Source organism: Mixophyes fleayi, chromosome 1 (assembly GCF_038048845.1).
Source record: "Mixophyes fleayi isolate aMixFle1 chromosome 1, aMixFle1.hap1, whole genome shotgun sequence".
Taxonomy (NCBI): Eukaryota; Metazoa; Chordata; class Amphibia; order Anura; family Limnodynastidae; genus Mixophyes; species Mixophyes fleayi.
In genome coordinates, this window is record NC_134402.1 from 152966815 (window position 1) to 153110993 (window position 144179).

At 40.3% G+C, this 144179-nt stretch overlaps 1 protein-coding gene across 1 annotated transcript; it reads right to left on the reverse strand.

Moving 5' to 3' along the window:
• Positions 1–8002: 8002 nt before the first annotated feature.
• MMRN1 (multimerin 1) lies at positions 8003–112800 on the reverse strand. The gene is made up of 8 exons (XM_075201755.1): positions 112218–112800; positions 32101–32220; positions 31353–31459; positions 26371–26472; positions 23695–23871; positions 19562–21523; positions 18708–18854; positions 8003–10725 (listed from the first exon to the last, which is right to left on the reverse strand). The coding sequence occupies exons 1-8, from the start codon at positions 112703–112705 to the stop codon at positions 10304–10306; spliced, it is 3525 nt and encodes a 1174-aa protein (XP_075057856.1). The 5' UTR covers positions 112706–112800; the 3' UTR covers positions 8003–10303.
• Between the last annotated feature and the right edge of the window lie 31379 nt (positions 112801–144179).

A 144179-nucleotide genomic window follows, 5' to 3' on the forward strand; every position in this document is an offset into this window, starting at 1 on the left:
TTTTTAATGTGCGGTATCAATGATGGTTTTCATGTGCTGTTTCTATGCTAGTTTTAACTTGTGGTATCAATGCTAGTTTTAATGTGCATTATAAATGGTATTTTTAAAGTGCCGTATCATTGCTAGTTTTAATGGGCCTTATCAATGTTTTTTTAATGTGCGGTATCATTGCTAGTTTTAATGTGTGGTGTCAATACCCATTTTAATGTGGTGTTTTGATGATTGTTTTAATGTACAGTATTTTAGTTTGTGGAAGCAATGATTTTTCTTATGCAGACAACCTAGGCGAGCCCTCTGAGAGAGCTTTAAGTGTCATACTGTGGGCTGTAGGTGATGTAATGCAGGATGTGTCACTATGCCCTTAATTTTAGATATTAGGGGACCACCTGTCTTAAGTGCCCTGGGCCCCCCAAAGCCTTAATCTAGCTCTGGATGACACTGAGAAGAAAATGGGAGTGAAGGGTGTCAAGTAGATGAGGGTGGTCTACTCTGTCGTAAGAGGCAGAAAGGTCAATGAGAAAAAGTAGGGAGAAGTGGCCCTTCAATTTAGCCAAGATCATGAGTCACCTTGGTGAAGGTAGTCTTGGTGTAGTGGAGAGTGCAGAAACCCAATTGTAAGGGATCAAGAGGAGAGTGAACAGTGAGAAAGTGTTTTAAATCATTGTAGACTAACTAAAGAGGATTGAGTGGAAAGCGTAATGTAAAAAGAGAATAAAGTATATGTAAAAAATATACTAAAAGAGACAGAATGGAATGCTTGAAATAACAAAGGAGTGCTGGGTCCGGTGAGGTTAACTAGAAGATAGGTATTTTGTCCATTAAGGGAAAAAAAAGGTAGAATTCACTGAAGGGTTGCATGGGTAAAGGTTACCAGGAGGGAATATGGATAATCAGTCCTTGGGCATTGTACAAAAATGTAGGTTGATGTCTCCGGGCTGAGGGTACAGTCGTTGCCTCTTGTGTTGAATGTACATTTGTTGCCTACTGTGCTGAGGGTACAGTTGTTCCCTCCTATGCTGAGGGTAGAGCAGTTATGTCTTTTTATGAGGGTACATGAACAAAAGATGGAGCCATCTGAAGGAGAGCACAATTATTTTATTTGCTATGTAGCACCCAAAAGCAGTACATAATTGAGTTTTTTAGAGCAACCTTTTATATCTAGTTCAGATGAGCCGGTGTAAAACAGTGCTGAAGATCTCCGGGTGAGAAGTTACCAACTGTGCTTAGTGGTTCCCAAACTGTGTGCCATGACTCCCTGGGGTTCCGCGGTGAACTCGCAGGGGTACTGCGGAAATCTTGCAGGGGTGTGGCAGCCAGAGCCAGTGGTAAGCTGAGTAAGCACGTAGGGGTATTACTTGGTAATTATCTTAGCTACGGCATGCCTTGAAACAATTATGGAGACCCTAAGGTTTCCCCGAACTGTGCACACGAGTATTTTAAATATATATACATATATATATATATATATATATATGTGTGTGTGTGTCATATAACAAGGAAAGAAGACCCTTTATGGATTACGGGTGCATTCTTACATGTTTGGGTAAGATGTGAATGTATACCTTTTTATTGTGATAGTTATATGCAAGCTTACATTGGTTAGGGCAGGCAATGACAAAGGTATGTTTTTCATTGTTACTTGTTATCACCAATTTCAGACTGAAACTAACAGCATCATTTAATAGATTTAAAAGCACATATTTCCATATGTTCTAACAAATGATAAATGTTATCAACAGTTATTTTATATAGAGCAATTTATATTTTATGTTTAGTATTCTTACTGGTTTAACTATTACAGTGCATTTACTATCTCTACACAGATGTGCATACTATGAATGCTATGCTGTTAGCTCTCTAACTTTGTCTTGCTAAAACAATGGAATGAGTGTTTTTTTTAATGAGCCTGCCTTTAGTTATTGAATGCATTTGCAAAATTACACACAGAATGATTTGTGCATTAGTTGGCATTGACTCCAATGATTGCTTAATTAAGTAGACGGGAGCTGAAGAATTTACACACAGCGGGAGAGTCTGGATGAAATCAGGTAAAAAGAGAAGAAATTGCATTTTAAGGGCTTTATTATTACAAAAGCTGCTGAGCAGTAATTACATTCTAATTAGATGTACAACATATAGCAAATGAAGCATATATACTGTACAGAGGAAAACACATAAACACGATATCCACTGTTGAATCTCTACTAGAGATGCTCAGGCTCGGTTCCCCGAGAACTGAACGCACCCAAACTTAGCAGATCCGAGTACTGAGCCGAGCCGGCTTGGTACTTTCGCACGCCCTCGGAATTGAAAATGAGTCAAAACGTCATTGTTACATTGCTGGATCTCGTGAGCTTTGGATTCTATAAGTACTACCCTCCACGGTGATCCAGCGCCATTTCACAGAGGGTCAAAGAAGGGCTAGCACAGTTCTTGCCTTTCTCTAGAGCAGTTGGGCAGCGTCATAGGTAGAAAAGAAAGAGGAGGGGGTAGCAGTGTTCTTCAAAGTCTCCAGTGACATTCAGGAGAATTCCATTGCTCCATTGCTAATTGTCATTGCTGAAATACAAGTAATAGGTCTGGCAGGTTTCGTCTTCTAAATCTGCAGTCTTTGTTTCAAAGTGTATGAAAATAATATTGTGACCTGTGAGGTGGTCAAAATTGACTGCAAATTACTTGAAATTAGTGTTATTGAGGTTAATAATAATAATGTAGGGAGAAATAAAAGCAAAAATATGTGATGTTAGCAAGAAAAAAAATAGAGATTTTAGAAAAAAATTGGGATCCAAAACCAAGACAGGCAAGGGCGATTTTGCCAAAACCAAAACACGAAGTTAATCCAGATCCTGAACCAAAACCAGAACACGGGGGTCAGTGAACATCTCTAATCTCTACTATAGTTTGCACTTATTGTAAAAGGGAAGAATTCATAATATTTGGGCTATTCCTAAATAAATAGCATCTTCTAACATTTGCAAATATGTATACATTACCTGCACTGTATTGAAACTTGCCTTTATTATTGTGAATTCAGATTGGTCTAGGAGTTTCACCTTCAGGCCAGTAACAAGGGCCTCAGAGTTCTAATGATAGGACCCTCACACCCATGAGAACGAAGAAGGAATGCTACCAGCCATTGATTTGTGAGAAGGAGGTAGAATTTCAGGGATGGCAGGCTTCTCCCATGTTTATTATTATACCAATATTTTATTTTGTATCTCTTTTTTTTGTGCAGTTGGGCCTTCTCCGTCCACTTATTTAACACCTTAATGACTGGAGGTAATTTGTTACTCAACGACCAGAGATGTGTTGGAATCAGGGGAAAAGAATGGCATCAGCAACAGGTGGAGGAAGGAATAGGAACAGGTAAATGGGGTTGGAGGGAGGAATAGGAACAAGTGAATGAGTGGAGGGAGAAATGAGTATAATTAAGGGAAGACACTATCCAGAATAAGGGGGTTAGTTGGTATTAAGATTTGGTTTGTTAATGAAAGTGATCTTAATGGATTAAATTACAATGAAGGGGTTTTTGTCCTGAGACTGAGGAAGGTTATAAGGGGGTAAATGAATATAAATGATATGCGGGTTGATTAGTAATGGGGAGGAGGGAGTTAATGATTATAAAGGAGTTCATGATTATAAAGAGATTAATGATGTTGAAGGGGGTTGTTATGATGACACTGAAGGAGTTAATGATTTTGAGGAGGGGTTAATCACTGATGAGGGGTATGATATTGTGTGGCGGTCACAAAAATGCCTTTTGAATTATATGGTGGTCACTACAATACTCTCTGTATTGTATGACAGTCACTAGGTTGCTCTCTGTACTGCATGGCAGTCACTAGTTTGCTCTCTGTATTGTATGGTGAGCACTACTTTGCTCTATGTATTGTATCATGGCCACTAGGATGTTCTCTGCATTGTATAGTGATCACTAGGTTGCTCTTTGTATTTGTATTGTATTTCAGTCAATAGGAAGTTCTCTGTATTCTCTGCATTGTATGGCAGTTATTTGGATGCTCTCTGTATTGTATACCAGTTATTAGAATGCTATCTCTTTTGTATGGCAGTTACTAGGATGCCGTCTGTATTGTATGGCAAGTACAGGATACTCTCTTTATTGTATATCTACCACTAACACTGGCCAAATTATCATGCAAAGCAATATAATATTCTTTGTCTTGCAATACATTTTGCATGGCACATTTTTAAAAATATTTTCGCTTAATTTTAAAAGAAAAAGTGTTTCTTGAATTGCTGATGTTTGCAAGTAATCACAGTTATATTTAACAATATGTTTTTTAAAATTTTTGAAAGCCACTCCTGTCCCCAAGAAGAGAGGTACAGAGGGCACTGGGGGGGGGGGGGGGGGTGGAACTTCTTCTTGGAGGTACGGGAATGCCAACGATCATTATTGGGACCATCTAAAGTTTTGTATACAGATAGGCAGAACCATTATGACTTTTTTTATTTTCTACTGATAGAGAGACTTTAGAACTGGTGGGAGATTGACAGTAGATGAGACTCCAGTTAGGTCTATCTTAGAGTGACTGAGAATTTCGTTGCTGTTGCATGAAGCACAAACTCAACTAATATCACATTAATGATAACCCTGGGAACTTCCTGATGCTGATTTAAACTGCACCACTCGGATAACCAATGCTCCCCACTGGTGTGCTGACTTTGCCTACTTGTGTTTACTCCACTTATTAGTTCAGTGCTTTGCTTACTTGTGTGTTACGTCCACCCACCATTGCATTGTGCGATAGCTTGACTACCATTGATGTCACTAGGGATAATGGTGTGCTAACCCCACCAACTTTTGTGGTGGCCGCATATAGAGTTTATTTGGCCCCACCTATGCAAAGCCACTTTCAAATTTTTCTCCAGGACCACTTTAAGTTCCCAATCTCACGGACTCCCAGGAGAGTGTGGCAATCTCCCGGACCTGCCCACTTCACTAAAAAGTGCCCACTTCCTAGTGAAGTGGGCAGAATTAGGTCCCAAATGCGCCCCGCCCCCTGTTGTCTAATGACGCATTTGCGTCAATACGTCACGGGGAGCGGGTCCAAAATGACGCACATTTTGGAGCCCCGCCCCCATCACGCCCATCTCCCCCGGCATGCTCCTGGAAACCAACTTTCTAAATTTGTTAAGTATGATATATTTTTCATTAATTTGTAATATAAACAGAAACAAGACAGTACAAACAAGCAATAAAAAGACAAAGGTTTCTGCCAGACGCTATGTTCACAAAAATAGGCCAAAGTTTATTTAAAATATTTAAGCAATTAGTTTATTTGGACGCCCCCAAATAGTTTTCCAAAGCTAAGTCCTCCCATTAGAGGGTAGATTTTTGTAACCCCTGCAGTGTCGAATATCTTAGACCTTAAATCCATGTGCTTGCTGGTAAAAACATGTACATTTGTGCAAAAGTTTGCACATCACTTCACAAAACAGCATTTGTGATCTGCCTTTGCTCTTTGAATGAGCCTTTCTGTTACAGTATTATATTTGCTTTCTGAAATGTGCAAGAAAAAGTCTTGAGTCCCTCCATCTCTACAAATGTCACATCCCAAGGACAGGAAATCATCTTCCAAAAAGCTGACTATAATTTTTCTGCAATAACAGTTTCACATTTGCTTTGGCCTTTGTTAAGAATGTACAAGGCAATTTCACAGCAATCACTGGCCACTTCCTATACAGTAATCAGTCATTGTTTGATGTGGAGTTTTTTTTCCCCCAACACTTATCCATGGAAAAGCTGCAAATAGCACCACCTACTGTCAAATCTCTAGAATTAGTAAATATACAATATATCAAAATCAATTGCATAACAGAAAAGGGAATTTCTTGCAAATTTCCATAAACTCCATAGATTTTGTAACTGGAAGCTGGAAAAATATATTAAGGTTTACAAAATAAGTTTATGAAAAATTATGATTTTAAGCAACTTCATAAAATTGAAATGTGTTTCAAAACACTTGTAGTACTAAGACTTCAAGGACATACATTATCTAGCTAATAATGCACCTCTTATAGTGAAAAATATGTGTACATTTATTCCATAATGTAAATTATAAGGATATTAAAGGTCACCAAGGAATTACGTAAACATATAAAAGCACAAGGCTGTGCTTTCAAATATCCATAGTAATTTACATTAGGTGATGCATTATTCTGTCAGTACTCCTAGCATGAAGTCCAAAGAGATTGTCGATATAAAAATAAGTGTCTTTATTAGGCAGAGATTCACAGACAGAGAATGAGGCATAAACGGCAACACAGTTCAAGGCAGCAGATACAACAGCCGGACTGACAATATAGCTGAATAACTCAGGAAGTAACAAATGGTAAACAGTTCATAGAGTAGCCAGATAGCAGACCTAGCTCAGAGGCTGGAGAATCAGAGAAGACTGGAGACACAGAATGTACCACGGTGTCAGGATATCTGGTAGACTCAGGAGGCAAAAAGTGCTGGATGAACCGTGATAGAAAGGACTTGAGGTCTTGCCAGGAGGCTCGAGGCACTGGGTCGATCCCAGATAGTAGGATACCTGGTTTACTCAGGAGGCACATGGTACTGGATGAATCCCAGTAGACAGGGCTTCAGGTCTTGGCAGGAGGCACGAGGCACTGGATCGATTCATGGGTGTCAGGATAGAGGAGGGTCAAACAAGCCAAGGGTCAAAAGACAGGAGAGCCACTAAGGTACCAGGGAATGAGCTGGAGCATAGTTAAGACCAGAACCTCGATCTTGGTCAGAAGATAAAGAGCGAAGCCAAGGAAAAAGGCGGGATAGGTACTAGAAAGTCAGACTGGAACAGGACACAGGATACTCTAGAGAATAGGCAACAGCAGGTAAAGACAAAAATGAACTGCCACAGATTACTGGGTGAGGCAGTCTTATGAAGGCAGTGAAAAAGTGTAGGTGCTGATTAAGGAGGGAAGTTAACTCCTGCTAGTGAGGTGGTATGTAAAATGGTAGGACAGCAGCACCTCTGGGGGTAAGAAGGTACTGCAAGCCAGATTCACATAAAGGCAAAGTTCAAGCATAGTTGTTAGTAGACAGGAGTTGCAGGAGATAAGCAGCATCCTGATGGCAGATACTGCAGTGCAGTTATGGGCAGATCATGACATATTCTTTATAATGCAAATGGTTTCCTAGTGACCAGTAAAGTGATAACATCAGAACTCAATGGGAATGTAATTTTATTGTTTTATAATAAAAGCATATATACTGTATGTAGTGGCTGAAATGAAAAAAGTGGACATTTAGAACTGACAATATGACGTTTATAAGAGGATATATGGAAAATGTGAGTGAATGGAATTTGTTAGTTTTACAATGAAAGCATAGGAGAAGTGGCAGTATGGTATACCACCTATGAGCCCTATATATATATATATATATATATATATATATATATATATATGTATCTCTCGGTTGAAGTGGAAATTTCGAAGTGGCTGTATGTAAGATGTAAATTAATGGAATTTTATAGTTTTACTTTGAAAGCAGCACAAGAAAAAGGGCCACCGTTAGGCAGCTGCCTAAAGTGCCGGGCTCTGGGGGGGCTCGGTGTCTGGGTTCCTAAACTAACAATGTCTCTGAATGAGACATTGTTAATTAGGCGGTGTGTGTGGAGCAATTGTTGCAATCACTGGTCCACTATTTCCCCATGCCGCCGGCTGTCACTAGGTGTAATGAAAGGCAGTGTCTCGCTGCTTCCCTCTGTCGCCGGGCTCCTGGCAGCATTGTGACATCACAATGCTCTCAGCAGCGAAGAGCCAAAAGGCTCCAGGAAGAAAATAAGAAGCGGAGATGTAGACAATTACATTAAAACGGACGGAGAGAGGGCTGGAGCAAACGGGGGGTAGATGGGGCACCAGTAAAACATTAAGAGAAGGGGCTGAAGCAAATGGGGGGCAGATTAATGAATATAATAATAAAATTATTACTAATTATCACTCTGGCCTATTCAAAAAATGACAACTGTACTGGTAACATGAAGTTTTATTTATGGAATGTGCAAAGAAAAAAATATATGGTCACATTTACAAACACTTCTGCACCGGAAAAAGATCCTGACAGCCTAAATACCAGATTGTAACTAACTTTTCTAGTATAGATTAGAAATTGAAACAAGCATATTGGTTGCTGTAAAACACAGCAATGTATTCCTTTGTACCAGATTTTATGTGTTTTCCAGAGTATATTAATAAAAAGGAGATGTTGAAATTGTCATCAGCACATAAAACCATGTAATCTATATATCCAAACTGCTTATACTCAGGAGATTGTTTATTGCATAGTAAAAAAATGTATATTGCTGTTTCCTTTGACACCCAAAAAAGTTAATGGCATGAGACATATTTTTTGTTGGAATGCTGCTGATCCTGTTTCCTTCCTTAACTTTACATAGAATTCCATTGGATTTACGGAGGGGCCATCATGAAACAAGCAGAATAAGCCAGATGTAAGCAAAAATATCAATAATATAAATTTGTGATAAGAGACAAAATACAGTAAAATAAAATGTATGTCCCCATGTTTTGTAACTTGATTATGTTTATATAATTCTCTTCATAAATGTTCATGATCAGATGTTTATTACAAATATGTTATTAGAAGAAAAATACTGCTTGTGTATGTTATAATCAAAATGTTATAAATGTAAAAGAAATATTATTTGCTTGTATGTAAAAGCTAAAGATAGTATTATCATTTAAAAGGATATTTACACCTATTACTTATTCTAAAAATGTGTTTTGTAAAGCTCTTCTTTTTGAATCAAAACAAAATTACTTTCATGTTTAAAATATGTATTTTTAACCACTTTAATGCCTGGATGGTTCAACCCCCTCTCAACCCCCCTCATGATTAAGCAAATGGTCATGATTTGGCAATGTACAAAGTGGATGTCCTAATATTATTGTTATATTTTCATACCCAGTAGAGCCTTCTTTTGGTAGAAAAGTGGACTAAACTTTTTTTTATTCATGGAACCGATATAGGGAAAGCAGGCAAAAGTAGGGAAAATATATTTTCCATATCTTCCCCCTTAAATGCAAGTAGTGATATCAATGATATGTGCTCAGCTGATTCCCCTGATTGTAGAGATACATTATCAACTAAGTGTAAATTATACAAGGTGTGATACCTTTATAGGTTCCAGAAGCTGCTTTATACGCATATGGTCTGGGATATGGGATCACGTTAGCACCCTGATTAATTTTCCGCTGCTGCGGTTCCTACTACCACCCCACTGATAGTGCTACACAGTGTACTGTGTACATGGACAATATTTCAGAAATATTTTAAAAAATTAGTTTCTGCACAATGAATGTTATTTTTGCTATGTGCAATTTCACTTTCAATTCTTCTACAAATGTTTGGGGTGAGCTGGGATGTGATGGAAGCAGCAGGTGACAATATGGGCAGATGATAACATTTTGGATTATTCACTACTATGTTTGCAGCCTGTTAGTGGTGACATTGATTTAAACCTTTGAGTAGCACTCAACATTGCTTGATCTGGAAAGTGGGCATATGATGTTATTAGCCCATACTTGCCAACTCTCCCGGAATGTCTGGGAGACTCCCGCATTTCGCGTGAGTCTCACGGACTCCCGGGAGAGTGTGGCAATCTCATGGATCTGCCCACTTCCTAGTGAAGTGGGCAGAATTAGCTCCGAAACGCTGCGATTCACTGTGAATCGGGCGTTTGGCCCCTGCTGTAAAATGACGCAATTGCATCATTACATCACGGGGGCGGGTCCAAAATTACGCAAATTTTGGAGCCCCGCCCCCCATCACACCCACCTTCCCTGGCAGGGTCCCGGAAGCCAACTTTAAAAAGTTGGTAAGTATGTATTAGCCATGACATTAACACATCACACTCTTTGCTGTAGACTGGATATGTTATGTACATACAAGGAAGTGACTACAAGATGTATAGGAGATGTAGCTGTGCACCTCCCTCTTACCAATACTATTATGAGCTGATTTATGACACAATAGGTGGCCTGCGGTTTGTCTATACTAGTGTCTACTGTCCTTTACATTATTCCACTAAGATATTGAAATGTTCTGTAAAAATCTTTCCTGCTATGTGCTACTATACATACCATTGAGGGTGCACAGTATAATGTTTTGCACTGGGGCCATAAAAGTTGCAGCATCATCACAGTATAGATATATTTACATTTAGAATGACTACAATAAAGATATTAAAGCCAGATTTGATGTTTAACAGTTTTGAGCAAAAAGATAAACTGTGCAAATGTTATGAAATAAACCTTATGTTCGGTACAATAAGTAGCCACTAAATGTTGTGACAGGTGGGTACTGTGCTGGAATGGAGCCTGTTGTTAATCTGAGCCAGACTTGTTGCCCATAGTTTAACTCTAACAAGGCATCACCAGTCACCATCCTGTCACTGTACATGCTGCTGTTAATATTTTCAGATTGAAATGCAAATTTATCAACTCCATCAACCACTAAATAGCCAGAGACGCGATGACTAGATGATTCAATAGTAAACTTAAAGACATACACTCCAAGATATGGCACATTAAATTTTCCAGTGCTGGGTGCATATGAAGATCCATAATTTACATATAAATTGTTGAATCGGATTGGTCCAGGAGATGTCATCCCATATGTGTGAGAGACTGAAAAAGCCACCATTGGTGCATAGCGATAAGACCCTTTGGAGAAATCTGTGAATAGATACACATAACATAAAATTAATCTATTTTACATTTTTCTATTTTTTTGTTACTTAGAGAAGGCTACAGCCATATCTTCTAAACAGCAGAGTTTATACCCCAACCAGTGCTGCTTTGTACATTTAGCCCCACCTTGAGTACTCCACCAGTGCCAGTCTATCACACAGCTAAGCAGGTATGGCATCAACTTTCAGTACTTTTTTCCACACTGAGCAATGCATATCCTAGTATAACAATTTCAAAAGCAGGCGGTGATGAATAAATGGAGGGGGAAGGGTGATGAATAACCTGGGGTGGGGGTGATGAACTATAAGGGGAGGTGGGTTATCAAGGGGATGGTGTATACTGGGTGGGCGAATGGTGACGTGGGATGGAGGAGAGGGGTAAAGAATTAGGTGTGTAATTACCAGAATATTATTTGCTTATGATAAAAAAATAAATGCATTATTTTTAAGTGTTTGGCCGTGCTGGCTTGGTAGATATATAGCGCTTAGCACTTCTAAAATTGTATGCATGCCACTTGCTCATTGACTATATTCCCATTGCCCATGTGTCGATTCCCCCATGAAAGTACATGCACTTTTGTACCAACAGAGGTGGGAGTGCCTGAGCAGGTATTGTCTACACCAATGTTTGCAAGGTAATGTCTTCTGAACAATTTGACTAGCCAGGCATGTGGGGGCCAACTGCTTTAGCATTCTTACTTTGCCTATGTGAACACTTTAGGCTGATGGTTTTATCTTATAAAGTGATCTGATACATCTCTTCAAATGTGATGTGTTTCCCTCTTGTGAGCCCCTAATACTATCATGTTGTCCATCACTACTTGGCTGTCTGTCCAGCTCTATTCATTCCTAGCATTTGAGATGCTGCTGCCATGTTCTGCACAAACCTGCATATTCACACTACGATCTACATGCATGTGCGCTTCTCTTGAACGCTGGCTAGTGATACCCTGTCTATAAAAGGCATGGGGGTAAATTTATCAAGCTGTGGGTTTGAAAAAGTGGAGATGATGCCTACAACAACCAATCAGATTCTATTTGTCATTTTGTAGAATGTATTAAATAAATGATAGCTAGAATCTGATTGGTTGCTTGTGGCCGGGTCCAAAGTTCCGGCCGGGTCCTGAGTACCGGCCGCCGCATGAGTGCGGCAGCCATCTTGAAATGGACTCCGGTGTTGTGAGGGTTAATGTCCGGCGCCGGAAGGGTTAAATCACCAGCGCTAGGCGACACGTGAATTATTGTTAATGAAAATTATGTTTCTTTAATAAATAAAAATGTATTTTAAATGTGCGCTGCAGTGCTGGGTGGGTAGTACCCAGCACTGCAACAAGGAAAGGGTATTTTAAATAAAAATAAATGTAAAATGTTTAGTGTGTCGGTGCTGCACCACCGGTAATTTACCGGTGTGCAGCACCAGAGGAGTTAACTCCTGGTGCTAGGTGCCGGGAGTGTAATTATATGTATATTAAGAGTAAATGTGTATTTAAATGCAGAATGTATGTGTAGGGATGTGTAAAATAAATGAAAAGGCACTTACCTTGTGCTGGGGCTGCAGAGGCAGCCCTGGACCTCCTTCACCCTCTGGCAGCCAGCTTCAGTGGCTGCAAGAGGGAATTCCAAACCAGCCTCCTGGAATCCAATGAGTCCAGGAGGTGTTGCATCTCCAGGGGGTCTCCGGAATCTAAATCCCTAGCTGGATCTCACAGAGCTTCAGCTAGCAACATAACAGGGACTGCTACCCCGGGTTCTGGCTGCTCTCTCCCCTGGTACTATTTTCGGCCATGGAGCAGATCCAGACCCCGGCGCCCATTCCCTGGAAGTCAGTTTGAGTAGGAGATTTAAAAGATAAATCTCCCACCCCAGACAGAGAGGCACCACTGGAGGAGAGTGGGCCTAGCCCCCCTCTCCCTGGCAGCTCATGGACAAGGGGAAGTATACCCCCCCCTGCCACTATCAGCAATGGTAAAGGTGTTAAACCTCCTTGGGTTGATTCACGTGCAGGCTGTATGAATGAGCCCAGATTGGCTAAAGGGACAGGAAGACGGATAACCTCCTGCTAAGACTAGTCTCCATATGTGTAAAAACAGCACTGTTTTGTATAAAAAGTTGTTCTTCTTGTTTCATCTCACCTGATCACTGGTACCTTCAACCAGTATAAAGCAAATAAACATCACTTGCCTCAAAGACCTGCTTGGAAACTTCTCTATGCTGATTCCTGTGACCTACAGATTAGACCCAATTCTAATCCGTTCCTGGCTGTTCTGAGATTTGGACCCAGCATCCTGTACCACCGCTCTTCCCGCTACCCAGCATCTTTGGCCAGTGTGATAGGCCAGGATGTACCAGCCCAGGTGCACCAGTAACGCTGTACACTAGCAGCGTCAATTACCCAGAAGAAACCCAGTTCTAGATGCCGATAAGGAGTCCGGTGGTGGCAGCATTTGTAAGCCCCTCCTACTGCAGTTAGAGGGCGCATTTGGGATACCAAAAGGGAACGGTGTCAAAGTAAGCCCAGCCGGTTCCTAGCAGCAACAGACGGTGGCATAGGCGGTCCAACCTGTCACATTGCTGTAGGCAATATCTCCACTTTTTTAAATCCGCAGCTTGATATATTTACCTCCTGGTGTTCATTGCCTGAGCAAAAGATTATTTTAAGGTTGTCCAGTCCTCTGCCACTATACCAGTTACTATTATTTGATTGGTAAGTACTCCTATGACTGTGTGACTCAGGTGAGCCAGCGCACTAGCAATAAAAATACTTCTCTATTTCTGCCTGGGACACGGTAATATTAATCTTGGAAAAATTGCAGCAACCTAATATATACCGAGACTGATGTGATAAATTACATGAAATGTATCAATATGTATAAGAAACTTCCATTTTATAATGTGACATTTGAAAACTTATTAGTAGCAATTTTAAGAGTATTCATTGAATGTCCTTGTAGTGAACTGAATGCAGTGTATTAAATAATTGTACTGACATTCAACTTGTACTTATAGGACTAGATTTACAGAGACTTTCTATCAGTAAATTGATGTGTGACCTTGGAAATATATATATATATATATACTTTCTGTTTTATAGGCACCACAAATTGAGATTATAAATTCTGAAACCTGCTCCTGAAAAGCGCTGAGCAGAATTGTCAGTGCTGTGAAAAAATAGAGGTAATCATAATGTCATCTATCGATCAAGACACACCAGTAGTATAGTGTGTAAAAATAGTTTTGTTATTTCAATCTTGCTGTGTTCTCATAGCACAGGGAGATACTCACCTTGAATTACATGAAACAAATTTATATTTGCATTTTTGGATGAATGTTGGCAAAGAGTCTGCCTGACAGTCAGTTCACTAACTTAGTACGGGAATCAAATTTTGTATAACACCAGCACTGGCAGCCAATGAGACATAGTTTCATGACACTCCCTTGATCCCTGTCAAGTTAACAAGCACACTACCCACCTCAAAGGCAACTGTGCTATCTGTTTGGTAACGTTCTCCCTTCACAATATATGAAGCCTACCTTCATAGTGTCATTTGCACACTACCCTGTACAAATCCTGAACATACTTTGGGGGGGAATTTATGATAACTGTTTTACAGGTAATTATGTAGAAAAGAATGTAATACCCACAGCAACTATTCACTAACATAATTTGCAAAATGGATTGGTCTTTATATACACCACTAGGGACCTCAGAAAGCCTGTCTAAGCCCTACACTTTTCAAACATGCCACTATAATAGAATCACTGAAAAGCCTTTTGTCTTTAGAAGTAGAATTGTCCTTTCATTTTCCTTTCCGACATATCTTTTAAGTTAGGCTTACTGTTCTACTATTGCAATTGGAACTCAATTGGTAAAGGTGTACAAATCCCCACCTATATGAATTGCTTATTTTTTAAACTGATATAAAACAGTACCTAAGCTTAGAGAGAGAAAGCAGAATATACATATCTCAGTTTATCTATTACTTTTAATGAAATCAATAAATATTTTCTGGCTCTGGCATGACAGTCTATTGGTTGTGTAAAATTATGCATATACCTGAACTGTTTCCTGCTAAACTGTTTCTAAACTTTGCTTCTTAAAGCTGCATTTTTACTATAACTTTTTGGTTTTATATTTGCTGTTGCTTGTATTCCCACCATCATACCACACATGCTGCTCCTCTTACCCTGACTCTTACTGGCTTCTCAGCTCCCCTTAACCCAGTGATCATATACGGCCACCTCACTGCACCTTCCATTTTGCCTAATCTGAGCTAAAAATCCTGCCCATCCTTGCAGTCTAACCTAGCAACCGCAACAATTTCATCCACATCTCTCCACTTCCTCTATACTATGGCAAGCAGCTCCATCAAGCAGCTTGCCATCACTAAAACCTGGCTATCCCCTGATAACAGCACCTCTCCCACTGCTCTCTGTTTCAGGGCTTGTCTTTTACCCAAACACCCAGTCTTGGAGGCTGGAAAGTTGGTAGTATTGGTATACACCCCCTCCCTCTGCTGCTCTTTCCGTGTTATTTCCCATTGAATCATCCTTTTCTTTTTCCTCATCCCAGGTGCTCCTAATCCGTCTTTTGCATCTAACCCATCTTCCTGGCTCCTTTCACCCTCTTTTGTGGAAGCTATCTCAATCCTCTGCTTCCATTGTCACTCCCACTCGCTAGCCCATCCTTCTTCTTTTCTTTCACTCTGGTATTGCAGATGAAGGCTGCTCTCTTCTCTCTTACTCACTCCCCTTCACCTGCCCACTTGATCCCATCCCCTCTCAACTCCTCCGCTCCTTCTCCCTTGATACCTGCTACCACCTTGCTTACTTCCTTAACTTATCCCACTCCTCTGGTATCTTTTGCAGCTCCTTTATACATGCTCTTGCTTTCCCCACAACTGTCCCTTGCCTCTTCCTATCTATCTAATTACTGCCTTTTCTCCCTCTTTCCTTTTGCCTCCAAACTTCTTGAATGAGTTTTTTAAAACCGTCTTACCTCCTTTCTTTCTTCTCACTCCTTTCTTGACCCAGTCCAATCTGGATTTCGCACCCTCAACTTCACTGAAACTTCCCTCACTAAGGGCACTAATGACCTTCTCATTGTTAAAACTAAAGGACACCTTTCCCTTCTTATTCTTCTTGACCTTTCTGCTGCCTTTGATACCGTTGACCACTCCCTCTTTTTGCAAACCCTCAAATCTATAGGCCTCTAACACTGTCCTCTCCTGAATTTCCTCTGCCTCACCAAGTACTACTTTTCATTCTGTACACCTGACTCCACCCCTCCACTTCCCTTACCTGTCGGAATTCCCCAAGGATCCATTCATAGCCCCCTCCTCTTCTCACTCTACAGTTGCTCCTTTGGTGACCTTATCTGCTTTTTGGACCTCCACTACCACCTGTATGCTGATGAAATCTATCTCTCTACCCCAGACCTCTCTGATTACCTTATTTCTCATGTCTCTTGCTGTGTCCCGGCCATTACATCTTGGATATCCGAGCACTTTCTCAATATTTCCAAGACTGAAATAACAATCTTCCAATCGGCAGTGCTCCCTCACCTCCCACCCTCCCTCTTTCTGTTAATAACATTTCCCTCCTTTCTATCCCTCAAATCTGTTACCTAGGGGACCTTCTTGATTCCTCTCCTTCAAACCTCACATTCAGTCCCTCTCACAATTCTGCTAATTCCACCTATGGAATATATCCAAGATCCAGCCCTTTCTCACCATGGAAGCCACCAAAACTCTTATTCACTCCATTGCAATCTGTCATCTCAATTACTGTAGCCTCTTCTTCTCTCTGGCCTACCTGACTCTCACCTTTCCCCTCTTAAGTCTATCCTTGATGTTGCTCCCCAACTTATCTTTCTCTCCCCCCCCTCCTCTATCTCTGCCATCCCTCTCCACCAGTTGCTACATTGGCTCCTGTAGCCAATGTAGCCTATCCACCATCCCCCTACATTTCCAACATCATCTCTACTCACACTGCTTATCACCCTGTCCATTCTGCTAATTGCCACTGCCTCACTACTACTGATTACCTATTCTCACTCCTGATTCCAGGACTTTGTCCAGGCTGTTCCCCAGTTATGGAATGATCCCCCCACACCATAAACGGTTACTTTACTCTCCAAGGCTTCAAGCATGCCCTTTCAGCCATCCCCCTAAAACCCTTGCCTCTGTTTTCATCTCTACTTCCCCCAATCTGCACCACCCTATTTGTGTCTTCCCCTTCCTTTTAATATGTAAGTTCTCATGAGTAGGGCCTTCTTCCCTTGTGATCTCTTTCTACTATTCCATCATCCTCTGTATCTCTTGCCTGGTTTCCCTAGCCCTGTTTTCTGGGGCTCAGGTATACACCGATCAGCCACAACATTAAAACCAATAGCAAGTTAAGTGAATAACATAGATTATCTCGTTACAATGGCACCTGTCAAGCGGTGGGATATATTAGGCAGCAAGTGAAAAGTCAGTTCTATAAGATAACGTGTTGGAAGCAGGAAATATGGGCAAGCATAAGGATCTGAGCGTCTTCGACAAAGGCCAAATTGTGACGGTAAGACTGGGTGAGGGCATCTCTAAAATGGAAGGTCTTGTGAGGTGTTCCCAGTATGCAGTGGTTAGTACCTTCCAAAAATGGTCCATGGAGGACAACAGTTGAATCTGTGACAGGGTCATGGGCGCCCAAGGCACATTAATGCATATGGAGAGTGAAGGCTAGCCCATCTGGTCCAATCACACAAAAGAGCTACTGTAGCACAAATTGCTGAAAAAGTAAGTGCTGGCTATGATAGAAAGGAGTATGGGACTGAATAGCTGCAGACCGGTCAGAGTGACCATGCTAACCCTTTCCAAGCACCGAAATAACCTACAATGGGCAAGTGAGTGCAAGAAATGGACCATGGTGCAATCGAAGAAGGTAGACTGGTCTGATGACTCACATTTTCTTTTACATCATGTGGATGGCCGGTTGCGTTTGCGTTGTTTACTTGGGGAAGAGATGCACTATGGGAAGAAGGCAAGCCGGCAAAGGCAGTGTGATGCTCTAGGCAATGTTCTGCTGAGAAACCTTGGGTCCTGGCATTCATAGGGATGTTTCTTTGACACATACCACCTTCCTAACCATTGTTGCAGACCAAGTACACCCCTTAATGGCAACAGTATTTCCTGATGGCAGGGGCCTCATTTAGCAGGATTATGTGTCCTGTCACAACGCAATTATTGTTCAGGAATGGTTTGAGGAACATGATAAAGAGTTCAAGGTGTTGAATTGGCCTCCTAATTCCCCAGATCTCAATCTGATACACCATCTGCAGGAAGTGCTGGAAAAACAAGTCAGAGTTATGGAGGTCCTACCTCAAAACCTACAGGAGATAAAGGATCTACTGCTATCGTCTTGATACCACAAGACACCTTCAAACGTCTTGTGGAGGCCATGCCTCTACAGGTCACAGCTGTTTTAGGCAGGTGGGACTGCACAATTTTAGGCAGGTGGTTATGCGGTTTGGGCTGATTGATGTATATCACATAGGATATTACCATAACTCTTACTCACTGTCCCATAAATAATATGATCTACACATCTATGCTGTCTGTGTATTTTTTGTTTATTCAGCATTTCTGGCCTTTGTATTTTGTTTTTAATGCATTAAGTGTTATATAGTGTTATGGATTATTGCTGTCTGTATATGTACACCACTGCAGATCTTTTGTGGCACCTTATAAATAAATAAATAAATAAATAAATAAATAAATAATTATTATTATTATTATTAATAATAATAATAATAATAATAATAATATGCTGTATATACATATTTTGAATTAAACTTTTTCTTTACATAGTGTACCTTCACTATATGTTTTACCTTTGACTAGGTTTGTATTTAATAATGATGTAATATTTTGAGAACCATTGTACTAATATTTATAGTGTGTTTTTTTAAAAAGCACAAAAATTACTTGCCCAGTGACTGGCTATTTTCATCCGACATCTTTAGACTACAATTCAGTCCTCCAAAAGGATGTCGACATGCGCACACAAAACCCTTCATATCATTGATACAAGTTCCACCGTTAAAACAAGGAGAGCTTCTGCAACTAGAATATTCATCTGCCGAAGAAAATACAAAATAAATTATATAATAAAGAAACATGATTATTTAAAAAACAATGGAGAGTCTAGCATATCTTCTGTGTCAAATATAATATACAAATATCCCTAAATGTCATCTCCTCTTTTTCCTTTTGGATAACAAATGCAATAAGCCTCTTTCGGATCATTTTTCACTTAATGTAGATACATCATGATTCTGCATTCTAGGAATGTATTCAATGTACTTTTCTGGAAGAAACTAGGGAGTAAATGTATTAAGCGATGATTTCTGCAAGACTCCGGAAATTGGCGAGTTTGCAGTAAAAATTTAAAGTGGCAATGGCTTTAAAGGCAAAACAATGCCTTAAAAGCCACTGCCGCTTTAAATTTTCACTGCAAACTTGCGATTTCCGGGGACTTGCAGAAATCAACATTTAATACACTTACCCCTAGGAGTAAAAACCAAGAGACTCATTATTGCTGTTTCTTTACATGTCATTCAATAAGAGTGGTGATTGATTTATAGTAATAAAATAACAAACACAACTTAGAGGTTACATATCAGTGGGCCACAGTCAATGTTCATGTATATGGATTTAGTGATTTAGGATTTAGTTAAGCAAGTGATGTATTAGATCAGGGGCACCTTTGTCTGGGTATTGTCAATGAGTGCATGTCTTAACTATCACTATGGCTTTTTAAACAGGAACTTTAAAAACACTCACCTTGATCTACAACATCTGTATTTCTCTGACTACGACCAATAACAGATACAGTGGGATTAACAGAGATCTTTTTTGGAGCAGCTGTTTTCTTCACAGGAGCCTTTATCTGTTTTTGAAGTTTGGCAATGTTATTTGTTGCATCAGATAGAGATTTATTAACGTAGGAAGTGACATTTGACAAAATTGTTGCCACTTTCTTTTCCATTAATGATTTAATCAACTCCTCAAAACCTTTCTGTAAACTTGTAATATTTGGGTGAAATGCTTTAATTAACCGTGGTACACTTTCATTGACTTTTTTAACAGTGATAAAAACAGTTTGACACAAGACCTTTGCATCATTAGCGGTCCTGTTTAATTGTGGTATGCTGGTTGAAAGCCGTACTGATTTAAATTCAAGAGCTTTAATTCTGGAATAGATTTCCTGTTGGATCTTTTCTTTTGGAGCAGCTTCATCCTTTCCTGTCTTGAGAGCAGTGATAGGGTTAGCCAGCATCATATTTACCTGGGATTCTACACTTTGCACCCGAATTTGACAGTTTTTTGCTTTTATTTCAGAAAGTTGCAGTTTTTCCTCCATTTGGGTCATGTTTAGTTGATATTGATCTAACTTGGACTGCATGTCAATTATCTTTTGCGAAAGCTCAAGAAAAGTAGAAAAGTCAATTCTATCTTGGTTGGAAACCCTAGTATAATCTACAATATGATCAGCATCCTCTTGACTTCTGTGTCCACTGACCAAGTTCTGCAAGGTCCGGTTTAACAGATGAATGGCCGACATTACACTTTTGAGCTTCTCAGCTGTAGCATTATTGTAATTCTGAATTACATTTTCTATGTCAAACATTGCTGATTTCATCACAAAATTATCATGAATCGAATCAACAGCATTATTTAATATATCCATGGTGTTATTGAGACCATCTTCAACTTCTGTAAGGCACTCATTAATGCGCCTTTCAAATACCTGCTCATGACCATCCGCTTCACTGTGAAGTTCCTCTTGGCCTTTAATAAGTTCCTGCACTTTAGATCCCAGGTGATTGAGAAATTCTGTAATATTCTTAATCTGGTTGGTAACTTCTCCTATGTCATTTCTATGCTCATACTCAGTTGTCATAGTAAATGGAGCCCCTTTTTCTATCAAAGGTTGCAGTATTTCCATGTCATAACACAAATCGCTAATTTGCTCGTTCATCTTATCAATCTTGTCATCGAGAGGAAGTACAACATCTGACATAGTTTTGTTTAAGACATGCATGTTCTCGTTAGTGCCCTTTAACTGTTTCTGAAAATCATTCTTGCAGGATGAAAATCTGTCTTCACAGGCTTTCTCAATCGATTGTTTTTGAAGATTCAACGTTATTGTAAGGTTATTGATTTTACTGTCTTGTGAGTTAATATCATCATACAGCTGAAGCATCATGATATTCTGTGTTTTTAATCTATCTTGCAGAGCAAGAAGGTATTCTGTTATATTATCATCCACGGGATTATTTAGTCTTGAAAGGCTTTGTTTCTCATCATGTTCCTCTGTCAACATCTGGCCATGAATCTCTTTTATTTTGCTCAGTGTATTATTTAAAGATTCAAAATAATCTTTATTTCTGGATTTTTCGTGTTCTAACTCTCTTTCCAGAGCTGTATGCTTTTCTTCCATCTCTTTAAAAGAGCTGGTACAAACAAAAGCCGTATTTTTTAGACGCTCCACTCGGTTTTTGAGCTCTAATACATCATCCATTGTTGCCTTGTTCTCTTCTTCTAGAACACACTTTTTATGGGTAGAAGTTATTGTGTAATTTAACATTATTACAGATTCCTTAGTTCTTTCAACTTCAAGAGACATTTCAGATATACTTTTATAGAGTTGTGCAACTGTTTCTTTCATGGATGTCTGGAGTACAGTAAACTGATCCTTAACAATATCTTTGATTAGTTCTGTAATGCTTTTCGTCTTTAGATCTAAAATAAAAAAAAATGTTGTAAAGTATATTGTACTGTCATAAAAAGAAAATTAAACTTTGAGGCCCCCACATTAAATATGTTTTCTTGTATTTCTTGTCATTATTTGACTAACTATAAACTTGTTTTTCAGTATACAGATAAGTTACTTCGGCTCAAGAAACAGAGGTACTTGATTTAGTGATGACTGGTAAAATTGCTTTCAGTAAGTTCCATGTCTGATGAAATGCAGGAATGGACTTTTTTTTAGATCATACTGTATACAATGATATATATTGAGTTATAGAGTTGGCAAAGCAATTGAATCAATTATTTAAATAAAAGTGATAATAGATGGAAGAAAACCCTCCAAAAACAGAAAATTACTAAAAAAAAATTAAATAAAATATACTTCAGTTTATATAATAGGTTCTATGAAATTTTAACAGATGCATATTATGTTGTATTGTTTAATATGTTGCAAATTATGCAAATGTGCTCTAACATAGTACCCTGTCAGAAATGTGCTTTTTAAACATTACTTTCACTATGCTGCAAGGCAACATTTAATTGATTATTAATAATTATGTTTGCAAAATTTTATTAAATTTAAATATTGTCACTAGTAAAGATATTCAAATTATTTTAGTTCAATTTAGATTAATTCATCTGGTGAAAGTGGTTTGCATACAATTATGACAAAAGCAAAAAATGTAACATACAATTTCAATTTAAAGTGAACAGACTCTAGGATTTACTAACAATTAATTATAGCCTATTGATATCCCATTGTTGGTTCTTTAGTGTGTTAGTTAGTACTATTTATTTTTTATATGTCTTAGACATTTGTGAAACCAAGGAGTACATAACAGATAGAACCTTTGATATATTTAAGGTATGGGTCCAGGATGACTGTTTAATTACTTTACTCATTGGGGTGTAGTTACTAAACTGCAGTTTTGACAAAAATGGAGATGTTGCCTCTAACCACCAATCAGATTCTAGCTATCATTTATTTAGTACAGTCTACAAAATGACAGCTAGACTGGTTGCTATAGGCACCATCTCCACTTTTACAAACCCGCAGTTTAGTAAATATACCCCAGTGAGTTGTATAAGTTATTCATCATTCTAAAATGAGAAATAGTATTCACAAAAAGAGAACACTGAATATAGTTGGCATTCCAATGAGTGGGCATCACAGCAAATCAAACCAAATGATCAAACAATATTGTGCTCTGAGAAACTGAAAAGTCCCCAAAAGCTTCCTACATGTATCTACAGGCCTCAGTCAACAATGTTAACATTCATGACTCTACCATTAAAAAGCTTGAAAAAGTATAGTATTCATGGAAGGATAGTCAGGATAAAGACTGTATGGCTTAGTTTTGCAATGTTGCAACTGAACCACACAATTTCTAAAGCAATGTCCTCTGGACAGATGAGACCAAGGTTTAGTTGTTTGACCTTAATGCATAACGTCATGTTTGTTGAAAACCAAACTGTCAAGCACAGTGGTGGAGGGGTGATGATTTGGGGATGGGGTTGTTTTGAAACCACAGCACCTGGAGGTCTCAAAATCATCATCAGCCATTTGTAAAAAAAAGTATTCTAGAGGATAATGCTCCTAAACACACCAGCGGATCTCTAACTAAATGACTGAAAAAGAAAATAATTACGGTTTTGGAACCTCAAGCTCATTAACATGACCTTAAGAGAACTATGCAGAAACAAATGCCCTCAAACATCAATCCAGTATTGCAATGCAAAGAGTTAAACTTCCTCAAATATGCTTTAAGAGTATTGTTGTAAATGTTGGTTCTACAAGCTACTGAATCATGGGGTGTACTTACTTTTTCACACTTAGCTACTGCACATTGGCTTATTATAAATAAATAATGATAAAGTCTGTTATGTGTTATTTGTAATATAAGATTAGATTTACAAAAAAATTGTCCTGATAGGTAAATAGATGTGAAAAAAATTGTACTTTCTTTTTACATACAGGTATATGAAAAAGTACAGTCTGTGACAGCCTTCTGACAGGGAGACTGTCATTCACAGGGGAAAAACAAACACAACAGTCAAAACCTTATAACTTCTAAAAGTATCTATTTCTATTATTTTGTAGGTAACTTTAATGTAATGCAACATGCATTTTATACTTATTGTTTTTTGTAGCATATTTTCACCTTTTAGGAATGATTGCAGATTTTTCCCTTTATCAGCGTCATTGATTTTTCCTTCCAGAGAATACAGTGTTCTGTGCACATTGTTCAAGCTTGATGAGATATTTTCCACATTCCGATTCAGAAGGGTTAGCTTAATCTCTTGGTTATAAATCTGTTCAGTCAGTTTTTGCTGCAATGCTTCATATCATGTTGTAGAACAATGATAACAAAATGCATTAGTGTAAGGTGATAGATCAAGAAACTCTGAGAATCGTTGACAACAATTGACTGGCTTTATCTTTGTCTCTTTATCAGTGTAGAAAGACATTTACTCAAGTCCCTCTGCAGATATATGGGATCTAGCAGGCAAGTAAGATATTTTAGGATGCTTTCTCTTGTGTAGATACTTTCTCTTGAGTTATAGTTAACACAATGTTGAAAAAGCATTAAAGAACAAACCACTGGCAATAAAATAAGTTGTAATATTTTAAAACACCTAATGTTATGATAGATAGAAATGTGACATTTCATATTGAAGGTGTGTATATTTGAAATACAAGATAATCACAGGGTGTACATAAAAAATATTGTGCCCAGTAGCAAACCCATGAAGGGTCCCATTCAAACACTATCAATATATAAAAATGTACTAGTGTCCTTCCACATCTTGTTTTGATTTAAATGGCGTGTTGAATAAAATATGTTAATATTGTTTAAAAAATTTGGACGTACCCTGGAAATAGAGGACTTATTTTAACGTAGCTTTAGTACAGGTTTTGTATTAGTTTTAGTCACTAAGTAAGCAATTAACACATTTATATTTAATTATGATTAGCCCAACAGTCTGGCTTTTGTATGACCACCAAGTACCAAACTAAAATGGTCCGTTACAGGGTAATGAATATACAAAACATAGTTTAATGTTATCCCTCTGTTAAAATTATGAACACTCTTAGGGGTTGCTTCTGCTATCTCTTTGCTGGCCTTTAGTCATACCTCTGCTTTCTGTACCTGATCACACCCCATAAGCATCATACTCCTCCCAAAGTGATGTCGCACATTCCCATTCCCACTAGGCCACACCCCAAACTATTGTCTTGTGAGAGGCTTATCACACCTCAGTTAAACTGTAGAAGGTTTATGGGAAAGAAAAAGACCCAGAAACTGCACTAAAGGGTTAGTCCTAAAAGCTGTATGATTAGCACAATTATGAAAACTATGTCATATCATATTATTTTATATATCCATCCTTTAATATTTGCATTAGACAAATAAAAAGAGTAGCAGATCAATTTAAGATTTTTTGGTTAACAATGTTAGGACCAACAGCAGATGATATATGTTACTTTACTAGTAAAGATGTTACTTTACTAGTACAGTCTGTCTGTAATCAACCAATGAGCACATAGATACACACAATCAGCGAGCAGTAGTATGCTACCGCATGCTCAGGTGAGTAAAACAATTATAGCAACATGTTTCCACTAGTTAATTTTCACAAGTGGGACATAGTTTTTAGTTATGGTAAAAGAAGGTAAACATTATGGAAAAAAGGGAAAACCTGACCAAATCAGCCCAACTTATGGGCAGAAAATATGCTTTGTGTTAATATATTTAATTGTGAAGCTTTCTATTTACATTTCAGGGGCGTACGCAGGATTGTCAGGGGGGTTTCCCCCCCCCCCGACCCAAAATAAATAAAAAAAAACACACGAGAGAGAGCTGCTGCGCATGCGCCCGCGCATGCGCAGCATCTCCGTTTCGGCAGCACTGTCCTATAGAGCAATCCTGCGTTCGCCCCTGTGGTGGGCACTAAATTAGCGCGGGGGGGGGGGGTTTGGAGATTCATAAACCCCCCCTGCGTGCGCCACTGCATGTGATAGGCTCTACGATACCTCCAGCCCATCATTTACTACATGGGCCTCATCTTTGCCATAGATCTCTTTTTTGACCAAAATTGACCATATTGAAGATACCATAAGTGCTGGAGACTGTAGCTGGGAGGAGGGAGCACTGTATTAGTGAGAGAGAAAGAGTGTTAAGTTTATGGCTGGACAAAGAAAGTATCTAAAAACTGCTCTATAAACCACTACGTAAAGAGAGACCCTGACAAGAATAAAGCTCACAACTCCCATAATTTAGCTAATATTCCCTGGTTATTTTGGATCCCACTGTGGCAATGTTTTAGGCAAAAAAGGCCTAATAAGTGGTATTACTTTTTATTCTTTAGAAAGTGAAGAATGTACCGATTCCTACACTGCAGCAGAACAGATTAACTTGTAAAGCCCCTTTGTAATTCTAGTATTTTATATAAATATTTCATGTTTCTTCATTTTTATTTAAACCATTTACTTAGTTGTATGAATTAAATTACAATCTAAAAAATGTAAATCAATTGTAAGTATCAGCTGTTCTTTAGTTTAGTCACAGGAGGGAATTCAAATGCTGGGGATGTGACGTGAGGACATTACGCTGCGATTGTTGGCAATTACGGTAGAATTCTCCGCTCACCTTTTTGGGGTGCGAGGAAAAATGAGTGGAGATTTCTGTCAAAATCTCCACTGCAAAGTGTCTTCAGAACGTCCGTGAGACACTTTGCGGCTAATTGAATTTCCCCCACAGAGTGAACATTTGTTCTGTTTTAGTTTACTTATAAACACTCACAGTTCTCATTAAAAACATTATGACATCTCTAACCTTGGTCATATGATGATGTTGTCTTCTCCTTAGAATCTATTGTATTACCAACAACATTGCTCTCAGCTTGGTTTTCATGTGTCTGTATCTGAAGCTTTTGAGCTGAAAAACAAAGACATGCCATTATTCCATTAATAGTAGCAAAATGTTTTAAAAACAATGAAAGGCTATGAATGGTGATTTTTAAATAGTATATTCAAGTTACCCAAAAAATTTAGTTCATATGTCATTGATGATCACTACTAATTTAATATTTAAATTAATGAAATATAACCTCTGAGGTGTTCATTGTTCAAGCTTAAATTAGTACATTTATAGTGCTTTTAACATTTTTCGAAATTCAGACAGTGAATTTGAATTCAAAGTTCAAAGTTTGCATTGAAAACTATTAAAAAGAATACATAATGTAGCCTGTTCGCCTTGTTTGAATTTCACTTACATATTTTTAGTTTATCTAAAGCTCCAGAATTTCTTGTGCATTTTCAAACTGTAAAGACAATTTGAAGAACCATTTTAACATTTGAAAAATGTGAGCATGTGTACTGATTGCCAATAGACAACTCAAGTGAATATTCATACATCACTTTTTGGGTATAAAAGAACTACACTTTTTGTTCCTAGTTACATCACACAAAAAATTGGGACCCCATTTAAGAATATAATAGTCCCCAATGTTCAACAAAAGTGCTTGATATTGGTGTGTAAGTACTTCTGGACTACTAGGGGCAGGTTCAATTCCTTGAATTGTTCTTTAGAATAACATGGCCCATGCATTATTAGTGTTACTACAGTAATTTCTATGCAAATTTTTGCTCGAGGAACTGCGAGGAAAAATCAGCTAAACCAATTTAAGTCATTACCCAATGCGTTTCGACATTAAGTCTTTATCCAGGTGGATTCACTGCCTGCTCAATCTAGTTCCTCTGATAGGAATATTCCACCTATCTATCCCTTTGGGATATTTTGCTATTATATGTTTTTAATGTGACTGATTTTTTTACTTGTATTAAATATGTTTCAAGACAATATTATGCTAGACCCTCTTTTTTTTATGACTTATTTTTAATGGAATAAATACTTTAACAATCTGGAGAGTCCTGTGAGTGCCTCCTAATTATACTATTTTATACATTCATGTTATTGGAGTTCCTGCACCCAGGCTTGAGGAATATCTACAAACATGAGTGCCTTTCCTGTTATGTGTTCTGTATATATATATATATATATATACATAAATATATATATATATATATATATATATATATATATATATATATATATATATATATTATATAGTTATTAATAATGAATTAAATTTAACTTCTCGACCTAATACATGCAGGCTCAAATTGATTGCGAAAGGGTCTTGCACTTTAAATAACCCCTGTTCTAAGTCACCCAATAACAGTACTTGTTGGTGTCCCATCCTTGGTATCCTCATCACTCTATATAGCAGGGTCCTTGCTTTCACATATTGTCTAGATCTCTGCCAATCTCCTGTCCTGCTCAGGTAGCTGGAGAAATCCAACACAGCAGCTATATGGCTTTCTATTTAGATGCGTTGCATCAGATCTCTTCTGCTATGAAGATGGTCGAGCAGATCCCAGATGAGGGATTGTCACGTTTGATTAAATGCCCTAAGAAACTCAGAAATGGTTCAAGAAAACCAAGACTGCCCAAATGAACAGAACAGCATTCCCATCAAAAATGGCTTCTTAATATTTCTTCTTTTGTATTAACGGTAGCATTTTTTCAGGTTTTGAAAAGAGAATTACTATAATTACAACATCATAGTTTCAGAAATATGTTATGGCAGGCTTTTCATCGTGCTGTCCCCAAGGGTACCAGTTTTACTATGAACAATTAACATAGGTAAGCTTTTGATGTATTACCATGAAAGCCTTCTGCTCATCTTTAAACTAAAACAGAGAAACTGAAATTTATTAATGCTAAATGGTCATAATAGTTCTATAGTGGAAAGGGGCAAATGGCAGCACACTATTTTGAATCATTTGGACTTTTTAATAAGTTATTTTATTTTGTAAGTGTGCTAGTTGAATAAAAATAATGAACTTCAGTTACTAGAAAATGTATTTAAAATTTATCACAAGAGATTTGTGATTTTATTTATGGGTGTAATGAATTTCTTGATTTCAACCGATTCAGGGTCTATCAGAAAATGCACAAATATCTAAAAATTTGGTAAAGCATGTTTTAAATGAAACACTAAAAATGCAAATATATGTTTGCATAGATATTTGAACACCATCTTCACCCAACACCGCTTACAACTTCAGTGCAGAATACTGACATTGAGGGGTTCAAGTAGAGTGGATGTACATTCAACTTTTAAGTTGGTTTTCTGTACTGCTCATGGACAGTAAAATTGCATAGTCTGAGTCTGTATGTATTATTATTATTAGTTTTTATTTATAGGGCGCCACTAGGTATCCGTAGTGCCGTACAGGGACAGACAGAATCACAGCACAGGGTGAGACAGCACGGTACAGTTAACAAAAAGCAAAGTAACTCGGAAGCTCAAAGTACAGCTAGCTGACAGGTGCGAGACCCCAGCGGGGTAGAGAAAGGGGTAGAAGGACAGAAGGACCTCAAGGAAGAGGCAACAAGCTGGAGAGCAGAGTTAAAGTGGTGGATAACAGGAGGAGAAGAGACCCTGCTTGAAGGAGCGTACAATCTAAGGGGAGGGTAGGACAGACAGAGACGCAAGGTTAGGAGGAGGAAAGGGGGAGAATGGAGGCTGAGACGGGGAAGGGGGAAGAGAGGGGGAGAGGAGAACGACGATGAGGGAGGTAAGTTGGAGACAGGAAGGAGGGCAGTTAAGTGGGAGACTGGAAGGCGTTAAGGAAAAAGTGGGTTTTTAAGGCCCGTTTGAAGCTGCACAAGTTGGGGGATGTTCTTATGGAGCGGGGAAGCTGGTTCCAGTGGAGGGGGCCAGCACGGGAGAAGTCTTGGATGCGAGCGTGGGAGGAGGTAACCAGGGGGGAAGAGAGGCGACGGTCATTGGCCGAAAGCAGAGGGTGGGATGGAGCGTGAATGGAGATGAGGTTGGAGATATAGAGAGCAGTGGAGTTGGAGAGGGCCTTGATTGTAAGTGTGAGGAGCTTGAACACGATTCTGCAGGGGATGGGGAGCCAGTGAAGGGTTTGGTAGACTTAGACGCATCTGTTTGTTGCGCATCTCTAATCCATGTTTCCTCTCTTTGAGGTGTGAGGGTTGAATTGTAATCTTTATACTGAATGGAGTTGAACAGCCATGAAATGCATAGCAGAGTCATATTATATGAACTCTTTTGTGTACAAGATGTATATGTTCATGTAAAATGTAATTCTTATAACAATGTGCTTATGCGAGATGTTCTGAGTAGTGTATAGCTAGAACTGCAGATAAGACTTGTAATGTCTACATTTGTCAGAGGTTAGGGTCTCTTCTTTTACATGTTTCAGTCGGAGAGGTACATTCGTTGGCTGGAGATGCACGCCATTAGTAACTATCCAATCAATAAAAGTGTTCAATGCTAAAACTTATGTTCAATATATAACCTTTGCCTCCTGATCTGAAATGACTTGGTGGTCTATGTGAACGTTCATCAATAAACTTCATTCTTTTTTTCATCAAAGCATCTGAGCCTCCTTCTTTGGTAAGACAGCTATGGAGGCCATCCCTATTACTTGAGTACAATAATATTATATTCTATACATTATTCCTTGCATATAAACTATAATCCTGTGTATGGAGACTGAGTGAACACATAACAGTATTAGCCTTGCTTCACCGAAAAGGATGTTTTCCACTAGGCAAGGTATTAGCAGAATTAAATTAAAATACAGGTCATTTGGTTCTTTCTAGAGTATATTTAAATCATTTGTGTTTTTGAATACCATTATCTCCCTAATGGATTATACAGGGGTTGCAATATCAGCTGATTAATAGCCTGTCGCACTAGGATGCTATGTGGGTTGTAAATTGGTCAATAGAATGCCATGTGTATTGTAAAACGGTCAATAGAATCCTGTCCATTTTTTATAGATAATACTAGAATGCTCTGTGTATTATATGAAGGTCACTATAATGCTCTGCATTGTATAAAGTTAACTAAAATCTTTTCAGGATTGAATGTATTGATGAATGTTACTCGAAAACTCTCTGCATTGTACAGATGTTACTAGAGTGCTCTCTTTTATTGTATTAAGGTCACTAGAATGCTCTCTGTTTTATATATTGGTCACTAGAATGCTCTCTTTGTTGAATATCGGTCACTAGAACGCTCCATGTATTGTATTTTGGTCACTGGAATGTTCTCTGTATTGTATGGATGCCACTAGAATAGTATTTGCTTTGAATACAAGTCAAAGTAGGACAGTTGTTGTTGTATTTGATTATAACTCTTTTCCATTACAATTTTTCATATATGTCATTAGCTATATAAGCCACACCCATGTTAGATAAAACCATACATGCAGGGTTTTGTCACACCAATGTTTCTATTGCAAGTTGATAAGCCTGGGCCATTTGCTTTTGTGTGCTAAAAGTTACCAGCCAGCCCTTGATTGTACTATATTTATAATTGGTTAATAACTATAGTGACATCAATAGAATTAATGCACACACTTAAGTTAATACATAGTTATATTTCAGCATAATGTAGTTTAAACCCTGTCATATTTTTAGATAAATGTCATTTAAAGTAATCACAGTCTGGTAAGTTATTTGTAAAATGACCTGATATATTTAAGTTTAAAAAGTTATCCCTGTGGAGATAAGCATGTATCGTCATAGCAGAAAATGTAGCTCATTGCAAAATTCTCCATTGAAATCACTTTCTATATACATTTGTGTTTGAACCAAGAACACTAAAAACTTTTACGATAGTAATACTAGTACAATGTATACAATTCATAGTATATTAGAATAGTATATATATATATATATATATATATATATATATACACAGAAAAACAGACCTGTGGCTTTGCACTGTTCTCCACTGTATCCTGGGCAGCATTTCCATTCCAAAGAGGTCACTATTTTATGCTTCATTCTATAAATCGGTTGTGAGATCAGTCGATTCCTGAATGATTTTAACGACATACAATAGGTGAGTGTGACAACAGTAAACTCTGTTTTAGATTATAGCAAACTAAATGTCAGCCAGCATAATATTAAGAGTATTTTATTTTATTTGAATGCCCATTTAAAGTCTAAACTCACTAAAACTGTAACATTAATAGCTAAATGGAAGAAAGAAGAAAAAACTGTGAATGTGTTCATTCTCCAAAATAAGTTCATATAAAAAGACATACAGTGAAATGCATTATTATATTTTTTATTAATCACTAGACATATGACATATAATTATTTCGTCCTCACTTTAATGTGTGCTATTTAAACAGAAAAATAGCTACCAGGGATTTGATGTGTTCATTAATTTGTATCTGCACTATTATACTACTTTGGAAACTGTCCCCTATGTCCATGGCTGTGAATAAATGACTGCAAGACTTCTTATTTAATGGTCCGTGAATTTACCTGTCCAGAATGATTATTCATATTAGAGTCAAACTTTTTTCTGTTTACGGCACTGATCAGAGATATGGAGTCACCTTTTCTTACTTATACGGCTAAACAGTTTGTAGAACCCTTATAAGCAATTTTCACAAGAACCAGATTATATTTTATAAAGCTCTGGCCCTTTGAATATTAAACACATACCTCATTGAACATGCTCCAGTATTCCAGGCACATGGATTTGCTCCACTTGACACGTACGTATCCACATTATCCATTACAACAGTCGGTAAGAGTCTTGTATGGACATAGGCACACCAATTTCTGTGATATAATGAAAGTATATATAAGCATAACCATATTTGAACACACACATTTTGGTATATATACATTCATATCAATTGGGGAATAAGCACTTGTCTTTGAAGTATTTGATGTAGGCTTAGAAATGATTTTTTTGTGTGGCTGGTTATCAGCTGCATTTTGTAGCTGGGAAATTAGAGGTATGCTTGTAATTTTAGCTGATAGTGTTAGACATCTGGGGGTAAATGTATCAAGCTGAGAGTTTTCCGGCGGGTTTGAAAAGTGGAGATGTTGCCTATAGCAACCAATCAGATTCTAGCTATCATTTTGTAGAATGCACTAAATAAATGATAGCTAGAATCTGATTGGCATTTTAAACCCGCCGGAAAACTCTCAGCTTGATACATTTACCCCCTGGAGAGGTGGATCGGGCTGGGAAGGCGTAAGTTCAGTACAGTAGGGGCAGGCACACGGAAATGTAACGTGCACTCTGGAGATGTTGCCTAGTTAAACTTGGTCTAATTTTCCAATATGCCTCTTAGGTGGCATATCTTTTATGGTTTCTAAACGCCTAGTGTAAAGATACGCGTGATGAAGGTGATCATCAGCACGTATATTTACTAGTCACATTTTATTAGAATAAATATATGGAGAAAACAACAAGTATCCCCTCCTAACAACCAGTACTAGTGCTATATCTTGGGTTGGTTACCACTAATGCAGGGGAGCAACCAGCCCCAGACTATGTAAGGCTGGTCTGATCACACTATAAAGAGAGATTGGTGTGGGGTCCCCCCTGTCATAATGTGACACCAGACACAGAAGGCAGAATTCCCCAGAAGATTGTGTCTTCTTCATGGAATGACACATACGTCCATCTAGAAATAACTACCTCTAAGCACACATATAATCTGGGAAATTTATCAAGATATGAATGAAATGGTCAACATCAAGGCTGTATGGCAACACTTATATATGCTGGTCTGTAAAGTTAATCATGATAAGTATTTTGGGACTGATGCTGAGTTTGAAAGGATTTGGGTAAAAAAATGCAGCTGTAAAATGCGTTTTCAAAAAAAGCCGTTGTGCGAATTTGCAAAGTTGAATGACTATCAAGATGCATGAAGCTCTGCACCAGTAACATTTACTCTAGGTTTACATCCGGCATATATCAGATACGCTTACACCCAATTTTTTTTACATTTGTTTTTATAAGTCAGACTAAAATAAAATAATCCTCTTGAATACAGCAACCATGTCTCTCCTTGTATTTTCTTCTCATGTACTAAAAAAAAAAATCTTGCTAAAATAAAGTAATGAGCATATGCAGCTTGTTTTGTGGACGCATGCCGTTCTAATTTGCAGAATATATGCTATAACATAACATAAATAATAATATCGGAACAAAACAGCACAATATTACATTACAGCATATATTAACAAACTAAACCACAGGTGGTTCACTCATCTCTAGTAATTATGTAGACTTGGCAGATCTTTTTGTTCACATAATAGTCATTACTTTTAATATCACTTTGCAGAGAGTCTTATGAATAGAGTTACATTTGCTCAAACTAGGTGTAAAGTATGCTACAGGAAGGTATTAGTGTTTGATATTAAAAATAAAAAATATTACATTTTAAATAAAGCAGCCCCAACATCCAATTGTTTTTATAAGCAATTTAAGACCTTGGGCTAAATTTATCAAGCTGCGGATTTGAAAAAGTGAAGTTGTTGCCTAATAGCCACCAATCAGATTCTAGTTTTCATTTATTTAGTACATTCTACACAATGACAGCTAGAATTTGATTGGTTACTATAGGCAACATCTCCATATTTTGAAACTCGCAGCTTGATAAATTTACCCCCTGAATGAGAATACTTTGTGAGAAATTGAAGAAAGTTTAATAAAAGGGCAAGTCAGGTCCAAATGGGAATGTCGGCAGTGTTTTGAACTAGACTTTTACACCTTTGAAGTCCTGCGAACAGAAAGATGCAAAAAATCACTTGAGCAAACACATCAGGACCAATGAAGGACAAGTAAAAGTAGACACAATGGTGACAAATAACACATATATAATTGCATTGTACTATCTGATTGTATAGCTACCAATTATACAATTATTGTTTTTTTCCATTATTAGATAGATTGAGATACTGACAAAAGTTTCTTAAAAATATATTTCTAAGCTGCTGATTTACTGAATTACAATGGTCCCAAGCAGAAATTAAGAGCAACAAAACTGAGGTCTTTTTAAATGGACATTACCAGACAGATAAAAAACTCAACAATCTATAAATGTCTCATACATTTACAGGCTTTTACAAAGGTATAGGTGAGAAACGGGAAAAGCAATGCAGTTTTTTTCTGACAACTACAAAAGAAATGAAAAAACAATTTAGCTTGAAAGAAATCTAAATCTAACTTTGAAAGTAATTTTCTTCATGTGAGTGATTTCTAATAGGACGATACCCCAAGGCTTTGCAAAATTAATTCCATTAGAACTGTTAAATTATTCAGGAGGGCATCATCAAATATACTGGTATAATGATTTCATTCTAATTCGGTATTCTGTCTTATCTCTTGGTAGACAGTATCATTACATTCATTATTAACAAATCATGTTACTGTTACATGCTAGAATATTGGGAATCCAGACAGCCCTTTGTCTGTAGTGCACCTGCCACCTGTCACTCGAAACTAAATTATCAACGATGGAGACCAAATTGCGGAACGCAGTTTTCTTTAAAATCTTAAAGCAGAAGTTAACTATCAACATCTTGATATCTTTTATGTATGATATGACTAAATTTTCGATGTGACTAAATTTCATTGTTGAATGAATAAAGCACTGCTTGAGCTTATAAATGAACAGTGTTTGAAAGCACTGTAATTGCGCATGTATGTTTTATTTCAGAGTTTGTCAACTCAATGGATTTTAGTTTTAGCAAATGTGGAAAACGTAAAATACGAATAAATTGCATGTTTTTGGTGTAGTACATCTCCAATAACAGTTATGCATTTTTTAATGGACCAATTTCAAAATAAACCTATTAATCTATCGAACACGGTTTCATATAACTGGTGTAGGTTGTTTAAATAATTTTAAAATGGTTTAAGCAGGAATAATGAATATACACCAAGTAAACATTGTGCTTTCTCTGGTCAAAACTCACACAATAGGGATTGCATATGAATTTCATGTGGTGGATCTGTTGACGTTTATCCTCTCGACACTAAAATGGTGACAGGATAAAGGTCGACAGATTCATTCTGTTAACATGCTTAAAATGTAGACATCGTGGTTGTCGACAGTAGTAATGTCGACAGTCATTATGTCTACATTAAGTGTAAGGCCACCATACCCGCCTGTCGGTGGCACACAAAGGATTAAAACATACATTTTTTAAAGAAAGCGCTGCCCCTCCCCAAACAGCTTAACCCTAGTGCTGGTACTAGCAAAATCAGGGCGACTTCACACTTATTAGAACCAGCACTATGAATCTGTGTGTTGGTTCCAGGCATGTGACATTCCTGTTTTCTCAACTCCTGGGGGTAAATGTATGAATCTCCGGATTCTTCATCTCCGGCGTGTTCAGCCTCTTCAGCGCTTAAATTTAAAGCGGTGCTGCATTGTAAAGGGAAACTTCCCTTTACAATGCAGCGCCGCTTTAAACTTAAGCGCTGAAGAGGCTGAACATGCCGGAGATGAAGAATCCGGAGATTCATACATTTACCCCCTGATGTCAGTTCTAAGTTCTGAGTTCCTGCTTCCAATTCTAGCTTATCATGTTCTAAGTTTTCGTGTGTTACAACTTCTGAGTTTCTAGTAGTAGGTTTCAGCTCCGTGTGCCTGATTGTAGGTGTCAGGGTTGAGTTCTCCTTGAATGGTTCCAGTTTATTACAGCAGCATATTCCAGTTACGTATTCTGATGCAGACTCCTTCCAATCTGCTAGAGCATACCACAGTATTTCCCTGATGAGCACTTTATATAACCCTTTATGCCGATACACTAATCTCGCTCCACAAAATCAAATCTTGTTTCTGTCCCATCTAAACACAAGGTGCTTAGATGGAAGTATTCCGTATCTTGCAAGGAAAGCCTGCAACTCCCAAATGTCTGCAGACATCTGCTTGTCTACAAAGGTGACCTTCTAATGTGCATAGCGTAAATCAATGCCCACAGAAACTTCAAAGCTATATTTGCTCTGCAGAGTGGTTGTGTTACATTTATAAATTACCTCCTTAGCAAGCACGACTTTAAAGTAGGCCCCTTTATTGGGGCAGGTTCAAAGACTGGGAATTGGGGATACATCTTTATATGCTCTTGAATGAGAAACTAATGCAGTTGTGCCACTAGAGAAGTAGTTTGGATTCACATTTTTCCTGCTCTTTTTTTCCAATATCAAAGATCTAAAATACAATACATTGACCACCTTCTCTAACGACCATCTGTCCTACTGCCTAATTCTTGTCGCCTTATAGCTTGGTTGTAGTCACAGTGGCCAACAATCTGGATAAATGTACTACCCTCCTCATAAGCCAAGCATATGATGACAGTGAGCTGCTACAATGTTCCAGTGTAAGTTCTGCCTGTTGTCTATCCACCGACATCCATCAGCCACATATCAAATGTAGAGCAGTATTGAGGTAGGTTAATAGCCTCGCTGATTAACATGATGACATCTATCACTAATAAAAGTAAAACTGTGATGGGACAGGCAATCGTTGCCAATTACTTGCACTTACACACATTGGGCATTTACCATTCTATCTCCATCCACTGACTTATACATTGTCATCAAAGGTAAAACAAGTACTAACCTTAATGAAATGTGTCCAACAATAAATACTGTCTTTACAATATAGGAATATTGAATTTTTTTTCTGTAAATTATGATAAAACATAAACTTTAACTTATCCTGTATAGAGAACCTTATTTCTCTAAAATGTCAATTTATTTATATATGATGCCATGCTATTTGTTTGCTGGAATTTTTTTTTAACATCCATAAAAATTAAAAGAAAAGTGCCATTTAGCCAGGTGCAGGCCAAGCCAGAAGTGGGAGAGACAAAGAAATAGGACACAGCTTCCTCCCCCATGTTTAAGGCTCCCCAATGTAAAACTCACACTGCTGTCAACAGCCTGCCAAAGTGCTCAGTGACAGCTAAACTTATTTCACTCAGCCTATATAAGTGCAACATCATGATCCAGCAGTCACTAAATATTTTCTCTGGGTCAGAGACAACATTCAGTTTCATGCCTTTCATTGAACTATGATTGGCTGCTGGAGTACAGCGGGGAATACAAAATGAAGTTGCTATCAGCCAAAATAAGAGAGTTCGTAGTGCATGCTTGGATGTCACAGACTATACTATATGTTACATTGGCAACCAGAGATTGAGCTATACATATTGAACACTTGACAACCAAGGACTGGGCTGTATATCATACATTTGGTCATTAGGTGCTTTGGCATATAACAGTTGGCCACCAGTTTCTATATAGTATACTTGGTCACCAGGGCTGGGCTACATAATGTTTACCTGGTACCTGGGCTCAATATTGTATATTTGGCCATCATGCACTGGGCTCTGTATTGTAGACCTGGCCACCAGAAAATAAGCTATGTTGTACTCTTACCACCTGGGATGGATCTATATGTTACATCATCCACCAGGTAATATGCTCAGTATAACATTGACAAACAAGGAATTGATTCGGCAATTTTCTTACTGGCTGTGACAAGATGGGGGTGTAAAGACACTGAGAATAGGGGTTTAGAATGCTGGACACCTCTTCTCGACTAAACTATATTTTACATTGCTTGGATAGTGTTGTGTTAACTATGTATGTATTCTTAAATGTTGCCAGGTGGGTTTGCACACTCTGCTACCATTATGTAAAAGTGCCTTATGTTTGTGTACTGTTAGTTGTGTAATCTGCCTGCAGGACGTTGCGTCTATACACCAACATCAGGTGTCCAACTGAGTAGCATTTTCCTTTAGTAGACATGCTGGAGCCACACACCACTGGGTGCCTGCATGTGAACTGAGGACTCATCATAATCATCATTTATTTATATAGCGCCACTGATTCCGCAGCGCTGTACAGAGAACTCACTCACATCAGTCCCTGCCCCATTGGAGCTTACAGTCTAAATTCCCTAACACACACACACACACACACACACACACACACACACACAGAGAAAGAGAGACTAGGGTCAATTTTTTTAATAGCAGCCAATTAACCTGCTAATATGTTTTTGGAGTGTGGGATGAAACCGGAGCACCCGGAGGAAACAGACGCAAACACGGGGAGAACATACAAACTCCATTTAGATTGTCATCAGTATGGTGTTGCCTTCCTGAAGGGCAACATTTTCATAGTCCCCATGTCGTACCCAACCCAGGAAATCATCATATTGTATACTAGCTAGAAGGCAAGGGGCTTTGGGTTTGTATTTTACACTAGTTACCAAAGAACAACTTTTGTATTGCACATTAGACAGCAGAGAACGGGTTCTTTATTTACACTGATCACCCGGCCATGGTTGGGAATTGAACTTATGACCCCAGCGCTGTTAGGCAGAAGTGCTGACCACTTCGCCACCGTGCTGCCCTTAAAAAAATAAAAATAAAACAGCAGCTAATAAATTTCAAAAATAGCGTGCACTCCTGCCCCCAAACAGACAAGATGGTGTTTAACACTAATTAAATTACTATTACCCCACACCCATCGTCCAGGAGTGTGGGAAGAGTCCTGCTGTCATCAGGTTAAGCTGTTTGGGGAAAGGGGTGGGCTCTGACTATTTATTTATTTACTGTCTTTTGTTTTGTTTTTTAAAATAGTTCCGGCGGTAGTGCCAGCGGGGTGGGGGGTCAGTTGTTTATTTTTTTTTTTATTATGTACGGCCAGCGGTAGTGCTGGTGGATGGGGGTTGAGTGTTTATTTTTTTATTATGTACTGCTGGCGTCAGTGCTGGCATTGCCACTTTAAATTTAATGCTTTCTGTCAACATTGTAACTGCTGACATTGCAACCTGTCGACAGTCACAATGTCAATATTTTAACTGTGACATGATAATGAACCAGTGGTAATCTTTTTTATGATTACCACTATTCCGACATGGAGAAGCCCTACAAAGATAATCTGAAATTATGAAAAATCGATTGGAAAATAAACAGACTTACCTTCAACCCGACACTGGAGATCTTCATTGGGAGCACCATGCTGACAACAAGTGATTCCGATTGGAGAAGTGCGACATCTTTCAATAGAAATTTAAAGCGGCAATGTCGAGGCAACATTTTCATAGCTCCCATGTCGTACCCAACCCAGGGAATCATCATATTGTATACTAGCTAGTAGGCAAGGGGCTTTGGGTTTGTATTTTACACTAGTTACCAAAGAACTGCTTTTGTATTGCACATTAGACAGCGGAGAATGGGTTCTTTATTTACACTGATCACAGGATGAGGCTTTGCACATGTTCACTGCACTGCCATATTGTGAAGGTGTTGGGTTGAGTGCATGGGGGCACTGCTGGGTATAATGTGTGACTCATAAAAGTCAGTATAATAAATAAGGTTCATAGATGGGAGACACATTTTTCCTTGAGTGCCAAAACAGATTGTCTTGCCACTACGTGTTCTGGTCAATTCATCAAGAAAAGTGCTATGACACTATCTGCTATTAGCTCCCCCCAAAAATGGCATTTGTTTTACATGGAAATACCATGATTTTAATAAAAAGTTCTATTTAAGAAAATATTAGATTTTACCATGAAAAAAATATATAAGACTGCAACATACTAAATATCTTTCTTTTATCTGTCAAGAAGAACAAATTATACAAATAGTAAGAAATATTTCAGTGGTAGGGATTATTTAGAAAGTCAGAAAGGACATTTGTTGCACAACCCCATAGCAATCAATTAGCAATTTACTTTTATAAATTGATGGCAAATTAGATAAGAAGCAAAATGCATAATTGCTTTCTTCTAACTTGAATTAATAACCCATGGCAATTTTGCACTGTGCTTCAGTTACTTCTAATATTGTTAGAACTTGAACCATATGTGAGAGATCTGTGGGCAAGCACCCAAACAATATATGATTATGGAGAGTGGTAGCATTATGTTCTAAGAACAGCTGCCATCTCCTCATGCAAGATAACTTTGGACCCCTCTGTTCTGTGACCAATGAGACCAAATAAACAGACACACACAGTTCTAGTTATACATTATTGCCCATTGATTTTCTTTGTATAACCTGTACAATATCTTCAGAAATAAATGGAAATATACCAACTTCGTATCATAAGAATATTTTAATAGGATGTCCAAAGTTATGGACCAAAACAACATTCTGTTTCAACTTACATCTAGAAATCTCAAAGATGAAATATAAAATATCACCTGGACAGTATTAAAGGCACCCTTCCTTAATATTTAGTTGTACACCCTTTGGCAACAATGACTGCCTCCAAGTGATTCTTGTAGCCGTCTATAATCTTCTTGCACCTGTCTGTTGGTAATGTCTCCTTCTCTTCCATTGCAATTTGCTGAAGCTTTTGAATGATTGCAGGATTCCTTCTCCCAATGGCAGCTTTCAGCATTCTCCAAAGATTTCAATTGGATTGGGATCAGGACTCATTGCTGGGCAGTTTGAAATAGTCAAATTTTTTCCTTTTTAACTATTCTTTTGAGCTCTTGGATGTGTGTTTTGGGTATTTATCGTGCCTGCGGACCCATGTTCTTTGACCCAAACCTAGTTTTTTTAAACTGGGTAGTACATTTTGCTCCAACATGCTATGGCAAAGCAGCCCCACAACATTATGGATCCTCCACCATGTTTAACCGTAGGTAGGGTGTTCTTCTCCTTAAAAGCTTCGTTTTGTCGCCTATAAACATATTGCTGGTCTGCATTGCCAAAGAGCTCTATTTTGGTTCTGTCTGTTCACAGAACATTTGCCCAGATGGATTGTGGTTTGTCTAGGTACATTTTGGCAAATATCAGTTGTTCCTTTTTACGTCTTTTTTTCCTTGGCCTTTTCCCATAAAGCCCTTCTTGGCAGGGCCGGATTAAGGGAATGGAGGCCCCCGGCTAATGGAGGGTTCTTCCAAATGAGGCTTCCATCTACCATCCTCTACTCTGTTCTTCCGTCACTCAACTCCCCGCGGCGTGCAGTACTCTCCTTACTGAGGAGAACTTGTGAGAGTGCAGAAAAGAAAAGTCATAGGTAAGAGCAGCAGGGGGGTGGGGGGTGAGCAGTGACAGGCTCAATAGTTTTAAGGACCCCCCAGATGCCCAAGGCCCTTGGGCTGTATCCCAGTTAGACCTCAGGTTAATCTGGCCTTGTTTCTTGGTTTAGTGTGTGGTGTATGGTATGGGGTGAAACCATCACGCCAGATTGTTCCAGGTCATCCTTCAGCTTTTTGGATGTTTTACATGGTGTTTAATCCAACCTTCAATCATTTCTTTTTTTGATTTTCCTCTTTTCCCCATGTCCAGGTTCTATGAGTAGCAACTTTCTTAATAACTTTGCACACTCTTAAAACAAGGATGCCAAAGTCTTTGGAGATGGCCTTGTACCCCTTAGGGGTGTTGTGTTTGGTGATAATAGCACTTATGATGCTCTCAGAGAGGTTTCTTGTCTCTCTTGTCCATTGTGACAAAGTAACGGAATAAAAAGTGGCCTTTTTAAACATTAAAGCTATTGACTCATTCATTGGTTAATTCTAGCCTTGTAAGCTCTGCCAATTTATCACAGGTGTCTCTAATTTCTACTTTATCACATTTGAATCTAATCTAGCTCTTGTTTTCAAATTGATTTGAATTGCTCGAAAGGGTGCCAATAATTGTGTCATTGAATTCTTTTCTCAGTTTTTGTAGTTTTTTTCTACTATTGCTTTTTGTTTTATCATGTTCTGTTATTTTTTAGCATTTTCTGTGCCAAACATGAGTCTCTATAGACCAAAGTTGTTTCACTACTTTATTTAGGAGATATTGTACATGGTACATTGTACTTAAAATTTGGGGGTGCCAATAATGTTGACCACAACTGTAGCTGACTGCTGGCCTTCATTTTGCAAAAACAAGAGCAGCCTACTGTCCTGCTGTCCCCTTGTCAGCCCTCTCCTCTGTAGGATTGAATAGGTGATTTGAATACTTTCTAAAAAGAAAAAAATCAAAATAAATATATACTATAGTATAAAGTACTATGGTATAATATAGTACTTCTGTTGAGATACACTTAGGAACAGAAGAAACCATATAATATATGGTTAGAGAAAAACCCTGTGGAACTATTTTACCATATTTGTAAATAAAGTAACTAAAATTATGATATGGTTATTACAATTTTTATATCATGCATAAACACACAGTATCAAATATTATATTTTTCCCAGGGTATTTTAATATATATTTGTAATTAGCAGAACAATTAAGTAACAGATTATTATTCTACGGTTTCACAAAAACCCCTGAGAAAACATGTGGTTCCTCTCATTGTTAAATATTAAGTGTTAGCACTAATCATTCTGATACAAGTAAAAGTTGCATTGTTTCAATCGTATTACTAAAAATATATTCCAGTAAAGGTAACAGTTCTGTTGTTTCTTGTGATTCATTGATATCCTGATATTATATGGGGCTTCCCTTGATTCTTCATATGCTGATATGTCTTATTACTCTCATTACTATTACTTAGTCCACAAATATACTGTTAACATTCAAACTTCTTGCATCTCTACTGAAAAGTGACACATTATTTTTAAAATTCTCTAAAAATGTCTAGAATTAGCCCTTCCTTGGTTAGCATTAGAAAAAAGCTACAATAAATAGTGGTGTAAAAGATTGACATGACGTATAGGATAATTAGCTTCCTAGTCCAATCTATAAATTATAATCATAGCTTCTAAACAGATGGATAGTGGATGATTTTGTACACATTAGTTGGAGCTTCCTGGTCATTCTCTCTATGTTTAATCCACTTTGGTCAGTACAGAATCATGTCCCAAGATATGATGTCATGGACTCCTCATACAAAGGACTGGCTGCTACTCAACATCCTTGTTTTGCCTTGATTTGACTTAAAATATTTACAACAGGGAGAGGAAATATTATCTCCTCCAGCTTCACCCAAAAGATGGTCTAGCAATGAGAGTGATTTTAGTAGTATGACAAGCACTCTAAAAGGTACTACAATTGGTGCAGATAACAAATATGGTATTAGTTGTAAGTAGCGGATCAGGTATAACAAAAGGAAACCATTTGCCAGAGTGGAAAAAATCAGGAACATGCCAAGTACAGCGCATACAAGAGTGGAACATTGTTAAACAAGTCAAAGTCTGTACATGGGTAATCAAGCAGAGCTGTAGTCCATGACAAGCTGCTTTGGTACACAGGTAACAAGGTAACACAAGTAGCAATAATAGAAGAAGCAAGCCAAGATTACAGTGAGCAGGCAAGGGAAACAGGTAGCTGATGGGATTAAAATGCCTAGAGTTTCCTCTGCTTGGTCACTGATTAAAAACTGAGAAAGCTCATTGAGTAATTAGAAAACTCTGATAATAGATTCTCAAGATCTGCAGTCCCTGATATGATTTCCTCTTCTTGATTGAAGCACGGTGGCTTAGTGGTTAGCACCTCTGCCTAACATCACTGGGGTCATGAGGCCTTATCTGTGTGGAGTTTGTTTGTTCTCCTAGTGTTTGCGTGGGATTCCTCTGGTCTTCTCTCACACTTCCAAAACATACTAGTGGGCTAATTAGCTGCTATTAAATTGATCTTAGTCTCTCTTGGTCTGTGTGTGTATGTTAAAGAATTTAAACTGTAAGTTCCAATGGAGCAGGGACTGATGTGAGTGAGTTCTCTGTGGCACTATATAAATAGCTTATGATGATAATAATGATGATGGATGTCCTCTGAACTCCATTCTTCCAGTTTTGTTAGGTTAACAATGGGATTCTCAAATCAATCTAGGAAACATATGTATTTATTTCATTCTCCCAAAATCTCACCTATGGGTGTAACCCACCTATAGTACCAAGTACTGCATCTTGAAACATTTTTGAATCAAGAATTTGTTCCACCACATACTCATCTTTTACATCCCCCCTTGCTGGGTCGGGGGCAGGAATTGAGCTACCAGAAAATGGATTCTCCCGAAAGTTTCAATAGAGCCGAGTGAAAAACTAGATGTATCATTTTAGATTCAGAGTTTTTTAAGCAAAAAGTCCCCAGATTTATTTGTGCCACGATCTCAAAGATAAGCCAATAAACTTTTAACCCAATTTTGAAGGATTGTTAATTTCATGTTCACTGTGGACAGCCAAATTTCCAACATGGTAATCAGGCAAATTCCTGCAGTGTCTGTCAGCTGCCTTTGTATAGCATGGCTGAGCTTCTTGGAGTGTTGCATGGAGCATATCTTGTTTCTTTTGTAAGGCTGTAAGTTTCCCAGTGATAGAAGGGATATACCCTGATCAGCCACAACGTTAAACCACTGAGAAGTGAAGTGAATAACACTGATTATCTCATTACAATGGCACCTGTCTAGGGGTGCAATATATTAGGCAGTAAATAAGCAGTCAGTTATTGAAGTTAATGTGTTGGAAGTAGGAAAAATGGGCAAGCGTAAGGATCTGAGTGACTTTGACAAGGGACAAATTGTGATGGCTAGACAACTGGATCAGAGCATCTCCAAACTGGCAGGTCTTGTGGTGTGTTCCCAGTATGCAGTGGTTAATACCTAACAAAAGTGGTCTAAGAAAGGACAACCGGTGAACCGTGGACAGGATCATGGGTGCCCAAGGCTCGTTGATGTGCATGGGGAGTGCAGGCTAGCCGTCTGGTCCAGTCCCACAAATTGCTTAAAAAGTTAATGCTGGCTATGATCAAAAGGTGTTAGAACACACAGTGCATCACAGATTGCTGCGTATGGGGATATATAGCCGCAGAACGGTCAGAGTGCCCATGCCGACCCCTGTCTGGACAGGATATGGTTATCTCTTGTAAAGTTGTCCATAAAGATGCCTCCCACACTATTATCAATTATTGATGTAGCTGAAATTGTATGTGTACTGTCCTTAATTATCATTGGTAGTAATAAATAGGGATGAATCCTAGTTAGTTTGTTTTAATGTTAAAATGTACAGTGCAACAGTTTACTGTGCCATCATGTGTTTCAGCTGTTAAGATGGCTTCAGTTGTGGCCCAACCATTTCAATCATAGAAAAGTGAATTCATTTCACCAATGGAATCATCCAGATTTTCTAGTTTAGTTCTGTCTTAGTCAAATAAGGTGCACGCCCAAGCCATAGCCTAATCGGTGAACAATGAAATTAGAAATTATCCAAACCACCTTATCTGTTTTGGGGTGGAATTGGGAAGATTGTAGTTGGAAAGGTAACCCGCGCTAGTATAGGAATCCTCTGTTATGGCACTGTGCTTCTTTGATGTTGGAGACCCAAGAGAGTCAGAATGAGCATGCAAATCCTGAATCTGCTGTTGATATTATGGTCATTGAGGGCAACTATCAATCAGGATTGGCGCATACCTCCCTGAGGTCTGGAGTCTAAAGGACCCCGGTCTTCACCAAGTGCAGCCGCAAAGTTGGATGGATGTTGCTGCCGGGAGTCCGCGGTCCTCAGGGTAGCCCCATGAGGTGATAGAGGGTAGATGGATGCAGGGGCGCTGAGAGGGGGGGCTACAATTTACCAGGGCCCGGGTTTAGCCTAGGGGGCCCAGGGGCCCTCTGAAGCTCCATTGTTAAAAAAAAATAATTCAAATTTATAACGAGTATATAGTTAATATAGTGTGTGTTATGTTAAGATAGTGTGATGTTCGAGCAGTATGTTAGTATAGTGTGTGTGTGTGTGTGTAGTATGTTAACATAGTGTGTGTTATGTTAATATAGTGTGTGTGTGGGCAGTATGCTAATATAATGTATGTGTGTGGGCAGCATGTTAATATAGTGTATGGAATTCAATTGGCCGCGTTACAGTCAAAAGTAACGTGGCCTGCGCACTATTACTGTTAATACGGTCATCTTTAACACTGGTTTTTGCTTGCAGCTCAGGGAGCCGCAAGCAGAAATCAGGGTTAAAAATTACTGTAATAACGGTAATAAAATTAAGGCCGTATTGAGCGCGGCCAAATTTAATTCTCCCCTATGTGTGTTATGCTAATATAGTGTGTGTGAGGGGGGCAGTATGTTAATATAATATGTGAAGGAAGGGTGGGTCTTAATATAGTGTGGGAGGTAGGCTATTTAATGGTGGAGTGCAGGTGGGGGATAATTATTTAATGGGTGCTATTTTATTTGTGGAGTGATGATGGGGCAATTTAATTTATTGGTGAGGATATTTAATTCAATAGGGGGGCTATTAATTTAAGGTGAGGTGACGGGACCTTTAATTTAATGCTGGGGTGGTTTGGGGCTATTAATTGAATATTTTGGGAGGAGGGCTATTTATTACATTTGAATATGAATAATTTAATGCCGGGATGGTTTTGGGAAATGGTTATATTTGTTAAAGTTAAATGCTATTTAATTTTTTGCTGGGGCTGTTGGGAGGGAGAGAAATAGGTTTATATATTAAATGTGAATACTATTAATTTAATGTTGGGGCTGGTTGAAGGGAAATAAGTCTATGTATTAAATGTGAATATTATTATTTTATTGTTGGGGATGATGGGAGGCATAATTATAAAACGTGGGTGCTACTGATTTAACACCAGGATGGAGTTTTCTAAATCTCATTTACCCGTTTTTTTCCAAATAGGGCATCCAACATTCCAGGATCAAGACAAGCAGCAACTGAGCTAAAGACACAAGCAGCTACAGGTGGTGAAAGTGACAAGAACAGGTAGGAGAGAGCAGGACAGTCTACCAACTTTCCTGAATCTAGTGGACAGTCCCGAATTTGGGTGACTGTCTCGCTTAGTCAGGATTTGGTCTGACTACAAGGACAGTTGGAAGGTATGTCCTGCTTCACGGTGTACTGCTCGTGAAGGCAGAGCTGCGTACACTTAACAATAGTGCACATAGTATTGCCTGTGTATTGTATAAAATTTGTCTAAAATGATAACCATGTTAAATCATAAGGGCCCCCTGTCTAAAGTTCCCCAGGCCCCCCAGAGCCTTACTCCAGCTCTGGGCCAGGGTGTCAGATTGACACCTATTGGTCTTTCCAGTACCACCCCTCATATTATTTGTTTCAGGTTAACCCTGTCACATCGCCAGCAATTGATTCTACCTCAATATACCATGCCTAAAGAAGTGCAACCATGCCCCGTGTTGACCATGCCCCCAACACGTGACTATGCCCCTTTGCCGCTGCCTCTGCACAGTGGCATACAGCTTGTCACTCACCGGACCGTGAGTGCCTCTTCCCGGACATTTAGGAACCGTGGCCGTCCTCCATCCTGAGGGTCTGCGCATGCGCAGCCCTTTTCTACCCTTCAGTGTATGTCCCTTTAACTTAATTGGCAGATCAGGCAACACTCCCTATATTAAGCACCTGTGGTCAACACCACGTTGCCTGATCTTGGAGTCTCATTCTCCATGAGTCTCTGAAGGTGTTTCCTCGTTTATTCAGCGCTGCTGATTCCTGTGGTTTCCAAACTACTTCTACCGCTGTGGTTTCCAAACCACTTCTACTACTGTGGTTCCCATACCACTTCTACCATCAAGTGTATCATCGTGACTGTTAGCTGATTCCTATCCGCTGCCTCCGTGCACTACAGTCTTCTAAACCACTTCAACTCTATCTCATATCATTGTGACTGTTTGCTGATTCCTATCCGCTACCTCCGTGCACTTCAGCCACTCTCCACATCTACTCACCTGTTCATCATCAAGACTGTGAGCTGATTCCTATCCGCTGCCTCCGTGCACTACAGTCTCCAGCTTGCAACTCGTCTGTGTTCCAACATCGTGACTGTTAGCTGAGTCCTACCCGCTGCCTCCGTGCACTACAGACCCCAGCTTGCAACTCGTCTGTGTTTCAACATCGTGACTGTTAGCTGAGTCCTACCCGCTGCCTCCGTGCACTACAGACCCCAGCTTGCAACTCGTCTGTGTTTCAACATCGTGACTGTGAGCTGATTCCTATCCGCTACCTCTGTGCGCTGCAGTCTTCATCTCATCTCTCCCGTGTTTCCTCGAGACTGCTGCTATTATTGCCATTTGCTACTCCCGTGATCAACAGCTCCTGGTCTACTCTGCTCACCCGTGTTCCATCGCTATTTGCACCTGCTGGTTGCTACTGGTTACCTCCGTGTGTCCGCAGAGTCCTGCTCCTGCTGCCAGCGCTAATCATCCATCTGTTGCTGATCCGCTCTCCACACCTTCCTGTGTCCCGCTGGTCTCTACCCGCCTGTCAGCATTGGATTCGTGTCTCATCTGCTATCCTGCTGCTAGATCATCACCATCCTCCTGGGTCCGCCAAGAGTCCAGTTCCGTGTTCTACCGATTCCTGTGGATTCGTGTCCCTGTTGGTTTACTTACCTGTGCGCTGCACCTACTAGACCTCTGCTTCATCCATCCAGGGACTTCTCATCCTGCCGGCCTCCTGCCGCTCAGGTATCGCTGCACTCCTGCCTGACTGCCTGCTTCTGAACCACGGTATGCATACTTCTCATTGACTGTGCTGGTGTATTGCATATCTTGCTGGACTGTGTTGGTTCTCCTCTGGAGTCTGCTATCCGCTGAGTCGGTTGCCATCATTGACTGTACTATCTTGTTCCGGATTACTTCAAGAGACTTTCCATATTTGCAGTGCTGTTCAGTCATTCATATATCTATATTGTGCATATTACTGTGGCTCGTGTTAAGGTGCCGTGTTTACCCTGTGTTGCAGTCTCTCCCCGTGCACCTCCTCACATATATATTCAGTGGTACAACTTGCTAGTAGCAGACCACTGATCCCTGTTTTCAGTTTCACCTGTTCCAGTATCCTCTCACATAGCAGTGGTACAACTTGCTATCGCAGACCACTGACTCCCCGGATACCTCCACTTGGATTCCATTCCTTCACTCAGACAGCGGTACAACTTGCTATCCGCAGACCGCTGACTCTCATCACCTCCTCGTTTCTGTTGGACATTCCTCCTCACTATAGCAGTGGTACAACTTGCTATCGCAGACCACTGACTACCTTCACGTGTCCTTGTCCATACAGTTCCTCGTGTACTACCACCTCCATATTACCAGTGTTGCTAGTCATAGACTTTCCTGAGCATCTCATCATCTGCTATTTACTGTTCCGTGATCACCCTGCTACCAGAGTACCCTATTACCACCTACGTTGCTCTGGTAAGCCTACCACCTGGTGATCCCTGGGTAAAGACTCCTAGTGCCCGTGACACAGCTCCCTTACTTATCATCTGTGGAGGGGGGCAAAAAGTTGCTGTACCGGTTCCCCAAATTCCTCTTGGCAGTCCTGGATGGGTGGATGCAGTTGGATAAACACAGGCAGGTACAGAGGTACAGATCAATATAACAAGCTGGGTCAAATACGCTCTGAGGTACATGGAGCTGAGGACAATCCAGCAAGTGGGGTCAGTGAACAAAGCCGGGTCGGATACATACTGAAGTGCGTGGTGCCAAGGAGAATACAGTAAGCGAGGTCAGAAAACAAGCCAGGTCGGATACACACTGCAAAAAGCAGCACAAGGGTTAATCCAGAAAACATAGTCAGACATGCCAGGAGAAATTCACTAGTAGCCGAGAACAAGAAAGCACAGCGGAAGCCAGAAGCAGGGGTTAGCAACTTGTTGCTCTGACACAGACAGTGTGACAGAGTGGATTTTATATAGTGCCGGGAGTTTCAAACAGAGTCACATGATTTCAGCACCAAACAGGAAGTAAACAAGTGAGTGCTGTGATCAGAAGCGTAGAGCAGGTAAGTTCTTACAGTTGTAAAAGATGGATTTGATTGGCCTAGTTGTAGAAATGGGCAGTAAGATCCTGAACTTGATATTGAAGAACTTGTATAATTGAATAGTACAGGTTTTGCGCCAATGCAATCACCTGATGGGTCAGAGTAGAATCTGATGGATCAGAGAAGTCCAATTGCCACAGTTCAATGAATCCAAAGAACACGCAAGTGGCAACGCAAGGCTAAGTCAGTAAAAGGCTAATCAAGCAGAGACATAGTAAAGGAATAGTTGTTTAGGTACATAGGTAACAATAGTAAAAGTAACAAGGCAAGATCACAGATACAGACCGAAAAATCAAACAGGGAAACAGTACTACTGGGTTTAAAAACACTAATGCTTTCTTTAATTGGCCACGGATTAGGAAAAGGTAAATCTCACTGAGTAATTAGAAATCCCTGGGAATAGTCCCTTTAGAACTGCAGTTTAAATAATTACTTTCTCAGTGGCAAACAAGCAAGGCAACAGACCAGTAACGCAGAATAGGCAGTCCCAGGCCCCCTTAGAGTTAAGGTGTGTGAAGGGTATGTATGACAATGGTTAGTGCATGTGCATAAAGGTTATGTATGGGTATGAACCAGCTTTTGAGTCTCTCGGTGATGTCTATAATTGTTCTTCTGTAAGGAAGATAAACCCAATATGAATCCACCTTGAATAAGTTAAAGTTGCAATATCTTTTGATACCACTAGATGACACCGATGTTCATGTTAATGTAAAGATAGTATAAGTTAAAAGGAATGTTGATTATAAGGTAAGACTTTAAATGGGCAATCGAGATGGATTTGGAAAGGTGATGCAAGTATAAATATCTGTAATTAGTGTGCAGTGCTTCATTGTAACTTGTTAGTTTTCACTGCAACATATATACTTTTATATCTACATTCTCACTTGTTACCTACAAGATTTACATGATCTAAGAGAGATTGTAGCTATAAAAGACTTCCTTTATTAAAGATACTGGAGTTTCTTGATTTGTTGGGTAAAAAAGAAACTTACACTATTTTAGATTGTTAACTGCCACTTGGTAATGGCACGTATACAGTAATTTACCCTAGTTGAATCTTCCCTTAGTTGATGATGTTCTGACTTTGAATACCTTGTATTATCTCAGTCCATTCTATTGTGGTTGCTACTCTTTTCTGTTAAATAGAATTTGCTTGAAATAAAGCCAGGCTTGTTACCTGAATCCGAGCTAATGACTCCTGGCCCCAATTACTCAGTTTAGTTTTGTGAATATCTTTTGTGTTGTGTTAGTTTTGTGAATTCATCTAATCAACTAAACCTATCTCCCCCTGAGTTGCAAGGGGTCCTATCGTTTTCATTCCTCCACAGACAAACAAATAATTTTCATGCTGTAAGGCCATCTTTATAAATGTATGCAAATGCCAATGTGGACCATACATGTATGGAAAGGCCCAAGTGAACTGCTGCTGCCACAGGTCATCATCAGTAAAGATCTTAAAAAAAACATAAAAAATAATATAAACTGTATTAATTTAACTCTGCAAAGATTCTTTCTTTTTGATACAGTAACTGACTGAAGTTTACAGCACATACTGATAAAAAGAATAGGATTAAATATTGAAAAAATTAGAAACTGAAGAGTTTTGGACATTTTTCAAATTGTGGTGTGAAAGGGACATTTGGTCTTTTTAAAGACCCAGTAAGTGAAAAAATGGGTCACTTATCACAAATACTGTTTTGTGATATCATGTGCCTATTTTTGTGCAAATGTGCCCAGTTCTACAGGTAAGTGCATGGCATACTTGCCAACTCTCCCGGAAAGTCCGGGAGACTCCCGAAATTCGGGTCAGTCTCCCGGGCGAGCTGGCATTTCTCCCGCATCCCAATCTCATCGAGATTCTCTGTGAATCACGCCATTTTGGAGGGCGGGAGGGGGCGGGGCGAGGCCAATCACGGCATTTTGGCCCCGCCTCGGGACATAAATTACGGTTTCACGGGGGGCGGGGCCAAAATGATGCAATTTGGCCTCATCCCGCCCCCTCCCGCCCTCCAGTCACGCCCCCTCACCCGGAAACAAGTTTCCGGGAGTTGGTAAGTATGGTGCATGGCTCAGCATGTCAAGATGGAGGTGACTGCAGGGGTTCACAGTTTTGTTCGTTCTTAGGGAATTGAGCAGATTGGGCATTGCCTGCTGTATACGGGATAGGCCAAGGGTGTAACATTCCACCACTAGGCTCCATAGGAAATCTATAAGTATTGTTTCATTGGTTTACTTTAGAGATGGTTGAATTTGTTTCAAAGTATTTTTTTGAATCCGTTTGTCCATATTGGCTCTATAGTTCAAAATTTTGCAATAAATTCTCAAACTTTAGATAGGTTAAACAGGTTAAGGTTAAATTGGATCAAGGCAAATTGGTTCCATCACGTACGAGCAGGTTTTAACATGTTCAAGCTTATTTCAGCTTAAATGAATAGAATTTATATTATTTTTTATGATTTTCCCTGAGAACGGTGAACTCAAATTACGAACTTGATCTTTAAACTCCACCACACTGGTGTCACTTGTTCAAAAGTAAACACTGTTAAAAAAAACTATAAAATGTGTCCATTTAAGCTCGAACAGGTAACATTTTATACTTTATTTTAACATGTTTTGTTTGAACGGCGAGCTGCAAACTCAGACTTGAAACTTAAATGAAACAGGCGAAAAAGTAACTATCATCCCGCAAACAAGATTGAATTTCAAACTATTTCATATAATTTGATCATCTTTAGTTTACTTACAACTTATGTGGACAACAAATCTGATAGCATTTTGGTGAACTTTATAATTGGGTAAACAATTGTCATGCCCCCAAGAATTGGCAATCCAAATTTATAAATGCTTCACTGGAAAATGTGTTTTCCCTAAGTGATACTTGTTACAGATAAAATGTTAAAACAGATAAATCACCTCGAGATAAAATATTTAAAACAGCTGCTAATATAACAAAGGTAATCATATAACATGAGGGAATGTATTAGCATACTAATTAGAAGTTATACAATTCTTCTATGGAAAAAAAATGATACAAGCTCAACTTATAACCACTTGTCCATACTTGCCAACATTTTTTTTTCTTTTTCCGGGAGATGCCGGCTGGGACGTGGGTGTGCAGGGGGCGGGGCTGCGAAATCGCGTCATTTTGGCCCCGCCCCCGTGATGGAATGACGCAAATCGCGTCATTTTACAGCGGGGGCGTAAAATGAATTTTTCCCCCTTCCTATCAGGGAGATTGCCACACTCGTCCGGGAGACTCTCGCAAAATGCGGGAGTCTCCCGGACAATCCGGGAGAGTTGGCAAGTATGCACTTGTCCAATATTGATATAATATTTTCTGACTGTCTACAAATGTTCACTGTGATTTTTATATTTATTAATTATTATATATGTTTAATGTTTATTATTGGCTTCTGGGAGTGCTTATGTCTATTTAACTTTTGTAAAAGTGTTTCTGCATTATTAGAAACTATCTTACGTAAATAACAGTATAAATGAAACATGATGCAATATGTAATGGATACTTTAATATTTTCCACTAGATGGCAGTATTTTACCACATTAGTTAATCATTGCAGAATCATAAATGGCTCAAGGCAGCTTACATACATATCAGTTCAAATAAAAATCCAATTTAGGTTTAATCAAGAAATTATTGGCTGATAAGATCATGATTGCATTGTACCAGGCATAACAGTTAGGTCCATATAAAAGTGACTGCATTTATAGTTCAATTTCAGTTACATTAGCAGTAGGGATGAGCGCGCTCGGATTTCTGAAATCCGAGCCCACCCGAACGTTGCGGATCCGAGTCGGATCCGAGACAGATCCGGGTATTGGCGCCAAATTCAAAAGTGAAACTGAGGCTCTGACTCATAATCCCGTTGTCGGATCTCGCGATACTCGGATCCTATAAATTCCCCGCTAGTCGCCGCCATCTTCACTCGGGCATTGATCAGGGTAGAGGGAGGGTGTGTTAGGTGGTCCTCTGTGCTGTTTAGTTCTGTGCTGTTTAGTTCTGTGCTGTTTAGTGCTGTGCTGTGCTGTGCTGTGCTGTTTAGTGCTGTGCTGTGTTCTGCAGTATCAGTCCAGTGGTGCTGTGTGCTGTGCTCTGTCCTTCTGAGGTCAGTGGTGCTGCTGGGTCCTGTGCTGTGTCCTGTTCAGTCCAGTGGTGCTGTGTCCTGTGCTCTGTGCTTCTAAGGGCATAGTTATTTCCCCAATATTCCCCTGTGTTTAAAAAAATAAAAAAATTTTTTTTTTATAAAATACCAAAAACTACTTTAATATTTTTTAATTACCACAAAATTTTCACAACCAATCCTGCAGTATAAGCCCATTGGTACTGCAATATTACCAAGTTCACACATTCAGCAGTAAAAGTCCAGTGGTACTGCAATATTACAAAGTTTACACATTCTGCAGTATCAGTCCAGTGGTGCTGTGTCCTGTGCTCTGTCCTGCTGAGTTCCGTAGTGCTGCTGGGTCCTGTGCCGTGTCCTGTTCAGTCCAGTGGTGCTGTGTCCTGTGCTCTGTGCTTCTAAGGGCATAGTTATTTCCCCATTATTCCCAAGTTTGTAAAAAATAAAAAAAAAGTAAAAAAAAAAAAAAAATTAAAAAAAAAAAAAATATATAATAATTATAACCAAATTTGCAAAACCAATCCAGCATTATAAGTCCATTGGTACTGCAATATTACCAAGTTCACACATTCTGCAGTATCTTGTGCTACATATAATGGAGAGCAAAAATTTGGAGGATAAAGTAGGGAAAGATCAAGACCCACTTCCTCCTAATGCTGAAGCTGCTGCCACTAGTCATGACATAGACGATGAAATGCCATCAACGTCGTCTGGCAAGCACGATGCCCAATCTCCTAGTACAGGGCATGTAAAATCCAAAAAGCCCAAGTTCTCAAAAAACAGCAAAAAAAGAAACTTAAAATCATCTGAGGAGAAACGTAAAGTTGGCAATATGCCAATTACGACAAGTAGTGGCAAGGAACGGCTTAGGCCCTGTCCCGTGTTCATGACTAGTGGTCCAACTTCACCCAAGGATCAAAGCCCTCCTCCCCCCCCCTACAAAAAATTTAAGAGAGTTATGCTGTCAGCAACAACAACAAAACAGCAAAGAACTCTGCCTTCTAAACAGATGACATCACAAATCCCCAAGGCGAGTCCAAGGGTGTTGTTGGTTGTGAACCCTGACCTTCCCATCACTGTACGGGAAGAGGTGACTCCATCCAGCATTTGCAGCACGCCCTCTGCATATGCTGGAAGGATCACCCACAGTCCAGTTACAGATTTGGCTAATGAAGGTGTGAATGTTGTGCACTGGGAGGAGGATATTGATGTAGCTGGCGCTGAGGAGGATGTTGATGATTATGATGCAGACAGATACCAAATTGCATTTCTCAATTTCTATTTATATTCTAGATTATATAACGGCTGAAAAGTTTTCTGTTTTACTCCTAGTGGAGAGGGGATCTGATGCAGACAGATACCAAACTGCCTTTGTCCATTTCTTTGTATATTTGAATTGCTAGTTCTACAGTCTATGCAGGCTGCTTTATTTATATTCAACTACAAGTGTAGGGCGGGGGGGGGGGGGGGGCATAGATAGCCACCAAAGTAACGTGGTCCATTTAATTTCACTTTCTAGCTCCACAGTCTGTGCAGCCTGCTTTTTTTTATCTTCAAAGTATTTATATTTACAAGCCTTGCAATCTAAATTAACTAGAGGTAGTGACGTGGTAGAACTCCAAAAGGCAGTTTGGAAGCCCCTGTACAAACTGGCTCTATTTTTTAACTGAGTTGTCCCCCCTCCAGTGTGTACTCGGAAAGAGTTTTTAGTGCAGCGGGGAACCTGGTCAGTGAGCGGCGAAGGAGGTTGCTTCCTCACAACGTTGAAAAAATGATGTTTATAAAAATGAATAATCAATTCCTCAATGAAGTACAGCACTGCCCTCCAGACAGTACAGAGGGACTGTGGTTGTGGAGTCCAGCGGGGACGAATTGATAATGTGTGAGGAGGAGGAAGTACACACTGTAGGGGGAGAGGAATCAGAGGTTGAGGATAAGGACGACATCTTTCCTCAGTAGAGCCTGTTTAGTTTGTACAGGGAGAGATGAATTGTTTTATTGGTGTGGGGGCCCAAACAAACCAATCATTTCAGCCACAGTTGTTTGGTAGGCCCTGTCGCTGAAATGATTGGTTTGTTAAAGTGTGCATGTCCTATTTCAACAACATAAGGGTGGGTGGGAGCTCCCAAGGACAATTCCATCTTGCACCTTTTTTTTTGGCATTATGTGACCATTCAACAGTCGTTTGCCATGTTCAAAAAGTAAAAGAAAATGCCAACAAATTCAATAAATTAAATCAAAAGTTAAATGCCCTGTCATTATTTAAAACAAGAGGTTTTGACGTGCTAGAATTAGTGTAGTGTTAAGATGTTATAAACACTACACTTGGAAATTGGAGGAGGTAATGTGGCCCCGGTATCAAATTGGGTACCGGGGCCACCCCACTATGCAGTCCAGATACTTGTTTGGTGGAATTCCGACACGTGGAGGGTTTTTAAATTATATTGTGGCCTCGGTACCAAATTGTGTACCGGGGCCACCACACTACGCAGTCAAGATACTTGTTTGGTGGAATTCAGACCAGTTGAGGGTTTTATTATTATATTGTGTGGACCACTCTATCTATACCACACTACAACTCTATACCACTCTATTTCCTACTTTAATTCTATTTAATTCTATTTCCTACTTTAATTCTATTACTAATTAATTACCATAAAGAGGAACAAAAAAAACCAATTTTACCAAAAGTATAATATGACTTAGACTTACAAACACTACACTTGAAAGATCGTGCCTTTAAATGAAAAAGTCAGTCTTCATTGCACGACTATGTGCAAGTGCAACAGGGACATTTTTTTGGGTTTACAAAGTCAAACAATAACACTACGACCCTGTCTGTCTGGGGTCTGTCAATGACGAATTGTCTGGAGCATGTTTTGAGGAGGTATTGTGGCCCCGGTATCAAATTGGGTACCGGGGCCACCCCACTATGCAGTCCAGATACTTGTTTGGTGGAATTCCGACACGTGGAGGGTTTTTAAATTATATTGTGGCCTCGGTACCAAATTGTGTACCGGGGCCACCACACTACGCAGTCAAGATACTTGTTTGGTGGAATTCAGACCAGTTGAGGATTTTATTATTATATTGTGTGGACCACTCTATCTATACCACACTACAACTCTATACCACTCTATTTCCTACTTTAATTCTATTTAATTCTATTTCCTACTTTAATTCTATTACTAATTAATTAACATAAAGAGGAACAAAAAAAACCAATTTTACCAAAAGTATAATATGACTTAGACTTACAAACACTACACTTGAAAGATCGTGCCTTTAAATGAAAAAGTAAGTCTTCATTGCACGGCTATGTGCAACAGGGACAGTTTTTTTCTTTACAAAGTCAACTAATAACACTTGGACCCTGTCTGTCTTTAACATACTTAATGGGATCTCAATGACGAATTGTCTGTAGCATGTTTGGAGGAGGTATTGTGGCCCCGGTATCAAGTTGGGTACCGGGGCCACCCCACTACGCAGTCCAGATACTTGTTTGGTGGAATTCTGACACGTGGAGGGTGTATTTATTTTATTGTGGCCCCGGTATCAAGTTGGGTACCGGGGCCACCCCACTACGCAGTCCAGATACTTGTTTGGTGGAATTCTGACACGTGGAGGGTGTATTTATTTTATTGTGGCCCCGGTATCAAGTTGGGTACCGGGGCCACCCCACTACGCAGTCCAGATACTTGTTTGGTGGAATTCTGACACGTGGAGGGTGTATTTATTTTATTGTGGCCCCGGTATCAAGTTGGGTACCGGGGCCACCCCACTACGCAGTCCAGATACTTGTTTGGTGGAATTCTGACACGTGGAGGGTGTATTTATTTTATTGTGGCCCCGGTACCAAATTGTGTACCGGGGCCACCACACTACGCAGTCAAGATAGATAGATGCGTATCATAGATAAAGTACATTCAGTGGTGTGGGGCAAATTGAAAAATATTCAAAATGCACTGACATTATCAAAAACAAGAGGTTGTCACACGCTAAAACTCCAACATGTATATGATGGAGAGGATGGAGGAGCAGCCGTATGTGTAGTGTAATGCAGACCTGTTGAAGGTTTTTTATATATTTTATTGTGGTGCCCAGTGCCCACTCCTCTACGCAGTCCAGGTACATTTATTGGTGCGATTCATAAAAGTTCAGGGTTTTTAATATATTGTGGTGACCCACTCCTCTACGCAGTCCAGGTACATTTATTGGTGCGAATCAAACAAGTTGATGGTTTTCTTATTATATATATTGTGGTGACCCACTCCTCTACGCAGTCCAGGTACATTTATTGGTGCGATTCATAAAAGTTCAGGGTTTTTAATATATTGTGGTGACCCACTCCTCTACGCAGTCCAGGTACATTTATTGGTGCGATTCATAAAAGTTCAGGGTTTTTAAGATATTGTGGTGACCCACTCCTCTACGCAGTCCAGGTACATTTATTGGTGCGATTCATAAAAGTTCAGGGTTTTTAATATATTGTGGTGACCCACTCCTCTACGCAGTCCAGGTACATTTATTGGTGCGATTCATAAAAGTTCAGGGTTTTTAAGATATTGTGGTGACCCACTCCTCTACGCAGTCCAGGTACATTTATTGGTGCGATTCATAAAAGTTCAGGGTTTTTAAGATATTGTGGTGACCCACTCCTCTACGCAGTCCAGGTACAATTATTGGTGCGAATCATAAAAGTTCAGGGTTTTTAATATATATTGTGGTGACCCACTCCTCTACGCAGTCCAGAAAGATACCTTGTTGCAACGTTTTGGACTAATAACTATATTGTGAGGTGTTCAGAATACACTGTAAATTAGTGGAAATGCTTGTTATTGAATGTTATTGAGGTTAATAATAGCCTAGGAGTGAAAATAAGCCCAAAAACTTGATTTTTAAACTTTTTATGTTTTTTTCAAAAAAAATCCGAATCCAATACCTTAAATCCGAACCGAGACCTTTCGTCAAGTGTTTTGCGAGACAAATCCGAACCTCAAAAATAACGAAAATCCGGATCCAAAACACAAAACACGAGACCTCAAAAGTCGCCGGTGCACATCCCTAATTAGCAGTAGCAGTAACAGAGCCTCCTCCCTTCACAAACATAACCAGTGATACTACTTAGGAATATTAATGCTGATTCCGTGATTTTTTTTGGGCACAACAGTTTTCTATCATTGTATATAACATTTTATGTTTTATTTTTATATTTATTTATTTATTTATTTATATTTTTTTATGATTTTATTTTTTATCATTTTTTTTAATTTAATTTTTACATTTCGGAGCAAGCTACAACTTTTTCCCTCCTAACTTATGATGTAAAATATTATCATGTTAACAGTTTGGACAAATACAGTAGACAAGGTCAATAGATAAATTCATAGGGGCATATTCAATTGACGGCGGGATCGCTGCAAAGCCCGTGCTCGAAAAATTTTACCGTTAATACGGTAATATCTCGCTGGATTTCAGTTCGCGGCTCCCTGAGCCGCGAGCTGAAATCCAGCGAGTAAATTACCGTATTAACGGTATTTACGCGCAATATTACTGTATTAACGGTAATATTTTTCGAGCGCAGGATTTCCGACGATCCTGCCGTCAATTGAATACCCCCCATATATTTTTAGAAAGCAAATTTCAGGACCAAGTTGTTTCCCAATTAACTAAAGAACATCCCAAAATGTAAGAGGCTGTGCTATTTAAAACTTATTTGTAGATCCAAGATTCTCACCTGCCACAGTGTCTATATCTCTGAAAATATTAGCAGGTTGAGGCTTGTTGAGCTATTTTTTACACTCAAAGTGATTTTGCAATACATGCAATGAAAATGTTATGTTTACTCAGGAAGTTCTTGCATGCTGCACAGAAACGGAAAGAGGAAGGGAGGACTTTTATTTCTTTCTGCACATATGATGTTTTTAGCTCTCTCGGATGCCCAATTTATTATTTTTTTTCTTATCTTTGAGAGATGCTAATGGTGAGGAGACAGAGTAAGGTTGAAGAATGTGTTCTTAGTTCTGCTATCCTGCCATGGGAATGATATAGGAGTACAGGCAGCTGCAACAGCAGCTCCTAGTGTAGACACTGAAAGCAGCAGCACCTCTTTAGTTGCTACAGTGGAGTAATCTGTTCTCATGTTTCCAGTAAGTTTGCTCCATTGTTAAAGGCAGCACGACAGGCAGGGGGAGATATTGAAAATATTTCTGCTCTTCTACAGCCTGCTAGAGTCCCGTTGCTGATGACATACTGAGTGCTAGTGCAGGCAGTGGTACAGTTTGTCCCGACTACATTGTGGCAGACAGGCATTGGTGATGCTAGGACCTTTCATGCATCAGACAGTTGTCAGAGTGTTTAATACCCTAGCAGTGCTATGATTGCTCTACAGACTACAATGACCAAATTTTCCTGATGTCACCATTATCACCTCCAGGGGGTAAATGTATCAAGCTGAGAGTTTTTCAGCGGGATTGAAAAGGGGAGTTGTTGCCTATAGCATCCAATCAGATTCTAGCTATAATTTTGCAGAATGTACTAAATAAATGATAGCTAGAATCTGATTGGTTTTTCAAACCCGCCAGAAAACTCTCAGCTTGATACATTTACCCCCTGGTGTGCTGCTGCTTAGTAGGGGAACTTGGTACACATATCACTAGCAACCTCCTAATATCATGAACAGACTGGATACCTTCCTGTCCATGATGATAACGCTCCTGTAGCACAAATGATGGATCAGTGGGCTCACAGCTTAAAATCCAACTTTCAAAAATCAGTGCAAAAATCCATGTGTACAGTTCCTTACTTAGACATGTATCATACTAAGCTAGAGGCCTGTTGATCCATCCTTTTATATGCCATTGGAATTGATGCAAGCTTGATCATTATTATTAATGGAGCTGCACATCTCAAGGTTTGATAGTTTGTCAGATAAACTATTTGTTTATTACATGTGTCACATGTGGGTGTTTGAATAATTTTACTATATTGTCCAAAATGCGCCTGGAAGGTTCAAAGGGAATCTCATTAAAGCTTTAGGGTGAATCATGATTACCGGGGCTTCCTGAATCTTCATAAAAGTTACTTTTTCTTGTGGCTTGAACACAGCACATATGGCCCCCAATCTGCACAGAATAAAGAAAAATGTTCACCCCTGAAAATGTTACCATCTTGTCCCACAAATCTATGCGCTTCACCCCAAAATTGCTGCATTTCACAAAAATAGGTCACAAGTCAGCATTTGCACTGCATTTTTGCACTTTGTACACATGTAAATGACTTTTATTGTGCGACTTACGAAGAGGAGAATTTGAGAGAAAACATAACTCCTGTAAAATTTGAGAATAAATATTGTTGTAGTGTTTTGATGCAAAGAGGTAATAAAGTACACGGATGATGTAGATTTTGTCTCAGAGCAGAATGAGGCTGCTCGAATGATTTATCTTGGAAGTATAGAAAAAGAACATTTACTTATTATCAGAAACGTCTCGTGCAAAATGAGATTAGTGTCAATGTAGATCTGAATATTATTTGCAAACCATTATAGAACAGGCTGAAACTACATTAAAGCCTGTGCAAAATGATGTTAAGCTGGAAAGATAACTGAAGCAGCAGAAGAGAGAATGGTTCCTAATGGACAAGGAGGATTTCACTAATGTCAGCAGGAATCAGGACTGACAGAACCATGAGGTAAACTAAGGTCTGGAGCGCCAACATTTCAGAGGATCCTAAACACTGAGGGCCTCATGTAGAATTGGACACAGTTTCTTTCTAAAACTCTGACAGAAATTACATCCCCCCAAAAGACACATCTTACATGGGTTTGAGCCAGATGCATGTAAGCTGATCGTCATCACTAACTTACACCAATGATTGAGCACCCGCAAATTTCCCATCTCCTGACAGGTGCATATATGTACGAGTCTCAGTCTACATAAGTCACATTTGCTCCAACACGACTTTACACAAACCCTCCTTTTCTGTTCCTCCTCTTCTATCGTAAGAGGACACAAGCGGCCATAAGATCAAGATGAGACTCTGAATTTATATATGGCCACAAATGTAACTGATGCTTTGTGGGTATGTGCAGAGGTAAAAAAGTGTATTATACACGGAAAACATAATTTGCGTCTAAATCTACATGAGTCCCTGAATGAGTGACCTCATGTGACTCATTTTAATGTTCCTATTTTTCACACTGTCTCAACACTGCACGCAGCCCGCTCTGGGTATTTAGATTAAATACACCCCCTTCCTCATTGGATGACTCTGGAGATATGAAGTAATTATTAACTTGAGTGCATCTTCCTTACTTCATAACTTCTGTACAATGCCTGAGGGTGTAGTAACTAAGGGTGTGCACCGGCCACTTTTAGTGTTTTGGGTTTTGTGTTTTGGGTTCTGATTAGCTTGAGGTTTTGGGTTCTGATTTGTTTTGCCAAAACATCCGACGAAAGGTTTTGGTTCTGATTTATTTTTAAAAAAGCATAAAAAGTGCTAAAAACCAGTTTTGTGGGTTTTTTTTTTCACTCCTACGCTATTATTAACCTCAATAACATTCAATAACAATCATTTCCACTAATTTCCAGTCTATTCTGAACACCTCACAATATTGTTTTTAGGCCAAAAGGTTGCACCGAGGTAGCTTGAGCACATAATGGCAAAAAAAGAGGTACAAGATGGAATTGTTCTGGGCCCTCCCTCCCACCCCTCGCGAGATTCGACTCGAGACTTGGACGACAGAGCCTCGTTTTCAATTTATATTGAATATCCGAACAGTGCTCGGATCCCGTTCGGATCCACACTGTTCGGGTGGGCTCGGATTAGCGGAATCCGAGCCCGCTCATCTCTAGTGGTAACTGAGGGGGAGTGACACTTAGGGCACCCAGTACCCTTTCACCGGCTCTGGGAACCACAACATGGGTAGCCCAGATGGCAGTAGATGCCATCTGGGCATATCATGCCTAGACAAACCTTGTAAAGGGGGCTACAATTCTTGGTCACATTCATGTTTCCAAACAAAATAGAACACGTTCAGAAAGAGACAATGGGGATAATTTACAAACTGCAGAAAATGTAACTTTGCATCGCTTTTCATTATATGCAAATATGCCTACTTGTTAGCCTAGAGCGTTCCTTGGTGTAACCCCACATACTGCTTCTGGTACTCTCCAACATAAAATCACTCGATTTTGGGTCCAGCTGAAAATGTGCATTAAAATGTCAATTTAAATCATAGCCTTCTACCACATTAGGACAATCCCCCTTTATTAATTTCAAGTTTTAGACTTGTACCCTAAAACATTACACCATGCTGCCAGTTATGTAACTATCATGTATTTTCAGGGCCAACAACAGTAATCCCAGCCCCTGGTGCGTCCCCTCATTTATGTCTTGCATTATCATATATTATTGTATCACGTGAGGGGACATTGAGACTGTGTTTATTTTACATGTCATTATCATATATTTAAGCATTTTTAGCAAATTGTTTAAATACACTGCATCAACTCACAAAATGTAGTTTATTTTCTAGAAATACATTCTTAGCCTATATAAGGTACAGTCGCAGCAGTTTGTGACTTAAACTTCCTTGTAAGAACAGATAGTCGCCTGAAAGCATGCACTTACTAAAGAATTGAAGCAATAATGGGGGCTAAGTAATCTACATACGTTGGTATTGAATACAGTTGACCGCTGCTTCCTCTACCTAGATATCTGGTTCTAACTCAATAATAAAAATCGAAAAAATAGAGGAAAAGCGCTGATTCAACTGTAAAAATAGTTTAATATACACATTGAAGCCTCAAAGGCCTAGATATAAAAACACCACAACTAACTAGCATGCATACATTTGTTGTTGGTTCAATAGAATAGAGACAACGACACATTACACATTGTACTTAATAAATAAACTGGTGCACCAGTATATGTAGAATTGACCTGTATTTATCAGTGTCAATACATTCCAAACAAATTTAAACCATGCTGTGGTCCGGACCAATCAGATTACAAAAGTCAGACCAATAGGTGAGGACTGTAAAAAAACATTGAGCATAACATGTAAAAGAATGAACATGTATAGTCAAGCACAATCAGGCAAAAGCATTAATCCAGCTCAAGCGTTAATGAGCATATTGAAAGGTCAGCCGAGGTAAACAGAATTTTATCTTGATTAAGTACTGGCATGTAGAATGAAGGCGGCAGTTAATGGTGTGTAAAAACACAAAAACAAGTCAGTTAATAGTCAGCGATTTAGGCTTACAGCCATTCATCATTAGGCATTTGAATTCCTGGTCAAAAAACCTATATAGAATTAAGCCTATTAATCCGGCACTTGAATGCAGTGGCCGCCTAACTTCAGTCATCCGGTGTAATGAACCAGCCGTGATGAACTAGACGGCAGAAGCCATATAGGCGTGTACTTGAAAACCTCGGACAACTGAAAGTGCCTGTGTCAAGTTAAACGTAGGTTTACTTAGCTCATATGATCTTAGATGGTCCTCCGCAGTTTGCAACTCGATGTGTAGTAATCGCTAACTCCGTAGATACAGGAAAGAGATACTCCAACAGTCCGACACACAGTACCCCGGGGTAAGGTAGGCGGGGTTAGCTAGTCAGCTGATTCAAGGCAACCATTCTGACGCGTTTCTCCGGACAGTCCGGTTTCATCAGAGGGATGGTGATTGTTTCAGAGGCATGTTAATTTATAATCAGATCGGGTCACATGACCAGAAATAGTATGATTGGAAAAAGGTGATTCAAATTGTCCTCATCTGCGCATGGCTGAAATAGCCAAGTCAGCAAAACACTATCGATCAGAAGTGAATGAACCAATTAAAAACCAAGAGCATATATGTATCTGTATGTATATATGAACATACATCTTCGTTTAACCCCTATAAACACTGAATTAGAGCAACCTTACACATAGTACTTTAATAAAATAACATAATTGCAGACACAAATAGATGTTAAAGAAAAATATGTAAAACTAATTGATTGTCGCAAACCCATATGTCTAAAAAAACCTACAGATACATAGAATGAACCAGTACCTATAACTTCATATTAGTGCAAATAGGCATCAAGATTGAACAAAAGGAATAATTATTAAAAAAAAAAACTTACTAAAGAACATGGTCCTAAATTGTCAGCTCAGCAGATCTGTAACACATTGGGTCCACGGATGGCCATGTGATGTTGTGAATCGGCCTATTTATATCATTGCGGTATGAGTAAATCTTGCACCTTTAAATGTGCAGAAAGGAATGGTGAAATAGGCTCCTGAAAACATAGGAAATATGCATGAGAATTTGTATGACAGAGCAAGTTTGTACAGGTAAAGATGCTTTGACTTAGAACTACAAGTGGATCTTAATAAATATACCTTCCAATAGGCTAAGTAAGTCTAAGTGTAGTTCAAAGCATATGTTAGCATGGATTCCATATAAGAGGCCACTAGTACACCAAATCAGTAAAATACACCTACATATGTTTGACATACAAGATAAAGGCAGGTGCAATGTCCCCTCATACTTGTGTGTTATTGTGTGATAAAAACATAGTGAAATGAACAGAAAAATAGTATAAAGTTCTGTATGGTGACATTTTCACTTCTCGAGTTTGCACACCAACTTCCCTAACTAGCTAGGATGTCCTGAAATCCCTGTGGAGCAGGTATAAATGGTAAGAGAAATGCAGCAATTACCTGCACTAACCTATACAGTTACACAGCTACAAATGTGCCATGTCATATAAGGGAGGATATGCCTACCTGTTGGCATCCAGCAAGAGGAAACAAAACCTTTTGTGACATAAGAGAAAAGACGCAAGGCTGGTGTTGGCGTAAACCACGGTCACAGTTTTATTTAAAATCAACAACAAATGCAGGGAAAGCAGTGCGCAAAGATCTCTTTCCTTTTACCAATTCCTTCACCTTATGAGGAGCGTGTTCTGCCCACCCTGTGAGCACCGCAAGCACGCCCCCCCAGGAATTATATTACTTATTCCTTCACCTTATGGGGGTGTGTTCTGCCCACCCTGTGAGCACCGCAAGCACGCCCCCCCCCCCAGGAATTATGCAGGGCGTGTTCTGCCCATCATGTGGGCACCGCAAGCACGCCCCCTGGAGCCCGCATCTTGTGCACACACACCCTCTTTTCCCTTGGCACGCCCCCGTAGAGGCCCAACCGTTGAAGCTGGAGCCGGGCAGACGGCCGCCTCTCTGGTGTGATTATGCACCGATGCTGGCTCCCCCCAATATATATACCTTGCGCGCCGCTTTCCACCGCCATACCACTGTGACAGAATAAATGAATAGGCAATATTAACATTAACCAAATACAACAACTGTAAACTACATCCCCGCATGCCAGTGTCCTCTATTCAAATCTGAATCGTATCCATATATATATACATAAATATACCCATATATACATACACACCCACATACCTACCTACAGACATATATATATATATATATATATATATATATATATTTATATATATACATATATATATATTTTCTTTATTCTGGGACGGGCGGGTGGGAATCTCTGCTCTATAATGACCCTTGACTTCCTGTCCCTGTCCCTGCAAGCACTTAACCTCCCCCCTGGTTTTTCTAGTAAGTTTCCCACTGGCCTTCTTAGTCCCCAGGTGTGAAAGGGGGATGTGCCTGCCTGCACGTCCCCCCCCCCCCCTTCCTGCTGCATGCGTATTTGAGTCAAATCTCTTTATCAGGGTCTGGTGCCAGTGAAGCACCTCCGCCCCTTTTATACTATACTGTAATTTACTGCCCTCCAGTGTTATTGCAACACATGTAGCGTTGCATGTTTGGGTCCTGCCAATCTGGTGGAGAATAGTAAAAGTTAGGGGGGGGGGTCAGGGGCAAATGCAGGATTCGAGGGGGGGTTTCCACGCCACGATACAAGTGGGCGTGTCCAGTATGCGTAGGGGCGTGGCTACAAACACAAACCGTGTCAAACACACAGATATGTAAACTTTCCCATACACAGACAAGCACAGACACACACATACATAAACACACAGGATCAAACACACAAACATGTAAACTGTCATATACACTGATCAGCACAGACACACACATACAGAAACCTTGCATTAGGCAGACCATCCAGGCACTTCGCAGCAAAACTAAGACATATTGTGTTGGGCATTCAGCGTGCTTTGTAAATGAGATCCACTGAATTTATCACACTTTCAGTTATTGACTCAATACACTTTATGATTTATTTATTTTTATAATATATATGAGCACAAATTAGTGCAAAAATGCACTCTCATAAACCTCAAGGCAAAATAGTTTATGTTTCTCATAATACATTAACAACAAATAAGATGATTTTACATTACCCAAGAAAACTACACTATGTTCTTCTTTCTAACTAATTTTATTGCTCAGCAGCAAATTAACTAAATCTCGTGTGGATGCTACTTGTAAATTGAATACAGCTAAACAGTGCCCAGAGCTAGAGGAGATCCTGTAATGAGGCAGCTCCAGGCAACAGAAATGACTGTGCTTAAAATCTATAATATTTTCTGTTGACAGAACTCATTTTACTTAATATTCTAGATCTCAGATGCTGTAGGATAGGACAATCCTGTCCCACTATGACCATTAGTACCATAATGACTACATTATAATTTTCTTAGATATAAGAAGACATTATTAAAAACCAAAAGGAAACAAAAAACAAAGGAACATATTTCTTATTAGACATAACAGTTAGCACACAAGTTCATCATTGAGTGATACAGTGTCTCCAACCCACATAGGCAGCTCTAAAAAGAGGGGACATGGCTAGCAGAGAATACTATATTTGTCCAGATCTCAAGAAAGTTATAACAAATTACTAGGACAAACGGTGTTATAATAAGGAGCTATGATGATCTGGATGGTATAAACTCATAGATTATGTTCCCCTAAAAATAAATATGCACTGCTATTTTTTGCTGTCAAGGTGCATTAGCTAAGTGCCCATAGGAGATTCAGAAATGGATCGATTATGTACTATAGTTTGCCAATGACTTGATATATTACATATATATTACATGTATATTGCACATATTTTCATGCAAGTGTTTTTTATATGTAGGCATAAAAAGAATAATTATAAAAGTAGGAAACAAATGATATCTCAGTACTTATACTGAGCAAATTAAGCAGTTGGTCTGAGTGATTAAGGGAATTGATTTGATTGTCATGTCTGGGGTAAAGAATGCATTTATTCCCCTGCGAGGCTAAAATGCCAGATGCATCCTGGGTTTTGGTTTCACTGTTTCTGGATCAACGCAGCCAGAATTTATAAATAGCCGTTTGCCTACAGTTTCCCCAATAAGGCTTAGGGAAAACTGTAAAAATGATGCCTAATTTGCCAGCCTTCACTTTTTTGCAAGTGTCTTGACAGTAGAACTGAGTTTATCAGGCACTCGCAGTAAAGGTCTCTGCATGCAAGCTTTAACTAATATATATATTTACACCATCAGAATTTTAATTATAGATACAGCATATCTGAGTTAGAACTGAGTAAAGCGGGAGATGCTTATTCTACTGTCAGTTATTTCTCTATGCTAAACCACAAGAAGCTTGCATTAGCAGTAGGTGCTAAATAAAAGCTATATCAACAGTATAAAAAAATCACTTAAACCAATTCTACTGATAGATCCAGGTTTGCCTACTTTCCCACACCCATATGTAAGGTGCCTACTGATTGTAGTATGACCTTATTTCATTTTTGCAACTGATAGTTCTAATTGCCAGACATAATTGGCCAGTATTGTTTTTCCCTCTTACACTATTGTAAAACATCTTGATGGTTCTCATCTGTTTGTACCATACGTGGGGGCATGTTTTGCGATCTTGTGTAATCCTTTTGTTTCCGAGTCTATTGTGAATTGAAGGTTGTGATCTCTTTACTCATCTTGCTCGGTGTGATAAAAATAGCACCACAAATGAGAGGATGTTTCTCAATAGACTTTTTGGGCTGCAATGGAAGGATGTGAGCTGTGCACTCAACTTGATATAGCACAAAGTAAGCTGCTTGAAAATAGTTTTTAAAATAAACCTCTATCAAAAAGTATTTCTGTTTTAAACTGTACTGTAGAGTACTAAAATTAAGATTGGATAATGCTTCATTTAATAAAAATCCTTTTTCCGAACGTTTCGCTTCAGTGTGATGTAGGTGCTGTTCTGGTGAAAGTTGTCAGTTTGGGAAAGATATTTGATCACTCAAAGTAAGTGATGTCCAGCATATGCTTCATTATTGGAGGTTCACAATGGAGTAACAGCCACAAGAACTGGCAGCTTGTGTACGGATCACTATTATTGAAATATTTTAATATTTGCATATTTTTTAACCATTTTCCATTCTGCAAAACATTGTGTGGATATAACTGGTGTGCTGCAGGTGCAACAGTGTACACCCACAGAAAGTAAGAAGTCTCCACTGACGCCCAATCTCTGGCTGTCCCCTTGCGGTTTGTGTGTTGGATGTTATCACCATATTAATAACATCAGAAAAAGGAAAAGGTAATTAAAAAGTACAGTGAAAGACAGGGCTGTTTGAATACACTGATGCAATGGCATTTGTTTTAACCTATGTTATATTTTATTCTCCTGTATTTTGGCAGTGGAACATGTCAAAGGTGCCCCTCTACTTAGGAAACAGTAAATATCAGATATGCACCTGAATGCCCACCTAACACATTCCTTGGTACAGCCCCACATCAGGTGCTTGGTATTAGCCCCAGTATCAAGTATTCTCATCCTACTTGTGTGAAATTACAGTTCTGACTTGTAATGTGTTTAGATAAAACAGTAATAATGGTACTTTGAAGTCCATCCTACTATTATTTTCTGATCACTGCTATCAATTTTATCTGTTCAATATTTCTTCTAAAATACTGCTCAGTTTAGCCTCATTTATGTCTTAAATTAATTATGAGCAGTAGGGGATATTCACCTATATGCCTCTTATATGCATATTTTTATTACATTGGTCAAATGCACTTAAAAATGTTCTGTCTTCTGTCTTGTAAAAGTTCATCTGGAAGGTACAAAGGACATCCCATTGAAAGTATAGCATAACTCTTGATTTTTCAGGGAAAAAATGTTCTGTAGCTCATTCTGCCTGCAGTCAGCAAGGAAGGTGCCCCATCCACAGCTTCTCCCATCAAAAGAGACAAAGCATTATACCCCCATAGATATGCTTCCACCTCAGGCCGCAAATCCATGCACATCACCATAACAGCGGGTTCCTTTGCACTCCGCACATCAAAAATAGGACCTTGTAGTTAAGTAGATTTTGAGGTAGAGAAGATTTGAACACATTTTCATAGAAATTATAACAGATGAGCCCATGAACAAATTGACAATAGATTTTATTGTCATTTATTTATATAGCGATGATCATATAACACAGCAAAGTAACCATTCACATCAGTCCATGCCCCATTAGAACTTACATTCGAAATCTCTACTACACACACTCTAAGGACAATTTCTTTCAGAAGCCGATTAATCTAGCAGTATGTTTTTGGACTGTGGAAGGAAACCAGAGCACCTGGAGGAAACTCACACAACCATAGGGAAAACATATAGCATGCACACAGAAAGGTCCCTGGTCGTGGAGGTCGAGAGGCTTGACCACAGAGAAGTGTGGGAAGCTAGTAGAGAGCACTGTATGACTTCTCCAAGTCATGAGCCTAGTAGACTGCACACTTGTTTTGAAGTGGTCAAGACTCAGTGAAGAAGCATCAACAGGATTTTCCAACATTCTTTATTCCACATACAATACAATAAACAGTATAGAACTAACTTCCTTACATAAGTGCTCAGAATCTTTTCTATAGTGCTACCAACTGCCATAAACTGGTAATACACCACAACATCAGTTTCGTTAACTTTCTATAGTGTCCTGAAGAACTCTGGAGCACATAAAAATGACAAGAGCAATGCATCAATTGTCTTTAATAATCTGCATAGTTACCCGAATACAAATGTAAGAAAATCCAGTGGAAAACCAAGGAATAAAACTAATACAGTGTGTTTTTGTTTAGATTTGATCATAGAACATACTGTATTCAAGAAACTCTACTAATAAAGGTATTGCAGAGTGTTTTCAATAAATGTGTTGCTTTCTCCAATTTTTGATGTGGATCTTCCAATTAGTTATATGAAAAAAGATACAACACAATAGCGTAATGCATGGGATGACGTGAATCAATGAAAAAATTGCTCATCCAGTTATGGTAAGTATTGTTTCTCTTAAGAATCAGTGATGGCTCAGGTATCCATATTGATCTTAGGGAAGAAGTCGTCAAAAGGAAAAATGAAAGCATGGAAAGTATTTATCAAATAAATGAATGCACTCACCTAAAGTGTGATTTATAATTGTCTTTTTGACTGTAATGTGTGAAACCAATAGGATGTAGAAAAAAATATTTATTCTCAAATTAATAAAAAATATAATAGTGCAGTATGTTCTTAAAAGTAGCAATATCCTAAAATGGTTTGAACTCACAATGAATACATTTCAAGGTTGCTTATCTGTAGTGGATTCTGATGGTTGGTTAGATTGTCTGATTCCACTGAAAATATATAATTGTAATCTCCAATGAATGCTTACAGCTCTTCTTTCAGCACTACTTTTTTTGCAAGTCACAGGTATACGTCCTGCTTCCTCACGCAAAGTGGTGTCTGAAGTTCCTACCAGAGTTTTGTGGAGTAAAGCAGAGGAATCCTGCACATATCTATGAGGCATCACACAAATGATTCCATGTAGTATGCATGACTCATGTTATAGGACTTGATTAATATTAAAATAAATATGAATTATTGAAAATGATTACCTAATAGTGTTTTATAAATAAATCTGATGAGTTGTAAATGTAATCATTTATTTCATGCTTATTTACATATCGCCAACATATTCCTCAGCTCTGTGCAGTGAGAGGACACACGCAGACACATTATGTGACTTCTGGAAAATTATTTGGTAAATATTAAACTGACTTGAAACAGTAAAAGTGCCTTCACATTTTGCATATGTAAAGATTAATTTACTCAAATGCAAACTAATTAAAACTACCATAATTTGATGAGCATATTACTCATGCCAACCAACTTTTTACTCCATCCCTTCAGGAAATCCCGTACAGCAGGTGAAGTTTGAGGACGAAAAACAGAGAGGGGGAGGGGGAGATCCTGGAGGGCAGGTGAAGTTTGAGGACAGAGGACAGCGGGAGAGGGGGAGATCCTGGAGGGCAGGTGAAGTTTGAGGTCAGAGGACAAAGGGGAGGGGGAGATCTCGGAGGGCAGGTAAAGTTTTAGGATGCTGGGGGGGAATTCCGGAGGCCAGCTGAAGTTCGAGGACAGAGGGGGGGGGGGGTAGCACAAAATTGCATCATTCAATGATGCATTATTTTACCATGGGGGTGGGGCCAAAATGACAAGGTTCATCGCAAATTGCGTCATGGAGGCTCCCATCCTGCCCACTTCCCACCTCTGAAGTGGGCAGGATACAGGAGAGTGGCATGCTCCCCCAGGAGGCCTACACAGACATTCCGAGAGAGTGGGCAAGTATAATATTACCAACCACACAGTGACCATTCTATAAGAAGCACGAAATGTCCTAAATTAGAGCTGAAGCACATGGGTTTACTGAGCAAGACGGCAGCATTTGCAGAGGAACAGAAGTTTACATCAGCCAGTGGAAGGAGTTGGGCCTGATGGGGGCGTCCCTTGCTAATAATGGAGTACACTTTCAGAGTAATGCTAATTCTTTTTGCTGAGAAACTAGGGAGTATTTTCAGTGACCACTCTGCAAAATGATTTTTGCAACAGTTTTAAGCTGGAAAAGATCAGTAGTAAATGTATCAAGCTGCAAGTTTCTGACGGATTTGGAAATTGAAGATGTTGCCTATAGCAACCTATCAGATTCTAGCTATCATTTTGTAGAATGTACTAAATAAATGATAACTAGAATCTGATTGGTTGCGATATGAAACCTTTTGAAACTTGCCGGAAACTCACAGATTGATACATTTATCCCCCGGTCTTTATTTTTAATGGAAAGCATTTTGTGCCTTCATAGTTGCAGAGAAGCACACTGCTGGACTCAATTTGCCCCGTGTAAACAAACAACGTAATACACACAGAATGCCATGTTATACATGTTATAAAGCCACTCCTGATGTCCCCTCATTCTCGTAATTCATTTTAAAATGTAAATGAGGCTAAATTGAGTGATATATTAGGATAAAAACAGAAATGTTTAATTTATTGAAATTCTAAAGTAGTAGTAGTAGTAGGTTGGACTTTACATATGAAATTAACGCTTCACATCAAGACGCCTTTTCAGATTTGATTGCTGCCCGCAAACCTAGGTGCAGATGTGCTCTTCTTAAATCGTTGTTTCTGCCGTGGCACAACCTGGGGTGAAGAAAGAGAGGGATAAGGAGGGTAGGGGAGCCGGGGGGTGGGAGAACACAGAATATGGTACCGACAATATACGGAGATGCTTATGATATAAGCAGTTGATTAAAGCTCTTTTGCTGTTGTGCGTCTATAGCTCTTAGGCTTTGTTTAAAGCTCTAATGCAGTGTATATTTTTGTGGTAGTGGTACCGTCTGTGTGTGGGAAGTGTTTATAGCTCTGGTTTATAGCATTGGTGGTTGTGGCGGGCAGGGGTGTTTATAGCCCTTTGTTACCTCAGTGTTTATAGCTCGCAGTAGAGGGCAGCGGTGATTAGGACTGCCTGAGTAGTGCTCTCTGTGTTGTGTTAGTTAATGTGGTTGGTGGTGAGGTGATAGAGCACTACTCAGGCAGTCCTAATCACCGTTGCACAACAGCAAAACAAGCTATAATCAACTGCTTATATCATAAGCATCTACGTATATTGTCGGTACCATATTCTGCGTTCTTCCACCCCCCGCTCCCCTACCCTCCTTATCCCTCTCTTTCTCCTCCCCAGGCTGTACCACGGCAGAAACAACGAAACAACCAACTAGCTCGGGAACTGGAACACCCGGATATCCGTAACGGCAGCACCAACCCCAAGGATACTCCTATCAAGTGCAGACGTCCAAGGTAAGCTCCCTCAAAAGAGTCCCTGCCACCTGCCATCTATCTATATATCTATTTAACTCTAGATATAGATATAGATATAGATAGATATGTATATATATATATATATATATATATATACAGATATACATAATATATATATATATATACACATATATATATATCTATATATATATATATATATATATCTATATATATATATATAGATAGATAGATATAGATAGATAAGTATATATATATATATATATATATATATATATATATATATATATGGTATTCAATTGTTGCTTTTAACGCGCTAAAACAAAAAAAAACGAGCGCTCGAAAAATATTACAGTTTATACGGTAATATGCGCGTAAATACCGTTTAGTTTACTCGCTCAGGGAGCTGCGAGATGAAATTTAGCGAGTAATTACCGTATTAACGCTAATATTTTTCGAGCGCTCGTTTTTTTTTGTTTTAGCGTGTTAAAAGCAACAATTGAATACCCCCCATAGAGAGAGAGAGAGAGAGAGAGAGAGAGAGAGAGAGATATGTATATATTTATAAAAACCCTTCCTAGGCAAAAGCATCAAGAATAAATACTTTTTACAGGATTAATTAGGGTAACATATTAACAATAACGGAGGCAATTCGGTGGTGGTATCCTGGGTTCAATATAAGATGATTTTACATTACCCAAGGAAATCAAAACTACACTATGTTCTTGTTTCTAGCTAGTAATATTGCTGTGTAGCTAAATTAAGAAAATCTCTGTGTGGATGCTACTTACATCCAGTGCAGCTAAACAGTACTCAGAGCTGGAGGAGGTCTTGTAATGAGGCAGCTTCAGGCAACAGAAATAAGCAAACTGATATTTTAGTTTGCACTGGAACAGTTTAACAACTTATTTATTGTTCTGCCTTTACTTTAAAAAATATTACATTTTCTGTTCATGAATCTCATTTTATATAAAGTTCCAGGTCATAGATACTGTTGGATAATTCCAGTCTCACTATGGCCATTAGTACAATGGTGGCTGTTCCGTTATGAGAAGGGCAAAAGAACCCCCCCAACCCCTCCCAGTAGAGCATATTTGTAACCATCACCGCACATGCTCATCTTTCAGGGATACAGTGTCTCCAACCCGCACAGGCATCTCTGAAACAAAGGATATACTTTACATGAAGGAGCTGGCTTGCAGAGCATACTGTATTTCTCCAGGTCTCAAGAACAGTTAGTATACTAGATACATATGCAAATTATTATCACAACTAGTAAAACAGGTGCTGTGTTATAAGGAACTACAATGTTTCGAATGGTATAAATTTATAGATTCAGTTCCTCAAAGAAGAAGTATGTCCTGCTAATTATGGATGTCATATGCAATAGCTAACAGACCAGAGACAATTCAGAAATGGATTTGATATATGTAGACATAAAGAAGAGAATTATAACAGTAATCTCTTGTAAGTGTATTTGAAGGACAGTAGGACATTAAGGGGCGTATTCAATTGTCGGCGGAAATGCCGAAAATCCCGTGGTCCGCGCACTATTACCATAATAACGGTAATAGTGCGCGGAAAAAACGTCACTACGGTAATTTTCTCGCTGGATTTCAGTTCGCGGCTCAGGGAGCCGTGAGCTGAAATCCAGCTAACTACTGCCGTAACAACGGTAGTAGTTTTTACGCGCCGCAGAAACTGCACAATTGAATATGCCCCTAAGTATAAGATCTTTGGAATTGCAATATAAATTGTATATTGTGGGACATCTTTTGTCTTCCTCTGAAGCATACAGAAAGGGATTTTTATGGAAACATAGTAAAGGAATGTTTCACTCTGAAGGTATACAAGCTAGACTACGGAATTTACTGCAGTGGGAAAAAGCAATCGCAGAATGTCTGGATAGATTTTTAAATATTTTACAAGGGATGTCAATAGTTATAGTAAGTAAGCCATAATTCTAATTCACCCAGGGAATTAATAATTTTTACCCCTCTTTGGTTAAATTGGCAGATGCTTCTGGGGGTTTTGTTTTTCCTTTCCATCATTCATAGAATTTATAAATCACATGCTGTCTACCACAGTCTCCTCCACTGAGGATTAGGGAAAGCTGTAAGAATGATGCCTAGTTGGCACATGAGAAGCTTGTGATGAAGGAAGCCATCAAAACCTTTTTTTTTTTTCCAATACAAATGTTTGATAGTAGAATTGAGTTAACCGGCACCTGCATTAAAGTTCTCTGCAAACAAGCTACTTTCATTATTTTATTTTAAGTCACAATAACTTAGCATTGCCAGTCATATGTATTATTAAGTGCTAAATAAATGCTATCTCAACAGTACAAATGTTGACTTAAACCAACTCTATTGATAGATCCAGGCATGCCTACATTACAAAATCCCTGTTTACAAATTTCAGTTACGGTTCCTAAGCATTAGGGCTCTATAGATGCAATTGATGCAAGTTGGTGGTAACAGATAAGGCAGAAAGTAGCCAGATTGTTATAGAATGTTACGGTGTTGATTGGAAGAGATTTCATGCTTGGGAGTATAATACTAAGGTCTTAGGATGGAATTAATTACATGCAAAGTCCTGTTGGAACATTGCACCTGTGTGCACGTCTGGTTATTACGGTAAGTAAAACATCACTGATCTTTGCTCACACCTATACAAGTCAATAAAAGTAAAAGATAGAGAATAGTAGCCACAGTAACAGCAAAAAGTCCCAAATAAGAAAAAATACAGTATTGTCCAAAACACAGAATATCCAGGGTAAATACAATATTTCATGTTAAGGCCAAGTGGTCGGAAGACCAGAGCAGAGGCCTATTTGACTCACTTTTAACAATTGAAACTGATGTTTAAAAGATAACTAAATTACTCCCTTCTCAACAATTAATGTGGATGGCAAATAGAAAAGGACTCAATTAGCACCAATCTACATGGATGAAAATATATATAAATACAATTTCTCAAACACTGATTTTGAAGACAAATATAAAGAGGTTCAGGCAAAACAGTTTGGAGAATGCTCACATCATTCTAGACAACTTCCCTGAAATTATGGAGTCTCCTCCAATGTTGCATCATTTTTCTGTGCATCCAGTGAAGGGGCATTTGATATTCAGCATTGTATCCCAACTGGACATTGCATGCAGTTTACACTTGTCAGGAGAAAAGAAAACTCTGAGCCTGTATATTGAAACAGAATATTGGGGGAGTGATGATGGTCAAGTTAAAATAAGGCACAAGGACTTTGCACCACCTTATTATCATGGGGAAGACAGCACAGTAGAGTACATAATGTAGCTGATGAGGTAGACGTATAATACTGTAGAAGTTGGAGTCTCAGGGCCTGATTCATTAAGGAAAGTAAAGCAACAAAATGAGTAGCTTTGCACCTTGGCAAAACCATGTTACATTGTATGGGGAGGTAAATTTAAAATGTGGGGACAGTTTTATAGGTAGGGTAGGGCATGTCCTAGATCAACTTTAAATTTCAGTGTAAACATAAAGCTAGCAAGCATTTGTGTGTTATATGAAAATACAGCCAGTATTTAATTTATATGCAAAATAATAAACTAATATGCCCCCCTTGCATTGTAACATGGTTTTGTCCACTAGAAAACATACTAATTTGTTTGACTTATTTTCCTTAATGAATCAGGCTCTCAGTGTAACATGTTTGTATTCAGCTTAGGATACAGGTCAAAATCCAGTCCAGTCCAGTCCAAAATGTAAAGGTTCTCAAACAACATATGTTCCATGATATAGAAGTTCACATCCCATCTAGTCCAAAGTGAACAAGTCCATATGCAGACCTGTCTAAAGTAAACATGCCTTAATTAATACTGCTTCAACATGCAATGAACATGTCCAGTTCACACCAATGCACAGGTAACCTCTACAGCCTGTCCTCTCCTTCTTATATCATCATCTTCCACACTAAAAGAACACTAAGCATGTCAAAAACACCTATATTTATATATTTAACTAAATAAAATAATACCCCCTAACACCCATTGCATACTTCCCAAATGTCGTGATTTAGGCAGGACAATCTTGATTTGATGGTACTGTCAGGGCTTTTGTCCCAATTCCAGGACAGTTGGGATATGTGTGTTGCTAATGGGTGCCACTTCAATGCATGTACGTACAACTGCAGATGACCATGTCATTGATGGGGGATTTTTAGGGAAGGGGAAGGGAGCTAGGGGTAGCCTGGCACTTTGGGCATATTCCCAGGGATCATGGTGCACCCCAATGGAATGCGGCCACTCCTTGAATATCGAGAGAAGATATCCTTCTTGTGCACTCTTGTGCACTCAAGTTAGCTCTCAATTTAAAAACACTTCAATATGTGATTAAATATAGGGACTCTCATTGTTTACAGTTAGGACCACTCTATTAGCAGAAATGCCATGAAGGTGTGGGTGGCTTATTATATAGTTGCAAATGTGTATAACTAAGACTTCTGCATTATATTTGTAATTTTTTCTAGCTGGCATACATACAGGTGTACTTGTAGCTGGGTTCATAACAATACATTACAAGTGCTGCCGGCCCATTCTACTGAGTCCATGCTCTACTTTATGTGATATCCAATGCATGTACAGTGGAGCACAGTTTTGGCTTTCATTTCAAGGTAACACTTCACTGTGCAGAAGAGCAGAGAGAGGGCTGAAGAGGATGGACCTTCATAGCTAACCCTCCCCTCACCTCCAGGCTCTGTAGCTGATACACCCTCTGCAACAGTGGTAGTTCTGCCACTGCTAATAACCCTGAAATATTTTTTTTTTAATATGTAGTGATGCTCAGACTCCAACATTTGTACACTGTAAACTTCACAAGCACATAAACCATCAAATGACCTAACACTATGGCGTTTATAAGTTTAGAGACAGTGAAGCAAACATATGTTCTCAATTAATTGCACATTTAGTGGTTAGTTCATCTAATCTAATCAGAACCCTTGCACAAAAACTAGGCATCTAAAAATAAACAATTAAGACTTTTTGAAAAAGGAAACCACTGATGTATATAGCAATTGGCAGCAATCTAGTCAGAAATCCAAAACAGCTATAGTTGTGGGTAGAAAATTATCAACATACTACAAGATGAAATTGCAACCGACTAATGAAAACAAGATATAAACCTGTTAGCAGCAGAAAAAATAAAAAAGGCCCGGTATAATCACAAACAAATGAATACAGAAAACAAGCATGCAAACTCACAATCAGAGTGTTATGGACAGATGAGACAAAGATAAAACTTCTACCAAAGCGATGACAAGGCTGGCGGTATGGTGTGGTGGAGCAAGTTAATACTGCAGACAATATAAAATATACCTGTAAGGAATCTCTCTGATATTTGCTCCTCCAACCACTAGAGGTCTCTGTAGTTGTATACTTGCCCTTAAATGTTCCATTTTCCAAGATGGCCTGTATGACATCAGCGAGAATTCATTTTGGATCCTATTTCCTGTTTGGGCCTATAATAAGCACTTTCTGGATCAGCCCTTTGCTTGAGTATTTAGCCTGCTCAGCTTCTGCTACTTGCCACACTTCCTTGAATCCGTGATTACCCACTAGAGTACTGAACCAGCAAGCATCTGACTACCCACATGTGTACTGACTGGCAAACATCTGAATATTTGCTTTTATATCTGTTCGGCCTTTGGACTTCAGGTAATATCACCAGTATCATTACAGAATACTCAAGACTTGCAATGAAGCCTGTGAAGAAATATCTATTGAGCGGCGCATGGCAAATTTATCCACCATGCTAATCGAAAGTCAATTCCTGAAGGACAGTTTTATAGCTCTTGAGTTAAGGTTAAGCAAGAAATTCAAGTTGCCTCACAAAAGACTCTAGACACAGGAATTTACAGTAATATCTAATTAGGATGTCTTGACATGAGAATCATATCACAGAGTTGGAGAATCGATCACCGCAATTGCCTGCAACATCGCCATCCCCTGCTGCTCTCCCTCCAGCTCGGTTTGGAGAGGACCCTCAAATGTTTTGTGAATTTATTAATCAATGCCAGATGCATTTCCAACTGTATGAGTCCAATTTCCAGTCCGAAAAGTCAAAGGACCTGTATATCTTTTGATACTTAAGGACACTGCTCTGTTATAGACTTCTCCCTACATCCAGACTTCTAGTCTGCTATTAGGGAAATTTAATGACTTCTTCAAAGATGAAACAAACCTTTGATGATCCAAACCGGAAAGACTCTGCTGAAAAGGCATTATTGAAACTACGTCAGGGGAGATGATTAGTAGTAGAATACACTGCAGATGATGCATACTTTACACTACATGGATTCCTGTGGCACAGTTGTCTGTTTACCGTAAGAGACTGTCTGAAACCATCAAAGTTAGTACAAGCAGATGAACTCACCGAACTTTAACTTTTTATCAACCATTGCATTCATATTGATGCTTGATCGATTGAGAGATGACAAGAAAAAACTGCCTGGAATTACCCCAGGAACCCACAACTTCAAACTATTATGAGAATTCTGCAGTCAAATCCACTAAGAATTTTGATCCTGAACCCATGCAATAGACATACTTCACTAACGGAGTCTCAATGAGAGAAGGTAGAAATGACGTCAAGAGAACTTGTGTCATTATTGTGGCAAACCAGGAAATTATGTCTCAAAATGTCCCAGAAGACTTCAGGAGATAGTGGCCACCTTAACAAAATCACCATGAGACTCTGACTTTCGAACTGATCTCTTCTTAGTTTCCTATTTTTGTGGGAATTTCTTGGTTGGCTGCAAATAATCCATCCATTAACTGGGAAGCAAAGCCATTCATTTTTACAAGAAAGTCATGCTCCCGAGACTAAATTGAACCCTTTCTTGAAAAGATGAATGAGTTATATAATTGCCCTCCTCATGAGTTGCAACAGTTACCTCCATAATATAAAGACTTATCTGATGTCTGTAATAAGAAGAATGCTTACAAATTTCCACCTCACAGACCCTACGATTACCCTGTAGATTTGTTACCTGGGTTGCCATACTTTTTGGACACATTTCTTCATTAGCCGAACTTGAGTTAAATGTCCTCAAACATTATGTGGATGACAGTTTAGAAGAGGGTTGTATTTTTCCCTCCTCAACTCCAGCAGGAGCACTTTTTTTTTGTGTGAAAAAGAAGGATGGTTCATTATGTCAATGTATGAATTATAGAGTATTGAATAAAGTTACAATCAAGAACCGTTACCCACTACCACTTATTTCATAATCACTGGAGAGGTTTCACTCGGCAAAAATTTTCACCAAATTAGATCAAATTGGATCTGGTAATGAATGGAAGACTGCCTTTTGAACTAAAAATGGACATTTTTAACATTTGGTGATGCACTTTGGACTGTGCAATGTCCCTGAAACTTTCAACATATCATAAATAAAAGATTTTAGGGTTTAATTGACCAATTTGTTGTCATCTAATTTTCTCAAATTCCCAAGAGGAACATCAACAAGAAGTTCAAACTGTTCTGGTAAGTCTTCGCAAACACTGTTTGTATATTAAGTTGGAAAAGTGGGAATTCCACCGAACACAGATTTAGTTCTTGGGCTATATCATCTCACCTAATGGTTTGAGAATGGATCCTAGCAAAGTCCAGGCTATAGTAGATTGGCCAATCCAAGAAATGTTAAAGGGATTTTGCCAACTTCTATAGACATTTCATTAAAGACTTCTTCAAAATTGTGACACCAATCACTCAACTAATCAAGAAGGGATCAGCTTTCTGGACTAGCTGCACCAGTTTTAAGCTTTGGTCAACAATGTCTGGATTTCAAAGCTAAATCTAAAGGTAAGCGCACCTACTCCTAAACTAGGAACAAAATTCATAGGTCCCTTTAAAATTTTGGCACACACCAGTTCACCTGCCTTTCGACTTGAACTCCCAAGATCTTTAAAGGTTCATCCTGTCATGTTTCTTTACTAAAGCAAGTAATTGCAAATCCGTTTCTTGGCCGCACCTTGCCTCCTACAGCCGCTGTTCAAATTGATGAACATGAAGAATTTCTAATCAAGAGAATTGTAGATTAACGTATATTTAGAAATAAACATTAATTTTTGATACAATGGCAGGGATATGGACCAGAAGACAATTCAAAGGACCTTGACTCAATTGAGGAATAGGATACAACCAGCCACTTGATGTGATCCCAGTGGCACCACAGCTGAAAACTTAATATAGCCTCACTCCTCCTTTGTAAACTCTTCCCAGGGACCTTACTCCAAATCGACAAATCAGATGGTAAAAAAAACTCCCAAATTCTGGAAAGGCAATGAAATCTCAATTTTCATTCCATACAATTCATATGTGCATATAAAAATAAATAAAACACACAATCTCTATGAAATTCAAGGCTCATACCAGATGATGTTAGGTATAATGCATCCACAATAAACAGACAGCTCACATCGGAATGAAGCTGGGCTGCTTATGTATAGGCTTCTCACAAACCTTTCACAGTTCACATATGCATAAAAATGCTCCCCTGCTACACACAATCGCATTTCAATAAAAAGAGTAAACAACTATCACCATAAAAATAACCCTGATAGTGATATTCCTATTAAATGTAATGTGTGTGTTGTTTTATGCTTTATATTTGTCAATAAACATTTTCCAAAAATATTATTTTTAACAAATACTGTACTATAACAGGTTTAACATTACATTATGAGCATTAAGACAACAACCAAGTTAAACTTACAAAACAATCCCTCAGGTTTTGTTATACCTACGTAAGATTCATAAGACCATGAACAATCCACCAGGACTTCCAGTTGTATCAGTGATTCATTACCTGGCCAGGCAGTTGCCAAAATATATAGATATTTCCTATAGAATATTCCACAGAGATGTTGTCATACAGTAACATCAAGATTACAAAAATGTTATAAATGTTTCAGCCAGTAATAGAGGAGCTATATCTATGAACGTGTGATATCTCCTCATCATATACTATAAATTGGACTTCAATGCAGGCAATTGTGTATTAGCTGAAGATAAGAGTATTCCACAAGGGGTTGTGGATTATCTGATGAACATCCTGTTTCCCAAAATTATTTGGTGGAACCAAATTTAAAAAATTAGTACAAATGTCATATTTGTGAGGATGGATTTGCTGTATTCTAGTATTCCCACGCCATATAACCAAGGTTAGTATACAAACTAGCAGCTCAAAGGTGCAGACACAGACATTGTTATTAACTGTCTTTTATTATGCAGCTCTAGATGTACATGCTGATAGTTCAAGTCTTGTGATAAGGAAAACATTAAATCCAGTGCATGTGTAGTGAAGCTCCATCCCAGCAGGAGGCAGACAATGTGAACATTAATTCACAGGACGGTAGTAGAACAGAGCAAGCTGCATTCCCAACAGAGCACATTTATATCTTCAATGACTGTCAGCAGCAAACTACTGCTATGTATCTCCTTAGAGGTTTGTCACCATAGAAACAGAAAGAACTATCATTGTAGTATAACAATAAAATTCACATGCTAGCACAAGGCTGCAGAACATCCTTAAATACACAGCAAATAATCATCAGTGTCAACCAATTTATTTTGTAAAACAATTTGCTACAGTTGATACAATATTTGGTCATTTTATGATGCGTTGCTGTTGTAGTTTGTGTTTTCCAGTCATTTATTTGATCGCTTGTTTAGCTTTTTTATGGCTTTGCATATAAATTAAAATCATAAATACATAAGAGTAAATTACAAGTAATGTAGCTTATATAGCTTGCTTTATAGGAAGTATATAAATAGCTCCTATTGAGTGAAATTATAGCAAGTTACAATTACTACATATAAACTAACAGATTGAGACACAGGCTTCTTAGTTCTTGATGTATTTAATTGGTCCCCGTTGTAAACCACCAGCTTAAAGATGGTTATTGCTAATGTAAGTCTGCTAACAATAATAACAATAATTGTTTAACTTCATATCAATCATATTGGTATAAAGTTAAACAAGTATTACTCAAATTTGCTATAAAGAGCTTAGATTATCATCATCATCAGCAGCAGCATTTATATAGCGCCACTAATTCCATAGCACTGTACAGTGAACTCATTCACATCAGTCCCTGTCCCAATGGGGCTTACAGTCTAAATTCCCTAACATACACACAGCATGAGACCAAGGTCAATTTTAATAGCAGCCAATTGGCCTACTATTATGTTTTTTTTGGGAGTGTGGGAAGAAACTGAAGTACCCAGAGGAAACCCACACAAACAATAGGAGAACATACAAACTCCACGTAGATAAGGTCATGGTTGGGAATTGAACTCATGACCCCACTGTGAGATAGAAGTGCTACCTACAAAGCCACCATGCTGCCCAAGATATGTGTTTTACATTTTTACCGATACTTGTTTTTGGTCTAGTGGTGGCTAGTGTCAATATCTCGGTTATTATCATGTTCCCAGTCCCGAAAAACACTGGCATATTTCTCAATTTGTCCTTGTTTTGATGTTGTGAAAGATGTGCAGAAGGAATAGCTTCTGTAGCAGTCTCAGCAGGTACTTTAACTGGTGGTTGGAACAGCACTGGATCCTCCATGTGGCCTCCATGTGGCCAGTTGCTCCTGCAAGTATTCAGCCTAATTAAGGAAAACATGTGTAGTGTAGTGTGTAGCATGGGGAAGTTTTGCCTCAAAAAAACCAAAACAGTTAGCAGTTTATGTTTAAGTTAGCTGCTGTGTTTGCAATTCTTACACTGCCAAGGAGACAAAAAAAAACAGTCTTTCTTGTAATCTGTGTCAGATTGGATGGGAGGAATTAGACTATAAAAATAAAGATAAACATAATCGCATACGGTGTGGTATAATATGAATTGGGGCCAGTATGTTATGGTACAACTTGAAAATGTTCCGCCATGGCAGTCTATGCACCCGAGCTAATGGGGCCAGCCTATTCCTTGCCGGCCCCAACACTGACTGACTTCCTGGTGGTTGACTCCTCCACCTTACTACATGTGCCGCACTCCGCCCCCCCTACCTGTTCCTTGCCTCTATCTGTCATGGGCTCACTGCTCACTGCTCACTCTCAAGACTGCCTGCTTGTGTGAACTGACAGTTGCGGCTCCCTCCTCGCCACACGCGCTTGTTATGTGACTCCGTAATCAGGTATGTTAATACAATATCTCATCTGCAATGTGTTTTTGATTACTTTTTTTCTTTCTGGGCATTACTGCATGGCATAATATGATATGGGGGCAGTACTGCATGTCATGATATGATTTGGGGGCACTACTGTGTGGTATAATATGATTTTGGGGCATTATTGTGGCATAATATGACTTGTGGGGCATAATATGATTTGGGGGCACTATGGTGTGGAATAATATGTTTTGGTGGCACTACTGTGTGATATAATATGATTTGGGGGCATTATTGTGGCATAATATGAATTGGGAGCACTATGATATGGTATCATTTGATTTGGGGGCACTATGGTGTGGCATAATATAATTTGGGGGCACTATGGTGTGGCATTATATGAATTGTGGGCACTATGGTATTGTATGATATGATTTGGGGACACAATGGTGTGGCATAATATGAATTGTGGGCACTATGGTATGGTATAAAATGATTTGGAGGCACCACGGTGTGATATAATATGAATTGGGGACACTATGATAACTTGAACATGGGGCACTACTGCATGGTATAATGTGAACTGCTGGCACTAAGATGTGGCATAACATGAACTGGAGGCACTACTACTACCTACCTCCTATGGCGGTTTTGGAATTTATATTGTATGTTGTTTTGCCTTGATAAAACAACGAAGAGAGCCTTTGTGCAATACTTTATCTATGTTTACAGGAGCACTGATTTTTATTACCTAAATTGTTTAGATATTTATGTTTAAAGTTTTAACATGTCAAAGTTAAGTTCATCTATCTCTGTACAACAAAATGTATGTTATTTATTTGTTGTTTACATCAGAAATCTAAAAAATAAAGTATATATTTTTCAAACTTGTCTGTTTCATTATAATATCTACATATCTTTCATTAAAAATGCTGCTTTTAGGGCATGTTCTGAAAGTCAGGACCTTAGTAGTGACTGTGGGGAGATATGTCACACTCCGCTGCACACTTCTGTCAAAGAGGAATGACATAGTGCTTTTTCGCGCACAAGTTTCTATCATTGTTGAATATTGAGGGGGCCCCAAGGAGTTGCTGTACCGGGGCTCAAAATTCCTCATGAAGGACCAGCCTTTGAGTCAAGAGGCAGAGCCTTCAGGTAAATAATCTAAATGTTTCCTATCTAATCAAACTGATGTGTCACATCCAATTATCTCTCACCCACCCACCTCCTCTATCCCCCTTAATTTATATATTGTGTTATTTAAGCTTAATAGAAAAGACACATATCCAATTAATGTAGTAAAAATTATTTTCCTCTGACATTTTGCTGTAGATGGAAGTACTTTTAATTAGAGATGAGCGCACTCGGATTTCCTGAATCCGAGCCCACCCGAGCGTTGCCGATCCGAGTCGGATCCGAGACAGATCCGGGTATTGGCGCCAAATGAAAACTTGAAAGCGAGGCTCCAAGTCATAATCCCGTTGTCGGATCTCGCGATACTCGGAACCTCTAAATTCCCCGCTAGTCGCCGCCATCTTCACTCGGGCATTGATCAGGGTAGAGGGAGGGTGTGTTAGGTGGTCCTCTGTTCTGGTAGATCTCGTGCTGTGCTGTTTAGTTCTGTGCTGTGCTGTGCTGTTCTGTGCTGTTCTGTGCTGTGCTGTGCTGTGCTGTGTTCTGTTCTGCAGTATCAGTCCAGTGGTGCTGTGTGCTGTGCTCTGTTAATTTTGAGTTCAGTGGTGCTGTTGGGTCCTGTGCTGTGTCCTGTTCAGTCCAGTCGTGCTGTGTCCTGTGGTCTGTGCATCTAAGGGCATAGTTATTTCCCCATTATTCCCAAGTGTTTAAAAAATTTAAAAAAAGTTATAAAAAAAAATACAAAAAAAGAATTAAAAAAATATTTCATTACAACAAAATTTGCCAAACCAATCCTGCAGTATAAGCCCATTGGTACTGCAATATTACCAAGTTCACACATTCAGCAGTAAAAGTCCAGTGGTACTGCTGCAATATTACAAAGTTCACACATTCTGCAGTATCAGTCCTGTGGTGCTGTGTTTTGTGCTCTGTCAATTTTGAGTTCAGTGGTGCTGCTGGGTCCTGTGTGCTGTGTCCTGTTCAGTCCAGTGGTCCTGTGTCCCGTGCTCTGTGCTTCTAAGGGCATAGTTATTTCCCCAATATTCCCAAGTGTTTAAAAAATGTAAAAAAAGTTAATAAAAAAAATATACAAAAAACTAATTAAAAAAAAAATTAATTACAACAAAATTTGCCAAACCAATCCTGCAGTATAAGCCCATTGGTACTGCAATATTACCAAGTTCACACATTCTGCAGTATTTGGAGGATAAAGTAGGGAAAGATCAAGACCCACTTCCTCCTAATGCTTAAGCTGCTGCCACTAGTCATGACATAGACGATGAAATGCCATCAACGTCGTCTTCCAAGCCCGATGCCCAATCTCCTAGTACAGGGCATGTAAAATCCAAAAAGCCCAAGTTCTCAAAAAAAAGCAAAAAGAGAAACTTAAAGTCATCTGAGGAGAAACGTAAAGTTGGCAATATGCCATTTACGACACGTAGTGGCAAGGAACGGCTTAGGCCCTGGCCCGTGTTCATGACTAGTGGTCCATCTTCACCCAAGGATCTTAGCCCTCCTCCTCCTCCCCCCCTACAAAAAATTGAAGAGAGTTATGCTGTCAGCAACAAAACAGCAAACAACTCTGCCTTCTAAAGAGAAATTATCACAAATCCCCTAGGCGAGTCCAAGGGTGTTGGTGGTTGTCAAGCTGACCTTCCCATCACTGTACGGGAAGAGGTGGCTCGGGAGGAGGCTATTGATGATGTAGCTGGCGCTGTGGAGGAACTTGATGATGAGGATGGTGATGTGGTTATTGTAAATGAGGCACCAGGGGGGGAAACAGCTGATGTCCATGGGATGAAAAAGCCCATCGTCATGCCTGGTCAGAAGACCAAAAAATGCACCTCTTCGGTCTGGAGTTATTTTTATCCAAATCCGGACAACCAATGTATGGCCATATGTAGCTTATGTAAAGCTCAAATAAGCAGGGGTAAGGATCTTGCCCACCTAGGGACATCCTCCCTTATACGTCACCTGAATAACCTTCATAGTTCAGTGGTTAGTTCAGGAACTGGGGCTAGGACCGTCATCGGTACAGGGACACCTAAATCCCGTGGTCCAGTTGGATAACCACCAGCAACACTCTCCTCGTCAACTTCCTCCACGATCTCCATCAGATTGAGTCCTGCAGCCCAAGTCAGCAGCCAGATTGAGTCCTCTCCAATACGGGATTTATCCAAGGAATCCTGCAGCGGTACGCCTACTACTGCCACTGCTGTTGTTGCTGCTGTTAGTCGGTCACCTTCCCAGAGGGGAAGTCGTAAGACCGCTAAGTCTTTCACAAAACAATTGACCGTCCAACAGTCGTTTGCCATGACCACAAAATACGATAGTAGTCACCCTATTGCAAAGCGTATAACTGCGGCTGTAACTGCAATGTTGGTGTTAGACGTGCGCCCGGTGTCCGCCATCAGTGGAGTGGGATTTAGAGGGTTGATGGAGGTATTGTGGCCCCGGTAACAAATTTAGTACCGGGGCCACCCCACTACACAGTCCAGAATTTTTTTTTGGGAAATTCAGAGCCGTGGAGGGTTTTTTATTAATTATATTGTGGTGACCACTCCTCTCCGCAGTCCAGGTACATTTTTTGGTGCGATTAAGACCAGTTGATGGTTTTCTTATTATATTGTGGTGACCCACTCCTCTACGCAGTCCAGATACATTTATTGGTGCGAATCATACAAGTTCAGGGTTTTTAAATTATATTGTGGTGACCCACTCCTCTACGCAGTCCAGGTACATTTTTTGGTGCGATTAAGACCAGTTGATGGTTTTCTTATTATATTGTGGTGACCCACTCCTCTACGCAGTCCAGATACATTTATTGGTGCGAATCATAAAAGTTCAGGGTTTTTAAATTATATTGTGGTGACCCACTCCTCTACGCAGTCCAGGTACATTTTTTGGTGCGATTAAGACCAGTTGATGGTTTTCTTATTATATTGTGGGGACCACTCCACTACGCAGTCCAGAAAGATACCTCGTTGCAACGTTTTGGACTAATAACTATATTGTGAGGTGTTCAGAATACACTGTAAATTAGTGGAAATGCTTGTTAATGAATGTTATTGAGGTTAATAATAGCGTAGGAGTGAAAATAAGCCCAAAAACTTGATTTTTTAACTTTTTATGCTTTTTTCAAAAAAAATCCGAATCCAAAACCTTAAATCCGAACCAAAACTTTTCGGCAGGTGTTTTGCGAAACAAATCCGAACCCAAAACATCACGAAAATCCGAATCCAAAACACAAAACACGAGACACCAAAAGTCGCCGGTGCACATCCCTACTTTTAATGTCGTAGTGTAGGGTCAGGTGATCATTTAATAGTTATGCTTTTTTCTGATATATTTGTTTTATTTTGGATGGAACAATTCATGAACATTCTGCCATTACAATTTAATTGAGAGGAAAGGGTACTTGTTAATTTTATGTGTATAACTACTCTATTGTTATTTTGTGGGAGATTTGAAAAGAGGAAATAGAGACTGTGCGCTCACCTCCTGATGGTTGCAGGAGCTGCAATCAGGACTAGGGATCCCTCCCTAGTAGTAAAACTAAACAGTAAAAAATTCCTGTGCGCTCACTGGCTTAGTTTTCTAAACTATTAATAGTACTTAGTGCGGGTATATTCTACTCAATTATTGGATAGGTCAAGACTGATTTGCATATAATATAACATTTATTGCGATTCCCTGTACATAGTATACTAAACAGGTAGAATATGAGCAACAATCAATGATATTTAAAAAGAACATTACCAGCTTCTTGGCGCTTTCAAAGTGAGACACTCGGGACCGGACAACTACAGAATTACTGCTCCACAAACGCAAGTATCGATTTCATCTCCATGTGGAATTAGTTGGACATATGTACTGTTAATACCCTCAGCATTAATACTGCAAGAACTTCTCTACATTGGGACTGTCAAAGACATGATTATCCAACACATGACCATCCATGGCATTCACTCTATGCATTTGCTGTGATGCTATTTAGGCACCATTATATCTTAGATCATCCGTGTCACTATCTGGTCTACCAACCAGTGTTAAGCCAGATCACTTAATTTTTTATGGCTTTTGGAAAACGACTTACACCAACACATGTGTGTCAGGATTACATGTATAATCCTCAGCGCTATTTTTAATCTTTTTAAATATCATTGATTGTTGCTCATATTCTACCTGTTTAGTATACTATGTACAGGGAATCGCAATAAATGTTATATTATATGCAAATCAGTCTTGACCTATCCAATAATTGAGGAGATTTGAAAAGAGCAGAAGATTGGTTCTCTACAGTGTCGCCCGTATAATTATTGGTATTGCTGTAGTGTGGGGGTGGCGTGGTGGTGGTAACGTTATAGTGTGTTTTGGGGTTAGTATTGCTAATAAGTGGGAGAGAATTTAATGTGGGGGTAATGTTATGTGCTGGAATGTGGGGGGGTATTCATGATTGCTGTAATGTGGGTGGATATTGATGTAGCATGAGTGTGTGTGTGTGGGGAGGGGGGTATTTATTGCTGTAATTTGGGTACTAATAATGTATTGTCATGGTATTTATTGATGTATTGGAGGTGCTAACAATGTAATGTTGGGGGTAATTAGGAGATAAAGGACTATTTGTTAAATGTGAAAGCTATTGATTTAATGTTGAAGGGGCGTAATTGTTTATTAGTTGCGCAGCTTTCCAGGAGGTGAACAGCATCTATCCCTTTTCCAAACAGGGCCTATCAATTCAAGGTGAGGTGATGGGACCTTTAATTTAATTTAATGCTGGGGTGGTTTGAGGATATTAATTTAATGTCAGGGCTGGTTGGAGGGCAATATATCTATTTATCAAATGTGTGTACTCTTATTTTAATGTTGGGGCTGGAAGGAGGCCTAATTATATAAAGTGGGTGCTATTGATTTAATGCTCGGGTCCGAGTTTTCTGCATGCCATATACCAATTATTTTTCCAAATAGGGCTTCCCACATTCTAGCATCCAGACAAGCAGCAACTAAAGACACCAACAGACAGGTTGTGAAAGTGACAAAAACAGGTAGGAGAGACCAGGACAGTCTGCCAACTATCCTGAATTTGATCGGTCCGTCCTGAATTTTAGTGACTGTCCTGCTTAGTCAGGATTTGGTCCAACTGCATGCACAGCTGGGAAGTATGTCCCACTTCACACTGTACTGCTTGTGAAGGCAGTACGATGTGCACCTAACAGAAGTGTACACAGTATTGCCTGTGTATTTATCTAAAATTTGTCTAATAACCATATTACATCACAGGATCAAACCCTGTATTAAGTGACCCAAGCCCCCCAGAGCCTTAATCCAGCTGTAGGTATCAGGAGGAAGCTGAGAGTTACGCCCAGTCCCCAGACAGGATACAAGTCTCATGAGATTTGGCAATCTAGTGAGACAAAGAGCTTCCCTGCTCATTTTACAGGAAGTTCCCACCCTGATGGATGTCAGCAGTATCAGAAGCATAGTTAAATACAGTGGACTGGGGTGTTATAATGTGTCTGGTGGGGTTGCTTGATTTGGCTGGGGAGGGCATGATAAATGCAGTGTTTTATTATGATGTATCTATCAACATCCCATGTTGACCACACCCACAACACAATGTGGCCAAGCCCTTGGCAGTGCTGCAGCATAGCAGTGGCATACAGTTTGATTCCTACTCATCAACAGAGGTGGGCCTGTGTGCTTTAAGAAGCCAGGGCTGATTTTTATCTCCGCTTCGACCCTGTCCAGCACCCTGCTGTATTTGTTCTTCTCTTCTGCCTCTTTTACACCTTCTGGCATGAAGTTAAAGACCTTTCTCAAGCCAATTACACTTGTTTCCCATGATTTATTAATTTTACTTTATTTAAACTATCCATCATAAACACTGCCAATGACAATGTTATTTGAACCATCAAAATGGACATCAATAGGAATTTGAAAGGTAACTAAGTATTAATTTAAAAATATAGAAGTTAGTATTCAACATTGTTTATTTGCAAACACTAGCCAATGAGATTTCTAGTAAGGCTTTTTCTTTATTGACAATTCAGAATAAAATTTGAGATCTGTGGGTTCATTTGACATGAGAAGATTGCTTGAGCCTGGGATGCCTGTTTATTAGGTCATTGGTTGATCTTGATGGAAACAGACTACTGCATATTCTTCACTCATTGGAGGCAACACTGAGATCTGCATCCTTGAAGGGCACAAGATCTGGGGGTAAATGTATTAAGCTGCGAGTTTGCAACTCCAGCGATTTTCTCAGAGGGTTGAAACTAGCCGATGTATGAAGCTGAGATTTCATGCAAAATCGCCAGAGTTGTGCTTCTGTCAAAATCGCTGTTTGCAAAATCGCCAGTGATCAAACTCCCGACTGTTTGCCACTGCAGCTATACAGCTCTCAAATGTATGAAGCTGCGAGTTAGCAAACTCAGGAGAGTTTGCTTCAATTACGCCAGATACAACACGCTGCTTGATAGCAGCGTGTTGTACAAACACATCACTGTTACACTGCCCTGGCAGTGTTAAAACTGTAAAGAACAGATCAAATTGAAAAAAAAACAAAACGTGGGGTCCCCCCTCTATTCCAGCTTAACTCTAGTGCTGCCTGACTAGTGCTGGTCCCGTGAAAATCGGGGAAAAATTTTGCGTGGGGTTCTCCCGATTTTCACTTTACCAGCACTAGGCAAACCAGCCAGGGTTAGCGGCACTATAGCAGGGAGACGCGCAGCAGGGGTCCCCCTGCCATAATGACTAACCAAACCTAGACTGTTCAGCGCTGGGCTGGATTCCCTAGGGAGTGGGGTCCGCTGAAAAAAATGAGCGGGCCCCCCCCCCTAGAAAGAACCAGCCCAGTGCTGATAGCACTAGGGCTCTTCCTACCACCCCTGTGCTGTGGGTAGTAGGGTAATACGGCGTAAAGTAGTAAAAAAAAAAAACTGACACTAATTTTGTTTGTGGAACTACAAGTCCCAGCCAGCCAGGTTGCCAAAAACAGTGTGGCCATGCTGGTGCTTGTATAACTACAAGCACCAGCATACCCACGGCAGCCAGGGCATGTTGGCACTTGGAGAACCATAAGTGCCAACATGCCCTGACATCCCTGGCTTGCTGGGCCCTGTAGTTCCACAAAGAAAAAAGTTTACAAAGCCACAAGACCCTCTTATAAACCACATACATTTATTAAAAATAATAAAACCCACAATAAAGACACTAACCATCCTCTTTTAAACCACAAGTATTTATTAAAAATAAAAAAAAACAAATACTTACCAATGATGCCTTCTTTCTTGCTCCAATGTCACTTATTATTTGTAAATCCATCTTGCCGGCTTGCCCCAGTCCCAGCCATTTGTACCTCCATAAGGGAATCTTTGCCAACAGGAACTCTTCGCCCAGAAGGGGCACATATTTGTACATCCCGACTCTTTAGTGTTGCTTGAAGATAAAAAAAAAAAAAAAAACAGGAGCCGCCGCAAACACCTCCTACCTAGTAGGAGGTCCGTTCCGCAATGCTCTTACGCTATTTGCGTGAGAGCTAACTACTGTATTATGGTATTTTCCCACTCTAGTGGGGAAATCACATAATACTGTATTTAGCGCTTACGCAAGTAACGTAGCGCATTGCGCATGCGCTACGCTACTTGCGTAACCTGTAATACAGTAAATACAGCTATGTCAGTCTGAAAATTGCAGTAGTAAAAATAATTTTTATTTTTTTCTAATTATTGTTTTAAACTAAAAAAAACAAAAACCCTATACACTTTATAGCACAGTAACCCATATCCTATGAGTGGAGGTGAAATTGTTGACACCTTGAATCTAATGTCAATCTGCTGCCTTCTCCAGATACTGTAACAAGGACTATCAGTAGTTCAGATGGTTGTAGAGACAGACAGCTTACGCAGGAGTACCACAGCAGAAAACACTTATGTGCCTATCCCCAAACACATTTAAACCAAACTACACTGGTCCATTAAGTGACCTAACCAAAATATATTGCTAGTATTGTCTGTTCCTGAAATCAAGTTGAGAGTCAAACACTAACAGTTAGGAACAAAATTTGTTAATATGCAAGGAATCCCTCACTTAGGATGTCCCTGGTTGCACTAAGATGGTGGACCTCATCTTCATGCAGAATGTGTGTTAGTCTCACGACCCATAGCCTGGAGTGAATGATGTACGTGTGTTCTGCAGTATTTTTTAATTCTTCTGACCAATAGATGCAGAGTTGGCCACAATTGCGCCCAAAATCATAGGCACAATTTGCATTCATTAAAAAAGCTGCAGCTATCTAAAAATGTGCTGGTTGGCAACAGTGGCGTACGCACCTGGTTTACGCCAGGTACACATCATATACATTTATGTTACATATGCGACCATGTTCCTCAACATTTTTTTTTAATTTTGCAACAAATGCATTAACTGTTAGGCATCAATAAAACTGCTCAAACCTCTCTAATACAGCAGAAAAAAAGTTTTGCTTAAATACGAATACAAAAGAATAATATATGCCCACGTGATGAAGTCACCAATCAGTGTAAGCAGATCGTTCACAAGCTGATCATTAGTGCTGGGGACTGTCATCATCATCCACTGTTTGCACCTGCCCAAATGAATTTATTTACTTCAAGACCAAAAAAAAAAAAGGACCAAAAACAGATTTTTACTCTTATTCTACATATCTAAAACCGCTTTTATTGATAATAATTATTTAAAAGATTCACGTTTCTACATCTACAAGGTCCATTACGGTGAAGTATTAAAATAAAAGATTAGAGGAGTGAAAACAGAAAGAAATAAAGTGCTCGGTTAAAACTTATTTTTCAAATCATTAAGTGGGGCAGATTATATGGTCTGGTAGGTTGAAACCCTCTTATGATTAGCTATAATGTGTTTAACTATAATCATACATTCTTTTCAACAAGATTATTCCTCTGTTGAGGTTATAATGTGTATTAATATTAATTAACTTATTTCTTATTTATGGGCGCACACACCCTCAAAGTTTGTCTTTAACAACATGTATTTATTCACTCCTATTATTTCAAAAGAATATAAAACATTGGTAATATAAATTCTTGTGTTGAAATAAATGCTGTTTTTCGTATATTATTACTATTTTCATGTGGTTTCCAGCCAGGGCCTGATTAAGGGTTCTGGCCGCCCTAGGCTAATACGGCCGCAGCGAAATGCAGGGTAGTCCCCCCCCCTCCCTATAGATATGCAGGGTAGTTCCCCCCCTCCCTATAGATATGCAGGGTAGTTCCCCCCCCTTCCTATAGATATGCAGGGCAGTTCCCCCTCCCTATAGATATGCAGGGCAGTTCTCCCCCTCCCTATAGATATGCAGGGCAGTTCCTCCCCCTCCCTATAGATATGCAGGGCAGTTCCCCCCCCTCCCTATAGATATGCAGGGCAGTTCCTCCCCTCCCTATAGATATGCAGGGCAGTTCCCCCCTTCACTTACCTGTAGTTGTGCCAGCGTCGCTCCTCTCCTCAGATCAGCAGATAGGAAGTGAAGACGTCCTGCTTCCTGTCTGCTGCACAGCAACAGGCAGCCTGGCGATTGGCTGTGTGTTGCTAACCACTAACCACTGACCACCAATGCTTTTGACCCCCCCGCGGCGATCCCCAGCGGCGACCCCCCCTCCCCCACCCCGAAAAAAAAAATGAATGGAAAAAAAAAAAAAATGAAAAATAAAAAAAAAAATAAAAATACCCACAGTGCAGCGCCCCCCGGGACCCAGCGCCCCAGGCTGCAGCCTGGTCAGCCTAGTGGTTGATCAGGCCCTGTTCCCAGCATATTTTTTTAGCCCAGGAAAATATTACACCATATAGATTTAATCTCATTTTCAGACCGTCCCCCGTGTCTCCCATACCTGTCCAAATGTTGAAGTGAAGAATGAATTGAGGGTGGATTTGTTATAATAGAAAAGGTAGATGGACTGTGTGGGATTTGTCAAGAAGAAATATTTTGTTGAATGGTGTTGATTTTGTCTGTGAAATGGGGAGAAGGTGCAGGTGGGCAGAGAAGCAAGTTGTAGGTGGAAACATGTGTCAGAGGTTAGAAGACTGAAAGAGACAGCCTGGCCAGGGCAGGACAGGTTGGTCATAGGAGAAAGTAGTTGTTTAAAGATGAGGAGTGGATAATGTTAATTAATTAGTGGAATAGATTAAGAGTATTTAACAGTCGCTATGTACGTGTGAATTTGGGTGAAGGAGTTGAGCATAAGTTAAGATGTAGGTGAAGGAAAGGATGTAGTGATTGGAGAGCCGGTAGGCCAAGTTGGGGAATTGAGAGAGCAGAAGTGGCAGAGGACAAAGGAGGTCAAAGGAGTATCCATCACAGAGAGTGGTAGATAAAGTCCACTTGGAGAGACAAAAGGAAGAGGAAGTTGAAGAAGTTTAGTTGCAGCAGGGACATTGGGGTTGTTAATGGAAATGTTAAAATCATATTGTATGAGAGCAGGTAGGTCAAAGTATAGAAAATAAATAAGTCAGGTAGCAAATTTGTCAAGGAATTAGGAAACTGGCTCTGGGGGATGATAAATAATAGCAACACAAAGGTGGCGAGGCGAAAATAAACAGATAGTGAGAACTACAAAGGAAGATAAAGACAGGGATAATTCTGGGATTATGACTCATGGATGGATGCAAGTTTATTAAAAACAGATCGCACATTTCAAAATGTACAGGAAAAGGGGAATGAGGGTAGTGGTGTGGATGGAAAGTTTTAGGGTGGAACGAAGACTTGTGAGCAGAGTTAGGATTGCAGGCCCAGGGTTAGGTGAGATGTAACCAGCAGTATGAGAAAGAGCAGGGTGAGTAAGAGGACATAGGAGGATGATTGTGGTTGTGAGATGTTTTTATTTTTTTATGTTTATGTAGATTGGAGAGTGCAGTGGATGCAGTAAACATAACAGTTCATGGGTGCAGACTAGCGAGGAGGGAAGTAGTGAATGGTAATAACAGCAGAGAAAGAAATAGGATGCTGGAGAGAGAAGAGGAGAGAAATGTGGTTAAAGAGAGTAGATAAATTGAGAAAGTGCATATTAAAGGGATGTGCATGATATGGGTGTATATGGATTAGCTAGGGTAAGTAATAGGAGAGTGTAGAAATTCAGAAATGCATTGCACAAAAACATAATACCAATGTACAACCTCCTACCTCTTTACTACCACCTCTTTCAATTGAATAATCTTTTTAATTTTTTCTTTCTAAAATACTACAGGGTTTAGCCTTATTTATGGCTTAAATAAATGATGACAGTTAGGAGACGTCGGGACTGTTTTATTAAGTGTTCACCCTACAAATCGTCAACCAGCCCTAGACAGTCTGACTGCTTTCCAAGTTATTTTTATCAGAAATGTCAGGTAATGCTTTATAATTCTTCTTTGCACATAAATGTTGGTCTTATTTGTTCTTGGCTGCCGTTTCAAATTATTTTATTCACTTGTACACATTTCATTAATTTAAAGAAGCGCGCTGTCTTCTCTTTCACAAATTTTTTGTCTGTTTTTTGAAGTTGACCACTCCCTCCAGGTTGTCACTCACCGGACTGTGAGTGCTACTACTAAGATAGCTAGGAACCGTGTCCGTCCATTATAATGAGGTACTGCGCATGTGCAGTCCCTTTTAACCTTCAGTTCTGTTCCTTTAACTTAATTGGCTGATCAGGCAACACTCCCTATATTAAGCACCTGTGGTCAATACCACGTTGCCTGATCTTGGAGTCTCATTCCTCATGAGTCTCTGAAGGTGTTCCAGTGCCTGCTCGTGTATTCAGCTTATGCTGATTCCTGTTTGCCGTTTGTGGTTTCCAGACCACTTCTATTCCTCGTGTTCCTAGTGTCTTCAGCAGCTGATTCCTATCTGCTGCCTCCGTGTATCTACAGTTACAGATTACTGCAAACTCTCCTGTGTTTCATCATGACTCCAGCAGCTGATTCCTATCCGCTGCCTCCATATATCTACAGTTACAGATTACTGCAAACTCTCCTGTGTTTCATCGTGACTCCAGCAGCTGATTCCTATCCGCTGCCTCCGTGTATCTACAGTTACAGATTACTGCAAACTCTCCTGTGTTTCATCGTGACTCCAGCAGCTGATTCCTATCCGCTGTCTCTGTATATCTACAGTTACAGATTACTTCAAACTCTCCTGTGTTACATCGCTACTGTTCCAGCTGATTCCTGTTAGCTACTTCAGCGTGTCTACAGAGTCCTGCTCGTCTCAGCGCTCCAGTCTGCATTCTACCTGCCGTCAGCTGGCCCGCTGCCTACTGCTTCTACAGTGTGTCCGTTTGTATCAACTTGCCTGTTAGCATCGAGTCTACGCTCCTCGGCTTCCAGCTCTGCTACATCGCTTCAACTCTCCCGTGGTCTCCTGCTGTTCTATTCGATATACTACTGCTTCCTGAGTATTTGTCATCCTTGCTGGCCTACCTACAGTGCGCTGCTTCTACCTGCCGCTTCCATTCTGCAAGGACTTCTCATCTCGTCTGTTCCCTGCCGCTCAGGTATCCCTGCAGCTATCTCTAACAGCCTGCTCATCTGAACCACGGTATGCATACTTCTCATTGACTGTGCTGGTGTATTGCATATCCATCTGGACTGAGTTGTTCTCCTCCGGAGTTTCCATCCTCTGAGACTATTGCTATTATTGACTGTGTTTCCTCTTGCTGGACTATTCGAGTGACTTTGTTTATCTGTGCAGTGCTGTTCATTCATTATTATTATTGTGTGCAGTTCAACGTGGGATCAAGTTCAGTGTACCCGTGTAGACTCTGCATTGCATTTATCTCCTCGTGTCCTTCCTCACATATATATTCAGTGGTACAACTTGCTAGAGGCAAACCACTGATTCCTGTTTCCCTGTGTCACCAGTTGCATATATCCTCTCACATAAGCAGTGGTACAACTTGCTACACGCAAACCACTGACTTCCCCGTTACCTTCACCTGGATTCCATTCCTTCACTACAGACAGCGGTACAACTTGCTATACGCAGACCGCTGACTTCCACCTCCTTATTACTCCTGGACATTCTTCTCACTATAGCAGTGGTACAACTTGCCGTGCGCAGACCACTGACTACCCTCACGTGTCCTTGTCCATCCAGATCCTCGTGTTCAGTTACCTATTGTTTACCAGTGCTGCTAGTCATAGACTTTCTGAGCATTCTCTAACCATCTGCTGTTTCCAGTTCCATTATCACCCTGCCATCAGAGTATCATATACCAACTCTACTGCTCTGATAAGACCATCAGCGGGTGATACTGGGTAAAGACTCCTAGTGCCCGTGACAGTAAGATCAGGCCATGACAGACCCAGATTCAGAACCCACAGCTAAAGAGATGCTGCAGCATCTGGTCACCCGTGTGGAACAACAGGATGTTCGTCAACAACTATTACTACAATGTTACCAGACGTTAGTCTCCCAAAGAACGTCTGGGCAGAATATTACAGCTTCTGTTGATGCTCCTGTGCTTTCCTCCATTTCCCCAGTGCCATCCCAGGTGTCTACGGCTTCCACGCCTCACCTGCCAACTCCGTCAAAGTATGATGGAGATCCCAAAACATGGAGAGGTTTCCTCAAACAATGCTCAGTACATTTTGAGCTCCAACCTCAAAACTTTTCGACTCATCGTTCCAGAGTGGCCTATCTCATCTCATTATTCTCCGGACAAGCTCTCGCATGGGCTTCCCCTCTGTGGGAAAGAAATGATCCGTTGTTACAGGATAGTGCCAAATTTATTTCCATGTTTCGTAATGTATTCGATGAACCAGGTCGTGTTATTTCCGCTGCCTCCAGCATTCTACGTTTACGACAGGGTTCACGTACAGTAGGACAGTACGTCATTCAATTTAGGATCTTAGCCTCTGAGCTTCAGTGGAACACTGAAGCGTTAATTGCCGCCTTCTGGCAGGGGCTCTCGGACAAAATTAAAGACGCACTGACTACTCAAGAACTCCCTACGTCTTTAGAAGATTTGATTTCTCTTTGTCATCGTGTTTATCTCAGATTTCGTGAGAGGGACTCTGAGAGAACTACTTCAGCTAAAACATCTCTTCGTCCCACTTCTCAAATTCGTCCTGCTTCACCTCCGGTAATACCGATGGAGATTGGACGTTCCAAACTAACCTCTGCAGAGAGGAATCGAAGAATTAAGAATAGACTTTGTATCTATTGTGCTGATGCCACACATATGCTCCAGTCATGCCCCAAAAAATCGGGAAATGCCAGGCCCTAACTAGTTCTGGAGAGGTGAAGTTAGGGTCCCTGGAGTCCTCTCCATCTTCTATGAAATAAAAAATCTGTGCATTTGACGTTACCATTTCATTTGCTACTAAGTCTTTTGAGTCCCAAGCTCTAATTGATTCAGGAGCTGCGGGAAATTTCATTTCTGAATCCCTTGTAAATCAATGGTCCTTACCAGTGATTACCCTGAAGACTCCTATTACGGTGACGGCTATCGACGGATCACGTATTATCAACGGTCTCATCACCCAAAGTACGTCTTCAGTGACCCTTCAGATTGGTGTCCTACACCGAGAAGAAATTTTGTTTTTAATCCTTCCTGTTACTGCAAGTCCGATTGTTTTAGGCCTTCCATGGCTTCAATGTCATTCTCCCCAGATTGACTGGCGCACTCCTCAAGTTACGTCTTGGGGACCTGAATGTCACCAACATTGTCTTTCTCGTGTTGTTCCTCGTAGAATACAGCAAACCTCCATTTCACCTTCCTCACCAGGACTTCCTCCTCAGTATGCTTCATTTGCCGACGTCTTTGATAAAGCTCAGTCTGAACGTCTTCCCCCTCATCGTTCATGGGATTGTCCGATTGACCTGTTACCTGGCAAGACTCCACCTTTGGGTCGTGTTTATCCACTTTCATTACCTGAGACTCAGGCTACTGTTGAATACATCCAAGAGAATCTCCAGCGAGGATTTACTCGACCTTCTACTTCTCCCGCTGGAGCTGGGTTCTTTTTCGTGAAGAAGAAAGATGGATCATTACGCCCCTGCATAGATTTTCGTGGACTTAATGCTATCACTATCAAAAATCGGTATCCCATTCCTCTGATTACTGAGTTGTTTGATCGGATCAAGGGAACCCGGATTTTTACTAAGTTGGATCTTCGTGGTGCCTACAATTTGATTAGAATCAGGTCCGGTGACAAATGGAAAACAGCTTTTAACACCAGAGATGGGCATTATGAATACTTAGTAATGCCCTTCGGGTTATGTAATGCCCCTGCTGTTTTCCAGGGCTTCATTAATGAGATCTTTCGGGACTTGTTATATGTATGTGTCGTAGTATATCTGGATGACATACTCATCTTTTCCCAAGACCTGCCTTCACATCACCAACAAGTGGCCGAAGTTCTTTCCAGACTCCGGAAAAATTCATTATTCTGTAAATTAGAAAAATGTTCATTTGAGTTGCCCCAGATTCCATTTTTGGGTTATATTGTTTCCGGAGTTGGTCTACAAATGGATCCAGAAAAGGTGAATGCTGTGTTACTTTGGCCTCAGCCAACTACTCTTCGTGCCATTCAGCGTTTTTTAGGCTTCGCCAACTACTATAGACGCTTTATTCAAGACTTCTCTTCAATTGCATCTCCCATTGTGGCTCTAACTCGCAAAGGGGCCAATACTAAGCAATGGTCATCTGAGGCTCTCCAAGCCTTTCAATTGCTTAAAGAGTCCTTCTCCTCTGCTCCCATCCTTCGACAGCCTGATGTGACGCTTCCCTTCTTTCTAGAAGTAGACGCCTCTAATGTTGGTTTAGGAGCCATTCTCTCCCAGAAATCGGAGCAACAAAAATTCCATCCTTGTGCCTTTTATTCTCGGGGTCTTCTGCCTGCGGAGAAGAATTACACCATCGGGGACAAGGAGTTGCTGGCTATTAAAGTAGCATTGGAGGAGTGGAGATATTTGTTAGAGGGAGCTCGTCATCCGGTGACAATTTTTACGGATCATAAAAATTTGTCATACCTACAGTCTGCTCAATATTTAAATCCTCGTCAGGCAAGATGGTCTCTTTTCTTTTCCCGTTTTGGTCTAATCATAACCTTCAAACCAGCTGCAAAGAATAAAAAAGCAGACGCTCTATCTCGAGCCTTCGTGGCGTCCTCAGACGTTGAAGAGAATCCTAACCACTTTATATTAGACCCCAAATGTGTTTCTCTGGCTGCTTCTTCCACTAAAGTGCTACCATTTGGGAAGACCCTCGTGCCTCCTGCTCTTAGGAAAAAAATCCTTTCATGGTTTCACTCTTCTCGTTTCTCTGGACACGCTGGTGAACGCAAGACCTTTGAAATCCTCTCTCGAAGTTATTGGTGGCCTTCTATGAGGAGAGATGTCAAAGAGTTTATCGCGGCATGCGATTTATGCTCCCAGTTCAAGACCCCCCGCAGAACTCCAGCGGGGTTGCTTCAGCCACTACCCATTCCATCTAAGCCTTGGACCCATATTAGTATGGACTTTGTTACTGAGCTTCCTCCTAGTAAGAATTGCAACACCATTTGGGTAGTGGTGGATAGATTTTCGAAGATGGCGCATTTCGTTCCTTTGTCTGGTTTACCTTCTTCTTCTACCCTGGCTGAACATTTCTTTAGAGAAATTTTCCGTATCCATGGATGTCCGTCCGAGATCGTGTCAGATAGAGGAGTACAATTCATTTCCAGATTCTGGCGGGCCCTTTGCAAGACCTTGGGCATACAATTAGCACTCTCATCTTCCTACTATCCCCAATCGAACGGACAAACTGAAAGAGTCAACCAAGATCTTGAGACTTTCTTAAGGATGTTCTCGTCAGCCAATCAAGACAACTGGGTAGAATTACTTCCTTGGGCTGAATTCGCTCATAACAACATGTACCATGAGTCATCATCTAAAACGCCATTCTTTGTGGTTTACGGTCACCATCCGTCTTTCCCGGAATTTCCTGCCCTCCCGCCCACCCAAGTTCCTGCTGTTGAGACTTTGTGTCAAACCTTCAAAAATATTTGGGCTCAGGTAAAAACCTGTTAAAAGAAGACATCTGCCAGATATAAGTCTTTTGCGGACAAAAAGAGACGGGCTATTCCTCCATTGAAAGTCGGAGACCGGGTGTGGCTATTTACTATGAATATTCGTTTGAAGGTTCAATCCATGAAATTTGCTCCCCGTTTTATTGGTCCATATAGGATCACTTAAGTTATAAATCCAGTTTGCTTCAAACTTTTACTTCCCAAGAGTCTTCGTATTTCCAACGCCTTCCATGTTTCCTTGCTCAAACCTCTCCTCATCAACCGTTTCTCGGTCCCTCCTTCAGCACCTCGGCCACTTCAAGTTCATCAGGAGGAAGACTTTGAGATTACTCAGGTTTTGGATGCTAAAATTTCGCGAGGAGTTCTTCGTTTCCTCGTGCATTGGAAAGGCTTTGGTCCTGAGGAGCGTTCATGGATCAAAGCTGAAGATCTCAACGCTCCAGCTCTCTTGAAAAAGTTCTATACCAAATTTCCGGACAAACCCGGTTCCAGGTGTTCTGTGCCCACCTTTAAAAGGGGGGGTACTGTCACTCACCGGACTGTGAGTGCTACTACTAAGGTAGCTAGGAACCGTGTCCGTCCATTATAATGAGGTACTGCGCATGTGCAGTCCCTTTTAACCTTCAGTTCTGTTCCTTTAACTTAATTGGCTGATCAGGCAACACTCCCTATATTAAGCACCTGTGGTCAATACCACGTTGCCTGATCTTGGAGTCTCATTCCTCATGAGTCTCTGAAGGTGTTCCAGTGCCTGCTCGTGTGTTCAGCTTATGCTGATTCCTGTTTGCCGTTTGTGGTTTTCAGACCACTTCTATTCCTCGTGTTCCTAGTGTCTTCAGCAGCTGATTCCTATCCGCTGCCTCCGTGTATCTACAGTTACAGATTACTGCAAACTCTCCTGTGTTTCATCGTGACTCCAGCAGCTGATTCCTATCCGCTGCCTCCGTATATCTACAGTTACAGATTACTGCAAACTCTCCTGTGTTTCATCGTGACTCCAGCAGCTGATTCCTATCCGCTTCCTCCATGTATCTACAGTTACAGATTACTGCAAACTCTCCTGTGTTTCATCGTGACTCCAGCAGCTGATTCCTATCCGCTGCCTCCGTATATCTACAGTTACAGATTACTGCAAACTCTCCTGTGTTTCATCGTGACTCCAGCAGCTGATTCCTATCCGCTGCCTCCGTGTATCTACAGTTACAGATTACTGCAAACTCTCCTGTGTTTCATCGTGACTCCAGCAGCTGATTCCTATCCGCTGTCTCCGTATATCTACAGTTACAGATTACTTCAAACTCTCCTGTGTTACATCGCTACTGTTCCAGCTGATTTCTGTTAGCTACTTCAGCGTGTCTACAGAGTCCTGCTCGTCTCAGCGCTCCAGTCTGCATTTTACCTGCCGTCAGCTGACCCGCTGCCTACTGCTTCTATAGTGTGTCCGTTTGTGTCAACTTGCCTGTTAGCATCGAGTCTACGCTCCTCGGCTTCCAACTCTGCTGCATCGCTTCAACTCTCCCGTGGTCTCCTGCTGTTCTATTCAATATACTACTGCTTCCTGAGTATTTGTCGTCCTTGCTGGCCTACCTACAGTGCGCTGCACCTACCTGCCGCTTCCATTCTGCAAGGACTTCTCATCTCGTCTGTTCCCTGCCGCTCAGGTATCCCTGCAGCTATCTCTAACAGCCTGCTCATCTGAACCACGGTATGCATACTTCTCATTGACTGTGCTGGTGTATTGCATATCCATCTGGACTGAGTTGTTCTCCTCCGGAGTTTCCATCCTCTGAGACTATTGCTATTATTGACTGTGTTTCCTCTTGCTGGACTATTCGAGTGACTTTGTTTATCTGTGCAGTGCTGTTCATTCATTATTATTATTGTGTGCAGTTCAACGTGGGATCAAGTTCAGTGTACCCGTGTAGACTCTGCATTGCATTTATCTCCTCGTGTCATTCCTCACATATATATTCAGTGGTACAACTTGCTAGAGGCAAACCACTGATTCCTGTTTCCCTGTGTCACCAGTTGCATATATCCTCTCACATAAGCAGTGGTACAACTTGCTACACGCAAACCACTGACTTCCCCGTTACCTTCACCTGGATTCCATTCCTTCACTACAGACAGCGGTACAACTTGCTATACGCAGACCGCTGACTTCCACCTCCTTATTACTCCTGGACATTCTTCTCACTATAGCAGTGGTACAACTTGCCGTGCGCAGACCACTGACTACCCTCACGTGTCCTTGTCCATCCAGATCCTCGTGTTCAGTTACCTATTGTTTACCAGTGCTGCTAGTCATAGACTTTCTGAGCATTCTCTAACCATCTGCTGTTTCTAGTTCCATTATCACCCTGCCATCAGAGTATCATATACCAACTCTACTGCTCTGATAAGACCATCAGCGGGTGATACTGGGTAAAGACTCCTAGTGCCCGTGACACAGGTGCTGTAGTCTTCATAAGATGGAGGTTCAGGGGAAGGTTTTAAGTGGGACACCCTAAATATAAATTTGTATCACTAGCTTAGGGACTCACTTACAAGAGATGCCTTGACGTTGGCAGGTGAGCTTAACCCCAATATAGCTATATTGTGTACAAAAATCTTCTCTCTGTATATGCTGACACTGTGATATATATATATTGTTTGTTTCTGAGCGCCAGACAACATTTTTCTATGTTTGCACATAGCAAGAAATAAGAAAAGACGATTTTAGCGGTGAAGGGGTGGATGAGGGTTTTGAGTAGTCTTTTATTCAGTTAAACTTTGTTTGAAAGTTTTGCATGTGTCTTTAATCATTTTTCCTTTTTTTGATATTATTTAGCCGGGGTTTTAGGGACTCTGTCCATCGTACTGGGACGGCTGGTGTGGTCAATTTTCCACTCTAGTGGTCCCAGTCTTGTTAATAACCTCGGCTCCAACAATTCTGGAAGCAGAAATATGACCATCTATGTGCTAGTGCAAGTTGAGGAGTATTGCAGGTCCAAACAACATTTGCGCTGCAGAGCTCCCATTCTGTAGGCTGCATGGTGGCTAAGTGGTTAGCACTTCTGACCATGGCCTTATCTGTGTGGAGTTTGTATGTTCTCCCAGTGTTTGCGTGGGTTTCCTCCGGGTACTTCCAGTTTCCAAAAACATACTAGTAGATTAATAGGCTGCTATCAAAATTGTCCCTAGTCTGTGTCTGTCTGTGTGTGTGTGTATGTTAGGGAATTAAGACTGTAAGCTCCAATAGGGCAGGGACTGATGCAAATGAGCTCTCTGTACAGCGCTGCAGAATCAGTGGCGCTATATAAATAAATGATGATGATGATTCTGTGATTTGTAAATTACATTCATAATCTATGGATACACTTTCATGTGCATGAATTAACCTTTTTCAGGGAGGATATAAAATGTGTGAATCCCCAATGCTGCTAGTATACATTGAGACCTTAAGAATTGACAGGATCAAACTGAACTTTTATGCCTTTATAAAGACTACATAAGCACAGTATGTGGAAGATGCCTATTCTGTGGAAGAAAACAGGTGGAATTCCTCATATGTATTTTGGTTTTGCCCCTGTTATTTATATGAAGAATACAAGTATTGACAATAGAGCTGTGTAGTTTGTTGAGCTTGATGAATAATCCTAGACGTTTGACTCCTGCTGTACATTGTCCTTGAAGGCTGAATCACACAGTGTGATGTATCAGGATATCACATATTGTACAAGCCAGATGTAAAATTGTTCATTATTATTTCTCAGCAGTAGATTATTTCATGTGGAGTGCTCTATATTCAGTCTTTTGAATACTGACATTATTTAGCGTATACTGTAATGGTTTTCTGTTACTGATGTTAAACATTTAATACTATATATTCCCTTTATAAATAGGCCCAGGGGCTTATTGATTTTTTTTTATTAGATACTTAGATTGATTACAAACCACTCCAAGATAGTAGAAAAAAAGTTAATGTGCAGTCTAAATCCTCTGCTGAGTCCCATCAAATTAGAATTATCTTAAATTGTGCCCAATCTCCACCCTTTGCAGCTAATTTTCATGCTGGGAAATAAAATTTGTTTCTTGCGTGTCATATGGAATATACCAATCCACCAATGTCTGGTCAGTCAATTTCCACGTAAATTGTACAGTATAAGTAAAGGTTATACCAGAACCTCTGGTGAGCTACAAGTACCACGGAGGGAAGATCATATGAGAAAAACAAAGTTTACTTTTTTCACCTACGTACTTCTTTACTTCTTGGTGGTTTGTGATAGGTGACATCTATTCCCAAGAGCAAGTGTTGTTCATACTACAGCAAATCAAAGCATGGCTATATCTAAAAATAAGGTTTTATTGTGGTTTTAACATTGGCACATTTTGAAAAGTTATCTTCTATGCACTTGTCATTCTTGCCCACTCTCCCGGAATGTCCAAAAGACTCTCAAATTCCAGGTAGCTCACCGAACTCCCAGGACAGCAGGCAATTCTACCACATCCTATTCAGTGGGAACCTCAGTGACGCGGCGGAATCAAATCATTTTGGCCCCATCGCCCAAGACAAAATGTTGCCACTGCGTGGAACCAAAATGACGCGATTCACTGCGTCCCACCCCCTTCTACCCTTCGGGACCTCCTGGAGGCCAACAATACAAAGTTTGACAAATATGGTACTTGTTTACACATCAGTAACAATGTTCTCTAACTTTCAGTGATTCAGTAGCACTTATACATCTTTATTCTCTCAAGAATACAATGCTTGAAATAGCAATTGCTATTAGGGCTCTTTATTTGCACTTCATTCTCCCTCAAACAGGCTGTGGTATATATATAGCTGAGTGTTTGCACTTACACATTATGCAGAAAGAATGTTTTTGTTAAGGGTTTTATATATATATATATATATATATATATATATATATATACATACTATATATCTGTTCTCTTTTTGTCTCTTCGGATATTTATCACTTTAATCCCACTTCAAATGTTAGTATTCAAGTGAAATCTTGCTGAAAATAAATGATTGTACATAGAGTTAACCCCCTGGGGTTTTCTGCAATGTGCCCTTGTGTTTCTGTAAGTGGAAAGTGTATACTCCTAACATGAGCGCTTTTACTGTCTAACTTCTAAGTGCAAACATCTTTCTATTTTTTGTTGATTGATTCCTTCTGGGTAAATGCCTGGAGCTTACAGCAACAAACAATCAGGGGTTTGTTATAAAGGTAAAAGAGCACCTTTCTATAAAAGAATTTTAAGTTAAGATGAGTTTGAGGTCATGAGCTATAGTGTTCCAGTAACCATCACTACATCTCCATAGTATTGTTGTCAATGTATATCTAAGTGTTTTACATAAGGTAAAAATACATGTTGATGTATATTGCCTTCGCTGTTATTCGTGTCTTCAGTTACTTCTGTCATGCATGGGTTGGGTGTTAAATTTGTAGACTATAATGCATACCTCCCAACATTCCCAATTTAGGCAGGTCAGTCCTGATTTGAGGGCTCTGTACAGTCATCCCGATCGGGACAGTTTTAACCCGTGGGTGGGAAATTGGGAGGTATTGTCTACTCACTGCTGCTCTGCATGGCAACCAGACTCAGCTGAGATTAGCTCATTTCATCTTGGGTGTACATAGTCCATTCCATCCAACTATTGTGGTGATGAAACATGATCTTTATCATGCAGATGAGCAGGCTAACTACTTCAACACTTAGCCTGCATGGTCCGGACATTGGTGCTTTAAATTACCATTTAAGTAAGTTGCGCCCACGTCACACTGCACTGCCGGACAGGTCTCCAGTCGCAATCGCTGCCTGTCAGCCTGCAGTGCCATCGGACATCTCCCTCAAGTAAGTCTGCTTCTATTTCAGTCATCTTCTTCTGCCATCTGGGTTTTTTATGTAGGAATCACACTTGTCGGAATACTCAGAATCGCTCAGCCGTACTCCACCGGGATATTTGGGCCTCTTCACCCAATTGGTATCTGTAATTCCATAATTAGAACTCGTTTCATGCTTTCTGCAAAGCAATTTTTCCTTAGGGTCCTGGTCAGTCATTGAAATGAATGAAATTAGAAGTAACTTCCAATTTAGTGGAACAGCGTGTAGATTTTTATACTGACTTTCATTACTTACACTGTAATTTCTTCTAAGGAGAAATACAGCAACACTTTGTGTAAAGTCCAGCTCACAATGAAAACATAAAAAGGAGAAATACAGCAACACTTTGTGTAAAGTCCAGCTCACAATGGAAGTGTGCCACTTCCAGTACAGTGCCGCTTAAAGCGGCAATATTGGGTCTTATCAAAGTTAAGTGTTAGTGTTAGACTTAGGGTTATGGATCGGGTTTGGTGTAGGGTTAGGGATCGGGTTAGGGTTAGTGATCAGGTTAGAGTTATGGATCGGGCTAGGAATTAGGTTAGGTTTAGGGATTAGGTTAGGGTTAGGGATCGAGAGCCAGCATTGCCGCTTTAAAAACAGTAATATAATGGTCGCCATTTTAAATATCCTAAAAGCGCTGTGCCGTGAATATTTTTCTTTGGAATTTATCAGAACACTTTCGGATACTTCAGTTGATATTATTGAGGGGAGTCTACATTTATTTACTGTCGTGCATGTCACCATTGGACATTTCATTTTGTTAAACTAAGTGTCGGTGTTATGAGTACCGGGTAATTGTACTCAACCCCTCACCAGGTGTCTGTAAGTGTTCATACTTATTCAATGAGTCCAGAGTGATGGGTAGTGGTGGGCAGGGAGAAGGGGAGATATGTTAAAGCTTGTTCAGTATGCAGCAGTGTTAGGACAGTGGAGATTAGAGAGCTATCTTTTGGATGGAGCTTAGGCTTTTTCTACCCTGCCTCCCTTTTGATATATCAGACAGCTCTTTAGCACTTTTGTTAACATGTATGTTATTATATTTTTTTCTGTTTAAATCGATGCATATTTATATGCCAACTGTTTACATATTATGTTGCTTCATTGTTGGCAACATTTTAAATTAAAAAAAGAAAATATCTATCCTAATCAGATAGTAGCAACAAAGATTCCAGTATCAAGAAAATCTAAGGAGAGCATTAGCTTATATAACAGAGCATAAGTATACTAATTTAGTTTGAATTTGTGCATAAACTTGTTGAGTTATATGGGGATATCCAAAGTTGCTAATATTGTTTCCTACATGAACTTTAGGATAGTGAGGATTTCATCATTTCTTTTCTATAAATACAATAAGTTAATCAGCGCATGTGTACATCATGGGTGCAGGCACCAGGAACATTGATCCTGCAGTGTTTGGAAATACAATAATAAACTTCTCTCAAAGCTCCCAAAACTTATTTTTAGCCATATATTTTCTGTGCTTATAACAGTAATGTTTTTAAATAAATAAACGGTAGTACATATCATCAACAGAACACAAAATTTCTGTACTTCATGTACTGGTTTACCCTCAAATTCAGTCCCATTTACATTATACAACATGCTGTGCTTCTGATTTCCTACTGATTTTTACATTGCAAGAACCTGGGCAGAGCTGATTAACTAATGAGAAGGGTGATTTTTGTTTGTTCCCTTTAAATTGTTTTATTAATTGAGCCTAGATTACTGCAATAGGAAATAAATTGGCAATGTCGGAAGCTGAGCATTTTGTACCAGGATAAAAAGATGAACAGTGGCAAGTAAGTAGAAGCTTTTCTAAACAGTTTTGTAACTCAGGGTATAAGATCAAGAGTAAATCATATGTCATTGCAAATCATATGTCATTGCTAATCATATGTCATTGCTGTTGCAAATTTCTTAACATCATTATTTAAATTAGCTTCTGTTGCATTGCTCAATTAAGTCATACAAGAACCAACCATGTGTCATCACCAATTCAGGTACATTATTTAACACGATGCATAACAACCAAAACTGTCTTTAAAAATATACAGTAAATGTGTCAATCATCATGGGAATCGCAATTTAAGTGGTAAATGTTAATAAAGAGCACTGATACTGATATAAGAAAACTGATCTCACTGAACATATCAGAACAGTTAGTGCTTTATAATTGAGTTGCTTGAAAGCAAAATACAATTAGTGTCAAAAAACAACCTACTCTTTATTTATACATATGTCTTAGAAATAGACATAAGACTGAGATTTTTAATTTACAAAACAGTAAAAAATGGAAGGGTTTATAGATTATATGCTATGTCCTGACTTTTTTTTACAACTAACAATAAAAATGTTTGTTTAAAATATGGATTATTTGTACCATACATCCTACTTACTGTGTGTACTCTGATTGAACATAATATAAGCATGCCTTTTAGCATGTAGTCTAATCCTATTATTTTGTAAAGAATCTAAAGCTTTGTAAAGGAATTTAATTTAAGTAGTTTGAACAAAATTAAGTCTTGCTCTTGAATATGGAAGAGCAATTTATAATGAAGTCCTGTAGTCTGCAAATATTAATTTTAGGTTTCTTTAGTCTTACAATAGAAATACAGGAGATAAATCTGCTTACTTTCCTCGAGTTGTTTCAAAGCTTGGCTTCTGGCTGTTTATATTGTAGTAATTCTTCTTGGGAGAGCGATGTGGTCCTTGCTGAACATTCTCGACTTGGGCAGGTACCATTCTCGTAGCTCCGACCTGTTCGCTACTGGAATTGGTAGTATCTCCTTCTCCAGACATTGTGGGTGAAGGTGCTTTTGTTGGCATTCTTATAATCTTTGAAAAGATTTTGAACTCTTTCCTTCTTGCATTTGGTAACCCAACAGAAGCAGTTGTTGGATTCTGTTGGGTTGTCATTTTGTTTCCAAACTGAGTACTTTGTATAGTGTCACTGCTTTGGGTTGTGTGACTGGTTATTTTAGCATTCATCTCTGAAAGAAATTCCTTTATATTGGTATCCACTGGTTCTACCCATGGTTCCTCCGTAACATCTATTGAATCTCCTCGTGTGCTGCCACCATCAATATGCAGAAGTATTCCTATTAGCAAGATTAACTTCATCCTTAAGATTAAGCAGGTATCTTGTTATGTTGCTTCAGCTCTATCATATAAATGCACTCATGACTTTTGCTTTTGTTTTTGCTCTGAACCTGTTGTAGATTTGCATGCCAGTTATTATTAAGGATAAAAAGGAAACAGGCTGTAACCTGTGTGTTATAGATTGAGGAAACTGAAATTTCCTGTTACTTTAAAATCTTATGGACCCTTCACCCCTCTGAATGGAGCTGTATGGAAGTCCTGAGGAAAGATGACATGGGAAGGGAAATAATGACAGAAGAGAAAGTGGAACATTACTGGACTCTGCATGGTAAGCTGCCACAACAGTAAAATGTAAATAAAATGATTTATTAGAGAACATCTGAGGTTTAAGTACAGTTTACAGCTAACATTCTGTTCCAGTTGTCACGTGATTAAGTTGTGGCAGGTTTTGCATTCTCAGGGTTGATATAAGTGGAAAGTTTTTAGCAGTGTGTGAATAAATGGGCACAGTATTTGTAAGGTTAAAAACGTTCATAGATTACCCATAGGTCACAAATATTTTCAGGAAACCAGGAGGTAATTATTATTTTAGCTAGCCAGATTTCACAATATCCACAGGACAATTCTGGGAATCAGATCTGAGGCTCCTTGTCATCTAGTAATGCTAGATTACTTCATTGACCTCTGAAGATAGGATTAAATGTGATATAGAAGTATATTGCCAGGTACTTCCAAAGAAGATTTCCATACTAGCAACTTCTCTAAAAATAGTTGCAACAATTTGTAATATGTCTGCCAGTCATGTGGCAGACTCAATGCATAAAAACATGCAACGTCTATATAAACATACACATTCATTGAAGTAAAAATTTAGGAGTGGCAGTATGAAAAATGTAAAGGGAATGTAAAGGAATGGAATTTGACAGATTTACAATGAAGGGAGTAGAAGAAGTGGTGATATGCCCTACCACTGTATACACCCCCCCTTCGACCACTGTGTGTGTATATGTGTGTGTGTGTATATATATATATTAGAGATGTTCACTGACCCCAGTGTTCCGGTTTTGGCTTTGGATCTGGATTAACTTCGTGTTTTGGTTTTGGTTTAGATTTTGGCAAAACCGCCCTTGCCTGTTCTGGTTTTGGATCCCTATTTTTTTCTAAAATCCCTATTTTTTTTTGTTGTTGCTAAAATCACATAATTATGCTTTTTTCACCCTGCGTTATTATTAACCTCAATAACACTAATTTCAAGTCATTTTACTCAATTTTGACCACCACACAGGTCACAATATTATTTTCATACACTTTCAAACAACGACTGCAGCAGTTCTTGCCATTGGTAAGAAGAAGGTCATTGTCATGCCTGGGCATAAGACCAAAAAATCCACGTCTTATGTGTGGATTTATTTTTACACAAATCCTGACAACAGTTGTCTAGCCATTTGTAGCATTGTAAAGCCACAGTCAGTAGAGGTAGGGACCTTAATCATTTAGGACCCTCATCCATGTTACGCCATTTGAAGCAAGTTCATGGAAAGCTTTTGTGAAAATCAGAAACTTATGCTAAAAAATAACAGCAAGTAGTCCAGCATCAGCTACCTCCCTTCTCTCAGCTAGATCCCAGCACCTGCAATCTACACCCCCAACACCATCATCATCAATATCCTCACAAGTGATCGGAGTTAGTCCTGCATCCAAGTTTCTAAGGCGAGATGACTCCTCCCCATCCAGGCAGGACTCCTCAGAAAAATTCTTGAGTGTTAGGCCCACTGCTGCTGCTCCTGATGCTGGGGGTGGATTTTCAACCCAGATGCAGACCAAGAAGAATACTACTAGTAGTTTATAACAATTGACTGCTAAACAATCCTTTGCGAGAGGAAACAAGTATGAAAGCTGTCACCCAGTGGCAAAGTGGATCATAGACGCCATGGCGACTATGATAGTATTAGATCTGCGTCCAATATCCTATTATAACTATTAATGACTTAATAACTGTTAATAACTATTAGTGCAGCTGGTTTTATAAAAGCTATTCCTCACTTCTACCAGAAGGTTTGTAAAAATATAATTATTGGGCTATAAAATGCCATTCAACCCACTGTACACTTAACCACAGATATGTGGACAAGCGGAACTGGGCAAACTAAAGATCATATGATTGTGACAGCCTACTGGGTTGGTGATTCGCCTTCACCAGCAGGGACAGCAGTAGCATGTACCCAAGAACGTCACATTTTTCAGAGGCAGGCTACTCTGTGTATCATCTGCTTCACTAAGAGGCATATTATTATTATTATTATTATTATTATTATTATTATTATTATTATCATAGATTTGAAAGGCACCACAATTCTCCACAGCGCCGTACAAAAGGGAAGACAAGGACATACATCAAACAAGACATACGTAAAACAAGAACAGACAAGGCAGACAAAATAAATGGAGACATAAAATCAAAGGGTATGGAGGATCCTGCTCATTAGAGAGCTTACATTCTAAAGGGTGTGGCTCAGATTGGAGATTGGGATAGTGAGGGTGCATTAGTGTGAATAGTGTTATCGCAAGGTGGTTACCAGAGACAAGACAATGCGCAGGTCAGAGGTAATACCGCTGACAACCTGTTTGAAAAACTAAGGGATGTCATTGCAACATGGCTTATCCTGCTTGGACTCTCCTGAGCATATGTGATTTAAGATAACGCAACCAATATTGTTAGAGCATTACAGCGGGGGGAATACCATCACATTCTCTGTTTTGCTAACACAATCAACTTGGTGGTGCAGAATTTTTTTAAAAATGACAATGACATGCAGGAGATGCTGTCTGTGTCCCAAAATATTGAGGGTCATTTTCAGGATTCTTCAACAGCAAGTAGGAGAATGCAGCAGCTGCAAGAAGAATAGAATTTAAGGGGAATGTACTTTAGTCCAGTGCAGTGGAGAATACTTTATGTGTTGTACAAGGTGCTGAAACCACTCGAAGTAGTCACCTGTGAAGAAAGTGCAGACACTGTTATCTTGAGTTAAGTGATTCCCCTAATTAGACTTTTTGAAATGCTGCAAGAGAAATTGAAGGTGGACATGATACAAAACAATTCCGCTAATTATGATGGACTTGTAGATTAAGTACTTTATTCGCTTTGCCAGGATCCAAGAGTTATCAACATCTTGAAATCGGATCATTACATTTTGACAACTGTGCTTGATCCTAGGTTTAAAAGCTATGTTTTTTCTTTCTTTCCAACTGACCCAGATGCAATAAGCTCCTAGTCAGCAAGCTGACAGCTGAAGTGGTACATGACCAAATAACTTCTCCTCCTTCAGTTTCTCTGAAAGTTGCTGCTAGGAAAAAACCTAGCTTTCCCAAGACACCCAATGGTGAATCAGATGAGTCTGCACAACATTTTGATATTTGGTCTGGTGTAAAAGAATTGTCAAAAAATTGTGACAGCTCTTCTGTAAAATGAGCTACAAATTCCATGAGAAAGGCCATATACATCAAAGTGCACAGACTTCTGTGGTGGTGGATTCCAGCGGGGATGAATTAATATTGTTTGAGAAAGATGTTTACACTGATGAAGGTGAATATGATGACAGTGTAGATTCCAGGTGCTGAGATCTAGCTGAGAGAAGGGCTGATGCTGGTATGCTTGGTAATATTTTGGGTAGAATGGCATGTTGGCAATTTTATGTTTTTCTACAGTAAACCTTCACCTTTCTTAGAGAGGTGTTTTTTTCTTTACAAAGGTGCAAGGTTTTTGTTTACATGCTTGTTTCCCTAACATAAAACCACTATGCACTTGAACATAGACTTTAGCACATGTGGTAGAGAGATTAGTATCATCATGACTGAGACTGGAGAGTGACAAGAACAATGCCACCCCTCCTGTTTCTGCATGAGCTATGGCACAGTAGGATGTCACTGGAGACTCTAAGGAACAGTGACAGCCCTATTATTGCAATTTCTTTTTGAGAACTGAACCCTGCCATTTCTCATGTTTCTGATTGAGCTATGGTACAGTAAAATGTAACTGCAGATTTAGAGCAAGACTGCCAGCCCTATTATTTCTATTTCAGCAATGACTCTTAGCAATGGAGCTCTGCTCTTTGTGTTTTACCTATATAACACAGTACATTGTGACTGCAGATTTAGAAGACCAAGCCTGCCAAACCTATTATTTCTATTTCAGCAATGACAATTAGCAATGGAGCAATGGAGTTCTCCTGAATGTCACTGGAGACTTTGGAGAACACTGCTAACCCTCCTCTTTCTTTTTTACCTATGATGCTGCCCAACTGCACTAGAGACTGCCAAGAACTGTACTACCTCTTCTGTGTCCCTCAGTGAAATGGCGCTGGATCGTCGTGGAGGTCGTCACTTATAGAATCCAAAACTCGCGAGATCCTGATGACATAACGATAACGTTTTGCTTCGTTTTCAATTCCGAGGGAACCAAGCATGAGCATCTCTATTATATATGTATATATATATATATATATATATATATATATATATATAAAATACAACAAATGGTGCGCACAGCCGAAATATTATTGCAAATAATTAGATATCGTTCTAGTTCATAGTAAATCTTTGTTTCACAAGAAATCCAACACCAGCAGAGTTTGTTCTGCGTGTCCTTCCCTTCTACCACCCTATCTCCACAGGGGAACAGCAAAATGCTATAACATCAAACAGACAGGGGCGCTTCCATGGTGTATTATCCAAGTAATAAGATTTATTCAAAAGACTTCATCAGATTAAGGCTTTTTAGATGAAACGCGTAGAGGTGCTTGTGGATCTATTCTGACTAAGAGTTACTTCAATTATAATGTCTGTATTTGGAGATTAGAAGCTAGCTGTGTTGTAACTTATGCCTGAAACCTTTTTCTATCTGGTACGTGCAATTTTATTCTTTTGAATAAATCTTATTACTTGGATAATACACCATGGAAGCGCCCCTGTCTGTTTGATGTTATAATATATATATATATATATATTGTTATGTGCGTATTGTCGCTAACCAATAACGATTGTCGAACCTCGATTTGTGTTTCCAAAGCACAAAGATTTATTCGCAATAACGGAATAATATGCTCAAGCGAAGTAATAGTAAATACAGCCGTTACTTATCGCAGGCGCTCTGGATCCAGTGCAGTCATTCAATCCTGAAGTCTGGGGACAAGAAGTCTGCACTCTGGATCACAAGCTGCTGCTTATATACACAATGAAATACAGTAATACAATGAAGATGGTATAGCTTGCATCTATTGGTCCAGGTCTCAGGAATGTCCAAGGGGTCGTCAATCATTGGCTGGTTCATCCTAAGGAATCCAAAGGAGGGGGTCATCTCTGCAGGGGGTATGCTCTGCTCTTCCCGCCAGGATTCCTTAGTCTTAAGTAGTTCATAATTCCCTATCATTCATAACTTGCGTATGCACTCTGCGATTCCCTCGCAGAGTGAACCAAACAGTAGGATATGTAACAAGGTTCATTATGATACCACTCATGAGGTTATTCCTTTAACCCGTTCCGTGTATTTCACTAATATGCATGTAACTCTGATATAACATATAAATACTACTATATTTCGACATAACTGACTATGTGTTGCAACTACCATTAATGTGTACTATTTTATAAGTATGCGTGTTTGTGCGAATGTATGGTAAAAGACCAATTACTGTTGCTGCCACGTGCAGTGGATGCGTACGCCCTTTCACGCTGTAGCGTGCCCTTGTACGTCATAGCGTACCGTACGCATCTTTTCAGACAAAGACAACCAGGTTTGCTAGACTTTAATTGGAATGACTTTATCCAATTTGCTGACTTCGACAGTTCCACCCTTTGATAGTGTAATAAACTATCACCCAATCACCGTTTCAAGTTCAGGATTATACAATACTTCTTCACAGACCATGATCTCAGTATCTGGTACCACCCTTTCAGTCTCTTTCTCAGTGTAACTCCCCTGAGACCGTTTTCCACACTTCAACACAGTAGGAACACATTTGACAACTAAACCAATTGCTAAGATGACACCCAGTATAAGGAGAAGGAGCTTACCTACACTCGCAATCATTTCCTGTACCCACTCCCCCAGACCGGAGAACCATTTTGCTGGGTTCAACCATGAGAACCAACCCGCCACCTTTTCCCCGACCTCATATAACGAAGAATTATGGCTCTTTCGAAATTCCCATTTCAGCTGCAAAATTTCATCCATCTTCCGGTCTATAACCTCTTTAGGGTCATCAGTATTATTAGTAATGTACGTGCAACATTTGACACCGAACTGGGTGGCCAGTGTCACACAGTACCCACCAGTAATAGAGGTGAGATAATTTAGTACCAGTCTATGTTGCACCAACTCCTTTTTGTACGCTTGTAGCTCCCTTCCAGTATACCTGAAAGTGTCATCATACATCTCGGTGATATTATCTATTAATTTAGCTAGGTCTTGGATATATTTAAAGTTTAATGTTCCCCGAGCGGTCCTGGTGAGATCTAGAGCAACCATAACTTGGAAACCAGTAGTTTCGCTAATCAATTTTGTAGCTATGGGTTCCTCACCAGGAATCATATTTCTTTTGCCACGGTGTTCATACTGTGTGTGTATGTATGGTGGTGATGTAGTCTTGTGAATATCAACCATTTCTTCATGAGTAATAGTCATGATTTCAGGAACCAGTTTAGCTAAGAAACACAAACCTTTGGAACTCGGAGTCACCCAGGAATAAGCTTTTCTTCCACAAACAAAGTACACATCCTCAGGGAGAACATAAGGGACGGTATGCCCATGAATTATGTCACACAGAGTTTTGATAAAACTACCCATGCCTAGTGTCTCCATCTGCTCTAGACATGTGTCGGCATTAATGACATTTTCACATTTATCTGTAGAGACCTTTCCAATGGATACCTTCTTATGTTTGGTTATACGCCCTAACTTGTGACTTCCATCAATATTCCTGCCTAGTAGTGACCTTGTGAGTCTCTCTCTAAAATGAGTGTGGCGAGCCATTGACTGATCTGATAGGTCAGCCTCCCAATTCTCCAGGCGCTTTGCGTGAGATATGTTTAGGCACAGCAAAGATCTGCCTATGGAGTATTGTCGAAGCGTCAGACTAGGGGACCTAGTGTTATTGTACCTCCCTTCTATGGGCCTCCCACCCCTTAATTCGAGTACTTCGGATATGTTTAGAGGGAATGGCACTAGTCCTATGTTATGCTGCCCTTGAGGCACGTGAGAGCACACCCAACACTCGGTTTGGTTTAGCACCTTACCCACCAGGGAGTGATAATCCTCCAAAGGATGCCCGCCTATATTCAGAGTACTGGGGGACTGGCATCGTTGGATGCATCTCTCTTCAACTAGGGAGTTGCAGAACTTGCAGATACAATACTCATCAGACAATAGCCCCTCACACTGCCTCCGAGTTCCTGAGCTAGCAGACCTTTTCATAACCCCTGGACCAAGTTTGATAATGGGTTGCTCAGGATATTCTATTAACTTTTCTTCGGCCTCTATTTCATCCGTATCACTCCCAGAACTCTCCTCCGTCCTCCATTCTCCTTCACAAAAATAGAATGTCCTAGAAAAAGTAAAAACAAGGAAAATCCTGGAACAAAAGAAAAACAAAAACCCCCACTCCATCGCTGGAAAGATAGTTCTGAGGCAACGTCTCTGGTTCAGGTGTCTCAACTGCAGGCTTTAGGTCTCCCGGAACAGGTTCACAAGTGACAGTTCTATGTCGTCGGTCTGAGTCTTGTCTTGCACTTTCTCCGGATTATGGACTCTATTGCAGTGGGTGGAATGGACCCAAGTGTCTCTCTCTGCAACCTTCAGTGATGTAGTACTGGTCAGCAGCACTTGGTACGGGCCTTCCCAACGGTCTGTTAAACAACCTGAACGTAAAAAATTGCGGATCATAACATAGTCTCCAGGTTCAACATCATGACAGTTCGTTTCTGGCATACCAGGTGACAGCATTTTTAGTTTTTGTTGTTGTTGTTTCAGCTGTCTACTCATTCTTATAAGATATTGTACAGTCACTTCATTATTACACTTTAAGTCGTCTTGTGGACTCACGATCAAATGAGGTTGTCGTCCGAACAGTATCTCAAAGGGGGACAGATTAAGAGGAGGTCTAGGAGTGGTTCGAATGCTGTGGAGGACCAACGGCAAAGCCTCAGGCCATGCCAACCCAGTTTCAGCCATTATCTTACCTAGTTTGTTCTTGATAGTACCGTTTACTCTCTCCACCTTACCACTGGCTTGTGGTCGGTAAGGGGTGTGAAGTCTGCTACTGATTCCCATGAGTTTACACATATTTTGGAAGACATCACCAGTAAAATGGGTACCCCTATCACTTTCAATGATTCTAGGGATACCGAACCTACACACAAAGTCTTGTACGATTTTCTTTGCAGTGAACACAGCAGTATTAGTGGCTGCCGGATATGCTTCTACCCAACCGGAAAACACATCAATACACACTAACACATACTTTAGATTCCTGCACGGAGGTAATTGGATATAGTCAATTTGTATTACCTGGAAAGGTCCGTCTGTAGGAGGGATGTGGGATGGCTCAGTTGGAATAGTTTTCCCAACATTTTTCCTCAAACAAGTAAGACATGACATTGCTTTCTTACCAGCTTGAGAGGAAAATCCGGGAGCACACCAGTATGCTCTCACCAGTTTGCACATACCTTCTTTACCCAGGTGAGTCAGGCCGTGTGCTGCTTCAGCCAGGCTTGGATAGTATGTTCGGGGAGCTACAGGCTTACCTTGTCCATCCCTCCAGAGTCCTGAGGACTCTTGACCACATCCCTTCGCCTTCCAGACCGCCTTCTCCTGCAGGGAACACAAATCTTGCATTTCAATTAATTTCTGCGTGTCTAATGTCTGAAAAACCATCATAGTCTCGGTCGATACAGTCATAGGTTGCCCTGCTGCCCATTTAGCAGCTTCGTCTGCCCTGTTGTTGCCCAATGACACTGGGTCTTCTTCAAAGGTATGGGCTTTGCACTTTATGACGGCTACTGTTCTGGGTAACTGTATCGCTGTCAGAAGTCCTTTTATGTGTTGTGAGTGTGCCACTGGTGTACCTGCTGCTGTCGCAGAGTTTCTAAGATGCCAAAGGGCCCCAAAATCGTGCACTACCCCGAAGGCGTACCTAGAGTCAGTATATATATTGGCTGATTTACCCTCTGCCAGTTCACACGCTCTCTTTAGTGCTACTAGTTCCGCCACCTGGGCTGAGTGAGGTGGACCAAGGGGTTCAGCTTCTACCACATCCTGATCGTCTACAACAGCGTAACCAGTACATAGCTCTCCTGTCTCTGTCTGTCTATGGCAACTTCCGTCTGTATAAAACGTAAAATCTACATTTTCTAAGGGGGTGTCACGTATGTCGGGCCTTGCAGTAAAGGTCTGATTCAGGTGTTCCATACAGTCATGCGTGTCAGTATTCTTGCCTAACTCATCATCAACCAGGGTCTCCTCACCTCCCACCCTTTGTGTCTCTTGAGACACATACGGAAGGTATGTAGCTGGATTTAGGGTGCTACATCGTTTGATGGTGATGTTTGAGGGTGCCATCAGGGCTAGTTCCCACTTTGTGAATCTAGCTGAAGAAACATGTCTGGTTTGGGCTGAATTTAACAGAGCTGATACAGCATGGGGTGTATAGATGGTTGAATTATGTCCTAATACTACATCCTCGCTCTTACTTACTAGAAGGGCCATTGCTGCTACACTTCTGAGACATGTTGGGAGTGACCTTGCCACATTGTCTAATTGTGCACTGTAGTATGCTACCGGTCTACTAGCGTCACCATGTTTCTGTGCGAGGACACCTGCTGCACAGCCATCAGCTTCTGTACAAAATAGCTCAAAAGGCTTTTCATAATCAGGTATTCCCAATGCAGGTGCTCTTGTCAGACTATCTTTAAGATTAAAGAACGCTTGCTCTGACTCTTCTGTGTGTACGACACGTTCTGGTTTTGAGGAGGAGACTAGCTCCTGCAATGGTAATGCCAGAATAGAAAAAACTGGGATCCAGGACCTACAGTATCCACACATCCCCAAGAAAGTACGAATCTGCTTCTGGCTCTGCGGCAGGGTCATGTGTTGTATGGCCTCAATTCTGTCGGTTGTCAGGTGTCTTAGCCCCTTAGTGAGGCAGTGTCCTAAGTATTTGACCTTAGTCTGACATGGCTGTAATTTATCCTTTGCCACCTTGTGCCCTGTTTGTGAAAGATGAAGCAACAACAATTTAGTATCATGCAAACATGACATAAAAGAATCAGAGCACAACAACAAATCGTCCACATATTGAATTAGAACAGACCCATTGTGGGGTTGAAAGGATTGCAAACAGTCATGTAAGGCTTGGGAGAAAATACTGGGGCTGTCAATGAACCCCTGGGGTAGTCTGGTCCATGTGTATTGCACTCCCCTGTAGGAGAATGCAAAAAGGTATTGGCAGTCAGGGTGAAGAGGGACTGAGAAGAAAGCAGAACATAGATCAATGACAGTAAAATGACTGGCAGACGGTGGAATCTGCATGAGGATGACAGCTGGATTCGGCACTACGGGGAATTGGCTCTCAACAACTTTGTTAATTCCCCTTAAGTCCTGGACTAATCTATAGCCCCTCCCCCCACTCTTCTTCACAGGGAAAATGGGACTATTTGCTGTACTGGCTGTATGAATTAAAATCCCTTGTTGTAACAGCCTCTCAATAACAGGATATACCCCTAGTTCCACCTCCGGTTTTAATGGATACTGTGGGATTTTTGGAGCTATCCTACCACTTTTTAGATTGACCATGACAGGGGCTACGTTTGCCATCAGTCCAGTGTCCTGTCCATCTCTGGTCCATAGGGAACCTGGTATTTCCAGCAACATCCCCTTTACTTGAGATGGACTTTGTTCTATAACAGGAGAGTGTAACATTAACCTTTGAGGGGTGTCCAATATGTCCTGTACCTCATGTGCAACCTTCTCGGGTATATCTAGGAACACACCATCTGAAGTACAGTATATGACACATCCCATTTTACATAACAAGTCTCTCCCTAGCAAGTTAGCAGGAGCCGCTGCAGCCAAGAGAAATGAATGCTTAGTATGCAGAGGCCCGATAGTAACTTCGGCGGGTTTAGTTAGAGGATAATGTAACACTTTTCCCGTCACCCCCATAGCTGGAATAGTTTTGCTGGTCACCTGTAGGTTGAAAGGAGAGGTTATCACAGATCGGGCCGCCCCTGTATCTACAAGAAAAGTTTGTTTCCTACCAGCTATGTCAACTATCATTGTTGGTTCTTCACTCTGACTCTCAGTTAACCTCACTGGCTGTAGACTACAGGTATGACCTGACCCCTACCGCTGACTATTGATTTCCCGCGCAGCATTTGCTGCCGTAATATGCGCGGGTAGATGTGAGTCTTCTAGTCTATGTGAATCCCTCCTTGGAGGATATCTATGTGACCCACCTCTCTGTGTATTGAGTCTTTCCTTTTTACACTCTCTAGCGTAATGTCCTTCTCGTTACAGTTAAAACACCTGATCACTTTAGGTTTCCGGTTATATGGGTTGTATGCTGGTGGTCGTGTATGCACCTTTTCTAGAGCCTGTATACTTACCATCATTAACCTATCACTTTTCTCCTCCCTTTTTCTAAAAAGGTTTTTGTCATGTTCCACAGCAGACTCCCTAAGAGAGTCTACCGTGACGCCTCTCCAATTAGGTAATGTGGTTTGTACTCTCGTCTTTAAATTTTCTCTAAGGCCATCCATCAGTACTCCTACAGCTACCTCTCTGTGATGTGGGTCCTCACTTATGTTGGATATCCCAGTAAATCGTGCGATCGCTGTTATAGCTCTAGCAAAGTAATCTGAGGCAGTTTCACTATCCTTTTGTTTAATGGTGAAAATCTTACTCCAATTTACTACTACTGGAAAACAGATGGCTAAGTGTTTGACAATTTGTTCTATATTCCGTTGGTTAATCTCATCAGTCAAGGTTTCATCTTCCTCCAACAAACAATCTTCAATAAATTTTTGTATGTTAGTATTGGGAGGAAGACATGCCCTCAACACTACCCACCAATCCTTACTGGTTGGTTCGTGAGCATTTCCTAAATCTTTAACAAATTTCTGACATTTAGCTAACTCTTTTCTAGGATTTGGGAATTCAGTCATAATGGAACGTAATTCTGATCTAGTCCAGGGACAATGCATTGTAACATTTCTTAAAGGAACTACACCATCCTTATCCGGTTTCCCATTGGGAACTGATATTGTGCGGACCGGGAACGCACCCTCTGGTACACTGACTTCAGGAGACACTACAGGATTTACTGGTCCTAGATTTAGAACGCTTTCACTCCTAGTGATCACGCTACTCTCACCTATCTCAGCCATTTTCTCATACTTGCGCTGAGCCTCTAGTACACTAACGGCATGGGCAATGGCCGAAATCACAGTGGGTTCATCTTCACTTTCAGATACACTTGATTTAAACTGGTTTAAAACAGGATACAACTTAGCAATTTTTCTATTTTTAGTTTTAACAACGGCTGTACTTACCCCTCCCGCCACATAAGGTGGCGGGGGCGCGCTTGCGCTGAGTTCGCCACGCTTCGCAACGGTTACATCCGCCTTGCGCGCGCTTTTCGTCACGCCTACTTCCGGTTTCCATTCGCTGCTCTGCCACGTGTTACTTTCCATTTGCCACAATTTTAAACAATCATTATGTTTATTCCTCACTTTCGTTGAGGTAATCAACCATACTTTATCTTTTACAGTATTTAGTACCTCTGTATTAAAACTTCCTATTGTTGGGAAAGGCCTATCACAATCTTTGGTCATCTTGACCCACGTGTCATAATACACAGTTGCGTATGCACCATATTTCTTACAAATGAGAAACTTCGCTGAACCAATAGGGCCTTCCTTAGGCAGTACACTGACCTTCTCTAGCGTATGCTTAGCACCCATGTTGAACAATATACCTTCTACCCGGAACACAGACACACCGCAATGCTCTGTTTCTTCCGGCCAAATGTGAAACACAGACACACCGCAATGCTCTGTTCTTTCCACCTAATAATTTCAACTCTGTTGCTATACTCACCGCTAGAGATCTATAATACTCGGTGAACGTATTTCCTTTAGCCGCGTTCACTCGCTTTTCTCGCCCCTGGCGAGGATCCCTAATACAGAAATATCACTGTGGGCCCCAAGGGCTATCAGCTCCTCGATACCCTGGCTCAACCACAAAAATCTGCTGAGTTTATTATCGCTGGGAGCGCAAGTTAATACAATCAACCTGCCTTTCCAGTATAATTCCTCCTAGCTGCTTCACCAATTCGCACTAACGGTGCGATCGGATCGCACTGCCTACCAATACTAATTATTAGCAAACCTTGCGATCTATTGGTAGCGCTTTGCGAAAACCCGGTTTTCGCATTCGGTATACCTGCCCTGTATACCGTCCTTCAGTTGGGCAATCCGCCTCGTCAGACAGCAACTGAGCACAATCCACAACAAAACAGTGTATCTACGTTACAACATCACACACTATACACCTTTTCTGCGCAGAAAATCAAAAGTTCCCAACAACAGTAATAATACCTCAGAGGCTTTCACAAGTAATTATTCTATACACGTACAATTACTATCAAAATGATTGTTTAACCACGTGGCAAGTCTACCGGAAGTTCGCGTACGCACAGCAGGAAATACACATACGCTAAGCAATGCAATACAGTTAAAACGCACAATGACAGAAAAAAAAGAAACAGTTTTCTCTTTTGTCCCTAGGTTCTAGTTAGCGTGCCCTAGATAATGCAAAACGGACATTCGGTTTCACAACACAGAGTAAAATTCAGGTTTTGAACACCATGCGTTCTTACCCGTTTATGACGCGTCTCCACCCTTTGTTGAGGAACCGAAATCCGTTGGTCTTGCGTATCATCGGCAACGAAACCTCCAAAGCTCACGAGCCCCCAAATTGTTATGTGCGTATTGTCGCTAACCAATAATGATTGTCGAACCTCGATTTGTGTTTCCAAAGCACAAAGATTTATTCGCAATAAGCGGAATAATATGCTCAAGCGAAGTAATAGTAAATACAGCCGTTACTTATCGCAGGCGCTCTGGATCCAGTGCAGTCATTCAATCCTGAAGTCTGGGGACAAGAAGTCTGCACTCTGGATCACAAGCTGCTGCTTATATACACAATGAAATACAGTAATACAATGAAGATGGTATAGCTTGCATCTATTGGTCCAGGTCTCAGGAATGTCCAAGGGGTCGTCAATCATTGGCTGGTTCATCCTAAGGAATCCAAAGGAGGGGGTCATCTCTGCAGGGGGTATGCTCTGCTCTTCCCGCCAGGATTCCTTAGTCTTAAGTAGTTCATAATTCCCTATCATTCATAACTTGCGTATGCACTCTGCGATTCCCTCGCAGAGTGAACCAAACAGTAGGATATGTAACAAGGTTCATTATGATACCACTCATGAGGTTATTCCTTTAACCCGTTCCGTGTATTTCACTAATATGCATGTAACTCTGATATAACATATAAATACTACTATATTTCGACATAACTGACTATGTGTTGCAACTACCATTAATGTGTACTATTTTATAAGTATGCGTGTTTGTGCGAATGTATGGTAAAAGACCAATTACTGTTGCTGCCACGTGCAGTGGATGCGTACGCCCTTTCACGCCGTAGCGTGCCCTTGTACGTCATAGCGTACCGTACGACAAAGACAACCAGGTTTGCTAGACTTTAATTGGAATGACTTTATCCAATTTGCTGACTTCGACAATATATATATATATATATATATATATATATATACACACACACACAGAGTGGTCAAGCTGGGCTGGTATATGTTGTGTGGTATATGTTGTGGTATGTATATATTTCAACACATGTTAGATTTACAAAGCAATGCTAATATCGAGGTGATATTCACTCATTCCCAATATTACCAACAGATTTATTGACACTAAGGGCTCTTACTGTAATGTGAATAGGAAATCACAAGGGTCAGTTAACCAATGGCCTATGAAGCCCACAGTTAAGGTTCACAAACATCCATACGACCTGAAGTTTGCTTAGGCAACATAATCCACCCCATATTTACATTTATGTGCCAAATAATGTAAAACAGTTATTGGAACCTATTCCAGTTTGTCTTTCACACTTAATAAATAGCCCTCAACCAGCCGTATCATTAAATTAATAGCATTCACATTTAATAAATAGAGCTCCTCCTCCTAGATCAGCCACTCACTAAATGAATAGGCCTTTTTGCCCTAACTCAGCCCTACATTCAATTAATAGTCATCCTAATCCATCCAGCATTAATTAATTGTTCCATCACCCCAACCTAAATTAGTAGGAAACACCAATAACTACCCCCCACCACTACATAAATAGCCCCTATCATGACCCCAGCAATAAATAGCCACCACCTCACCCAACCATTACATTAATAGCTTGAACCCTCATCCAGCTAGCAAAACAATCGCTCTTCACCAATAAATGAATAGACCCCACCTACATTACATTGAGAGACTCAAAGGCTTACTATATTACATCCTGATATTGTTGTAGGACTGCTCTGTTTGCTGTTTTAGTGCATGCATGAACAGTCACAAGACTAGAGAGCTGTCATGAGGCGGTCTGCTGCCTGTGGCCTCAGATGTGGAGGAGAGAGAATGCAGCAAACAAGGAGGAGGAAGAGATAGCCAACAGGAATGTCAGGGGAGGGGAGGGAAATGGACCAATCCTCATCCCTGGATAAGGCTGTTTTGGTCCTTGTGAAATGGTACTGGGTTAGCTGGGGTGCAGGTATGTGTAAGGTAGTTAAACTAGGACCAGCACCCCTTTATAGCATGTATACACCTCAGAATAAAATAAGTAAACAAATGAAGTAAAGGGTTAAGTGAATGTAAAATAAATATAGCAATAACTAATGGGGTTTGATTGAAATGGTTGTGTCGAAGAGACAGGGCTGCCAAGAGGAATTTGGGGCCCCACTACAGTACTTTTTGCCCCCCTCCTCCACAGGTGATAAGTAAGGGAACTGCATAGAGGCTGCGGCGCCAAAGGGGCGTGGTAACGTGTTGGGAGCATAGTCAACACTGGGCACGGCTGCACTTCTTTAAGCATGGCATATTGAGGGATATTCAATTTGCCGGCGATGTGACCGGGTTAACCTGAAACAAATAATATGTGGGGTGGTACTGGGAAGAGCAATATGTGTCAATCTGACACCCTGGCCCAGAGCTGGATTAAGGCTCTGGGGGTTTTGGGGCACTTTAGACAGGGGGCCCCAATGATGTAACATGGTTATCATTTTAGACAAATTTCATACAATACACAGGCAATACTGTGTGCACTATTCTTAGGTGTACGCAGTTCTGCCTTCACGACCAGTACACAGTGAAGTGGGACATACCTCCTAACTGTCCTTGTAGTCAGACCAAATCCTGACTAAGCGAGACAGTCACCCAAATTCGGGACTGCCCACCAGAATCAGGACAGTTGGTAGACTACCTGTTCTTGTAGCTTTCACCACTTGTGGCTGCTGGTGTCTTTAGATCAGTTGCTGCTTTTCTTAATCCTGGAATGTTGGATGCCCTATTTGGAAAAAAATGGGTATATGAGATTTAGAAAACTCCAACCAGCCCTGGTGTTAAATCATAATATGAATAACCCTATTATGCTAGGCAGGTGTGGGTGTTAGTGTGTGTGTGTGTGTGTGTGTGTGTGTGTGTGTGTGTGTGTGTGTGTGTGTGTGTGTGCGCTACTAAACATGGGTTCCTCCACCTATTAGATCTAGAAGATAGTGGTACTTATCTTTGTGTGACCATGGAGCGCAGGCTGTAGGTAGCAGCCGTGGTGTGGTTATGCAGCTGTTGTCCTTGTAGTTAATTGTTGTGTTGTGTTTTGTGGTACGTGGAACCAGGGTTGTCTTCAGGCGTCAAGCGAGTGATCAGGTGTAGGACAGCACAGTACAGGGATAGTCTATGTGGCAAAATGAAGGAGACAGACGGTAGTGAAGGACATGACCATTCCTTCACCCTTTCGTAGCTCTCACTCTGCTAGGTACCCATTTCCATCTTCCCTATTCTCTCCTTAATATAGTTAGGTACCTTTGATGTAAAGTGCAGATTACAAACACTTGATGAAACAGCAGCAAAGTGGAAGATTAAACATATAAACGTCTATTTACACATCCATGGTTACATTACTTTTGCAAGCAACATTGTTCTTTGTTAATAAAACTGTTGTCTTTATACCGTTCAAAAATATTTAAAATAATCCTCCACCATTCTTTGGATGTTGATAGTTGATATTAGGATCAGGTGGAGTTAAAGCAGAGGTGTCACTAATTCTGGTCAATACTTTTACAGTAGACAAGAACAGGGGGTAAATGTATCATACCCCGGTTTTGTCAACTCCCGCAAGTTCGGCGTCTTTGCAGCTTAAATTTAAAGCGGCACTGCCTTGTAAAGGGAAGTTTCCCTTTACAAGGCAGCGCCGCTTTAAATTTAAGCTGTGAAGACGCCGAACTCACGGGAGTTGACAAAACTGGGGTATGATACATTTACCCCAAGATGTCAAAATGTTGTCCTGAGTCATCTGCATCATCAATGGGTGTCTAAGATTTTTTTCTAAGCACACAACAGTATATAGCACATGTAGGTAACATTGGCACACAGCGGTAGCTGAAATTTAAAATGGTGCAAGATGGAACTGTCCTTGGGCCCTGCCACCCACCCTTATGTTGGATCTTAAAAAGGACATGCACACTTTAACAAAACCAAGCACTTCAACCACAAAAGTATCACTCCTTGTGGCTAAAGTGCTTGGTTTGTTTGTGCTCCCATAAAACAAGGTAACAATGGGCTTAAGGCACCTAAGGTAACAGTGCTGTTAATGAACCCTACTGTGGCAAGATGTTGTTGTCATCATGCCCAGCCTCATTCTCACCCTCATCAGTTTGTACATCATCCTCACACATTATTAATTCATCACCGCTGGAATCCACCATTACAGAAGTCTCAGTATTTTGATGTAATTGGCGGGAAAGGCCTTCCTCGTGGAACTTAAAGTTAATTTTTATGAACATCATCTTTTCCACATTTCAAGGAAGTAGCCTCCTACGCCGATCGCTGACAAGGTTCGTCTCTGTGCTGAAAATTATTTCCCAGTTCACACCAGAGGGTGGGCAGCTTAGGCAGTGCAAAGCGAGTTGGTGCATGGGTCTCTAAATTCCCTTTTTTTCTCCCAGTATGTAAAGGGACTGTCTTATGTGTCTATGCTGTCGTGCAAAAATCCTCCACCATCCTTTGAATGTTGATAGTAGGATCAGGTGGAGTTACGGCAGAGTTGTCACTTTTTATGGTCAATTCTTTTAGACAAGACCAGATGTCAAAAATTTGTGCTCAGTCATCTGCATCATCCTCGGGTCTCTTGGGAAAGCTAAGCTTTTCTTAGCAGTTGACTGAGAAACTGAAGGTGGAAATGCCATCTTGTCACGTACCACTTGAGCTGTCATCTTGCTCACCAGGAGCTCCTTGCATCTTTTCAGATCTGGATCAGTTGGAAACAAAGAGAAGACATAGCTCTTAATCCGAGGATCAACACGTATGTAGTGATCCGATTTCAAGATTTTGATAACTCTTGGATCCTGGCGAAGCGAATAAAGTACTTGATCTACAAGTCCGACATACTTAGCATAATTTCTTTGTTTAATCTCCTTCTTTAGTTTCTCAAGCTGCTTTTCCAAAAGTCTAATTATGGGAATCACTTGACTCAAGCTAGCAGTGTCTGAACTCACTTCACAGGTGACTACTTCGAATGGTTTCAACACCTTGCACAACACGAAAAGTATTCTCCACTGCACTTGACTAAAATACATCCCCCCTCCTTTCCCAATGTCATGGCTTGTGGAGTAAGTGTGGATGGCTTTTCGCTGTTCCTCCATCCGCAGAAGCATATACTGTGTGGAATTTCACCTTGTCACCACCTCTTGCTTCAGTTGGTGGCAGGTCAAATTAAATTGATCTTGTAGCTGCTGCAATCTTGTATACGCTGTCGGAAATGTCCAGCTATTTTACGGGCCACAGACACGTCCCTGTCATTATTTAAAAAGTTCTGCACCACAAAGTTTATTGTGTGAGCAAAACAGGGAATGTGAGGGAATTCACGCAGCTGTAATGCTCTCACAATATTGGTTGCATTATCAGAAATGACATATCCTGAGGAGAGTCCAAGCGGAATAAGCCATGTTGCAATGACATCCCTCCGTTTTTGAAACAGATTGTCAGCTGTATGCCTTTTAGTGAAGCCGGTGATACACAGATAAGCGTGCCTCTGACAAATGTGACGTACTTGGGTACATGCTGTTGCTGTTCCTGCTGGGGAAGGTGAATCACCATCCCCAGCGGGCTGTCTGTTATGGCAACCAGTGTGGCATAAACTTTTAGAACTTTAGTAGAAGAGGTCTTTACTTTTTGCAGCCGCCTTTCCCATAGAGACTGGTTTGCTCACAGGTACTTGGATGCCCCCAGGACTTATGCTCAGTGTAGTACAAGTTTATGGTGAGCATTGGGCACCCAGGTACAAGAGGGATAATACACGAAATGGAGACAGGCCAGAGATCGGCAGACTGAACAGAGCACCGGTGGAGATGTCAGGTACCAGCAAGGTCAGGGTCACAAGCAATGCTTCGGAGTCCAGGTACAGGCAGAAGGTCAGGGTCAAAGGCAATGGCTCAGAGTCCGGGTACAGGCAGAAGGTCAGGGTCACAGGCAATGGCTCAAAATCCAGGAACAGGCAAAGGTTATACACGGAGCAAGTAATCCAAGGTTACAACACCAATAAAGCACAGGAGCAGGCAGCAGTACTGGCACAGAACGCTATAACCAGTCGTGAGACTCAGTCCTCACTACCTTAAATAATGCAAAGGGCCAATCAGGGCAAAGCTCAGCAAGTGCTGCATAATTAAAGTGGAGAGAGACCAGGAGACTTATACACTAATCAGCCACCATTGGCTGAGACTGAATAGTCCTGCACACACGCGCCTGGCTGTTAGAGAGCTGGCCGGGCACGGCGGCAGGTAGGTGCAGGCGTCCCAGTTGTTGCCTAGGCAACCGGGACACAGAGACCGGAAGTGACGTCCCGGTTGTCATAGCGACGGCCAGGACGACAGAGACCAGGGGCGGGGGAGCAGAGACCGCCGCGGCTACTGACACTGTCACAGTGATATAATCTTTAGTTTGCCCAGTTGCGCTTGTCCACATATCTGTGGTTAAGTGTACAGTGGGTAGAATGACATTTTGTAGCCCAATAATAACATTTTTACTAGAGATGCTCACTGACCCCCGTGTTTTGGTTTTGGTTTTGGATCTGGATTACCGTCGTGTTTTGGTATTGATTTTGCAAAACCGCCATTGCATGTTTTGGTTTTGGTTTTGATTTTGTTTGGTTTTGTTTTGCTATTTTGTTGGAAAATCAATGTTTTTTGGCATAAAATAACCAAATTTAGTGCTCCACCTGTTTCTTGGATAAGTAATGTAATTGTAAATCTAATAAATTATCAAAAAAACTGTTTAATTCCTGGCAGGTAGGCCTTCATTAATTCTACACACAAACCAGATTGTCTTCCTCTCCATCTATGCATATTGGCAATGCAGCCATCATCTTTGGGTGTATATTACACCCTACACTCATAGTTAAATATTTAAAGAAATGGACCAAGGCAGTTTGGTTTCTGTCTCTATAGCCCCCCCTGCCCTCCACTTGTAGTTGAATAGAAAAAAAGCAGCCTGGATAGACTGAACAATATAAAAAATAAATGGACCAAGGTAGTTTGGTATCTGTCTGCATCATATCCCCTCTCCACTAGGAGTAAAATAGAAAAAAAGCAGCCTGGATAGACTGAACAATATAAAAATAAATGGACCAAGGTAGTTTGGTGGCTGTCTATGACCCCCCCGACCTCCACTTGTAGTTGAATAGAAAAAAAGCAGCCTGCATAGACTGTAGAATTAGAATATTAAAAGAAATGGACAAAGGCAGGTTGGTATCTCTCTGCATCATAATCATCAACATCATCATTAGCGCCCTCGTCGCCTACACAAATCTCCCCCTCATCCTCTTCTAATTCCAAAGTGGCATCTTCAATTTGTGTATCACCGGCTACACTCGGGCTGTTTAGGCACACATCAGCAGAACTGCTGAAAGGGCCCTTCTTTATGGGTACACTAACAGAATGCTCACGATTAGACATCCCACTGTTGGATGGACTCTCCACAGGGATTGGCCTTAGTGTTTTCTTGCAGCTCGGCTTTCACACGTAACAGTAGTTGTGCACCACTTTTGGAATTCAAATTACTTGGTCTTGCAAATTCTATAGACAAGCCTGCTTGTCTTCCTCTTTATCAATGACTCTTAGCAATTGAGCACTCCTCTTTGGGTGTATATTACACCCAAACCTTATGAGTGCAAATTAGTAAAAATACAGTTTAATCCCTGATAGGCCCTCCACCATCCTTTGCATGTTAATAGTAGGTTGGAGTTATGGTCAAGGTCACACATTTTTTAAAAAAATCTTTCAAACCAGCCCAGATGTTAAACTGTTGTGCTCTGCCCCCTGCATCATCCCTGCTTGTGTTTGGAAAGTGCATATTGGTGCCAGAACCTCACGTGCCAGAACTGCTGCCACTGGTGCCACACTGCTGCAGGACTTACACAATCAACCGCATCCTCATCGTCGGATACCCAAATCTCCCCCACATCCTCTTCTGAAGACAAAGTGTCATCCTCACTTGGTGTTTCACCAGCTACACTCGGGCTGTTCAGGCACACATCAGCAGAACTGCTTAAAGGACCCTTCTTTATGGGTACACTAACAGAATGCTCACGATTAGACATCCCACTGTTGGATGGACTCTCTACAGGGATTGGTGTCATTTCTGATTCAGAGCAAACATTATCCTCTAATGCCTTACTGTAATCTTGCAGCTCTGCTTTGACGCGTAACAGTAGTTGTGCACCACTTGTAGGCTCGGTAACATTTTTTGATCTGGTACTAATAGACAAAGGTGAAGGCCTCATTCTCTCTTTGCCACTGTGTGTGTAGAATGGCATGTTGGCAAATTTTTTTTTATCGGCACTTAACTTTTCGTCAGTTACACTTCTTTTGCGCTTCAACACGATAAAAAATTTTTGGTGTGTGTTTTTTTGACTGCTTTCAAAAGACTGTGTAGTTTGACATCGCCTTTCCCAGATGACGCACTGGCAACACTACCATCAGGACTGGTGACAGAACCTGGTTGCTGATTCTGCTCATATGTGGACTGCTTAGAAACCATTATGAGCCCAACGCACTTGTAGTGCTACAAATTGTTTTAGATACTGCTGACAAATATGACTTTTGACAGCCACAAAAATTAATGCAAAAGAATGGGGGACACCCCAAAAGCACTTGGAGTGCTAAATATTATATTTTTAGTCTGCTGACAAATAGGACTTTTGACAGCCAGAAATATTAATGCAAAAGAATGGGGGACACCCCAAATGCACTTGGAGTGCTAAATATTATTTTTTTAGTCTGCTGACAGATAGGACTTTTGACAGCCAGAAATATTAATGCAAAAGAATGGGGGGGGACCCCAAAAGCACTTGGGAGTGCTAAATATTATATTTTAAGTCTGCTGACAGATAGGACTTTTGACAGCCAGAAATATTAATGCAAAACCCCAAAAGCACTTGGGAGTGCTAAAAATTATTTTTCTGATTGCTGACAAACAGAACTGTGGACATCCAGAAATATTAATGCAAAACAATGGGGGACACCCCAAAGCACTTGTAGTGCCAAATATTGAAAAAAAAGACTCCTCTATCCTCCTTTCTTCTCTATCAATTGTTATCAGAATTGTAATCAGAATTGTATTCTCTGTCCCTGCTCTAATCAGCCTGTGACTACACCCTGCTCTCTCCCTCTGTCAAATAGCGATGGATTGCTGTGGAGGCAGGTATTTATAATTTTCAAGTATCGCGAGAACCGAGCACCAAGATCCGACGACGTCACGATGACGTTCGGCCTCGATTGGGATTCCGAGAGTGCGGGAGAGTACTGAACCTGCTCGGCTCGGTACTCGGATAGGCAAAGTTCGGGTGGGTTTGGTTCTCGGGGAACCGAGCCCGCCCATCTCTAATTTTTACGAAGTTTCTTGTAGAGGTGAGGAATAGCTTTTCTAGTAAAATGGTGTCGTGATGGAATTTGGTAATAGGGACAGAAGACCTCAAGTAACTGTTTAAAACCAGCTGCATTAATAGTGGACATTGGACGCAGATTTAATACTAGCATAGTCCCTATGGCGTCTGTGATCCACTTTGCGACTGAATGAAAGCTTTCTTAGTTTCTTTCTCTAGCAAAGGACTGTTTTTAACATTCAATTGTTGTAAACTACTAGTAGTATTCTTCTGGGTTGAAGATCCACCCCCAGCAGCAGCAGTAGCGGAACTAACGTTCAATAATTCTTCAGAGGAATCATGGTTAGTGGAGGATTTATCTAGCCTTAGCAACTTGGATGCAGGACTAACTCCCATCACTTGTGAGGATATTGATGATGAAGGTGTTGGGGGTGTATATTGCAGGTGCTGGGATCTAGATGAGAGAAGGAAGGTAGATGATGCTGGACTGCTTGTTGTTATTTTTTTAACATAAGTTTCTGATTTTCCAACAGCTTTCCATGAACTCGCTTCAAATGCCGTAACATGGATGAGGATCCTAGATGGTTAAGGTCCCTACGTCTATTGAGTGTGGCTTTAAAAACGCTACAAATGGCTAGTCAACGGTTGTCAGGATTTGTGTAAAAATAATTCCACACATAAGAGGTGGATTTTTGGTCTTATGCCCACGTATGACAATGGCCTTTTTCTTATCACTGCTAAGTACTGCTGCAATCTTTGTTTGAAAGTGTATGAAAATAATATTGTGACCTGTGAGGTGGTCAAAATTGACTGCAAATGACTGTAAATTAGTGTTAGTGAGGTAAATAATAATGTAGGTTCAATAAAAGAGAAAAATTATGTGATTTTACCATATGTTAGCAATTTGTCTAAAAAAATACAGATCCAAAACCAAAACCAAAACATATGAGGGTGGTTTTGCCAAAACCAAAACATGAAGCTAATCCAGATCCAACACCAAAACCAAAACCACTTTACGGGGGTCAGTGAGCATCTCTAGTTTTAACTCTAAAATGCATTTTGATCTACCATGAATAAAACACTTTGTAATATTCACAAATTTAAATATATGCATATGTTCACATATTGTGAAATAACTTTTATTTTATATTTGAAATTGTGTGCATAAAGTCAGAAGTCCTTAAATGTGTCACAGGATGTTGCATAAAATAAAAAAGCAATTGAAACAATTAAATAAGTGTGTAATACACAAAAGGGGTATGAAACAAATTAATGCAATTTGCATATCATAATTGATATGCATTTCTTAATATACTTTAAAACCACTGAATTGATGTACGTAGGTCCCTTTACACTTATTCACCATGCCAATCAAATATTAAGAAGGGTGTTCGCTTTTTAATTTAAAAACGATGGGAGTCCTAGTTAATAATGCACATAGCACAATTGTAAGCCTTTCTATCCATTATATATAGACTTGCTATGGATGTACTGTTTCAGTTCTCAACATATTTGATAAGAGTTAACTCTGTACAGTATTAGGCATTTTCTGACTATACCATATACGTTTTTTATATATTTATATGTTACACAACAAGAAACAGATTTATATTAGATTTTATGAAAATATTCAGCAAAGACTCTGAGGCTTCAACATCTTCAACTTATTTTTTAATCTATTATAGTCCTTGATGTTAGAGGGCCTAAAGTCAGCACTAAAATCAATATTTTTCAATCCCTTTACTCCTATCAATCTTGATCTTTAGCTAATGTTGTTGTTTGAAAGATTCCAGAACATCCATCTCTAGTGATTGAAGTTTAGTAGTTATGACTGGAAGGAATACAATGTGAGCTTTACTCACCGGTTCACTGAATTTAGTTTGCAGTCTTAGGAGAATAAAAGTTTTCATGTGCACAGTCAGTGCAGGACCATAGGCAGCTCAACTGATGCATTAGTGTATTCAGTGGTAATCGTATTACTAATTACAAGAAATCCGATATGTGTTATACCTACAAAAAATCCTGATAGAAGAAAAACACAAAGTAAATTTTTTGTAGGTTTAACACATGTCAGATTCCTGGTAATCGCTAAACCGTACCCAACCCAGTGTATTTGGGCTGCCACACAACAATGGCCCCCACAAACTAATTAACCCTGTCACAAAATGACAACATTAATTGGTTGCAAGGCAGGGGGTTGGGTGAATTCGTGGATCAATAGGAAACCAGAAAGTGAGTGCTTACACACTTCTTATTGGTCTGCAGTGTAACACAAACTATGCTGCTTGCACTCGCAATGTATGGTGGTATGGTCATGTAGACCAATCGGAAACTGCAAGCAGAGATTTTGTAGCATTCTATTGGTCTGCATGGTCTCTGCTGCATTCCGAGATATACAGTGGCAGGGTGTCCCAAAAAGTCACTTTACTTTGGGCCCCTATAAATTTTAATTCAGCTCCATGCACAGTAATGTACATACTATTTGAAGTAGTAAAGGCAGATTAACAAAATATACCGTCATATACCAGACCTACAGACACATTATCATTCTACTTCATTCTCAAAAAAGGGGGGATCTCTTATAAGCTCCCTTCTTCAAATAATAGGCATCTGAAGGTTTTTTTTTTAATCTTGTTAAGTTCAACCCTTATGTACAATAAAAAAAAATGCAGCAATTTAGTGAAAATGGTATTTTGTGATGTCACTTTATATAAGAGTACCTGTTTTTATAGTAAGAACATGTAGAGCAAAATGGTTTCATCTGCAGACATGCAATCGTTTGAATCTTTTCATAGTAGGAGATAGACAGATCAACTGTGTATCTTGCTGAGTGCAGACTAGGTACATGATTGTTCTTTTTTTATATACCCGTTGTTAAGTGTGTATTGTCGCTAACCAATAACGATTGTCTAATCTCGATTTGTGTTTCCAACGCACAAAGATTTATTCTCTTAAAGTAGCAAAATATATTCAAGCGAAATAATCATAAGTACAGCCGTTACTTATCGCAGGCGCTCTGGATCCAGTGTACAGTCATTCAATCCTGAAGTCTGGGGACAAGATGTCTGAACACTAGATGAGAAGCTGCTGCTTATATGCACACAGGAATACAGTAAAACAATGAAGGTGGTATAGCTTGCTTCTATTGGTCCAAGTTTCAGGAAGGTCCAAGGGGTTGTCAATCATTGGCTAGTTCATCCTAAAGAATCCAAAGGAGGGGGTCATCTCTCCAGGGGGTATACTCTGCTCTTCCCGCCAAGATTCCTTAGTCTTAAGTAGTTCATAATTCCCTATCATTCATAACTTGTGTATGCACTCTGTGATTCCTTCGCAGAGTGAACCAAACAGTAGCAAATGTTAAGAGGTTTATTATGATACCACACATTATATGATTCCTTCAACCTGTTCCATATATTTCACTAATGTGCATATAACTTATAATATAAAACATAAATACTACTATATTTTGACATAAATGACTATGTGTTGCAACTACCATTAATGTGTACTATTTTACAAGTATGCGTGTTTGTGCAAATGTATGTAAAAGGCTAAATACTGTTGCTGACACGTGTTGCAGCTGCGTATGCCCTTTTACGCTGTAGCGTGCCCTTTTACGCCGTAGCGTACCGTACGCATCTTTTCAGACAAAGACAACCAAGTTTGCTCGATTTTAATTGAAATGACTTTATCCAATTTGCTGACTTCGACAGCTCCACCCTTTGATAGTGTAATAAACTATCACCCAATCACCATTTCAAGTTCAGGATTATACAATACTTCTTCACAGACCATGATCTCGGTATCTGGTACCACCCTTTCAGTCTCTTTCTCAGCGTTACTCCTAGGTCTCCCAGAACAGACTCACAAGTGACAGATCTATGTCGTCGGTCTTAGTTTTATCTTGCACTTTCTCCGGATTATGGACTCTCCTGCAGTGGGTGGAATGGACCCAAGTGTCTCTCTCTGCAACCTTCAGCGATGTAGTACTGGTCAGCAGCACTTGGTACGGGCCTTCCCAACGGTCTGTTAAACAACCTGAACATAAGAAATTGCGGATCATAACATAGTCTCCAGGTTCAACATCATGACAGTTCGTTTCTGGCATACCAGGTGACAGCATTTTTAGTTTTTGTTGTTGTTGTTTTAGCTGTCTACTCATTCTTATAAGATATTGTACAGTCACTTCATTATTACACTTCAAGTCGTCTTGTGGACTCACGATCAAATGAGGTTGTCGTCCGAACAGTATCTCAAAGGGGGACAGATTAAGAGGAGATCTAGGAGTGGTCCGAATGCTATGGAGTACCAATGGCAAAGCCTCAGGCCATGCCAACCCAGTTTCAGCCATTACCTTACCAAGCATGATCTTTATAGTACCATTTACTCTCTCCACCTTACCACTGGCTTGTGGTCGGTAAGGGGTGTGAAGTCTGCTACTGATTCCCATGAGTTTACACATATTTTGGAAGATATCACCAGTAAAGTGGGTACCCCTATCACTTTCAATGATTCTCGAGATACCGAACCTAGATACAAAGTCTTGTACAATTTTCTTTGCAGTGAACACAGCAGTATTAGTGGCTGCCGGATATGCTTCTACCCAACCGGAAAACACATCAATACACACTAACACATACTTTAGATTCCTGCACGGTGGTAATTGGATATAGTCAATTTGTATTACCTGAAAAGGTCCGTCTGTAGGAGGGATGTGGGATGGCTCAGTTGGAATAGTTTTCCCGATATTTTTCCTCAAACAATTAAGACATGACATTGCCTTCTTACCAGCCTGAGAGGAAAATCCAGGAGCACACCAGTATGCTCTCACCAGTTTGCACATACCTTCTTTACCCAGGTGAGTCAGACCGTGTGCTGCTTCAGCCAGGCTTGGATAGTATGTTCGGGGAGCTACAGGCTTACCTTGTCCATCCCTCCAGAGTCCTGAGGACTCTTGACCACATCCCTTCGCCTTCCAGACTGCCTTTTCCTGCAGGGAACACAAATCTTGCATTTCAATTAGTTTCTGCATGTCTAATGTCTGAAAAACCATCATAGTCTCGGTCGATACAGTCATAGGTTGCCCTGCTGCCCATTTAGCAGCTTCGTCCACCCTGTTATTGCCCAGTGACACTGGGTCTTCTTCAAAGGTATGGGCTTTGCACTTTATGACGGCTACTGTTCTGGGTAACTGTATCGCTGTCAGAAGTCCTTTTATGTGTTGTGAGTGTGCCACTGGCGTACCTGCTGCTGTCGTAAAGACGCCAAAGGGCCCCAAAATCGTGCACTACCCCGAAGGCGTACCTAGAGTCAGTATATATATTGGCTGATTTACCCTCTGCCAGTTCACACGCTCTCCTTAGTGCTACTAGTTCCGCCACCTGGGCTGAGTGAGGTGGGCCAAGGTGTTCAGCTTCTACCACATCCTGATCATCTACAACAGCGTAACCAGTACATAGCTCTCCCGTAAAACGTAAAATCTACATTTTCTAAGGGGGTGTTGTTAGGAACTCCCAAGCCAGTACAGTGAAACTCAGGACTACTCTGAAGGCCCGGTGTTCGCTGGAGCCCCTAGTGGTGGGGACAGACTTGGCTGCGGGCCGACCGAGGGTCGAGTAACGTATACTGACTTAATGGAGTACCCAGTAGTGGAGTGATTGTCGGGCTGTAGTGAAGAGGTATCCTAGGTCAAAGGTCACAAGCACAGATGCAAAATCCAGGGACAAGCGAAGGGTCAGACACACAGGAAAAGAAGCAAAATCCGGAATCCAGGCAAAAAGGTCAAGGTCAGAAGAGAAGGTTCTCAGGTCCAGGAACAAGCAGGGGTCAAAACACTGGTAGTCGATCCAAGGTAGCAATAACCAAACAGATAGAACAAGCAGGCAGCAGGACTGAGGGCAGAACGCTATAACCGGCAATGAGGCTCAGTCCTCATTGCCTTAAATAGTACAGATGGCCAATCAGCACACGGTCCAGAACATGTCCTCAGCTGTAGAATAATAGCAGAGCCTGCAGCCAATCCTATCTGCAAAGTACCAGCAGGGACTAAAGCTTTAATCAGCCTAGATTGGCTGATTCCAACAGGTGTGCAGGGCTGGCCTCAACGTGTGCGCATGCGCCTGGCTGTTTAACAGCTGGCCGAGCGCGGAGTCTAGAGATACTAAAGCGTCCCGGCTGTTGCCCAGGCAACCGGGACACAGAAACTGGAAGTGACGCCCCGGTTGCCGTAGCAATGGCCGGAACGTCACTAGCAGACCCCGGAGAGGGGGGTACCGTTAGTGCTCGCGGCGGCCGCGGGTACCGCCGCGAGCACTAATGGTACCCCCCCTTGAGGAGGGGTCAAGGAACCCCGACATCCAGGCTTCATGGGAAACTTCTTAAAAAATTCTTTAATGAGTCTCCCAGCATGGAGATGCCTCTGTGGTATCCAACATCTCTCTTCTGGACCGTAACCCTTCCAGTGGACTAAAAATTGCACTTGGCCCTGAACTCTCCTTGAGTCAAGGATTCTTTCAACAATGTATTCGTAATCTCCGTTGATAGTCAAAGGCTGAGGCCTATTATAGGAAGGCTGAATGACTTTGCTGGGAGCCACAGCTTTCTTAAGAAGAGAACAATGGAAAGTAGACAGTATTTTTAAAGAGGGTGGTAGTTTGAGCCGGAATGCGACTGGATTTATCTGTTTTATAATGGCAAATGGTCCAATGTATCGTGGCCCCAACTTCCTGCAAGGTTGCCGCAACCGGATGTTCCGTGTGGACAACCAAACCAGATCCCCCACTTTCAATGAACATGGTTTGCGATGGCGATCAGCGAAGACCTTGGATTTTTGGGAGGCTTGACCTAGTGCAGAGTGCACCTTTTTCCAGACAGATCTCAACCTGGCAGTAAAGGCAGGTGTTCCGGAATCCCCCCTGGGAACAACAGTAGAGAAAGAGTTGGATTTCGGATGGAACCCGAGGTTGCAGAAGAACGGGGATGTGTGTGTAGTGGAATGGCAAGAATTATTATAGGCAAATTCCGCCCAGGGTAAGAGAGAGGACCAGTTATCGTGGAATTTAGATACATAAATGCGTAAGAACTGTTCCAAGGCCTGGTTGGTTCTTTCTGTCTGACCATTCGACTGAGGGTGATATGCCGAGGACAGACTGATAGTGATCCCAATGGATTTACAAAAAGATCTCCAAAAGTGTGCAATAAACTGAAATCCTCGGTCCGATACAATGTCTTCGGGAAGCCCATGGAGATGAAAGATATGTGTCAGAAACAAGGTGGCCAAGGTCCTGGCATCAGGTAACTTGGGTAAGGATATAAAATGTGCCATCTTACTGAATTGGTCCACCACTACCCAAATGGTGTTATGACCTGTAGATACTGGCAGGTCAACAATAAAATCCATCGAAATATGAGTCCAAGGCCTGGTTGGAGCAGGTAAGGATAACAGTAGACCAGAAGGACGGTCTCTAGCAGATTTATTTCTGGCACATTCAGGGCAGGCACGGACATAAGTCTCCACATCATCCGATAAGGTAGATGAAGCCAGCGAGAAAGAATTTCGATAGTCCTACGAATTCAGGGTGTCTAAGGACTGGAGCGGAAATGAAGGCAGCTTTGAGAGCTGAGAAACTTGCCAGTGCTTCTGCGGACCACTCCGCTGGGTTAGCTCCTTTTCGAGTGAGGGCAGTGATAGGAGCCACTAACGAAGAGAATGAGCCAATAAACCGTCGGTAATAATTGGCGAAGCCAAGGAATCTTTGAATCGCCTTCAAGTTAGTAGGTAGGACCCAATCTTGAATTGCCTGCACCTTGGCGGGATCCATAGCGAATCCTGATGAGGAGATGATATAACCCAGGAATGCCACCGTGGACACCTCAAATTCGCATTCCTCCCGTTTTGCATACAGATGATGTTCTCGTAATCTCAATAAAACCTGGCGGACGTGCTGACGATGCTGAGATAAGGATTCTGAATAAATTAGGATGTCATCCAAATAAACAACAACTGTTTTTCCCAAGAACTCACGTAATACATCGTTAATCAGGTCCTGGAAGACTGCCGGAGCGTTGCACAAACCGAATGGCATTACGAGATATTCGTAATGTCCCGAGTGGGTATTAAAGGCAGTCTTCCACTCATCCCCCTTCTTGATTCGGATAAGGTTGTAGGCCCCTCGGAGGTCAATCTTAGAGAATACAGTAGCTGCTTTCAGTTGATCAAACAGGACA

Coding starts and splice junctions, on each gene's coding strand:
- MMRN1 (XM_075201755.1), bottom strand. CDS start 112,705: ATGAAGTTAATCTTGCTAATAGGAATACTTCTGCATATTGATGGTGGC. Junction 26,473..31,352: donor AGAACAGTGCAAAGCCACAG/GTCTGTTTTTCT, acceptor TTTGTTTTTCAG/CTCAAAAGCTTCAGATACAG. Junction 10,726..18,707: donor TGAAAATAGCCAGTCACTGG/GCAAGTAATTTT, acceptor ATCTATTCACAG/ATTTCTCCAAAGGGTCTTAT.